The sequence below is a fragment of the Geotrypetes seraphini genome, chromosome 9 (genome assembly GCF_902459505.1).
Source record: "Geotrypetes seraphini chromosome 9, aGeoSer1.1, whole genome shotgun sequence".
Classification (NCBI taxonomy): domain Eukaryota; kingdom Metazoa; phylum Chordata; class Amphibia; order Gymnophiona; family Dermophiidae; genus Geotrypetes; species Geotrypetes seraphini.
This window is the reverse complement of record NC_047092.1, coordinates 66,077,038-66,221,216: the sequence shown is the minus strand read 5'-3', so window position 1 is coordinate 66,221,216 and position 144,179 is coordinate 66,077,038. Positions and strand designations below refer to the sequence as shown.

General features: G+C 43.6%; 1 protein-coding gene and 1 long non-coding RNA gene across 4 annotated transcripts in view; one reads left to right on the top strand and one right to left on the bottom strand.

Annotated features, from left to right (window-relative positions):
- ARID2 (AT-rich interaction domain 2) overlaps positions 1-8,045 on the bottom strand; it is an 817,990-nt gene extending 809,945 nt beyond the window's left edge. Inside the window, exons 1-3 of one of the 2 annotated variants that reach the window (XM_033959297.1) lie at positions 7,038-8,045; positions 6,756-6,849; positions 5,683-5,780 (exon numbers count right to left, since the gene is read on the bottom strand). In XM_033959297.1, coding sequence (XP_033815188.1) covers positions 5,683-5,780; positions 6,756-6,849; positions 7,038-7,129 — 284 coding nt within the window. In that variant the 5' untranslated portion in view covers positions 7,130-8,045. Of the gene's footprint in view, positions 1-5,682; positions 5,781-6,129; positions 6,253-6,755; positions 6,850-7,037 lie in introns of those variants that run through there. The other variant, XM_033959298.1, reaches the window with a different exon arrangement.
- Positions 8,046-68,330: 60,285 nt separating this feature from the next.
- LOC117366366 lies at positions 68,331-114,665 on the top strand. Of its 2 annotated transcripts, none has more exons than XR_004540571.1 (3): positions 68,331-68,407; positions 68,757-68,873; positions 114,221-114,665. It is a non-coding gene; the product is annotated as an uncharacterized LOC117366366 (long non-coding RNA). The 2 variants fall into 2 exon arrangements; XR_004540572.1 differs by lacking the exon at positions 68,331-68,407 and adding an exon at positions 68,517-68,585.
- Positions 114,666-144,179: the final 29,514 nt, after the last annotated feature.

Here is a 144,179-nt window from a genome sequence, read left to right as displayed (position 1 = left end):
GGGATTAGGCGTATTAGCCAATTTTGGATTATTCTTATAGATTTTGTGGATATTATTGGCTATTATCCATTCAGGGTTTTTACTTGAGCTCTTAAGGCAAACATGGGCATTTCGTTAATATGTTTTTTACATTTTTTAAAAATAAAACATTCAAGCAAGCATCAAAAAATGATGATTCAGAGTTGCTCTTGCTGAAATTATATGTATAGCTTTCCAGAGACATGAAGCTACTATTCTTTAGTTATAGATACTATATTTTGGACTATTTATCAGCAAATTTATTTTTCTTTTGCTTTAACAAGATTTCAAGTACCGTATTTTTCACTCCATAAGACGCACTTTTTTTCCACTCAAAAGTGGGTGGAAATGTCGGTGCATCTTATACAGCGAAGATATAAATTTTTAACCCCCAGTCGGGCCTTTTAAAAACACCCCCAGTACCTTTTTTAACCTTTGTCCCTTTTTAAAACACCTCTTCAAATCTCCCCCACTGCCTGGTGGTCCAGCGGTGCATTGACCGGAAGGCGCAAGCCCTCCGCCAGCATGGCTGGGACCATGCCGCCTTTTCCCATCCTGTCCCGCACCTCCTTAAGCGTCTCCCATTGCCTGTGGTCCAGCAGTATGTCAGCGCTGCCCTCTGACACTGAAAGCACCATTCAGAGGGTGGCGCTGACACACCGCTGGACCACCAGGCAATAGGAGACACGGGTCATGAAGAGGTGGCGCGGGCCCAGGCAGGAGGATTGCACCTGCCAGTCGATGCACCGCTGGACCACCAGGCAATGGGGGAGATCTGAAGAGAGATGGGAAGGGGGTGTTTTTAGGGACAAGGGTTAAAAAAAGGTACTGGGGGTGTTTTTAAAAGGCCCAACCATGGAGGGGGGTGTTAAAAATTTATATCTTCGCTACAGGACAGGGGTGTTTTAAAAAGGGATGGGGGTTAAAAAAGGTTGTTTTAAATTTTTGTTTCATTGTTTTGCATACTGGAGGTTGCTCCCTGCTCTAGGAAGGGGTGGGGGTTTATGCTGTGGTATTCTTGACTATTGTTCCAGTTTTGTTTGGGACTTTTTTCTGTTTTGGGCTATGCCCTGTTTGTAATTTATTTTGGAAACCAATAAAAAAAATGTTGTACCATAAAAAAGGGAAAGGGGATTAGGGGGCAGGTTACAGGGCAGTGTAGTGGGACAGGGTACAGAGCCTGGCAAGGAGTGTAGGTTTGGGTACAGAGCCTCGCAGTGAGAATTTGGTTCAGAATGGGTTTTTTTTTTCTTCTTTTCCTCCTTTAAATTTAGGGTGCGTCTTATGGAGCAAAAAATACGGTATCTTTCAACAGATTCCTCCATATTCTGTCTCCTATAGTTTCTTCCTTAAAATGTTTCTTGTGAGTTTGTTTGGGGGTTTTATTTTAGTATTGAACAGCCCCCTCGAACGGCCTTCTCCTTGCTCCTAGCTCCCCTTCCTAACTCCTGCTTCCCTGCTCTCTCCCCTCCCTCTTTGCACCCCCTCCTCCCCTATGTCTCCCCTCCTGTCTCTCTACGACTGCCTATAAACTTTGTCCTATAATTTTGTGTCATTTGTATCCCATTCTGAGCTTCCGGAAGAACGGGATAGAAATCTAAATAAATAAGGCTAGGTAAGGCAGTGCACCCACCTACCTACCTACCCACCTCCTGACCTACACACACACAAGCTGCAACCTTAACATTTCTACACTGGGCCACAGCTGCATATTTGACCTCTCCCCACTGCTCATTCACCCACTCTCAGAAGCTGCATCCTAAAGCCTACCTAGCCACCCTAGCAACACCCTTAGTGTTACATCTCTATTCCCAGCAGTAGCCTCTCATAATCCCTCTTCCCTATCATCCTGTATAGTTTCTCTCAATTCTTCTTAACACCCCACCCAAAAAAAAGAATCAGACTTTAAAATTTTAAACTGATCCTACCAACAGGGCTGCTGAAGAATCTTCTCCTCAGTAACAATGATCCTTATGGACTACTTCTGTTGTTACAAATTTTCTAATTAACAAGACATCTTTCTAGCTCCCAACTTTTTTCCTCTCTTACTCCCCTTCTCTAGCAAGCACACCCCACCCACCCCACTCCTGCTCCTGGTACACACAGATGCCAGAGCTCTCTCTTTGCCTCCCCTAGCACACACCCTCATAGCTCACTCTCAACCACCCCCTTCTCTGGCACTCACCCTCATAGTTCACTCTCAATCATCACCTCCCCAAAATATATACCCCATAGCTCTGAATGTCCCCCACCTCATATATCTCCTGTGGGATAGCCCCCGCCACAGATGTCTCCCAATGACCATCCCCCATAACCGAATCCTTCCAGCTTTCTCTCCCATCTCCTACACCCTAGCAAACACTCGGTACCCCCCTCCCCCCAGGCTTTCAGACACCCAGATATGTTTCCTCCATCTCTCTCTCCTCCTGTGGCACTCGGGGCCGGATTCTCAAAACTCACCGGTATAATTCAGCGAGTCAATGTAGTGGCTGTAGTGGGAGCGATTTTTATTTTACGGGCGATTCTCAGCATAATAGCATGCAAATTATATGAACGCTATTTGTGCAGGGAATCAGAAGAGCAATCACTAAGCACAGCTCCTCTCTTCTGTCAAAGCTGCTCTCCCTGCCCTGATCAATTGTCGCAGGTCTCCCAGAGTTTTGCCGGCTCAGCTGATTAACCCACAGGGAGAGCAGCAGAAAGTCCCCACCACCTCCACAACTGCCTGGATCCCCCCCACCCCCAACACCCTGTACAAGATCAGCAGGAGCGATGCCCACTCCCTCCTGCTGCTGGAGTCCCCTGCCCCCCAACAACCTGCCCCCCATATATTTAAATTGAAGGATGACAGCAGGGATATCTGCTCCCTTCCATCGCTCCTCTCCCCGACAATTGGCCGCGCCCCTGTACCTTTAACTTGAAAGACGGCAGGAAGTATGCCCAATCCCTCCTGCCGCTGGCATCCTCCACCCCCCCTAAATATCTTGGAATTGAAAGATGGCCAGAGGGATGCCCACTCCCTCTGGCTAGCAGTCCTGCCTCTTCAAAATGGCGGGCTTTCTCCTTCCCTGGGCATCCTGGGATGCACTGGGAGGCCTAAGGCACCGAATTTGCGGGAGGAGGGGTCTGATATATCAAGCCTTACTTTCCTGTCAGTCCTTGAGCCAATCAGTGCTCAGGCACTGAACGGAAAGTAAGGCTACAGTAGCTCAAACCCTGCTGGAAAATTTTGCCCACAAATATAGTTCTACAAGATTTGAGAATCACCAGGCGATGACAGAGAATCACCCAGAATGGTTGTTTAAATATTGATGAGCCCATTTTACCACCATTTTAATATTAATGACCTTGTTGTACTATATTTTCATGGCAGAGTTGGAGTCTGCAAGAAAGTTTGGAAAAAAACCACAGTGTGCTGTTCTGAAAATCAGCCAGTAAAATACTGTACTGGCATGCTAAACTGGTAGGAACTAGTTTAGTAGCCATCGTTAAAGCATGGTAAAGTTTGAGAATCTGGCCCTCAATCAGCTCTCTCCCTCCCCACTACCCCTGCTGCAGACACTCAAATTCTTTACCCTCTCCCTGCAGCACACAGGTATTCAGCTCTCACTCCCCCACAGCACAGTGATACCTAGCACTCTCTCTGAGCCCCCTCCCCCACCCTACAGCCCCAGCCCAGTAAGGATCACAATTGGAAGGAAAGAAGAGCAACTGTGCATTGGACTATATCCTCCTCTGCCACTTTGGCACTAAATACAAAATGAACAACTCAGTTAAATTCAGTGGCTTTGGCCCAACACATAGTCCCTCTCCTTTCCTTCCCCTTGTGATAAGCAGTGAACCTGAAGTAGAAGGGAGAAGACAGAGTGGACAGTCTGCTACTGATGGGCTCTACTTTCTGCAGTTCCAACTGAGCTGCCCATTGCCATTTGTTCAGCTGACAAAACCCAGGCACCAGGTCTGATTTTTTAGTTGCCATGGTGTCCTGGCGCTTGGGTTTTTTCAAATCTTGACATATCTTTATGCCTAAATAATTATTTGTGCTCAAAAAAGCAAGGTGCCAAGATATCCATTAAAGAAATAAAGATCTGAATATAGGAACATTACTATTACTACAGTATATAATTTATATGAAACTTTTTCAAAGTTCTGAACTCTCATCACAAAAATCTAAAAACTTTATTCTTTGAACACAACTTCTGCATATTCATAAATTGAAATACTGGGAATCTCTCACATAGGAGTCCAAGAAGATTTGGCAGAAAAATACAGAAATATTGCCTATTGTTTTGGGTGCCACAAGCTTCAACCAAATAAATTTTCAAGCATACCTGGATAGGTTTCCTTTACATGTTATGTCTTATGAACTCCAGGAAAAAAAATCAACTCTGCCACAATACAAGCACTACTGTGACTGTCAGCAATAAATTTGTGAAACTGAAATCATACAACAGATATCCTGGCTTAGGACAAAATTAACCCATTTGGAGTCACTGCCCCCAAGAGAATTATATCCCCATTCACAAAATCTTTACTAGGCAGTTATCTTTCAAATCGAAGCTTCTGGACCTGTATATTATCAATAACATATGCTCAAGTAATGCTAACAAGGAATCTTAACAATCCAGAAAGTTTTCAATTTTATCATACACTCTACTCAACATACCCTGATTTCTTTTCCTTAATTTCATTTCTAATGGACCAACACTATTTTCTATCATTTTCATTTTTAATTAAACATGGCTTCATACAAAAGATATGTTCCAAATAAATTTTTCCAGACCAGTATAATTCAGTAATGACTTCATACTGCTGTGAACTCTAGAGTCTCAAGAATAAAGTCAATCTGAGACAACCAATAATAGGCACACCTGTGCAGTTAACAGCACTTCCTAATTCAAAGTGACAGATCCTATTGAGTGCATTCTGAATAACAACTTATATTATACACCTATTCATGTAAATATATATAATTTATCTAGAAAACCTCACTGCCACTAAGTATCTGCCATCCCACTGAAATTTAACATTACAAAAAAAATTGCTCAACTATATTTACACTGAATATAAAAGCATAAAAATATAACTGGTAAATATAAAGACAAATTAAACAGACATAGGTCATTCTACATGTTCCTACAATCAACTAACAAAAAAGGACAAATACAATTTAATGGCAAATAAAATGCATACCATTAACATTACTAAATTGAAAGTACATTATCTACTAGATACAAAACATGAAAAAATGATGCAGGCAAGCTGCTTACCTCTTCTTGATATTTTTTTACAATGTGAATATACTAATACAGTTATAACCTCTATGAAAACAACTTTTAGAGTCCAAATTTCCAAAAGCAATCATATGTACAAATGTACCAAGTTTAGCATCTATAAAAGTTTTATCACAGATACTGTATGCTGCAAATATCACTTCAACTGTAAATACAGTGCAAAACGTCATAACAGCTTAGCAATAAGGTGGATGGATCAGTACAACAGCAAAATAATACATAACAAATATGAAAAATTTCAACTAAGCATATGATTTTTAAACCATGAAAAGCATTTTTGTAAAATCCGAATTAATCCTGGAAATATATGTTGCCAATTTCTTAATGCTGCAAATAAAATTCCTAGAAGAGAGTGTCAAACAGAACTTACCGCAAGTAATACTGTTTTAAAGCGAAGGCAGCATTTGAACAACCTCTTGGAAAGTTAAACTCTTCTGAAAGTTCTCCCCACTGGTTCTTTTCAGAAACCTGTCAAATATCAGACATTACTTTCACAATGATATCAAAGAAAGCAAAGCACTTGATGTTATATCGTCAAAATATATAATGCGATTTTAAAAAAAGGCAAGTACCTATTTATAAATTGTACATTTACTGCATGATACCCATAGCAGCTGATGAATGTCCCCCGTTTTCAAACTGGTATCTCTGAACATAAACCCAAAACATGCATTAAAAACTAGCTTTCTTACTGCCCTTAATAGTTAAAACTAATGGCAAATCTTTCACCTCCTATCCTCCCAACCCTCATAAAACCCCGACGAACTCCATTTAAAAAAATACTAAAGTTCCTCAATATCAATACTATTCTAGTCACCTGCAGTTGAGGAGAGGGAGTTTGTTTGGGACTGTAGGAAGCAAAACGATCCCATATACTTTCATCAATACTCAGGCCTTTTTTTTTTCTTTGCGGCCTACATTTCATCCCTAGCCTTGAAGCCTAAGATGGCTATTGCTCCACGACTGGGTTCTTTTGTTATTTTCGTTTTGGAGAAGATCCGGTACCCCGACAGCGTCATCCTCTCCCTGCCCCCGCTCCCGACCGATTATCGATGTTAAACATGCCCGCTAATTTTGAGCTGCACTAAAACTGCACTGAGAGAAGAGAGCGAGAGACACTCTCTCACATCTCTCAGTGGAAAAGCAACAGCAGCTCCAGAAACTGCCTCACAGCCCAGTCGGGCAAAGAAATAACAAAACCGGATTCCCTAACTTCATCAGCGAGATGACCCCAGTCCAGCAAGGATCATCAACAGCCCCCTCCCCTTTCAAAGCCCCCCAACAACCCCGATCCCAGTCGACCGGCCTTGCCTGCCTCCTGCCCGCCGGCCGGCTACTGCTGCCTCCGCCACGCCAGTCCCCGGCTTCGCCGCCTCCGCTTCTCCAGAAGAGAGGGAAATCCAAACGAAAAAATAAAAACTCTCCCCCTACACATGCACTCACCTTAGCAAATCCGCCCAAAGTAGTGACTCTGGTATAAAGAGTGTGAAGGTCCAGCTCCTTCCCAGCCACAGCGGGGATCTTCTTAAACCGCGACCTGCAGCAACGGCAAAAAAAAAAAAAAAAAAAAAAACATAAAACACAATAACAAAAGCTTAACAGTTGTCAACCTCCACCGGCCACCAATTCTGCCGTCAAAGTTGTGCTTTTTTTTAAGCCCCCTTTTAAAAATTTGCTTCCCCTCCGTCCTGGGGGGGAGGGGGATATTTTTCCTTCTTTCCTCACCCTCTGCTCTGGTGAAACTGCCGCAGCTCGTCAAGAAAAGCCAGTCCTTTCCTCCGCTGGTCGGGTTGACTTTTTCCTGTCGAATTTGCCATTATTTTAAAAAATCCCAAAATAATAATAAAAAATAGAGGTTTAAAAAAATAAATTAACCCCCCCCCCTCCCCACTCAATCGCTTCTTAAGATACCAAGGCTCCCATACTCCGCCGGCGTTCAGTCACGGGCCAGAAGCTGAGTGGATTTTTTTAAAAAAGTTAAAGGAATTAGAGAGACGGGTGATAATAACGACTGTACACACACACACACAAGACGAGAGGAGAGCCAGCTCTTGGTAATTCCTTCCCTAAGCTTTCAGCACAGCGAACGGAAACGAAGCCGATTTTTTCCGCCTGCTAATGAGCCCGAGCATGGCTCCACTTGCCCGAATGAATGTTTTGGGTTGGTACGGTGTTGGTCTGTCCAAAAAAACAATTTCTGGAGTAGCCTTTTTTTCTTTCTTTTTTGACAGTGTGCGCTACCGAAGCCGCGGCTCCCATGCAATCTCTCTCTCTCACACACACACTGTACCGCGGCGGCGGGATTCACTTCTCTCTCTTACACACACACACACATAGACAAAAAGATCTGAGGCCTACAGAAGCCAGAACACTGCACAGCGACCCCTAGTCGTCGGCCGAGGGTACTACAGCTCTTCTCCCCTCCCCTCTCTGCGCTCGGCAGCCGGGAGCTGGTGGGGAAACAATAGAGAAGCCGATGCCTCGCTCGCGCTTAGGGCTCATCTGCAATGTGCCGCAAACTTCACACAAAGCAGGGCGGAAAGAGAGATAGAAGGGAGGAAAATAAACGGCTACTACCGGTTCTTCGAGCTGCGGCAGCAGCGAGGCGAGACGGAGGGAACTGCAAGGGAGGGTGGCAGAAATAGATAATGAACAGTGTAAAAAATAGACTGCTGGGGGTTTTGATTAGCATTTGGGGGAAGGAGGGAGGAACAAAACTAAAGAAAGAAAAAAAATGTAATGTTTATTGTTGTTTTACTGAGACCAAAACAGGAAGTAGACTGAGTAGAAGGAAACCTGCTACTCTGATCTTCGAATCAAGTAGTTTAAGGCAATTGAATGGGAGGAGTCTAAACTTCACAAAGTTTTTCTCCTCTTCCTGAGAATCAGGGCTAGCAGGTAGCATATTTAAGTTTGCCTTCCACGTGAGATAAGCGTTTCGTATTGGTCTTAATATGTGCAGGAACATATTCTTATATTTTGTAGGTTGCTTTTTTTTTATTATAGAACAAAACAAATCTATGATATTACCGTGCAAGCGGAAGGGTAGTATAAATGTTACTATGAAGTCTATTGTTTTAGCGTAGAAGTCAATGAAACATTTGTAAGTAACAACTTTTCACTGAATAAATAAATTTAATCAGCGCTCCGACAAAGGTTTAATCGTTTAAAAGATTAATTAAAGTTCTTGATGAAATTTGATACCTTTTAACTAGAATATATTCTTAGGTTTTGTTTTTCTTGTGTATGAGGAGTTTGGGTTTTTTGGGGAGGAGAGTGCTGTTAATAGAAAGGTTGCATATCAATAAGAATCCATAATAGGATCTCTAGAAACCACACAATAACTACAGTAGCTTTGAACGGCTCCAAATCGCACATTTGTTTAGCCAATGAACATAGAGTATATTTGTGTAAAACGGAATTTTCATTTCATTTTTATGCTTCTGTTACTACCTTTTCTCCACAACTGGAACCTAATGTACTTAGCAACTTCTTAGTCTCCCTAAGCAGCAAAGCAAGCCTCCTCACAAACGACAAAAATTAATGACAGTAAATACACTTTCTCCTTTGTCATTGTATTATTAAGAGTCTTGTTTTGCTTTAACAAAGAGCTTCATTTTCCCTACTGTTTATTACTGTATTTCAAAAGTGCATGGAGCAAGTATAAATATTTTCTTGATATGTCATTAGAATTCAAATTAAAATGCCCTTATAGCACAGTTATTTACCGTACCAGGTGTTATCCAGGGACAGCAGGCAGCTATTCTCACATATGGGTGATGTCATCAGCGGAGCCCGGATGCGGAAGCTAGCAAGCAGACTTGCTTGAAGAAACTCAAAGTTTTGAGTCGACCGAACCACGCATGCGCGAGTGCCTTCCCGCCCAGCATAGGGCGCGTCTCCTCAGTTCAGATAGCTAGCAGAGAAGCCAACCAGGGGAGGTGGGTGGGTTGTGAGAATATCTGCTTGCTGTCCCTGGATAACACCTGTTACGGTAAGTAACTATGCTTTATCCCAGAACAAGCAGGCAGCCTATTCTCACATATGGGTGACCTCCAAGCTAACCAAATGGGATAGTGGGAGTGTTGGCAATTTAAGAGAATAAATTTTGTAATACTGTTTGGCCAAACTGTCCATCCCGTCTGGAGAAAGTATCCAGACAATATTGAGAAGTGAAAGTATGAACCGAGGACCAAGTAGCAGCCTTGCAAATTTCCTCAATAGGTGTACATCTGAGGAAAGCTACTGAAGCTGCCATTGCTCTAACTTTATGGGCTGTGACTCTACTGTGTAGGAGTAATCCAGCCTGGGCATAGCAGAATGAGATACAAGCAGCCATCCAGTTGGAGATGGCACAATTAGAGATAGGATGTCCCATCTTATTTGGATCAAAGGAGACAAAAAGTTGAGGAACAGTTCTGTGTGGTTTGGTGCGTTCCAAATAGAAGGCCAAAGCACGTTTACAGTCCAGAGTGTGGAGAGCTACTTCTCCAGGATGCGAATGAGGCTTCGGAAAGAACACTGGAAGAACAATAGATTGATTAAGATGAAATTCCGATACCACTTTAGAGAGGAATTTTGGATGAGTACATAGGACCACCTTATCATGATGAAACACCATGAAAGGTAGATCAGCAACTAAGGCTTGCAGCTCACTGACTCGTCAAGCAGAAGTGAGGACAATGAGAAACACAACTTTCCAAGTGAGATACTTCAGATGAGCCTTGTCAATTGGTTCAAACGGAGGCTTCATCAGTTGAGTAAGGACAACATTGAGGTCCCAAACCACAGGAGGCGGTTTGAGAGGAGGTTTGACATTGAAAAGTCCTTTCATGAATCTGGAAACAACCGGATGAGCAGAGAGGGGTTTCCCTTCAATAGGCTGATGGAAAACTGCAATTGCAATGAGATGGACTCAGATCGATGTAGACTTGAGGCCAGAAGTGGATAAGTGCAAAAGGTAATCCAAAACAGAAGATAAGGAGGAATGTTGAGGCTCCTTATCATGAGAAAAACACCATGTAGAAAATCTAGTCCATTTTTGGTGATAGCATTGTCTAGTGGTCGGCTTCCTAGAAGACTCTAAAATGTCTCTTACAGATTGAGAAAACTGAAGAGGGGTCATGTTGAGAGGTACCAAGCTGTCAGGTGTAGAGACTGCAAGTTGGGATGAAGCAGGGATCCCTGACTCTGTGTAAGCAGAGAAGGAAAAACTGGTAGAAGGTATGGCTCCCTGCTGCTGAGTTGAAGTAGAAGGGAGTACCAAGGTTGTCTCGGACACCGAGGAGCAATCAGAATCATGGTGGCATGATTGTTCTTCAACTTGACCACAGTCTTGAGAATGAGAGGGAATGCATATAGGAAGAGATTCGTCCATTCCAGAAGAAAAGCATCTGCCTTGAGGCGATGAGGAGAGTATATCCTGGAGCAGAGCTGAGGCAGTTTATAGTTGTGGGGAGTTGCAAATAAGTCTATCTGAGGTGTTCCCCACTGTGAAAAAATGTGATGAAGAGGCGAGGAATGGAGTGTCCATTCGTGAGGTTGCAGAAGACAACTCAAGTTGTCCGCCAAGCAATTCTTCACCCCTTGGATGTAGACAGCTTTGAGGAAGGTGTTGTGGCAGATTGCCCAGTCCCAAACTTCAGAGCTTCTTGACAAAGGGAGGCAGATCCCGTCCCGCCCTGTTTGTTGACATAATACATGGCGACTTGGTTGTCCGTCCGAATGAGGACTACTTGGTCGTGAAGAAGATATTGAAAAGCGTTGAGAGCCTTGAGGATCGCTCTGAGTTCCAACAATTGATATGAGACTGACGATTCGTACTGGTCCAATGGCCTTGAATACGGAGACCATCGAGATGAGCGCCCCAAGCGTAGGTCGAAGAATCTGTCGAGGACCTTCTGATGGAGGGGCGTTTGACAAGCAAGCCTCTGGAGAGATTGGAAGAGAGCATCCACCAACGGAGAGACTGCTTCAATGAAGGAGTGACTGTTATGTGTTGAGAAAATGGGTCGCAAACCTGCGTCCATTGAGATGCCAGGGTCCACTGAGAAATTCTGAGGTGAAGTCTGGCAAAAGGAGTCACGTGTACTGAGGAGGCCATGTGACCTAGGAGTACCATCATGTGTCTCGCTGAGATGGAAGACCGGGAAGACACTATATGACAGAGTTGAAGAAGAGCTTCCAGACGTTGTTGTGGGAGGAATGCTCTGAGTTGGACAATGTCCAGAACAGCTCCAATGAATTATAGGTTCTGTGAGGGCTGAAGTTGGGATTTGGGAAAGTCGATTTCGAATCCCAAACTTTGTAGGAACCAGGTAGTCCATTGGGTCACTACAATAACCCCTTGAGATGTTGAATCTTTGATGAGCCAGTCGTTGAGGTAGGGAAATACCTGAAGACCATGGTTCCGTAGAGCTGCTGCTACCACTACCAGGCACTTGGTGAACACTCTGGGAGATGAAGCCAGGCCGAAGGGCAGCACTCTGTATTGATAATGCAGATTCCCCACTCGAAATCTGAAATATTGACAGGAGGTCGGATGAATGGGAATATGAGTGTAGGCCTCCTTGAGATCCAGAGAGCATAACCAGTCGTTCTGCTCGAGAAGGGGATAAAGGGATGCCAGGGGCAACATTCGAAATTTTTCTTTGACCAAAAATTTGTTGAGAGCCCTGAGATCCAGAATGGGCCGCAGATCGCCCGTCTTCTTCGGAGCAAGGAAGTAACGGGAGTAAAAACCCCTGTTCTGCTGTTCCAAAGGAACTGGTTTGATGGCATGGAGACGAAGCAGAGCTTGAGCTTCCTGAAGAAAAAGGGCGGTCTGGGAAGGAATGGAAGGATACTTTCTTGGAGGAAGCTCTGGTGGAACCTGAGTGAAATGAAGAGAGTATCCTTCCCTGATGATGGTGAGCACCCAGGGGTCGGATGTAATAGTCATCCATCGGTGGGGGAAGAGAAGTCAGAGTCAGAATGGTAAAGGTTATGCTGTGTTTTAAACAGTCACAAAGGCTGAATAGGCTTAGGTGCAGCAGAAGGTTGAGGTTTTTGTTACTTCTGAGGCTGCTGTTTTTTAAGAGGAGGTCGATTGTAACGAGCCGTCCTCGGAGCAAAACGCCGTTGATAGATAGGAGCAGGGCGTGTAGGTTTGGCAGGACTGGCTTTGACTTAGGTCTGACAATAGAAGCAAAGGATTTTTCATGTTCAGACAATTTCTTGGTGGCTGCCTCGATAGATTAATCAAAGAGGTCATTGCCCGCACAAGGAATATTAGCTAAGCGATCCTGAAGATTAGGGTCCATGTCAATGGTACAAAGCCAGGCAAGGCGACGCATGGCTACAGAGCAAGCAGCTGCCCGGGCAGATAACTCGAAGGCATCGTAAGATGACTGCAGGAGATGTAATCGGAGTTGTGATAAAGAAGCAAGGATTTCTTGAAATTCAAAGTGCTTTTGAGTATCCAAATAAGTCAAGAATTTTGGTAATAGAGAAATGAGGAACTCAAAATAAGTAATAAAATGAAAATTATAATTGAGGACTTTAGAGGACATCATGGCATTTTGAAAGATGCAACGTCTGAATTTGTCCATAGTTTTCCCTTTCCCTTCCAGGAGGAACGGTGGCATAAACCTTGGAAGGATGGGACCTCTTCAAGGAGGACTCGACTAGCAGGAATTGATGAGATAACTGTGAGTTGTCAAACCCTTTGCAATGTACAGTTTTATACCTAGAATCCAATTTGCCTGGAACAGCCGGTATGGTATAAGGGGTCTCCAGGCATCGACCAAAAGTCTGAGACAAAAGCTTGTGAAGAGGAAGCTTAAGAGACTCTGCCGGAGGTTGAGGGAGATGCATGACTTTGAGATACTCCTTAGAGTATTTGGAACCAGCATCTAATTGAAGATCCAAGTCAACAGCCATCTGATGAAGAAAAGATGAGAAAGATAGCTGATCCACCAATGCTTTGCCTCGAGAAGGATTCGAGGACGTTGAGGCAGCCTGGGTTGAAGATGAAGCTTTGGCAGGAAAAAAGGCATCAAAAGAATATGGAAACTTGGACGAAGCAATCAAAACCGCTGCATCCTCGAGGTTCCGAAGTGGAGACCTCGAGCGAGGAGTCGGCGGTCTAGTCAAAGTAGGAGTAGATCGAGGAGTAGTTGAAGAGGGACGTTCTTTAGAAGAAGAGCTATGCCTGGAAGTATGCCTCGATGAAGGCCTCAATCGTCGTTGAGAACGATGCTTGGAAGCAGATCTCGAAGATCGAGGAGACTTCGCCTCGGAGACAGAAGCAGGCGATGCCACCAAAGAATGGATAGGACTTGAGGTTGTATAGCGAATTTGCAGAGGCTTGATGGAGGAACCTCGATGCACTCCCAAAGACTCTGCTCCTTGTATAGAGTGTGAGGATTCCTGTCGAGGCACTTGCAAAAATTCTGCTCCTTGCTTCACGTGCTTGGATATCAGACCAGACACTCGCAGAGACTCTGCTCCCTGTAAAGAGTGTGTAAGTTCAGACTGAGGTAAAGGAAGCGGCTCGACCTCGCGGGAGTCTGCTGAATGCCCAGGCTGGATGAGAGGAAGAAGCTTCGGTCCCATATTAGTAAAGAACTGAATGAATTGCTTCTCCAACATGGTCTGGAAAGAAGCCGGCAAGGATGGATCCGTGTCTGAAACTGAACCACCTGCTTTGGCTGGAGGATCCACCGAGGCAGTGTAAATGTGCTTCGACTTGGAAGTCTTAGGCACTTTAAGCACCACTGCTGGAACTTTCTGCTGAGCTATATGACCTGAGCAAACAGGGGAAGATACAGCAGGTGTCGTTGAAGAGAGAGCCGCTGCAAACGACAAAGGTCTGATGAGGCTCGAGGTGGAAGTAGTAGAAGCAGGAGGAGTCTCGGTTGAAGGTGAGGCCGAGGGCGCCTTCGATGTCGAGGGATCGGAGGAAGAATCCATCCCGAACAGCTTCTCCACCACAAGGTGACGACGTTTAAGGGCTCGAAGTTGAAGAGTAGCACAGCGCTTGCACGACTTCGGGTGATGTTCCGGCCCAAGGCACTTGAGGCACCGACGGTGTGGGTCCGTAAGGGAAATCGCACGCTGACACTGGCTACACTTCTTGAAGCCCGTGACAGGCCACGACATAGGAGGAAAAATAGCCGCCACAAGATCGAAGCCCATGGGCTGCGGCTGAGCGGCCTGCCCCGGCAAACGGACAGAAGATTGAAATTTTTTTTTTTTTAAACTAGAAATAAAGGAAGAACAGTGATTCGTGAAGAAAAAATACAAACTGCGGTTCAGAGAAGGCACGAAGTAACAAAGTTAAATGCAGAGAGTCAAAGACGGACTTATCGGCTCCGCAGAAAACTGAGAACTGAGGAGACGTGCCCTGTGCTGGGCGGGAAGGCACTCTCGCATGCACGGTGCGGTCGACTCGAAACTTCGAGTTTCTTCAAGCAAGTCTGCTTGCGAGCTTCCGCATCCGGGCTCCGCTGATGACGTCGCCCATATGTGAGAATAGGCTGCCTGCTTGTCCTGGGATAATGCTGAGGATCTGTGTTGATCCTTTAGGAATTCAAAAGGTATTTTGGGATGCCCAGAAGGCAAAATGCTAGGATGCAAATAAATTGTGTAGGATACTGGTGGAAGAACTATGAGCTCTGCAATTATAATGTACAGGGTTTATATTTGTGAAGTTACCTTTGTCCTGTTTGATCTGGTTAGTGGAAATTTGGTCTAAAGTGTGTGATGGTTTTATAGGTTCTTACTGAATATATGGACTTGAGTTAAGTTTTACTCCAGCTGTGAGGGTTTCATTTATGTTACCTGTTTATTAAAGCAGTGCACTGTAAGTCAGGAAGTGTAGTGTCAATATCTTACTTATCAATAAAAGCAACATTATCTGTGGTGTGACTTGTGCTGTAAATGCTTCCAACCTAACAAAACTGTATTTTTGTCTCAGTAGCTTGCTCTGGCCCCATCAAACCTCGAAATGAATCAGAATCAAAATCTAGAAAGAATTTGGAGTATCATGAAAGCTCTTGTATGTTCCCTACTATTTACTTTAGCCCAGTCATCATTGCAGTAGTTCATGGCAAAGACCATGCAGTACGAGTGTCACTGTAATGTATAACTGTGGACCGTGAATCTATCCCATATGTCTTACTGAAGATCAGTGCCTTAGACTTGTCTCTCCTGGAGGCTATGTACTCTGCAGTATCCAAAGTTCTAGCCAGCTTGGGGCACAAAATTCTTTTCTAGGATTCCAGTCTATGCCATCTGCTAAAACGTCACTGGGCCAGCTCTACAAATACTTTATTATTGGGGAGCAGGGAGAATAAGATCCTAGTCTTTCATATCTATCAACAAGTCTTTCAATGGATCAACAAGCCTAGTTAAACATAGGCTGAGGCTTGTCTGGAACATTAACTTTGTTTGTTGATGGTATGACTTTTTAAGGTGATAAGGCAATGCAATATCCTCTGGTTCACAGCATTAGAATTAGCTTCGGCACTGGTATCCATTTTTTAGTTGATGACTGCTGAGGAGGATCTGTGCCTGAATATACAGACCTATGATACTGTTCATGTGTTTAGCCTGCACCAGTTCCATGCATTCATCTGCTGGCATATTTCATGAACAATGAAGTGCAGGTATAAAATTCATATTATATTACAAATTACAATTTTGAAACATTTCAAGTTGCCATTGTATAGATCCATGGTGAGGCCCCACCTGGAATACTGTGTGCAATTCTGGAGGCCGCATTATTGCAAGGATGTGCTGAGACTGGAGTCGGTGCAAAGAATGGCCACCCGGATGGTCTCGGGACTCAAGGATCTACCATACGAAAAACGGCTTGACAAATTACAGCTATACTCGCTCGAGGAGCGCAGAGAGAGGGGGGACATGATCGAGACGTTCAAGTATCTTACGGGCCGCATCGAGGCAGAGGAAGATATCTTCTTTTTCAAGGGTCCCACGACAACAAGAGGGCATCCGTTGAAAATCAGGGGCGGGAAACTACGAGGTGACACCAGGAAATTCTTTTTCACTGAAAGAGTGGTTGATCGCTGGAATAGTCTTCCACTACAGGTGATTGAGGCCAGCAGCGTGCCTGATTTTAAGGCCAAATGGGATCGGCACATGGGATCTATTCACAGGGCAAAGGTAGGGGAGGGACATTAAGGTGGGCAGACTAGATGGGCCGTGGGCCCTTATCTGCCGTCTATTTCTATGTTTCTATGTTTCTATATATACAGATCAAGAGCATTGATAGTAGATAAAAACTATAGGAGAAGTTCACAAGAAAGGCAGACCATTTAACAAACATTCATAGTTTAATATTTAAAATGCAAAATGCTACTGAACAGCTCCACACATTTTAGACACATAGCACCCTTTTTACAAAGCTAAAGTAGTGATTCCCACTCGGCAAATGTGATGCAACCCATTTAGTTCCTATGAGCTGTGTTGCATTTGCCATTCTGGGACTCACTACGGTGGCTTTGTAAAAGGGGCTCATAGAAACAAAAAAAAACAAAGGCAACTAGGGGTTCTATTTCCGTCTCAATCTGTATTGAGTCATTGAAGTGACACCCCACAGCTGTGAGTCATACACCATGATTTCTTCTGAAATCTGGGGCCCTAATTTCAATTAGTAAATGCCACTTTGTGATCTCAAAATCTGATTATATAGAGATCCTGTTTTTATAGAAATCTGTTGTATATACTGATTTAACCTTACTGCAGGCTCCAGAATAAATCAGGTTCTGTTCGCAACAGTTCTTGTCATCATTCCGATGTTGGATTCTCTTTTATCCCAAAATTTTCAGGTATACTTCTGCTGGATTCATGGACATACTAGAATCAAAGGAGACAAACTGGGTTGGAAGGTCCACAAATCATATGGTTTAATTTTATTTAATATACTGCCCTTCCTTAGACAATAGCAGAGCGGTTTACAAAATTAAAATAGAAAAGAACTCCATATTCTTTAAAAAAAAAAAAAAGGTAAGGGATAGCACTGAATTTTAAAAAAAGAAGAGAAAAAAAGGAATATGCATATATATGCATACATGTACACATATAATATTTTTAAATATTTTAAATAATTTTGTAGACAGTCTCACTAATAAAACCTCAAGACGCCAGAATCATCTAACTTAATGGAAAAAGCTTTCTCAAAAAGGAATGTCCTCAAAAGAGTTCTAAATTTCAAATAGGTGGGTTCAAGACACACTATCCCCCTCTTTTATGAACGCATAGCGCGGGTTTTAGCACCGGCAGCTGCGGTAACTGCACCAGTGCTCATAGGAATTCTATGGAGCAGATACCACCACCTCTGGCACTAAAACCCACACTATGCATTTGTAAAAGAGGGGGTATATTTGGAAGAGAATTCTAAAGAGATGGTGAAATGCAAAAGAAAGCTCTTGCTCTAGTTAGTTCATAATGAACTACATGAACAGAAGGTATATGAAAATGCTGATCGTTCAAAGAACACAAAAGTTTTGGTGGACAATAGGAATTAATAAGAGAAGAAAGATATGCTGGACTGATTTAAAAGTTTAAATAAGAATTTTAAATTGAATGCAAAAAGAAATTGAAGCCAGTGATGTTGAAGATATAAAGGAGTAAGATGATCAAAATGAGAAACTTTAGAGAGAATTTGAAAAGTTGTATTTTGAATAGTTTCTAGTCTATGTATCTGAGGAAAACCTGTGTAAATACTGTTACAATAATCCAATTTTGACAGAATAAGTGAATAATCTTTTGTGATTTCAAATCAAGAAATTAATGAATTGACCAAAATTGTCTCGATGAATAAAAACAAGATTTAACCACAGCAGAAATATGATGCTCAAAAGACAAAGCTGATCTAAAATTACACCTAAGTATTTAAACTGATAAATTAGAAACCACTAGAATTAGCCTAGGAGCAGGATTCTTACCAGTAATCCAACAAGCCATTGATTTTGACAAATTAATAAGAAGTCTGTTCTGATTTAGCCAGATCAAAATTTTCTCTAAAACTAAGATTAATGGAGAAATGTCTGGTGAAACAGAAGTTGTCTCATAGACTAATAAAATATCATCAGCATAGAAAAAAAAAATTGAATGCCTTGCTCCTGAATTAAAAGATCCAATGGGCTAAGAAATATATTAAAAAGAAGTGGAGCAAGAACTGAGCCCTAGGTACTCCACTAGTAATAGTAAAATCATTTGATTTTTCATTTGAAAAGGAAACACAGAAATAATGATCACTTAAAAATGCTGCAGGGCCAGCTCAAGAGATTATGGCATCCCGCTCCATGCCCCATCCCCCAGCCAGCTCCCTCCTCTGTCGCTACTGTCCGGTCCAGGCAGAATGTGGTTTCATAGGCCAGTGTCAGAGGAGGGAAGTGCTGCACTTCCCTCTGATGCTAATGCTGACCCATGAAGCTGCACCCTGCCAGAACAGGGCAGCAGCCAGCATCAGAAGAAGGAGGAAGAAGGAAGCCGTGGGGTAGCTTAAATTATGAGCCAGTGCCATCAAGGCCCTAGGTGTTTGCAGTGCCTTATAGCACCGGTGCCTTGAGCCAGAGCCTCACATGGTCTATAGGTTAAGCTGGCCCTGGACTCCTGAATATAAAAAGTTTATTTCTGTGATTGTAGACCAGTTATACCAATGTTATACTGTCAGTTTTTATGACAATAGTATCAAAATAGCAAAATGCAGATTAAACTGCTACTCGAGCTGTAGCCGAGTTCTTTCAGGAAACTACATATATGAAGTTCTTTTGGCAAGACTGATGCTCTTTAACATTTATAAATGATCTGGAAGTGGGAATGATGAGTGAAGTGATCAAATTTGCAGATAATACATTATTGAAAGTTGTTAAATCAAATGTAGACTGCATGAGGACTGGGAGATTAGAAGACTTTGCATCCAAATGGCAGATGAAATTTAATGTGGACAAGTGCAAAGTGATGCAAATTGGGAAGAATAACTCAAAATTAGAGCTACATGATACTTAGGAGTTACCACCCAGGAAAAAAATCTAGGTATTTTTGTGGACAATACAGTAAAGTCTTTGGCTCAGTGTGTAGTGGTGACAACAGCCAAAAAAGCAAAGAGAACGATAGGAATTATTAGGAAAGGAATACCATAATGTCTATGGGCTCCTTTTACTAAGGTGTGCTAGTGGTTTTAGCGCATGCTAACGCCTCCATAGAGCTTGCGTTAGTATTTTTCGTGTAGCACGGGGTTAGCGCATGCTAAAAACGCTAGCGCACCTTAGTAAAAGGAGCCCTATGTATTGCTCCACAGTTCAACTGCACCTTGAGTATTATGTGCAATTCTGGCTGCCACATCTGAAAATAAATATAATAGAATTAGAAAAGATACAGAGAAGCATGGCCAAAATTATAAAGGGGATTGAATGACTCTCCTATGAAGAAAAGCTAAAGAGGTTAGGGCTCTTCAGTTTCAAGAAGAGACAGATGATGGGAGATATGGTAGAGTTCTACAAAATCTTGAATAGAAAGGGTAAATGCAAATTGATTGTTTACTCTTTCAAAAAGTACAACTACTAGGGGACACTCCATGATGTTACATGATATTAATTTTAAAATAAACTGGACAAATATTTTTTCATGCAACAAATAAGATCTGGAACTGGTTGCCAGAGATTGTGGTAAAAGCAGTCAATATAGCTGTGTTTAAAAAAAAGTTTGGACCAATGCATGGATGTAAAGTCCATAAAACTGATGCTAATGAAGACTTGGAGAAAACCATTGCTTATCCCTGGGGATAAGTAGCATATGGATTCTTGCCACTATTGGAGATATGTCAGGTACTTCTGACTTGAATTGGTCATGTTTTGAACCAGGATACTGGGCTAAATGGATCTTTAGTCTGATCCAAAATGGCAATTCTTATGTTTTTATCCATTGTTCTCAAGCCTTTGGAAAAGGGATCAATATGTACACCTTAGGGAATTACACAATTATGTGTAAGCGTAGCTTTCTGCATAATTATAGATTTCTGTATAATTTATTACCAGCATAGCCCAATATAAAAAAGAGGTCTAACACCATGTAGAGAGGGTTATCAGACATAATGGAAGCAGGCAGACATGACTGGCAATCATCATAACCAATCACTCTGCAGCTTGCTCCCACCAGTCAGTAGAGGAGGGATCAGCAAAAACTGGGGGAACAGCATCTGAGCCTGCCCTCCATGACTGCACTGTGTGCTAATTGGAGGAGGGAGAATTATATAAAAGACCGCAGAGGAAACAGCTGTATGATAGTGGAAGAGAAAAGAGGTTCAGGATTCTGATGGGAGAGGAGGGTTCAATCAGAGTCAATCTCAGCGGGGAAGCAGCAGGGGCTGCCCATCATAAGATAGGAGCCAACTTTTGAAAATGATTGGAGGTACTCAACTCATAACTCACAACATTTCCCTTCATCCAGAAAGGAAAACCAAAATACATCTGACCTGCCTGTATCTAAATGTCAATAAGAGGGCAGGTAATGTGGGCATATCAAAGGTTAGGGTCCTGCCACTCTCTCCTCTGCAGCTTGTCAGCATCATACTTTCTTTCTCTCTCCCCTCAAGCCTTTCATAGCCCTTTTCTCCAACCGGTCCCTGCCTTCCTTCAACCCATCTACACCACACTCTATTCCTCCTAATTTCTTCTTTCCCTTCACTCCTTCTGGTCCTTTTACCCCTCCCTACTCTTCCTGCATAAGTGTTTTTATATTTGGGGGCAGGGAGCTTAATAGCTGTCTTCCTGCTCCACTCCCTAAATCTTTTTAGCCTATCTTGCTTCTCATTTTCCCTAAACCCAGCTATAGTTCTGTTTCCCCTTTCCCACATGCATCATTTTGCACTTGCTGATATTAAATATCTCCTGCCTTTATGATGCCCAGTTTTGCAATTTTTCACAACCCTAATACAATATAGTAACTTTGAACAACTTTGTCTCTTCAGCAAATTTAATTACCTCACTAGTTATTCCCATCTCTAGATCATTTATAAATATGTTGAAAAGCATTGGTCCCAGCACAGGCCTGTAGGGAACCTCACTATCTACCCTTCTCATAGAATACTGTCCATTTAACCCTACTTTGCTTTCTATCTTTTAAACAGTTATTAATCCACAATATAACATTACCTCTTATCCTTTCTAATTTCCTCAGGAGTCTTTCATGAAGTACTTTGTCAAATGCCTTTTGCAAATCCAGATACATAATATCGACTGGCTCACCTTTACCCACATGTTTATTTACCTCTTCAAAGAAATGCAGTAGATTAGAGAGGCAAGATTTCCCTTGATTAAATCAATGTTGGCTTTGTCTTATTAAATCCATGCTTATGTACAGGTATGCGCCAGACAATGTCACAGATCTAGGGTCTTGTGCTTTTTTCTTAATGATAAAATTTATTTTGAAAATACCACTGTAAACTTATTCATGGCTTCTAAATGCACCTAATCAACTGCTGGTGTTAGTAGCAACAAGAAGCAAAGGAGAAGCATTGATTTGAAAGTAAACCAAAAACATTATTAGACTATGAGAAAGTGGACTTGTGAACATGGACTTGTGAACTTGGCAAGTCTCATTCTATAAACAACAGTATTGAAAAATAAGAATAAAATCTTGCAAGCTGTGAAAGGATTGGCTTTACTGAAAGCTACTAGACTAATGAAGTGAGAGGGGCCTATTTTTGACATGGAAAAATTACTGATCTAATCTAATCTAATCTAAATCTTGGGTTTATATACCGCATCATCTCCACAGGTGGAGCTCGACACGGTTTACATGGATAGGAAGCAACGGAACTCCAGTGGGTATATAAAAGTAAGTAAGAGAGAGGTTAGGTGTGATAATAATAGGAAGGGGACGGGTTACGTTTTGGAGAAGAGCCAAGTCTTCAGAAGCTTACGGAATGGTAGAAGGGTGCTCAAGTTGCGGAGAGGGGAAGGGAGACTATTCCAGAGCTGAGCGATTCTGAAGTGGAGGGAGGACCCGAGTTTACCGACGAGGGAGATACCCTTTGAGGAGGGGAAGGATAGTTTTAATTTTTGCGTGGATCTGGTGGAGAATGGATTTGAGGAGTTCCAGGATAGAGGAATAAGAGGTGGAAGGATGCCGTGGAGCATCTTGAAGGTTAAGCAGGCACATTTAAAATGTACCCTGGAGATGACAGGAAGCCAGTGCAGCTTGGACAGGAGCGGAGAGGCATGGTCAAATTTGCTTTTTGAGAAGATGAGTTTGGCCGCGGTGTTCTGGATTAATTGGAGTCTGTGGAGGCTTTTCTTTGTTAAGCTAAGGTAGATGGAATTGCAATAGTCCAATCTGGAGAGGATGATGGACTGTACGAGTACTGCAAAGTGTTTTTGGTAGAAGCAGGACCTCACTTTCCTGATGATGCGGATAGAGGATCAAACTCAGAAGCAAATCCCTCTCAGCACAATGATGATAATGGTAAAAACATGAAGCTTGTTTGAGATTTTGAAAGTAAAAGCAGGACCAGATTGTGATATAGAGTTCAGTGCCAGCTCTGGGTAGTTCCAATGCTTCAATAATCATTATTCCTTGCATAATGTGAAAGTGATTGAAGAGTCTGTGAGTGCTGATTAGAAGACAGCAGAATTTGTTGAAACACTGGATAAACTGATAAGAGAGGAAAGCAAATTTTAAATATGGATGAAACCTTGTTCTGGAAGAGATTGTCTGAAAGGACCTTATCCATAAGGAGGCTAAGTCAATACTAGGCTTTAAGGCTTTCAAGGACCAGATGACAGTGTTGTTGGGAGGCAATATTGCTGGATATATGTTGAAATCTTTTGTCATCTAGCCTAGTGAGAACCCCAGGGTTTTTAACAACATTAATAAGTATACACTGCCTGTTTAGTACAGGTTCAATAAGAAAGCCTGGATGGCTCAAATCTTGTTCCAGGATGTCCTCCTTAACTGTTTTGCTGCTGAGATGGAGAAGTATTGCTTGGAAGAAGGCATTCCTTTAAGATCTAATCTAATCCTTAGGTTTGTATACCACATCATCTCCACATTCGTAGAGCTCGACGCGGTTTACAGTAGGAGAAATAGGAAGGATCTACAACAGAGGGTTAGAGGTAGAAGTGTGAAGAAAATTTAGAGGACTTGGGATGCCAAGATATAAGAGTTTCCTTGATTCCTAAGTTGAAGGGAGACTTACATTTTTTGAGAAAAGCCAGGTTTTCAGATGTTTGCGGAAAACTTGGAGAGAGCTCAAGTTCCGAAGAGGGGAGGTAAGGTTGTTCCAGAGCTCAGTGATTTTGAAGTGGAGGGAGGTCCCTAGTTTTCCTGTGTGGGAAATGCCTTTTAGCGAGGGGAAGGATAGTTTTAATTTGTGGGAGGATCTGGTGGTATTAGGGTTTGAGGAATTCCAAGAAAGAGGGATAAAGGGAGGGAGGATACCATATAGGATTTTGAAAGTTAAACAGGCGCATTTATAGTGGACCCTGGCGATTATCGGAAGCCAGTGGAGCTTGGCCAGGAGCGGGGAGACATGGTCAAATTTACTTTTAGCGAAGATGAGCTTGGCCACGGCATTCTGAATCAGTTGGAGTCTGTGGAGGTTTTTCTTAGTTAGGCTTAAGTAGATAGAGTTGCAATAGTCCAATCTGGAGAGGATGATGGATTGGACAAGGAGGGTAAAATGTTTTTGATGGAAGCAGGATCTAACTTTCCTCAGCATGTGAAGGCTGAAAAAGCATTTTTTTTTTAACCAAGGATTGGAGGTGGTCATTGAAGGACAATGTAGAATCAATGATGATGCCCAAGACCTTGCTCGAGAACTCAAGCTGCAGAGAGGAGCCAGAGGGTAGTGGGATGGAGGTGGGTAGGTGATCTAGTTTTGGGCCGAGCCAAAGAAGTCTTGTTTTGGACTCATTCAATTTCATTTGCACAGTGTGGGCCCAGGATTGTAGGTTCATTATACAAGAGGATATGTTCTTAGACAGGTGGGTGAGGTTCGAATCGGTCTCGAGGAGGACGAGGATGTCGTCTGCATAAGTGTAAATTGTTTCAAGGGGGGATAGGTGGAGGAGTTTTAGGGAGGACATATAGATGTTGAAAATGATAGGGGATAGTGGAGAGCCTTGCGGGACTCCACAATTCGGTTTCCAGGGGGAGGATGAGGTGCCATTCATGTTAACAATGTAAGAACGAGAGCGGAGGAATTTAGAGAACCAACCTAGGACTGTGGAGTTGATACCTATCTCAGAGAGTTGGTAAACAAGAATATCATGGTGAACAACGTTGAAAGCAGCGGATAGATCAAATTGTAGGAGGACGGTGAATTGTTTCGAGAGTGAAGTTGTTGAACCCTTGAAATCAGGGAAGACAGTAGGGATTTGGTGCTGAAGTTAGGACGAAAGCCATATTGATAGGGTAAAAGAATAGAGAATTTCTCTAAGTATGATGAGAGTTGGGAAGAAATGATGGACTCTAGCATCTTGGTTAGGAGAGGGATATTTGCAATTGGGCGATAGCTGGATGGTATGGAAGGGTCAAGGTCAGATTTGTTAATTGTGGAGGGGCCAGAAAAGTGATGGACTGGATACCCAGACATGGCACCAGAGTAATGGGGTACCTTACAGGGCACTGCTGTGAACTTCACAAAAAGGGTCCCACATAAACATCTCACTACAGTTCTCTTATAGGTCATGGTGAGCCCCCCAAAACACCCCCAGAATCTGCTAGACCCACCTATCTACCACCCCACTATCACTTATGACTGCAGGAGCCAGACTTGCTTGAAGAACTTTAGAAAGTTTGTGACTGCCGCACTACACATGCACGAGTGCCTTCCCGCCCAACGCAGGACACGCATCTTCTCAGTTTTCTGCGGAGCCAAGAAGTCCTATTTCGATGCTCTGCACTAGATTCAGTTCTACTTCGTACCTTTTCTCACCATGGCTCGTATATTATTTTCTTACAGGGTCGCTGTGTTCTTTGCGCGTTTTTATTTAAAAAAAAACAAAAAACCAAACAACTTAATTTTATTTTTTTCTTTGTGTCGCGGCGGGGCCTGCCTCACAGCCTCAGCCTGCGGGCTTCGATCTCGCTGAGGCTATTTTTCCATTTATGTCCCAGCTGGTTACAGGCTTCAAGAAGTATAGCCATTGCCAGCGCGCAATCTCCCTCACTGACCCATATAGGTGGTGTGTTCAGTGTTTGGGACCTGACCATCCAGAGTCATGTGCCCGCTGTGCTACCCTTCAACCTCGAGCCATTAAATGTCATCGAGTTCAAGTGGAGAAACTCTTTGGCGTAATGGATCCACTTACCCCCGGTCTCGACCTCGAATCCGGTCAAGTTTCTCACAGGGGTTCCGCCTTCTGCCTCGACCTCAACTTTAATCAAACCCTCCTCGTTTGGAGGGTCCAGGTCCTCGGGCAAATCTGCTAAGTCTTCTCCTGAGGAGCTGCTTTCCTCGCTGCCTCCCTCAGGTCATGTACCAGCAGTGGTTATCAAGCTGCCCAAGAAGCATGTCTCCAAGTTGAAGAGTCATTCTTCCTCCTCTTCCTTGGAGACTATAACTACACCAAATGTACTAGAGCCTCAAGTCTCGGTGTCACATTTGCAGGCTATGATTCAGACCATTATGGCTCAGGAGTTTGGTAATATGCTTGCCAAAACATACTCCTACCTCGACTCTGCTTTCTGCAGTCCAGTCTGAGCACTTGGCAGTGCCTCAAGCTGAATCTACCCACTCTATACAAGGAGTGGAGTCCCTGGGAGTGCTTCAAGAGGATTCTACATACTATGCAAGGAGTCAAGTTTTTGTGAGTGTCTCATCTGGAGTATAAGCATGCTACTCAAGGAGCCGAGTCCTTGTCAGTGCCTCAAGATACCTCGACACAAGGAGCTCAGTCCTTTTTGGGGTCTCGATCTCAATCTCCAGCCTCCAGCCCTCCTTCCTCACATAAGGCATTGCCCTTTCCAAGGCATAGGGTGAAGACCACTCTACATTCCTCTCAGCAGGAGTTGCCTGGTTCGAGGCACAGTTCTCCACACCAGTTGAAGCATCTATCGAGGCACATGTTCTCTTCTCGAAACAGACCTCAATTTTCAAGGCCTTGAGACTCTTTGATGCCTCCAACTCCGAAGTCGAGGACACCACCTCCAGAGTGCTTCTTCTCCTGCAAGGGATTCTCTCCATTCTCTCAGTGAGTCATCTATACCTGCATATTCAGATCTCAGGTATCAGTACTCCAGAAAAGCTTTACCTTCGTTCTCTGCTTTGCGAGGCGCCTTGAGATCACCTTCTTCCACTCAATGTCACCCTCGGAGCAGATATCTTTTTCTTTGTTCCTACGTCAAATGAGTAAGGACCTCAATATTATTTGGGACTCTGATTCCAAATACTCTACGGAGTATTTAGAGGAAATGGGTATGCCTCATCTTCCTGTGGAGTCTCTTAAATTGCCCATCAATAGACTTCTTTCTCAAACTTTCAAGTGGAATCTTGAAACACCTTATTCCATTCCTGCTGTGCCAGGAAAGCTGGAATCTTGTTACAGGATAGTCCACTGCAAGGGCTTCGAGAAATCTCAGTTATCCCATTAGTCACTTCTCACGGAGTCTTCTCTGAAAAGGACCAATCCTGCCAAAGTTTATGACACTGTCCCTCCTGGAAGAGAGGGCAGGACCATGGACAAGTTTGGTTGTCGTTTGTATCAAAATTCTCTTATAGAATTTTGTTTTCACTTCTTATTTCAAGCATTTGATTGACATCCTGCCTGAATTTTTCAAAATATATTCCTCAACATCGTCTTCCAGAGTTTCAGCATGTGACTACCACTCTGGCTCAACTCCGCATGCATCTTCTTCAATCTTCCTATGATGCATTTGAACTTTCCTCGAGAGTCACTGCCTTCTCAGTGGCAATGTGCCGGCTTGCCTGGCTCCGCACTGTAGACATGACCCCAATCTTCAACATGTCTGGCCAACATCCCTTGTCAGGGCAATGAATTGTTTGATGACTCCATCGAGGCAGCTACTAAACGATTGTCTGAACATGAGAAATCATTTGCTTCCATCATTCAGCCTAAGCCTTCTATCTCTAAAGGCTTCAGGTCTCATCCATCTTACCAGAGGCGTTTTCCTCAGAGAGAAGCTCTTTATACACAAGCGCCTCCTAAGAACCAACCACAACAGCAGCAACAAAGGCAGCAAAAACCTCAGATTCCTGCTGCGCCTAAGGCCTCTCAACCTTTTTGACCATCTGATACAGAACATAACCACCATTGTTCTGCCTCTGTCCTCTCCCCTTCCCATTGGAGGTCTTCTCCATCATTTTTACCACTGCTGGAAGATCATTACATCAGACCTCTGGGTGATGTCTATCCTCAAGGAAGGATACTCTCTTCGTTTCCTTCAGATTCCACCACATCTTCCTCCAAGAGAGCATCCTTCCAATTCATTGCAGACCACACTTCTTCAGGAAGCTCAAGCTCTGCTTTGTCTCTGTGCCATCAAGGAAGTTCCCTTGGAACAGCAGATAAGGGGTTTTTACTCCTGTTACTTCCTAGTTCTGAAGAGGATGGGCGATCTGCACCCTATCTTGGGTCACAGAGAGCTCAACAAATTTTTAGTCAAAGAAAATTTCCGAATGTTGTCTCTGGCATCCTTATATCCCCTTCTAGATCAGAACAATTGGTTATGTTCTCTAGATATCAAAGAGGCTTACACTCACATTCCCATTCATCCAGCCTCTCGACAATTCCTTAGATTTCAGATGGTAAATCTGCATTTCCAATACAGAGTGCTACCCTTCGGCCTGGCATCATCTCCAAGAGTCTTCACCAAGTGCCTAGTTGTAGTAGCAGCAGCTCTGTAGAACCATGGTTTACAGGTGTTCCCGTACATGGACGACTGGCTCATCAAATATTCAACATCTCAAGGGGTTATTGTAGCGACCCAAAGGAGTATTTGGTTCCTCCAAAGTTGATTTCGAACCCCAAACTTTCCCAAATCCCAGCTACAGCCCTCTCAAGCTCTACAGTTCATCGGAGCTGTCTTGGATACTGTACAACTCAGAGCATTCCTTCCTCGTCAATGTCAGGATGCTCTTCTTCAGCTCTGTCACAAAGTGTCTTTCCTCTCTTCGATTTCAGCAAGACACATGATGGTTCTTCTAGGTCACATGGCTTCTACCGTTCACATGACTTCGTTTGCCAGACTTCACCTCAGAATCCCTCAGTGGACCCTGGCATCTCAGTGGGCTCAGGCTTTTGACGCACTCTCAACACATCAGAGTGACTCCTTTGTTGAGACAGTCTCTCTTCCAATCTCTCCAGAGGTTTACTGTTTCAAACGTCCCTTCATCAGAAAGTCCTCATGACAGATTCTTTGAGTTACGCTTGGTGGGCTCATCTCGATGGTCTTCATACCCAAGGCCATTGGTCCAGCATGGATTGTCAGTGTCATATCAATCTGTTGGAACTCAGAGTGATCTTCATTGCTCTCAAAGCTTTTCAGCATCTTCTTCACGACCAGGTAGTCCTCATTCGGACAGACAACTAAGTCGCCATGTACTATGTCAACAAGCAGGGAGGAACAGGATCTCTCCCTCTTTGCCAGGAAGCTCTGAAAGTTTGGCATTGGGCAATCATTCACAACACCTTCCTGAAAGCTGTCTACATTCAAGGAGAGAAAAACTGTCTGGCGGACAAATTGAGTCATCTTCTACAACCTCATGAATGGACACTCAATTCCTCACCTCTTCATCACATTTTTTCTCAGTGGGGGGACTCCTCAGATCACGTCTCCCCACAACAACAAACTGCCTCAGTTCTACTCCAGGATATAATCACCCCACTTACTGGAGGCAGTTGCTTTGGGAATTAGGAGAGCAGGAGGCGCAGGGGAAACAGGCAGAGGACGTCACACACACACAACAGGAGGAGGACGAAGCTCAGGGGCTGGCAAACCATGAGGGAAACTACAGGAATACCAAAGCACAAGGGAAACAAAGAGAGAGGACAAAAAACCGGGTCTTAAACTGCCTATACACAAATGCTAGGAGCCTGAGGGCCAAAATGGGAGAACTGGAAATCACAGCCAGCAATAAGGACCTAGACATAATTGGAGTCACAGAAACGTGGTGGACTGAGGACAATCAATGGGATGTGGCCATACCAGGGTACAAACTATACAGGAGAGACAGGACACATAAAAAGGGTGGAGGAATAGCGCTGTACATAAAAGACTCCATACCATCAGCCAGGACGGAAACAACAGTACGGGCGGATGGCCTGGAATCACTATGGGTTAAGCTACAGGGAGGAGCAGGAGCAGACATTAAACTGGGTCTGTACTACCGCCCACCTGGACAACCGGAAGAAATCGACCAGGAGATGGAGGCTGAACTGAAGCAGGTATGCAGAAGCGGAAATGTGGTGGTGATGGGGGACTTCAACCATCCTGGGATAGACTGGAGTATTGGGCACTCAAACTGCGCAAGAGAGACAAAATTCATAGAAGTCACGAGGGACTGTTTCATGGAGCAGCTGGTCACGGAACCAACAAGGGGCGATGCCACTCTTGACCTAATCTTCAACGGACTAGGGGGGACAGCAAAGGAGGTGGCGGTATTACCCCCACTAGGTAACAGCGATCACAACATGATCCAGTGCAGGCTTGAAATAGGATCATCAAAGGGGAATAGAACCACAACGACGGCACTCAACTTCAAAAAAGGAAATTATGATGCCATGAGAAAAATGGTGGGAAAGAAGCTCAAAGGCAACATAGGGAAGACGGAATCCGTAGAAAAAGCCTGGACCTTATTCAAGGAGACTGTGCACGAAGCACAAAGCATATGCATCCCCAAGTTCAGAAAAGGGTGCAAAAAAAATAGAACAAAAAACCCAGTGTGGATAACAAGTGCAGTGAAGAAGGCGATAAGCGACAAGAAAGCATCGTTCAGAAAATGGAAAAAAGACCAAACAGAGGAGAACCAAAAAGGGCACAAAGAACACCAGAAAGAGTGTCACCGAGTGATTAGAAAAGCAAAAAGAGAATACGAAGAGAGACTGGCAAAAGAAGCAACAAACTTCAAGTCGTTCTTCAGATACGTCAAGGGGAAGCAACCGGCGAGAGAAGAAGTGGGACCATTGGACGATGGAGACAGAAAGGGAGTTGTAAAAGAAGAGAAAGAGATAGCTGACAGGTTAAATGAGTTCTTCACGTCAGTCTTCACGATGGAGAATATAACCACCATTCCAGAACCCGAGGAGATCGTAATAGGAGACCAAGACGATAAGCTGGTCGATTTAGAGGTAAGCCAAGAGGATGTACTCAAGCAGATTGACAGACTAAAGAGCGACAAATCGCCGGGTCCGGATGGCATTCACCCAAGGGTACTCAAGGAACTAAAAGACGTAATAGCGGAGCCACTTCGACAGATATGCAACCTATCCTTAAAAACCGGAGAGATCCCGGAGGATTGGAAAATAGCAAATGTCACGCCCATCTTCAAGAAGGGCGCAAGGGGGGACCCGGGAAACTACAGGCCGGTGAGCCTGACCTCAGTCCCGGGAAAGATGATGGAGGCACTGATTAAAGACAGCATCTGTGAACACATCGAAAAAAATGGGCAGCTAAAACCGAGTCAACATGGCTTCTGTAAGGGTAGGTCATGCCTCACAAACTTATTGTACTTCTTTGAGGGAGTGAACAGCCAGGTGGATAAAGGGGAATCTATAGACATCATTTACCTTGACTTCCAAAAAGCCTTCGACAAGGTGCCACACGAGAGACTGCTTAAAAAGATATGGAACCACGGGGTACAAGGGGAGGTCCACCGATGGATCAAAAACTGGCTGGCAAACAGGAAGCAGAGGGTTGGCGTAAAGGGCCACTACTCAGACTGGAAAGGGGTCACGAGCGGAGTTCCGCAGGGGTTGGTGCTGGGACCGCTCTTGTTCAATATCTACATAAATGATCTAGAGGCGGGAACTAAGTGTGAAGTCATTAAATTTGCAGATGACACCAAACTATACAGCAGGGCTCAAACCAAGGAAGACTGCGAGGATCTCCAAAAGGATCTAACGCAGCTGGAAAAGTGGGCCGAAAAGTGGCAGATGAGCTTCAACGTGGGGAAATGCAAGGTCATGCACGTGGGGAAAAAGAACCCGATGTTCACATACAAAATGGGGGGAACACCACTAGGGGTCAGCAACCTGGAGAGAGACCTGGGAGTGATGGTAGACGCAACACTGAAGGCATCGGCGCAATGCGCCACAGCCTCTAGGAAAGCAAACAGAATGCTGGGTATCATTAAGAAGGGTATTACGACCAGGACGAAGGAAGTCATCATGCCGCTGTATCGTGCAATGGTACGGCCGCATCTGGAGTACTGTGTCCAGTACTGGTCGCCGTACCTCAAGAAAGACATGGCGGTACTTGAGGGAGTACAAAGAAGAGCAACCAAACTGATAAAGGGAATGGAAAATCTCCCATATACCGACAGATTGAAGCAGTTGGGACTTTTCTCCCTGGAAAAGCGAAGACTTAGAGGAGACATGATAGAAACCTTCAAGATCCTGAAGGGCATAGAAAAAGTAGACAGGGACAGATTTTTCAAATTAAGGGGCACCACAAGCACAAGGGGGCATTGGGAGAAATTGAAGGGGGACAGGTTTAGAACAAACGCTAGGAAGTTCTTTTTCACTCAGAGGGTGGTGGACACATGGAACGCGCTTCCAGAGGCTGTTGTAGACAAGAAAACACTAAATGGTTTCAAAGAAGGTTTGGATAGATTCCTAGAAGAAAAAGGGATTGGGGGGTATAGATAGGTATAGACCATTGCTCAGGCAATGGGCCTGATGGGCCGCTGCGGGAGCGGACCGCTGAGCAGGATGGACCTATGGTCTGCCTCTGCGGAGGCAACTTCTTATGTTCTTATGTTCTCCTGGAATGGATGAATCAGTTTCTCTATGCGTTCCCTCCATTCCCTCTCATTCTCAAGACACTTGTCAATCTCAAACAGGAATATGCCACCATGATTCTGATAGCTCCTCAGTGGCCCAGGCAACCTTGGATCTCCCTTCTACCTAACTCAGCAGCAGGGAGCCACTACTTCTACCAGTTTTTCCCTCTCTGCTTACATAGAGTCAAGGGTCTCTCCTTCATCCCAACCTGCAGTCTCTACACTTCTCAACCTAACTGCCACTCTACAGTTTTTTCAATCTGTACAGGACATTTTAGAAGCTTCTAGGAAGCCTACCACTAGACAATGCTACAATCAAAAATGGACTAGATTTTCTGCTTGATGCACCATTCATCACAAGGAGTCTCAGTCTACCTCCTTGTCTTCAGCTTTGGATTACCTATTCCATTTGTCTCAGTCAGGCCTCAAATCCACATCCATTCGAGTCCATCTCAGTGCAATTACTGCTTTTCATCAGCCTATCGAACGGAAACCCCTTTCTGCTCATCCTGTGGTTTCCAGATTTATGAAAGGACTTTTCAATGTCAAACCACCTCTCAAACCTTCTCCAGTGGTTTGGGATCTTAATGTTGTTCTTGCTCAATTGATGAAGCCTCCCTTTGAAACAATGGCTTCAGCTCATCTCAAATATCTCACTTGGAAAGTGATTTTTCTCATTGCTCTCACATCTGCTCGCAGGATCATCCTGGAGAAACAGCTCTTCATACTTTGACTATAAGCGTGCTTTGGCTTTTTACTTGCAAAGGACTAAGCCACACAGATCTTCTCCTCAACTTTTTGTCTCCTTTGATCCAAACAAGTTGGGACATCTGATTTCCAAGCGCACCATCTCAAACTGGTTAGCTGCTTGCATCTCTTTCTGCTATGCTCAGGCTGGACTTCATCTACAGAGTCATGTCACAGCCCATAAAGTCAGAGTCATGGCGGCATCAGTAGCTTTCCTTAGATCTACTCCTATTGAGGAAATCTGTAAAGCTGCCACTTGGTCCTCGGTTCATACCTTCACCTCTCATTATTGTCTGGATGCTTTTTCCAGACAGGATGGCCATTTCGGCCAGGCAGTATTACAAAATTTATTCGCCTGAATTGCCAACACTCCCACCATCCCATTCTGATTAGCTTGGAGGTCACCCACATGTTGAGAATAAGCTGCCTGCTTGTCCTGGGATAAAGCACAGTTACTTACCATAATAGGTATTATCTAGGGTCAGCAGGCAGCTATTCTCACAACCCACCCACCTCCCCTGGTTGGCTTCTATGCTAGCTATCTGAATTGAGGAGACATGCACCCTGCATCGGGCGGGAAGGCACTCGTGCATGCGCGGTGCAGCATTCACAAACTTTCTAAAGTTCTTCAAGTAAGTCTGCTTGCGAAGCTGTCTGCATCTGGGCTCCGTGGATGAAGTCACCCACATGTTGAGAATAGCTGCCTGCTTGTCCTGGGATAACACTTGTTACGGTAAGTAACTGTGCTTTCTGGAGGCAGATATGTGAAGTTGTTATTACGATTTTTAGGGGGGGAGGGCAGTGTGTGGGAATCTGTACTTTGTGTCTGCAGTGCTTATCTGGTCACTTTAAATACCTTCTTGTGACTTAGACCTGGTTTTAGATAGCCTAAGTCACAACGTCCAGGTTCCGTCTAGGCCAGGGGTGTCATAGGCCAGCCAATGCGGCTTCCCTGGGCCACATTGGCCGAAAAAATTGTTTCTGGGGCCGCACAAATGCGCAAATGCTGCAGCAAGACAGAGGAGAGAGCCGGCAAGACGGTAAACACCCGGGGGCAGCAGAGGAAAACACTGCATCGCCCTCAACCGGGGTCACACAAAATACTTCACGGGGCGCATGCAGCCCTTGGGCCGCAGGTTGGACACCCCTGGTCTAGGCAGTGTTGTAAAACTTTTGGTTATACATGCAGTACGACTAAGTCTAGGATGGCCCATGTCCCACCCAATTCCCGCCCTCGACACTCCTCCTGACATGCCCCTTTTAGCTCTGGTCGTTCAGTAGCACTGTGAAGGCCTAGGTCTAAAACCAGGTTTGATTATCGGCACTTGGACGACCTGTCTCACTGATCATCTAAGTGCCAATTTAGGACGGTTTTTAGATGTATTTCTGTTTCGATTATGAGCCCCTAAGTGTTTTCATAAAAGTTTAGAGCAGTGTATCTCAAACTGTGCCTCCTAAGATTCCAAGTGTGCCGCGGCACACTGAAGAGGAAGAGAGGTGCCTGCCAGCTGACTTCCCTACACAGTACATTGCCAGCGCTGCCTGATTTGCCAAAGACCTGCATGTTTCCCTCTTCTCTCTAGCATCCTCCAGCTTCCTCACTGGCCTCCCGGTCTCACCTTTAAAACTAATTACAGCAGCCTGCAGAGGATCATCGATAGGTAAAATGATTTTATTTTCAATATAGTGATTGAAATGTGTCAATTTTGAGAATTTATATCTGCTGTGTATATTGTGTGTATATGAAAAATGAATGGAAAAAATTGCATTACAAGGGGATGGGATCTGTAAAGGGGATGGGATCTGGGGCAGAGCTTGGGTGGGCCTAGGGAGGTCTGTGGTTGTGGCACTCAGTTGATATTTGTTAGCCTTAGGGGGTACTTAGCTTGAAGTAGTTGAGAAACACTGCTGTAGGCAATCAGCTGGCACCTGTGCCTCTCCTTCTCTCTGGCCCTCTTCCCTGCTGGCACCCCCTACTGACGTCTCAGGGCCCATCTGGAGGTCCTCTGCACATGCTCAGATGGCAACATGATGATGTCATGCATATGCGTGATGTCATCACAGCGACATCTGCACATTTCTGGGTGCCTCAAGCCATGGCAACTACCTTTAGTGTTACCCGGCTCGAGAAAATTTGAGACATTGGTTTAGAGAGTGAAAAAACATCCTATTCACATAATGTTCACTTTCACAGAACATAATGTGGATGTTATGCAGCATATACCTGTATATGCTGTGTAATTTTGTTCTTTGAAATAGTCTCCACCATTTTGCCCTGCATCAACGTCATACTCACCAGTCTTTAATTTCCCCAATCACTTCTGAAACACTTAAAAAAATGGTGTTACATTGGCCACCCTTCAATCTTCCCATACCATGTTGGATTTTAAAGATAAATTACAAGTTACTAACAATAGTTCTGTAAGTTCATTTTTCAATTCTATCAGTACTCTGGGATGTATACCATCTGGTCCAGGTAATGTGCTACTCTTCTTTTTTTTTTTTTTTTTTTTTCAGTTCAATAATTTTTATTAAGTATTTTAAAGGATACAAGAATCATTTAAAGTACATAGAAACAAAATAAAGCTTTCTGTATATAAAATATATAAATCTATGTTTAACTGTATAGGAGCAAAGGCTCCAATTATTAAAAATGTATGTAAGGGATATATAAGATAAAGATGAGAGAGAGCAGAAAAGAAAAAGGAAAGAAAAATTAAAGAAAGAAGAGAGGAGAAGAAAAGGATAACAGGAGTGTCTAAGAAGATGAGCGTACATAGGAGTCTAAGAATGACCATGGAGATTTGTTGTATTTCAAGTTCATGCAGGTTCGGAATGTAACTCTCTTCTCATATGCATAGGATTCAAATCTATGATACATACTCAGAGAGTTCCACCAAAAGGTATAATCTAATAGCGAGGGTGATTTCCAATTTTTTAGAATGTGCATGAGAGCAGTCACCAACATGGTATCAATGAGTTTAGGTGGACAATTTGATTGTGTGAAACATGGGTGTTGAGATCGAAGGATTACAATGTCTATAGAGATTTCTTCTGAGCAGTTAGTAATAGATTGTATGGTGTTCCAGACATAGGTCCAAAAAGAGCGGACTAGAGTACAATGAAATAACATATGATCAAGAGTTCCTTCCTCTTTCAAACAATTCCAGCAAACAGAGTCTTGCTTTAAGTTAGCTTTCCACATGCGAAGTGGGGTCCATATTGCCTGCCACATAAGAAAGTACATTGATTGTGATACTCTAGAAGATAAAAGCGGGCGATTTGTTGATGACCAGAAAAGCTCCCAATCAATGTCAGAAAGCGGAGTGGTAAGTATAGCGTCCCAGTGCTTCATAGAGTGAGGTGAAAAAGTGAAGGAGTGATCTCTTAAAATGCTGTAGAAGGATGATATCGCCTTGCCTTTTAATAGAGACAGAGAAGACCAGTTGTAAATAGTATTTTTGGAAGTCATATAGTCAAAACGTATATGCAAAGAAGGCAACACTCCAGTGAGAGAACGCCATTGTGAATAAGTAGAAGGAGGCAGCGAGTATGTAGAGCACAGTATATCGAATGGAACTAACGAGTTGAGGGTAGACAATTGATGGACAAACCATATACCTGCCCGCTGCCACCTTTTCCATGATAGAGATTTATTGTGATTTTGAATTTTGGGATTGTTCCAAAGGGACATGAGTGGACTAACATTAACTGAGATTTCAGTCAATGTATCTATAAGATAAAGAGCATGCTGCGTTGCACCCAATAAAGAGTATCTCTTTAAGTGCCTTGGTATTGACACCGTTAGTAAGCATGAGATGTGTAAAGGCGTACATAAAAAACATTCCATTTCAAACCAGGCAGGAAGATCTTGAGTGGGAAGATTTTGAGTGGTGGAGTTAGTGAGCCAGTAAGCTCCATATTTGGCTAATGAAGCTATATAATAGTGATAGAAATCAGGAAAGTTGAGACCACCGTTGATCTTAGAGGCTTTCAATTTGGCGAGAGCAATTCGAGGTTTTTTCTTGTTCCAAATGAATTCAGATATTTTCATATTTAGCCAATTAAATAATGATTTCCGGCATAACAGAGGGAGCATAGAAAGGATATAATTAATTTGAGGGGCCAGAGTCATTTTGATGGATGCAATTCTACCCCACCAGGATAAAAAGAGTGGAGTCCATCGAGATGTAGTGTTTAGAACTAGATTTTTGACTTTAGATATATTAAGATCTTGAGCATGAACCGAATCTTTATGTATTAAAATCCCCAAGTATTTCACAGCTTCATGTGACCATGAGAAAGGAAAATGAGCCAAATCTGATGGAAGTATATTATCATTTAGAGGGAAGATCTCTGATTTCTCCCAATTAACAGAGTATCCGGAAAGGAGGGAGTATTGAGTGATAATGTGAATAAGATTGGGAAGGGAGAGTAAAGGGTCTCTCAGAAAAAGTAAAACATCATCAGCATAAGCTGCTAATTTGAAATCTCGATCAGAGGAGGGAATACCTTTAATTGAGGGACTTTGTCGTATAGCTGAAAGGAGTGGCTCTAACACTAAATTAAATAGCAATGGTGAGAGAGGACAGCCTTGTCGAGTACCTCTATGGAGGGGAAATTTATTAGATAAAGAATTGTTAATCCTAATACGAGCTGTGGGTTGATGATATAGTGTTTTTATCCAGTTTGTAAAAAATGGGCCAAAATTATACCACTTCAGGACATGGAAAAGGAAAGGCCACTCCACTCGGTCAAAGGCTTTTTCAGCATCAATAGCTAGGCCTATTACAGGGTCTGACATTGTTTTAGCATGAGCGTTAATATAGTGAAATAGGCGCAGGTTGTCTCCTATATATCTTTGTTTAATGAACCCTGTTTGATCTTTATGTATAAGCAATGGGATTATTTTGGTAAGTCTTAATGCAAGTAATTTTGCCATTATCTTGTAGTCTAAATTGAGGAGAGAGATGGGGCGAAAGTTTTTAACTAAAGTGTCATCTCTGTCAGGTTTAGGGATTACTACAATGGTGGCCTCGGTGAAATTGAATTGCTTGTCCGGAGTGGAGTGGAGGAAGTCATAATATTTAAGGAGATGAGGAGCTAGTAGGGTGCGAAATTGTTTAAAGAATTCGTTCGTGAAGCCGTCTGGGCCAGGGGCTTTCCCAGCAGGTAAGGAAGATATGGCAGTTTCAATTTCTAATATAGTTATTGGAGAATCAAGTTCCAATTTAACAGATTCTGGAATGGTCGGATGAGTTAAGGAGGTAAGAAATGAGTCTATATCTGCTTCAGGAGTGGTAGATTCGGATTGGTATAAAGAAGTATAGAATTTTTCAAATTGAGAGGAAATTAGAGATCTGGTTTTGACTAATTGACCTGATGAATTCTGAATAGCCGTTATATGTAGTCTTTTAGATTTATTTTTAAGGTATCTGGCCAAAGGACGACCCATTATATTATCTCCCATGTAATGACCAGAGTTAGAGATAAAAATATCACGCCTAGCTATATGTGAAACTAAAGTATTGTATTCATATTTAAGATTTTGAATACGTTGGAAAGTATTTGGGTCATGTATGTGGTTAGACATATGTTGTAATTCTAAGGTTTTGATGGAGTTTTCTAAATCTTTTTCCTTTCTCATGGACTGTTTCTTTTTCCAAGAGGCAATTTTAATCAATTCACCTCTAAGGGTTACTTTGTATGCTTCCCAGACAATGGAAGGGCAAATTTCAGGATCTTTAGAATTATTTTCAAAAAACTCCGCAGTGAAAGAATTGATTTTTTCAATAATTTCCTCGTCTAGCAGTAAGGCGTTGTTTAGCCGCCATGAGGGGGATTCCTTATGTGGGGCTGAGATGGATATATATAAAGAGATGGCAGCATGATCAGTGAGAGAGATTGGATGTATAATGGTATTGGTGAGATCTTGAATAAGAGAAGGGGATAAGAGAAAATAATCGATTCTCGAGTATGTATTATGTGGAGGTGAAAAATGTGTGTATTCTCTACCTTTCGGGTAGAGCAAGCGCCAAGGATCCACAAGAGAAAAGGCGTCCTTTAAAGCATGAAGAGCTGTGAAAGACTTGGATTTGGAGGGTTTACAAGAAGAAGATCTGTCAATATATAGATCTTGAATTTGATTAAAGTCCCCTCCCAATATCAGAGAACAAGTATCAAATTCAACTATCGCCAGCTGAAGCTCTTTGAAAAAGTTTGGGTGGTCTTTGACCGGGCCGTATATATTAAGAAAAATAAAATTAGTTGAGTGTATCGCAGCATGTACTAGACACCATCTTCCTTCAGTGTCTATTTTAAAATTGTGAATAACGGGAAATAGTTTATCATTGAAAAATATTGACACACCATTTTTCTTTTGATGAGTTGCAGGGGAATATAAGTGAGTTGAAAATCCCTTTAGTTGAAATTTCGAGGCAGCAGCGGGCAGGAGGTGGGTTTCCTGCAAATAAATTATATCAGGATGTTTATTGGATACATAATTAGCTATCTTTTTCCTTTTAATGGGATGGTTAAGACCATTCACATTAAAGGAAAAAACATGTAAATCAGCCATAATATATGATATATATTGTTGAATCATAGATTATATCTCCTCTGTCTAGAAAAATAATTGATATAATTGTAAGCTCGGGCAGACACTCCTGTCTAAGAAGAAGAGAGATAAAAAAAAGTGTGAAAGTAAAAGAAAAGAAATCAATAATATCAGCATAGTATATGATTAGAAAAAGAATGGACCACACTATTCTACATATTTTAAAACATTTTAAATGTGATCCTGTGACCACGGAATAATAACACATATGGAACAACTAATAAATTCCACACCTATTCAATAATAGAAAATTTGAGATTAGTGTGCTTGATTTAGCAGAATATATGACATAGTATATACAATTCATTACGAATTATAAGAAGATGAATAGACAAAATAGACAGTGAATTTGGAGCTATCCAAGAAGGATGTCATATCTCTATATTGATCAATCTAAGGTAGGTTTAAAAGATGCAAAAATAAGAGGAGTTAGACCGTTGGATCCATTGCCAGGGCGCCGCCAGCTACTGTCACAGGTATAGAATCTATAAATTGTTGAGCAGTTATTGTGTCTGTGAAGGTGTGTGATTTCCCATCATACCAAATGCGTAAGGATGCAGGATATATAAGTGCAAATCGCACTCCTCGATGATGAAGTATGGAGCATAGTGGTGTCATCGCCTTACGAAGGGAGGATACATGTAAAGAGTAGTCATTGAATAGTAGCAATTTTTGTCCTTTATATTCAAGCCGGCCAGATTTCCGAAAAGCTTGCATGATAAGCTCCTTTTCTTTCCAGTTGATGTATCTAGCAATCGTTGTTCGCGGGTGGTTGTTATCACTTGTACGTTGGCCCAAACGGTGTGCTACTCTTCAGTTTGTCAAATTGCCCCATTATATCTTCTAGGTATACAGAGATTTGTTTCAGTTTCTTTGACTCAACAGCACTGAATACCATTTCTGGTATTGGTATCTCCCCTACATCTTCTTCTGTAAAAACTAAAACAAAGAATTAAATTAATCTCTCCACTATAGCTTTGTCTTCACTGAGAGCCTCTTTTACCCCTCAGTCATCTAGTGGTCTAACTGATTCTTGTACTGCTTTCTTACTTCTAATATACCTAAAAAAGTTTTATGTGTTTTTGCCTCCAACACAAGGTTCTCTTCAAGGTCTGTCTTTGCTTTCCTTATCAGCGCTTTGCACTTGACTTGCCATTCTTTATGCTGTTTACAAAATTTATTTGGCTGGGTAAAATGCCTAGAATTGCTTCAGTATCTTTACAAAATCCAATTACGGAGGGTGGGGTAAATTTTCCAAAATTTAATAGGTATCATCAAGCCTATATTTTACGCCAAGGTATGTATTGGGTCCTCCCAGAGCTCATGGAAGATACTCCAGATTAGCTATGGTTGGAATGGCGACTCATGTTTCCTTTATGTTTATAAATTCACAAAAAACACCCCTCAACAACCAGGGCTACGTCTCAGGATTTATGAAAAAAGGAGAAAAAGACCTCAGTGTCTAACAGGGGCTATGAAAGAAGCTTCCCAAATAGACAAGCCAGTCTCAGACAGAATTTGAAACTGGCAGACACATCCTTGGTCAAAAAAACTCTTTCATAGCTTCTTTCATAGCCCCTGTTAGACACTGAAGTCTTTTCCTCCTTTTTTCATAAATCCTGAGACGTAGTCCTGGTTGTTGAGGGGTGTTTTTTGTGAATTTGTGATTTATTGGACATCCCTTCTTGTGGACTTGGATTTTTTGTGATATTTTTGGCAAGACTTTATTCACATAATGGCCAATACTTGGCAAACAGGTCTAGGTTTTTCTGAAACTGAATGGCAATCCACGTTGCAAGCCCCTGCTTTATTCTCTGGGGATTTTAATAACTTGGCTTCTACTCAGTGGGATGATATTTGGATATCTAAGAAGAATTTGATTAAACAAGAATTACACAGTGCATCTTTGGTGGACTATTGTAAGCGTGAGATTATACCAAGAGGATTGCGGATGCAAAAAGCCCCTAGAATGTATATGGATAACTCTGACTTCGTTTCTCAATGGAATAAAATCTTAAACCGTTGTTCTTTAGATCTTATGGTTTTATTGATCCGTACTGCCCAGTCTAGAATTAATCAGGATACTACTAGTTTAACAACACAGATACAAAGTTTACAATCTAACACAGATTATGAGGTACAATTAGGTTTATTAGAATCTAAATCTGAGAAGTTTCGTGCTGAATCTAGAGTTCAGAAAATTAAGAAATTTAAGAGAGATGAGAGAGACTACTCAGATGGTTATGTGTACACGTGGATGAAACCTGTTAATGAGATTGATCAGGATAATAGTAGACAAGGAGTGAGGTTTCATATATCTTCGGACTCATCATCTGCAAGTGATGGACAGTCTAGACATTTTTTAGGGCGAGGAGGGCAGAGAAAAAGAGGTCAGAGAAGAAACAGGGGGAGATTTGCAAACAACACCCGACCAGTAACAAGGTCCCAGCAGCAGACCACAGCGTAGTGGTTAATATTTCTCAGGTGCATTTATCCACATTAGAGATGGATGTATTAGCTAGAGGTCTTACTTTTGTACCTGAGAAAAAACTTGATTCTTTTGAATTTAGAGTCCACTTAGAAAGATTCTTTAGAAAGCTACAACTACGGCTCTTTTTCTCTGATAAAGAGTGTAAACAAGATAGATCTATTGTTCGGGATAAATCTTCCTGGACTCCGTCTGGCCCTATGGACCCTGCATTGCAGACTTATAAAAATTTAGTGTTACATGATATTGAGGTTAAACAGAAAAAACACTTCTTTCCAGCTTGGAATTTATCTATAGCTGAGAGAAATGCCCTGAAGCAACTGCAAGGGTATGATCAAATAGTCATACGCCGGGCAGATAAAGGAGGCGCAGTTGTAGTGCAGGATAAGCAGCAATATATAGCCGAGATATCTAGACAACTTCAAGATCAGTCTGTGTATAAACCTTTATCAGAGGACCCCTCTAATAATATTAGAGAGCAGATTTTGGAAGTGGCTGGGAAAGGGTTTCAGTTAGGTTTTCTTACTCAGAATGAGTTTGTGTTTTTGACACCACAATTTTTTCGTCTCCCTTTTTTATATACCCTCCCAAAGATACATAAAAATTTGACCTGCCCTCCTGGTAGGCCTATTGTATCTGCTAAAGGGTCGTTGTTGGAACGTGTGAATCAATATGTGGACTTGTTTTTGAATCCACTGGTGCCTTCTGCAAAATCATTTATACAAGATACTACTCACTTTTTGAATATTCTTCAACAATTTCATCCCACCAATTCTACTATTTTAGTAACTTTGGATGTACAGTCTTTGTATACCAATATACCACAAGAAGAAGCTTTAACAATTCTTAATATGGCTTTGGAGTCCCGTCCACGCCCACATTTGGTCCCCTCAGCATTTATCATTCAACTTCTCTCAATTTCTCTGAAACAGAATTTTTTTGTGTTCCAGAATACATTTTACCAACAATGCGGTGGCACTGCTATGGGGGCGTCCTGTGCCCCTTCATTGGCGAATTTATTTATGTCTCATTTTGAGAATACTCATGTTTATCCATCTAGTTGGTTCCTGAATACCAAATTATGGTGTCGATATATTGACGACATCTTTATGCTTTGGGAAGGGTCAGCTGATGAGCTTTTGCATGCTGTAGATGAGTTGAACAGTTATGCTCAAACTATAAAATTCACTTGCTCATTTGATTTGAAACAAATAGCATTCCTAGATGTGTTGGTAGAGATCAGGGATAAAAACTTTTTTACAACTGTTTACTGTAAAAGCACTGATCGCAATACATTCTTGCACTTTTCAAGCTCTCACCCTAAGCACTTAAAGGAAAGTCTACCTCATTCTCAATTCTTGAGGTATCGAAGAATTTGTTCTACTAAGGACGAATTTAGACGTCAATCAACTATGCTGAAACAGAAATTATATGACAGAGGGTACCCAGAGAAATGTGTAAAAAATGCATATACTAGAGCTTTATATAATCCTAGAGCACGTTTGTTGGAATATTCTAAGTCTCAGGAAATAGACTCTAGAATCACTTGTGTGTTACCCTTTTCTCAGCAGGCGAGTGCATATGGAATATTGGAATATTCTAAGTCTCAGGAAATAGACTCTAGAATCACTTGTGTGTTACCCTTTTCTCAGCAGGCGAGTGCATATGGATATAGCTTGAAGAAATATTGGAACTGTTTGTCAGTACATCCTTGTTTTCGGGAATGCTCAATGATGTTTGCCTTCTCACGAAACAAATGTATTCAAGATGAGCTTTGCCCTACTAGTAGAGTGGCAATAGAGGAGAATGAGTGTGGGGAGAGGCAGTTGGGGGAAATACATGACAAATGTGGACATTGTTCTGTATGTAGCATAATGGAGACATGCTCATCTTTTGTGAACCCAGTGGATCAAAAACAGTATATTCTACATCATAATACAGATTGCAATAGCAGAGGAATTGTATATGTCATCAGATGTCCTTGTCAGAAGTTGTATGTAGGACAGACATCTAGACTGTTGAAGACACGCCTTATAGAGCACCGTTCCTGTCTGCTGCGAGAACGGGCAGAAGCTCCGATGGTGCAACATTGTGTAGAATCGAAACATTCCTTTGAAGATCTACTGGGTTCTTGAGCGTGTGTTTCCTTCTGCTAGAGGGGGTGACTTCAAACAATTACTACTTAAAAGAGAACAGCGTGGAGGGGGTCACGTGATGCAGCCTGTCTGAGCAGTCGCACGACAGGAGAGCTCCTGCCTCACTCACACTAAATCCGCTATAAAGTCGGCTCTTTTGCGCCCCTACTACAGCTACGAGTCAGCGGGACGAGATATAAATATCAGCTCTCACGAACGCTGTCTGCAGCGAACGCGGCGGCACGGGGTATGCCCGTTAAATCGGCTAAAGGTACCCGGGATAAGCCCTCTCTTACCCCCTCCAAGATGGCGGCGGAGCAGGCCACATTCACGATTCCCGCCGGTGACTGGATCACTGATATTACGCGCTCGGTCACGGCGGCGCTGGCGGACAGACTCAATAAAATCCAGTCGGCTGTGGATGAGATGCATGAGAAGTTCGATTCCCACAGCCGACGCTTGACGGAGGTAGAACAGCGGGTGTCCGATCAGGAGGACACGTGCGCGACGCTGACGGCCCAGGTGGCAGACCTGAAGAAAACGTCCCGGGAGTTGCTGGAGGCCCTGGAGGAGCAGGAGAATAGAAGCCGCCGAAACAATCTGAGGCTGGTCGGGCTCCCGGAGACGGTGGGTGAGCAAGAGCTGTACGCCATATTTAGCACGTGGCTTCCCGAAACCCTGAACCTGACCGGGAACGCGGAGGCCTTTACCTGTGAACGGGCGCACCGCATTGGAAGCCGGCCCCTGGAGGGGGGGAGGGCGATGACTGCCATAGCCCGCTATACTAACTGGAGGGAAAAGGAGCTCCTTCTCCGGGCCTACAGAAAGGCGGGGGCCTTGGAGTACAAGGGCTCACGAGTGCTCATGTTCAACGACTACTCTGTGCGGGTGGCAGCCCAACGCAAGCTCATGGCACCTTCTTGCACAGACCTCCACAACAGAGGAGTTAAATTCGCACTGGTCTATCCAGCGAAACTCAGGGTCTGGCATGAGGGCCGGACCCTCACCCTTAACAACGGCGATGAGGCCAAGGCGTTCCTGGCGACTTTACCCGCCTAAGGTCATCTCGAGCCTGATGCAGTTGATCTAAGATCCCTCAGCATATAAAATCTGCTTTTCAGAGAAGCTGCGCTGGAGTCCCTAAGAGCCCGGCTTGCAGAGAGGACACATACCTGACCAATTTCAGCGGGCACCGTGAGGACGCAGGACTCCAAGTGTCGCTGCGGAAGTGGGGACCTTTCTTTCTTTCACCTAGGAACTGGCACCTGAGCCCAGGTTGAGGGAGCCGCCTGGGAGATCCGCGCAGGGCTGTAAGAGGCCTCGGTGCCTGTGTCCCCATATGGACTCCTGCACACTTTTCGGCCACACTCCATCTTGAGGGACTCTATCTGACCTATTCCGAGCTGGGCATCCTGACTAGACCGGGGCCTCTTGGAGCGGCCCGCGGACGCTGTGGAGGGTTCACTTCTGGACTTGTTGGTATTATCTTTTCTTTGTCCCATGATAATGTTTTACTTATGTGCCAGGACTGTATGATAGGGGAATTATTGGTGGGTGGGGGGGAGGGCTCCGGGCAGGTTGGGGGATAAAGTTATGGGTATGTATGCTGGTGGGGAGGGATCAGCATGGGGGGCTAGGGTGGGGGGTGGAGGGCTGCTGGAGGAATGTGAGGAGGGGTGTGAATGGGAGTGTGTGGTTGTGTCCGGGATGTGTGTACGGGGGGGATGTATGGGGGTATGGGGGATGGGACTAGGGGGCACAACGATACCGAGGGCAGCGAAGCTTAGCTGGGAGGCTTCGCCTGGGCCCATCTGCTCCTTCTGCACAGGACCAATTCCTATCTGGCTGGTGGAGAATGGATGAACTCTCTCACTCTTGGAGGGATGCTTCTCTCAAGGTTACTGTGCAGCATAAAGCTATTCTCTCATTGTTATGGCTGATCTAAGGATTGTTACCTTTAATGTTGATGGCATCAGGTCCCCAGTAAAGAGATCTCGTATTCTTATTAGCCTGCGTAAATTGAACGCGGATGTGGCTTTCCTGCAAGAGACCCACCTCACTCAGATTGAACATTCTAAATTGCGGAGAAATTGGGTCGGGGATGTTTACTCCTCCACCTCTGGGGGACGCCGCCGAGGGGTGGCAATTTTGTTCCACAAGAGGTTGCCCTTTGTTTTGCATAAACAACTGACTGATCGGGAGGGGAGATATGTACTAGTGCTGGGGGAACTCTGGGGTTTAAAACTGTTACTCTGCAATTTGTATGCCCCCAATTCTTATTGTCATAAATTCTTCTCCACAGTTCTATCTCTAATAGCGGCTTACCCGGAATACCAGGTGGTCCTGGGGGGGGATATGAATATCACTGCAGACCCGGGGGTGGACTGCAAACCTCCCAGGGGTAGTTTGAGGGACCATGACAACAAAGGGGTGGGCTTCCTAACACAGCATTTAGGTCTGGTGGACGTCTGGCGGGCATTGCACCCATATGATTCGGATTTTACTTTTTATTCACATGTCCATAAAGTGTACGCCCGCCTGGATTATATTTTACTAGATCAAAGGTTATTCTCTAGGGCTGCTAAGTCGGAGATAGTGGATTCCACGATTTCGGACCATGCTACTGTGGATCTTACCCTGACCCTTGCGGCTGGCAGTAAGGTATCCTCTTGGAAAATGGCGTTGCACCTGTACCAAGACCAGGAATTCCGGACGTTTCTTAGGGCACGTTGGGCAGACTACCAGGCCACTAATGACACCCCTGACGTTGGACCGATATCCTACTGGTATGCGTCCAAGGCAGTTCTGAGGGGGCACGTGATCGCATATACTGCGGCTAAACGCAAGGCCCGGGGAGCAGAGCTCTTGTCCCTCACGAGACAATTGCACGGTTTTCGCAGGGCCCATATTTCCTCCCTCTCGGACACGGAGAGACAGGAATACAAGACAATACGAGATCGCATTGAGACCTTACTCCGCCAACGAGCGGAGCAGACCCTTGCGTTTCAACGGTATAACATGCACAGATGGGGGGGCAAGACAGGGAAACTTCTGGCAAACCTAGTGAGACCGTATAAGAAACGTCAACTTATTACAGCAATCCGCGACGCTGGGGGCACTCGGCACGAAGGGGAGAGTCAAATTGCTGAACAATTTGTTAGGTATTATGAGACCCTATATGGTAAGCGTCCGCTGGATGAGACTGCTCTTAGGGACTTTTTCAGGGATTTGTCACTGCCGAGCCTGGAGGAGGATCAGGCCGCAGCCTTGAGCCTACCTATAACCGAGGCTGAACTCCGTGTCACCATTCGGTCTCTTAAACTGGCCAAGGCGCCGGGCCCGGATGGGTTCGGTCCCGAATACTATCGCATCCTCGAGGATTTGGTGGCACAGCCCCTGAGCGCAATGTATAATGAGGTGGCGAAGACGGGGGGTTCCTTTCCGGATAACATGGCGCACATAGTCCTGCTCCCTAAACCGGGTAAGGACCCGGATTTGGTGGGGTCGTTCCGCCCGATTTCCCTCCTGGATCAGGATATCAAGCTCTTGGCGGCGACTCTGGCGAGGCGTTTGAATGGTATTCTCCCCGATCTTATTCACCCAGAACAGGTTGGGTTTGTGCCGGGCCGCTATGCCTCTATGAATCTGCTGAAGGTGTTGGGGGCGATCCATGATAGGGTAGGAAGCGGAGGCCAGGAGGCGGTGGCGGGCCTGGACATGGAGAAAGCATTCGATAGCATTTCTTGGGATTATCTTTTCTGGGTCCTGCGACGGGGTGGATTTCAGGGCGACTTTCTGGCCTGGGCATCAGCTTTATACCAGAACCCCAGGGCGCGCTTAATGATAAATGGGGGCTTAACTGAGGACTTCGGATTGCAGAGAGGTACGAGACAGGGGTGCCCTCTTTCCCCGCTCCTCTTTCTTTTGGCTATCGAACCCCTCGCAGCGAAAATTTGGCAGAATGAGACCATTCAGGGAATTATGGTACGGGGCCAGGAATGTAAAATCAGCTTGTTTGCTGATGACATCTTACTTTATGTGGACCAGGTCTCCTTGCATTTGCCCAGAGCTCTGGAGGTGATCCGTGCTTTTGGCGCACTGTCGGGCTTACAAGTTAATTGTAGTAAATCGGAATTACTGTTGCTGGCCGGGGGTCGGGTGGAGCCCTGGCATGCGGTGTTACCCATTGCACCCACGACTAAACCGATGAGATATCTTGGAATATACCTTAGCACTGATCTACCTACACTTTACAACGCTAATATCCGTCGACCACTTGAGGCTATTGCAAAACTGTGCCAGGCTTGGCAGGAACTACCGCTGGGGGTACTGGGTCGGGTGGCCTTGGTAAAAATGGTTCTGGTACCAAAAATCTTGTATCCTTTACAGACCATGCCGCTTTGGCTCACCAGAAGGGACGAACTTGTTTTCAAATCCACTATCTCCCGTTTCATATGGAGGTCCCGCACTCCTCGAATAGCAATGTCCAAACTCATCTTGGATAAATCTCTAGGGGGACTCAATGTCCCGGATATCCGGCTTTATAACGTTGCTTCTCTTCTCCGATGGATCCACGAGGGCTACACAGAGTGCCCACGCTATTCCCCCAAGGGATGGATGGCGGGCTGGAGTGCCCCTTTCCAATTTCTGAATCTAATACATCGACAAGAAGATCCTGGGAGGCGATACACCACTTGTTTTCGTTATCTGCGCCCGCTAAGGCTGGCGTGGCGTTGGTGGAGGCGTAGACAGCAACTGCCCTCGGACATATCTCCTTTCATGCGTATAGAGGGTAACCCCAGGTTTCCACCGGGCAGGGGTAGATCTGTATTTCAGCAATGGGCGGCCCAGGGATGTCTGATGATGGAAAACCTACTTGATTTGTCTCCCACTGGGTTCCCATCCTTTCAGCAAATACGGGACGAGTGGGGCCTCCCTTCATGCTATTTGTTCTCTTATTTTCAAGTACGTCACTACTGGGAGACGGAACGTAGAGGAAATGCTGGGGCCTGGGACAAGGGGCCTCTGGATATCCTTTTTTCGGCCACCCAGCCTGCAATGAACTCCCTTGCGCACTGGTACCGCATTCTTAAGTCCTCTCTCGCTATATCGGTAATTACCCCAGTGCGCACTTCCTGGGAGCGGGATTTGGGGCAGGATATTTCTGAATCGAATTTCGCGGCCTGCTTTGCTACATTATACTCCTACACTAAATCTGCAGATTTCCAAGAACTCCAGTATAAGATCCTTCACCGGGCTTATTTCACGGCGCAGAGGGGGGCACGCATGGGACTCTGGGAGAGTGGTTTCTGTATTAAGTGCAAGAGCAGCGCAGGTACCTATATTCATTCCTTTTTGGAGTGTCCTAGGCTGAGTGTGTGGCGGGAGGCTCTCCCCTTATTGGAACAAGCAGTGCAACGTACTGTAGAATGGGACTATGGGTTCATACTCCTGGGTCTGCAGACCTCCCTCCAGGATCAGGGTTTCACCACACCCCAATGCAGATTCTTTTATAACGCTATTCTAGTAGTGAAGAAATTGATCTTGACTTATTGGATGTCTGAGGAGGCCCCTCCGATACAACACTGGAGGAGTCGACTCCGGGAGGTGGCTCAGTTTGAAATTCGATCCTATGCTAGAACACCGAGCGTGCTTAAGCAGCACTATGTTGGCTTATGGGAGAGACTGCGGGACCTGGTGCCGTCGTGTGCACGGGAGGGGGAGCAGGGGTCTTCTTAGATCAGAATCTCTTCTGTGCATCCTTGACTAGTCCACTGCTGCGCATTCTACCTGTTTTTCTTTTTTACATTTTCTTTCCTATTACACCCTGGTGCCTCAGGGATGGGGGGGGGGAGGGAGGGAGATGCTCGGGGATTTGAGTGAATGGTATGTATGGGACGGATGTTGTAGTGTGCGATTGGTATTCTGAGTTCTGTGTGGGGTCTGGGGGTTTTCAATATGGTACAAAAGGAAAAAAGGTGGGAGAACACTGTTCCAGACGGGCAGCTTCACCTTGCAGCCGTACTTAACTGCGTCTGCCCCCGTTGCTCTCATTGTTTTTATTTTTATTCTAATTCTGTATATTATACATGTGTGGGGGACACTGTGGGGTAGCATTGTTATTGTTATTGTTCCTGCTTTTCATATGTAATGGCCTGCTTTTTGCCCTTTTGATGATTACTGTTGTGCCCAGTTGGGCGGTGTATTTTTCACTGTTAATAAACATACGTTTAAAAAAAAAAGAGAACAGCGTTGGATTTTTTGGTTACAAACCTGTGCTCCGAGTGGTTTGAACAGCACTATGGATTGGAAACCTTGGTTTTGTTGATGTTTTTGAAAATTTTGTTGCATTTTTTGTTTTTTTTGACTGAACTCCCAATGTATGAGTGGAATTGATAGTAATATGATGTCACCACGTGTGCGTGATGACGAGTGGATTTGCATATTAGCCTAGAACGCTGAGGGGCCATTTTGTGACAGGAGTGGAAGCGGGTGAATGGACGCTGTGGGTTAAGTAGCATTTTTTTTCCTTTTCTGTTTTGTGAAAATATTTTGGACTTAATTTGTTCTTTTTTTACAGCAAAATCCCTGACGAAGCATTATAGCGAAACAGGGAGCCCTGTTGGATGATTATGGAAGTGTTGCATTGGATATGCTTGAATTAGCCTTCAGCTGACTTCCCACGGAGCATTTTTTGTTCCTGCTTTCTAACCCCACGACTACGTCCAAACAGCTATTTATTCAGATAAGTGACTTTTCAGATATTTAAAAATTGAAACAGAATTTATCAAAAGAAATGTGTGACTCTGAATATTAATAGAGTTTAAAGGAGTTTTTTTGACCAAGGATGTGTCTGCCAGTTTCAAATTCTGTCTGAGACTGGCTTGTCTATTTGGGAAGCTTCTTTCATAGCCCCTGTTAGACACTGAGGTCTTTTTCTCCTTTTTTCATAAATCCTGAGACGTAGCCCTGGCTGTTGAGGGGTGTTTTTTGTGAATTTGTGATTTATTGGACATCCCTTCTTGTGGACTTGGATTTTTTGTGACCCTTTATGTTTATGTCATGTTCTCAGTATTAAGATGCCTAGAATATACAAGGAGAATAGAATATTAATGGATACATGGAAAACATTGTGCTTTGTTAGTAATTCAAGTTTCAAGTTTTCAAGTTTATTGGCATTTGATGAATCGCTTATCACAATATCTAAGCGATGTACATAGTAAAAGCCACCAGACGGTGGTTTAACATACAATTTAGACAGGTTAGACATAAAACAAACAGTTTACTAATAATATTATTAAAATTGACAAAAAAGGTCAAAGTAACTTAAATAAAGTTAAAATTGTTAAAATCTAGACAGACATGAATTAGTAGGGAGGAGGGGGAAAAGTTACAATGTCGTTATTTGTTGAAATTTTACATAAAAGGGAAAAAACAATAGGGAGGGAAGAGATTTAATAAAATTTTGTCAAATTATTATATGATGTAGGTGATTTTAGTATGTCATTTTATGTATCAAATGCATCTTGAAATAGAAAAGTTTTTAACAATTTCTTAAATGAAATAAGGTCTTTTTCGCGTCTAATAAAATTTGGTAGGGAATTCCATAACGTAGGGGCCATAACGGAGAATATGTCATTTCTTCTTGTGCCGATAATTTTCAAAGAAGGGATTGATAATAAATTCGAGGAGGAAGATCGTAAAGAACGTGTAGAATTATATGGAATTATCATTTTAGATATAAATTGAGGTTCATTGAAGAGTATTGTTTTATAAACCAAAAATATAATTTTAAAAGTAATTCAGTGAGAAACGGGAAGCCACCTATCCCAATTCATAAATCAACAAATCATACGATTTGGCTAATCTTTAAGATTCAAATTGGCGGATTTAAAGTCGTTTGGAAGCATTGGATTATTGCAGGTATACGGATTTTAGGTGATGTTATTTCAAATGGTAAACTGCTTGATTTTTCGCAGTTGCAACATAAATATGGCCTTAACAAATCACAAAGTTTTAGATGGTTGCAACTGAAGCAGGCTATACAGGAAGGGTTCCCTGAATGGAAAAATCTTAATAATCAATATAGTTTGGAATTCTTGTGCTTTCAGGCGGACTTCCTGGGACACCAGGCCACATAGTGGTATAAATTAATATCTGGATATATGAATAAAAAACCAAAGACAGATCTTAGAGACATTTAGAGCATTGAGATTAAGCATCAAATTAATGCATCTTAATGCGTTTCAGTGGCCACGAATTTGGTCTTGGAGAATGAGATGTACAGTGTCCACATCTATGAGACAAACTCGGTTCTTTTTGTTGCATAGAGCATTTTGGACTCCAGTTCGATTATAAAAGTTAGATAGCTCTAAGTCTAATAGATGCTGGCACTGTAATCTTGAAGCAGGGACTCTAGATCATTTATTATTTTATTGTCCCTTTATTATGACCTTTTGGAAATCAATTTGGCCTCAAATTAATTGTTTTTTGGAGAATCATGTGGCATTATCCTATGATACGATTCTATTCGGTATGTCAATGAGAACAAAGAGCCAAATTTATCAAAGAATAATAAACTTTTAATGATTATGACAGGAGTCGCCATGCAACAGATCACAAGTAATTGGAAAAATTGGAATAGACTTACCAAATTCTGGTGGAATTCGATATGTCACATCTACAAAATGGAGAGAACAATAGCGGTACAAAAAGGGAATTTTAATAAATTTGAAGAGATACGGGGGCCATTAACAAAATATTGCAATGAGTAGATACCATTGTACATTATAAATATAATTTAAGGTAGAGGGGATGGGAGGGGGGAATTTGAATTTATTAAATGATTGGGTCATTAGGAAAGATTATTTATGTGATATATTTGATTGAATGTAAGATTGGAAGGGTGGGAGGGATGGGATAAAAAAATTTTATCTATTAGTATCATAAATGATAGAATTTCAAATGATGTATTCATTGACAAATGTTTAATATATATGTATTTGTAAATAAAGATTTATAAAAAAAAAAAAAAAGATGCCTCAGCATCCATCAAAGACCCTTGTTGGGGCTGCCATAAGCCACATTTCAGCGCTACTTGGTAAAAGGGCCCCTAAGTTTCCTGAAGTCTTGGACCCTCACTTTTGAATGAGCTATCTCCACCTTTGTCCTAATACTGAAACACATATAACATACAGAAGAGCACCTCTGCATCAGATCAAAACAGCAGTAGGCAGCAGCAGAATGGACAGAAAAGCCAAAGACCAAAAGGTGTTCAAAGTAAATCAGCTTTATTACATCTTTAATATGATGGGATAACATCTTTAATATATAGGGAAAAAGAACCCGTTGTTCAGCTACAAATTAGGGGGGGTATTGTTGGGAGACAGCAGACTCGAGAGAGACTTGGGTGTGCTGGTGGATGCATCACTGAAGCCATCTGCACAGTGCGCAGCAGCCTCAAAAAAAGCCAACAGGATGCTGGGCATCATAAAGAAGGGCATAACAACCAGAACACGGGAAGTCATCATGCCATTGTATCGAGCGATGGTGCGTCCGCATCTGGAATACTGCGTTCAGTATTGGTCGCCGCACCTCAAGAAGGACATGGCGGTACTTGAGAGAGTCCAAAGGAGAGCAACAAAAATGGTAAAAGGGCTGGAACACTGCTCATACGCCGAGAGGCTGGACAGGCTGGGGCTCTTCTCTCTGGAGAAAAGGAGACTCAGGGGAGATATGATAGAGACCTTCAAGATCATGAGGGGCATAAAGAGGGTGGATAGGGACAGATTCTTCAGACTGAAGGGGACAGCAAATACGAGGGGGCATTCTGAGAAACTGAAGGGAGATAGGTTCAAAACAAATGCAAGGAAGTTCTTTTTCACCCAAAGGGTCGTGGACACTTGGAATGCGCTACCGGAGGAAGTGATCAGGCAGAGTACGGTACAGGGATTCAAGCAGGGATTGGATGGATTCCTGAGGGATAGAGGGATCGTGGGGTACTGAGTAAACCAACCTGGTCGTGCATGTGCAAGACCGGAGGGCTAGGACTTCGATAGGAGGGCAGAACTTAAATGGGAAACCAAGGTGGCAGGGGAGCCCCTTCTGATGATTCAGACAGGCCTTGACCTGTTTTTGGCCACCGCGGGAGCGGACTGCTGGGCAGGATGGACCTGTGGTCTGACCCGGCAGAGGCACTGCTTATGTTCTTATGACTCAATACGAGTTGTGTTTCGACCAGAAGGTCTGCTTCAGGAGTCTAAATACATATAGAATGTACAAAAATTAACAAAAATGATAACTATTTCCAAAAATTATAAATAATTACAAAAGCTACAATCAAAATATATGTATGTATATATTACTTTTGCTTTTAGGGCTTCTTTTACAACACCATGGTAGTAATGCTGCCATGGTAAGTGCACCAAAATCCATAAGAATTTAATGGAATTTGGTGCATTTACCATGACAGTATCACTACTGTAGCTTTGTAAAAGGAGCCCTTAGTTTTTTATGGTTCATAACTCTCTTGTGATGCCCATTGGATTACATATTTATTTGTTTCTATACAACTGTTATATTTTGAAATTTATATCTGCATCTTTAACACTTAAAGTATGATTGACTTTATATATCTTTATATTTCTTTGTTTTTAGACATTTTGTTTAAGTTTTTCGTATACAGTAACCCCTGCGAATTTGCAGTTCACGAATTGCGGATTCAGTAATTCGTGGTATTTTCTGACCGCCACTTCATTGTACTAAAGTCATGGTTACACTAATCAGGAGCTGCTGTGACACACTATCTGGCGTGTCAAATCAGCTCCTGATTGGTGTAGCCTGACTTTAGTACCCGGAAGAGGTGGTTGTAAAATACCGCAAATGATTTTCAGCACCCGCCAGTGCCCCAGCTACCCTCTCCTGCCTTCGATCAGCCCCTTAAATTGCATTTGCGGTTTTTTGAAATTTGCAGGTGTTCCTCGAATGTAACCCCCATGAATTGGGGGGGGGGGGAGTACAGTATACTGTACATAAATATATATTGATTTTAGTTTTTAATTATGTATTATCATTTTTAGAAATAGTGACCACCATTTTTGTTTTAGTTTTGTGCATTCTTTATCATTACCAAGCTATTTAAACCCTGAAGCAGGCCTTCTGACTGACACATAACTCATGTTGAGTCATTGTGTTATAGATGTAGTAAAGCTGTTTTACCTTGAACATCTTTTGGTCTTCAGCTTTTCTATCCATTCCGCTGTTGCTTGCTGTTATCTAATACTGAAACACACCATCCACTGATTGCTAGCTGCCTGATCACCTGCTAAAACATCAAAAACATTTTCCCCATTCATAAGTATGAGGGCCAGTATTGCTCCCTACTGTGTGTGTTCCATTAGTAGTTACAGGAACAGTTCTTTCCATAGAGAATCCAGGGTCTTTCTACTTCTAAAGTACTCTGCAGCACATCCAGCAAATTTGGATCACCTATCCATAGCTCTTCACCTTTCATAGAAATATTGTAAATGTCTTCAATTAAATATCTAGTCTGCCTGCATGGGAGGTCTGCATATCACACCAAAGTAAATATATGTTCCATTCCCTCTTTCCAGATTAACCTATAGTGCCTCCTCCTTACCTTGCAAGTTGTACAATTCTGTTGCTTTAACATTATTTTTTTTACATATAATGCTTTTCTTCCTTCCTTTTGTCCTACTCTGTCCTCCCTGAATAGATTTTAGACTGGTATAGCTATATCCCAGTCATGGTTCTCCATGTGCTACATCTTGCTAATCATTAAATTTTATTTAATTTACTCCGTTTTCTATACCATTCTTCCAGGGAAGCTCAGAAAGGTTTACATGAATGTATACAGGTACTCAAGCATTAAATCCAAATTAGCCTCTTTTCCATTATAGTCTCTAGATACAAAAGTTATTTCCCATACTGTGCACATCAGTATACAGAGCTTTTTAGATATTTCATGTTCCCCATACATATGGAATTATTTAATATATTTTTATGATCTTACTTACCTGAAGCTTTGGTCACTCATTTTTGGCAATTCTTTAGTTTAAAGCCTTCCTCAGTAGGTTAGTTAGTCTATTTCAGGAGAAACTTCTTACTTCGCTGATTGTCCAGCACCTCTTGTTGTAAACCGCCTTGAACTATCATGACTTTGGCGGTATATAAAAATATTATTATTATTATTATTTTTTGATAGGTAGATAGCAGCCTTTAGAAAATCATCCCAGGAAGTTGAAATGCTCGTGATGACACTGTCCATGCAGTATGCATTCATCTCCATGATGCAAGCTTCTTTGCTTTGACCTTCACCTTCAACAGGAAGTATTGAGGAGAATACCACCTGTTCACATATCTGCTTCACCCTCTCTCTCAGAACAACAAAGTCACTTTTGATGTGAGGGATAACTAGCAGTATAATTTGGACCAAGATGGATGAGCAGCAAATGCGACTTGGAAGTCTCAGATCTAAAATGTTGAGAATGGCCAATTTTTCATGTCTTGGGTTCCTAAGCAATATGAAGAAGTTACATGTTTGAACTTCAATACCTTTTATATTTTTTTCACATAAAGGATGGGTTTGGACAATTGTATTACAAATTGTTTGCTCTAACAAAATTCACCAGAATCAAAAGATGACGTTTTTAGAGTCACTTTTTCCCCAGAGATTGGCCACAAATAGTTAGTAGGTTTAATGAGTTTAACATCTCGGATCTCATCATTGGGCTGACAGCATGCCTTCTGGAATATTATGTTTGGTCAGCAGATGTATGTTTCTGTATCCCTTAGAAGGGAGTCACCAACCACCACTACCTTTTGTTTTCTAGAGGTCACTGGTCCTAAAAAGTTGGGGTGACGGTGGGGTTAGCTCAAGTTATTCCTGGTTCTGTGATGCATTTTGTTGTGTACCACCTTCCCTCTGGAACTCGCTGCCTTTGGATATTCAGACTGAAGTATTGTTGAAGAAATTATAAGGGCCTGTTTTACAAAGCCATGCGGCAACAGCCCCGAAGCCCTTTAAATCCCTATGGGCTTCGGGGCCGTTACCGCACAGCTTTGTAAAACAGGCCCTAAGTTATGCTTAAAACCTGGCTCTTTCATGGATATTGGGATCAATGGCCTTCCTTGATTTTGGCACTATATAAAAGGAAGAGAAATAATCCAGCAATTAAAATGATTGTTCCTTGCAGTTATCATTGTGAATTGGATTATATTGTTGTGCTATTTTTGCTTCCTTCTTGGCCCTTATATTCAACTGTGACTTTTATTTGTACACCACCATGATGGTTTCTCAAATGGCAGTATTTCAGATTTTTCCAAATAAATATTTTTATCTGTTCAAGGGAAGGTGGAGTTGGGGTGTCAATTCTGCAAGCTCTGGTAATCTATGCCACTTTATTTTCATTTTAATTGCTAGTAAAGACATTTCATCACTGACCGTTTTCAAACCTAACAGTTAAAATGTTGGTTTTAAAATTAAAGATCCATAAGCGAATTATGATAAAGTACATTATGGGCTTTGCAATAAATCCCATTCATGCTGCTGCTGATGGGTGTCCTTATTGTGTATTATTGTGTGCTAAACTTGTTTTAATATTACATCTTATTATTTCAGCATATTTTTCTTTTACCAAGGGTATGATCCTTGTTTTAAATCTGTTTTTATAGCTAAAGTCTAGAATGTCCATAGGACTGAAGTTGAATATAATGTAATGTAATTTATTTCTTATATACCGCTAAACTCCGTTGAAGGTAAGCAGATTTCTGTGGGATTTATCTTTTCAAACAGGTAAATTCTAGGACCTTAAGTGCTTTTATGTACTTTTTGTGAGAAAGTATATTTTCTCAAGTCCTTTAGGGGGGGATTGATCAACAGGCGCTAACCACATTACTGCATGCTAAATTATAGACACTCTGGGAGAGAAGGTGAAGAAGTCAGGTGCACAGGTGGTATTCTTGTTGATCCTCTCTGTCAAGGGTAAATATTCCTGGACCATGGGATGATTTTCTAAGGGCTGCTGTGCATCTATCAAAGAAGGGAAGAAGTGTCTGCAGTAGCAGACTAGCTAACCTATTGAAGGTGGCTTTAAAATAGAATCATTGGGACAGAGTGATCAAAGCCCCCAGGTGAGTATAAGCCCTCAGGTATGTGAATCACTAAATACCTCTACACCAGTAGTCTCAAACTCAAACCCTTTGCAGGGCCACATTTTGAATTGGTAGGTACTTGGAGGGCCTCAGAAAAAATAGTTAATGTCTTATTAAAGAAATGACAATTTTGCATGAGGTAAAACTCTTTATAGTTTATAAATCTTTCCTTTTGGATAAGTCTTAATAATAATATTGTAATTTATAATTAAAGAGACATATGATCAAGAAACTGTTTTATTTTACTTTTGTGATTATGATAAATATACTGAGGACCTCAAAATAGTACCTGGTGGGCCGCAAGTTTGAGACCCTGCTCTACACAAAAGGGAAAAAAGGGCAATGCTCGAAGTATGGAAAACAAGGTTCTGGATCAAGAGGCTGTGATAGAAGAGGCTAAGTTGGATTTGGTGGCAATCACAGAGACATGGTTCATGGAGAACCATGACTGGGATATAGTTATACCAAGCTATAATCCATTCAAGAAAGACATGGTAGGAAGAAAAGGAGGGGAATGGCATTATATGTTAAAGATCATATTAAAGTACAAAAACTCGGATATGGTGAATATCAATAATAATCACAAAAAACACTTTCACCAAAAGGATGTAATGAAGGTATATTAAACAAAAGACACAAGCAAAGACCAGTCTTAATGGAGGAAAAAGCCTCAGACAGGGGCCCACCCACCTCCACAATGGTGGAATAACGGTGTTCAGGCGATCACTTCACTGGCATAAAACCTCCTACTATAAAGGTCATAGCAATGTGTCAAATGTATCAAAAAATTGCTTTCAAGATTGAGTGATGCAGAGAAAAGTAATAATAACTTAACTTTCTCCTTAAGGATCGGAACACCAACGGTGGCCAGCGTTTCACTGTTAAGCTGCCTCAGGGTGTCAACAAATCCGATCACACTATGAATATAAACATAAAACACTCAAATCAGAATAAATTTAGAAAGAAACCGGTGTATATAGTGAATACAAAATATCTTAAAACCGGTTACATACCTCTCTTATCGGACGCCGCCGCGTCTCAAAAGATCCTAAGATGGCGGCATGGTTAGCGAACAAGATTAAATCATGCCGGTGTAATGACGTATGATTGCGTCAGCACCGGAAATGACAAGCCGGCTTTTTACAAGCCAGTAAAAGATTGTTTCATGCTTGTCAAGTTTTTGAAAAGATACAAAAAAGGCAATAAAAAACTTTTTTGATATATCAGAAGAATGCTTTAGTATTGTTACAAAAGGTTTCTCTTATTTAAGAGATTCCTCTCATTTTTTGTCTAAATTATCTGAGATTACTGATGCCACGAATATTTCCTTTTTTGTTACGCTTGATGTTAAATCACTGTACACGATCATCCCTCAGGATGAAGTTATTGACATCATTAAGGAATTTCTTCAAGATAACATGCAACACAATAGGATTTCTATTGATTTGGTGATAGCCCTATTATCTTTTGCTATGCGGAAGAATTATTTTAAATTCCTGAATAGATTTTTTCAGCAAATTTCAGGAGTTGCCATGGGGGCCACTATGGCCCCCTCGGTGGCCAACTTATTTATGCAAAAATTTGAAAATCTTTGGATTAAGAACAATCCTTATTCTACTTCAATTCTTCTGTGGCTACGATTTATTGATGACATTTTTGTCATCTGGAAGGGCACTAAGGATGAACTAGACACTTTTCATACATGGTTAAACTCAAGACATCCTACTGTTGAATTTAGTTTGACATGTCATCCACATCAAATATCCTTTTTGGATGTTCAGATCACCAGAATTGACAATATCATTAGCACGACAGTGTTTAGGAAGGCCACGGATAGAAATACATTTCTTGATTTTTCAAGTAATCACCCTGGTCCTTTAAAACAGAGTTTACCCACTTCTCAATTTTTCCGCTATCGCCGTCTGTGCTCTGACATACATGATTATAAATCAAAAAGTAAACAACTGTATGGAAGACTGAAAAGCAGGGGCTATCCTACACAAACATTGAAAAAGGCTTACAAAAGAGCTAAATATCTAAATAGGGACTTATTGTTTGCTCCGAGGAACAAGAGTAATGATGACAATTTAGTAACATGTATTTTACAATATTCACCAGGCATTAATGATGTCACCAAAATACTCAGGCGCCACTGGGAAATCATGGCACTCCAATCTACTTTTGCTGATACTCATTTTCGCATTGCTTTCACAAGACAAAAAAATTTCAAAGAACTTTTAAGCCCGTCAGACCTAACCAGAAATATCTCTCCTCAGGAATCTCCCACTGGTCATCACAAATGTGACAAATGCTCTATTTGTCAGGTCACCTTGGAACTTAACGAAGTCTTAATACATCCATGCACTGGGCAAACTTTCAAACTAAGACATTTGACTACCTGTACGTCTTCCTTTGTTGTGTACATGTTTGTATGCCCTTGCCCTAAACTCTATATAGGACAAACCACACGTTTATTTAAAACTCGTGTCATTGAACATAAAAGTTGTCTTCGTAACAACAGATTACAAGCTCCGATGGTGACACACTGCCTAGAACATAGTCACATGTTTTCTGAATTGCGCTGTTGCGCCATTGACCACATTGCGGACAATTTGACCTCTAGACCTCAACGTCTCTTACGAGCTGAGCAATTCTGGATTCATACGCTCAACAGTGAAGAACCTGCTGGATTGAATGTTAGATCTGATTGGAATGTGGCTTTATAGTTTCATATGTTTTGTATTACTACATACACAGGCAGAAGTAATAGAAGTAAGAAAAGACCTTTAAAACATATGTACATAAGTAATTGAATATAACAGATAATAATAAAAAATAAAAAATATATATAAAAAAATCACAAAAAGAAATATAATAAAATAATAAAATGATAGAAAATTAGAAAATGATTAAAACTTTAGAAGTAGTAGACGATTCAGATAGCATAACTAAAGCATTCTTCTGATATATCAAAAAAGTTTTTTATTGCCTTTTTTGTATCTTTTCAAAAACTTGACAAGCATGAAACAATCTTTTACTGGCTTGTAAAAAGCCGGCTTGTCATTTCCGGTGCTGACGCAATCATACGTCATTACACCGGCATGATTTAATCTTGTTCGCTAACCATGCCGCCATCTTAGGATCTTTTGAGACGCGGCGGCGTCCGATAAGAGAGGTATGTAACCGGTTTTAAGATATTTTGTATTCACTATATACACCGGTTTCTTTCTAAATTTATTCTGATTTGAGTGTTTTATGTTTATATTCATAGTGTGATCGGATTTGTTGACACCCTGAGGCAGCTTAACAGTGAAACGCTGGCCACCGTTGGTGTTCCGATCCTTAAGGAGAAAGTTAAGTTATTATTACTTTTCTCTGCATCACTCAATCTTGAAAGCAATTTTTTGATACATTTGACACATTGCTATGACCTTTATAGTAGGAGGTTTTATGCCAGTGAAGTGATCGCCTGAACACCGTTATTCCACCATTGTGGAGGTGGGTGGGCCCCTGTCTGAGGCTTTTTCCTCCATTAAGACTGGTCTTTGCTTGTGTCTTTTGTTTAATATACCTTCATTACATCCTTTTGGTGAAAGTGTTTTTTGTGAAGATCATATTAAAACCACACAACTGCAGGATCTGCAGGGTAAGGAAGAGGCACTGTGGGTCAGTCTGGAAAGAGGGAATGGAAAATGTATTTACTTTGGTACAATATATAAGCCTGTTTCACAGACAGAAGTGGACAGAGAATCAATAGTAGACCATCAGAATATAGCTGTAAAAGGGGAAGTATTATTAACAGGTGATTTTAACATGCCAGATGTTGATTGGGGTATCCCTATTGTGGAGTCTTCTAGAAGTAGGGAGATCTTGGATTCTCTACAAGGAGAACTGTTCCAGCAGTTGGCAATGAAACCCATGCAGATGGGGCCATACTGGATTTAGTACATACAAAGAGGGAAAGTGTTTCTGATGTTATAATGGGTAATCATCTGGCATCCAGTGATCATCACATGGTGTGGTTTAATATTAAGACAGGTATAAAGAGAGCTCATTCAAAAGTAAAGGTGTAATACTTTAAAAAAAAACTTTGTTCAGATAGGGGATTATATCAAGGAATTGTCTGGATGGGAACATCTGAAAGAAGTAGGAAAGCAGTGGGCAAAACTGAAAGGAACTATTGTAAGAGCAATAAACTATTTTATAAGGAAAGTAAGAGGAAAAGAAGGCCACTTTGATTTTCAAAAGTAGTAGCTGAAAAGGTAAGGAGAAAAAGGTTAGCTTTCATAAATTACAAAAGACCACAGAAAGAGGAACACAGGTTAAAATATCTGGAAAAGTTAAGAGAGGCTGGTCGAGTAGTCAGGAAAGCAAAGATGCAAATGGAAGAAAAATAGCTGACATGGTAAAATGGGGGGACAAGACATTTTTTAAGTATATTAGTAATAGAAAGAAGTGCAAAAGTGGCATTGTGAGATTCCAAGGGGAAGGGGAGAAATATGTAGAAGCTGAATTGCTTAACAAATATTTCTGTTTTGTGCTCACAGCTGAAGCGCTGGGAGCAGGACAACAGAAGACAAATGGTGGGATGGAACTTTGTTACACCCTGATTGATTTTCAGAAGATTATGTTTGTGAGGAGCTAGTTAAACTAAAGGTGGACAAAGCAATGGAGCTGGATGATATACATCTGAGGGTACTGAAGGAACTTAGGGAAGTTCTGGCAGCTCCATTGGCTGAAATTTTCAATGCTTCTCTAGAATCAGGAGTAGTACCAGAGGACTGGAGAAGGGCGGATGTGGTCCCTCTCCACAAAATTGGAAGTAAGGAAGAAGTAGGGAACTATAGGCTGGTAAGTCTGACTTCTGTGGTAAGTAAATTAATTGAAACACTTTTAAAACAGGAAATAGTAATGTTTCTGGAATCCTGTGAATTACAGGATCCGAGACAACAAGGATTCACTAGAGGCAGGTCTTGTCAGACAAATCTGATCAATTCCTTTGACTGGGTGACCAGAGAATTGGATAGACGGAGTGCACTAGATGTAGTGTATTTAGATTTTAGCAAAGCCTTTGACAGAGTTTTACACAGGCGTCTAATAAATAAACTGAGTGCCCTCGGTATGGGTCCAAAGTAATGGACTGGTCAGTAACTGGTTGATTGGAAGGCAACAGAGGGTAGTGGTCAGTGGAGATCGCTCTAAGGAAAGGGATGTTACCAGTGGTATGCCTCAAGCTTCGATTCTTGGGTCCGTTCTTTTTTAACATTTTTGTAAGCGATATTGCTAAAAGGCTGTCAGATAAGATTGGCCTCTTTGAGGATATTACCAAAATCTTCAACCCTGAAGGTGTAAATAACATGAGAAAGAACCTAGTGAAGCTTGAAGAATAGTCTGAAATTTGGCAGCTAAGATGTAACGCTAAGAAATTCAAGGTCATGCATTTGGGCAAAACCCAAGAGAACAGTACAGTTTAGGAGGTGAAGAACATTTGTGCATGAAAGAGGAGCAGGACTTGGGTGTTATAGTATGTGATGATCTAAAGGTGGCCAAACAGGTTGAAAAGGCAACTGCAAAAGCTAGAAGGATGCTAGGTCCAGTAGGAAAAAGGAAGTATTGATGCCCCTGTATAAGACTGGTGAACAGTGACGTAGTGAGTGTAGGAGGCACCCAATGTGGTGGTGCTCCCCACACCCTTCTCTCCATCTCCCGCTCCTTCTGTGCCACCCATGCCACACTTGTGCCCCCTTCCTCTATACCTCTTCATATCTTTGTCAGCATAGCTATTGATAGCAAACAGCATTTTCAGTTGGCATAATTAATGTCAGCAAAGGCCTATGGAAAATTATCTGACTCTGGATGCAGAATTCTGTGCTCCTGCACAGAATTCACATACATTAATCATTCAGCCAGACTGGATTGTTTATCAAGAAGATAGGCTGCTTGAATGGGACAAAGAAGCCAGAGACTAATCCCATCTACCATGCCTGCAAGTATCACACCCTCCTTATCAATTAAATTAACCATTGTTTCAAACAGTTTACAAATTCTAAACAGAAAGATACTGGGACATACAATAGTTTCTATACACAGAATAAGATTCCAAGCTATAAAAGCCTCCTTTCTGCAACACATCTGCAGCTCTCTCTTTCTCTGTCTATCCTTCTCTTTATCTATGGAACACGAAGCTTGGACCATCACCCCATCCCCCTTTTCTCTCTCTCTGCCTTTCCCTGGAACTTCAGGCTTCTATGTCTCTCTTTTCCTCTGAACTCTGTAAGGCAGGGAAACTGCTTTGCTCTCTACTTAATTGTAATGCTTCATTGTAATGCTTCAGAATATTGCTTTTCTGTAAGACTATTTCTATAATATATTCTTTATGCAATCACCTCTGGCTGTGCCTCTTTGATTCTACTTCCTGGTGAATCTTCAGTGAGGGAACTGAACCTGGGACCTGGCGTGTGTAAGGGCGCCTCTAATATAACCCCACCAACCATACATTGTGGGGGCCACTAACAATCCTTACAATCTTCACAAGTGGTAGCAGCTTCTCCAGCCTGCTGCTTGCATTGGCGTTAGCTTTCATTCTGATATCACTTCCTGGTCCCATGACCAGGAAATTATTTCAGAGGGGAGCCAGGTCAGTGCGAGCAGCAGGCAAGAGAAGCTGCTTGTGCTGGTGAAGATTTAAAGAGGTATGGTGGAAGGACGGCGCCTTGGGTGGTCTGCTTCCCCTGCCCCCTCCCCCCCTTACTACACCACTGCTGGTGCGACCTAATTTAGAATATTGTGTACAATTCTGGAAACCGCACCTTCAAATGATATAAACAGGATAGAGTCCACTATGGACATCTTTAGTGTTTAGCGCATGCTAATGCAGTAGCACTGTTGATGAATCCCTTCCCCTCCATGTGATATGCATTTATATAGGGTCATCAATGTTTCCTGTGCTGTGCAAGATAAATTATGGATAACAGCTTCCCTAGAGCACTGACAATCACAATTAGGTGGCTGGCCTAGAATGCACAGTGAGTGGAAAACTTGGGATTAAACTCTGCAGATCTCCAAAATAAATTCTAATCATGCTAGTGTGCTGCAGGATACTTTGTATCCTTTTATTTTTATGCAGCCTTTATTTATTCAACAACTTCACATATGAGCTGTATCTCTAAAATAATTTGTGCCTCTGGATATTTGGTTGCATTCATTGAGCATACACAGCATTACCACTGGATCACATTTCACCTGTTGGCCCTCAATGTTGGAATCATGATGTTAGAGGTGGTTCTCTGGACTGAAAGGACAAACACATAGAAGCTCCTGCAAATCAGAGGCTATAAAACTGCAGGGGTGAACATGCAGCTTGCATAGACCATGGGAGGGGCTCAGACTAGAACTGCCATCTCATCCCAGACCACTGGATCAAGCAATCTGATCCAGTCTTGGTCTTGCCCCATTGTATGCATGGATTTTAAGTTTTGATTATCTAAAGGAAGTCAATGGGACAATCAGAGCTACAATTTCATGCATGAAATGGGGCAAAACCAGGACTAGATCAGTCTTTTCAGTCAACTTGGGATAGCTTAGCAACTGGATGGGACTCTGAGAGGTAAGCTGGGCGATAGACAGGGCCAGGGTCTGTAAAGGGTGCCGGCAAAGATCAGCGTTAATTATGATTCTGTAAAGGGTACATGGCCTTTACAGAAAAGAGTTTAGTGCTGATTTCTGTGCCCAACTCTGGGTACCAGATTTATGCCCGCTGAAAGGTGGTGTAATACCCAGCACCCTATGTGCAGAGACATTAGTCCATAACAATGCACTGATTTTCTTGGAATGCACCTGACCCATCCATGGACTCTTTTTGGGATGCACACCAAGGGACTCATAATTGAAACAGAAATATGTCTAAAAGACTGATCGTCCAAGTGCTGATAATCAAAACGGCTTTTTAGACGTATTCAGGGACATTTTAGGTTTATGAATGCTGCTGTGCACCCAGAGCTGAAAGGGGCATTTTTGGAGAAGTGGTGAGGGCGGGATTTGGGTGGGACATGGGCTGACTTGGACTTGGTCATACTGCAGGGATAAACAAAATTTATCCCTGCAGTATGACTGCAGTATGAGGCTGCCTGGATGGTACTTACAGTATATGTTGTGACTTAGGCAATCTAAAACCAGGTCAAACTGTCCAGAAGGTATCCAAAGTGACCAGATAACCACTGAAGACATAAAGTACAGACCCCCACACACTCCCCCAGTGATCACTGACCCCCTCATACTGCCATAAAAATTGGAATAAAAACATACATACCTTTCTCCGGAACATCAGCACCTGCTATAGGAAAGCCTAGTAGAACTGCAAAGAGGTCTAAGTAGCCTGGGGGGTGGGCTAGTGAACCATAGAGAGGACACAGGCCCATAAGCCACTCTAACCACTACATTCATGGTGGAAAATGTGAGTCCTCCAAAAAAACCCACAACCCTACTGTACTGCCATATAGGTGCCACCTGCAGCCATAAGCGCTATTGGAGTTGTAGACAGGTAGATAGAGTAGTTTTGGGGGGAGCTCAACATTAATTATATGAGAATTCTGGTGAGATGTTTATGTGGTACCGTTTTTGTGAAGTTTACAGCAGTCCCCCACTGCTCTGTTGCCATGTCTGGGTGACCAGTCCATCACATTGCGTATCAACATTTCAGGAAATACTTAAAAACCTATTTGTTTACTAAATTCCTAGATAACTGATCTTATCCATCTTAAATGTCTCCTTACTTTTGTGAACTGCATGGATCTTTACTGTTGTGCGGTATAGAAGAAGGCTTTTATATTATGTTATGTGTGGGGCTTGGACGAATATTTGGACGAGAATGTGGTATAAACATAGACATAGTGGCAATCAGGACAATCAAATGCCTGGATGTACAGATGGATGATTTTTTTTAAAGTATACTTCAGATGTATTTTTCGAGAATGGACATTTGTGCCCTGCTGACTTTGGGCGACTAGTGCCCTACGTCCAAATCGGACTTAGACGTATGTTTTGATTATGCCCCTCTATGGGATTTGAGTACCCAAAGTTATGGACTAAATTAGAATACAGACAAATCTACATACAAATTATCACCAATTAACTTCAGTGATTGATTGTTAAACACTTTACACAAAATTTTTCAATCTGTGCTGAAATCTGGGCACCATATATATAATCAGAGTGATAATACAATGCGTATGCGGTATATAAATTTTTAAATAAATAAAAATATGCCTTTCTGGTTTGGGAAGAAGTGTTGAAGTCAGCCTTGGAGGATACGAGGCATACTGGGGTGAAGCTGGGAGAGGAGAGAATCATTTTGGATGAGTAAGGAAGACAGGAGTTATGGGAAAGGAAGAAAGAAGGAGATGGATGAGGGAGGGATAGCCACATGAAGGCAGGGCCAGTTTACATAAGACTAGACAATCGTGTAGGGCAGGGCTGCCCAAGTCCGGTCCTCAAGATCTACTGACAGGCCAGGTTTTCTGGATATCCACAATGAATATGCATAAGAGAGATTTGCCTGCACTGCCTTCTTGGTATGCAAATCTCTCTCATGCATGTTCATTGTGGATATCCAGAAAACCTGGCCTGCCAGTAGAGCTTGAGGACTAGACTTGGGCAGCCCTGGTTTAGGATAGGGGTAGGCAATTCCAGTCCTCAAGAGCTGGAGCCAGCTCAAGTTTTCAGGATATCCACAATAAATATGCATGAAATAGATTTGCATCTCAAGGAGGCAGTGCATGCAAATCCATCTCATACATATTCATTGTGGATAGCCTGAAAACCTGACCTGGCTCTGGCTTTCAAGGACCGGAATTGCCTACCCCTGGGCAACAGCTTCTTTGGGGGAGGGAGGGTGGTGTCATAAAAGCAGCTACATTCAAAGCAAAACAATAACTTGACAACTACACAAACTCAGAGAAACGATATGAGGTAATTTTATTAGAAAGGACGGCGAGCAGATTCCTGATAGCCCGTTTACCCAAATTATTCTGGGAGGGATAGTGCTGGGGAGGGGCGCATAGGAACGTAAAGATTAATTGGGGAGGATGGGCTTTCAAGGCTAAAGATTTGCCGCCCTACCACATCCTTGCGTTGGAACTGGATGGAGGTAAGGAACTGTTAGAGAAGAGGAATGGAATGACCAGTCACAAGTCCTGCTAGTTTAAAATAATAGCTCTTTTTAAATCCTAATTATCTCTGCAATCTGCATACACGGTCAATGAAATAATTTTTAATAACACACATTTTTCTCTTTGCTTTCTCTATGTATGTAAATTAGGTGGTCTGCGTTTGGAGAAAAAAAACAAAAAATTCACTGCACCTGACAGTAATCGGTTAACATCTGCAGGCTCGGTTATGCTTAGAGGCTGAAAAATAATTCTGCTCAGTTCCTTAGGTAACTGTCAGCTGGGGATTCCCTAGAGGGGACTATTCTATTCAGGAACACAGAAGGGGAAAACACACAGCCGTTGATCACATGACATTCAGCTGAGGATTCCGGTGGCCATCTTGCTCTTAGAGGTGACAGGCTTAGTGGGTGTATGCAAGTGAGTGAGAGAAGCTGACGATCTGGATGCTGGCAGCGGATAACTTTTTTTTTTTTTTTCTCCTCTGATCGAGTTTATGGTAAAAGGGATAAAAGTGTTTAAGCAACCATTAGGGAAATTCAGTGTTTTCCTGGGATTAAGAGCTTTTAAATGTTGCAATTATGGTATTATATATATAGGTAAGTTTAATTTTCATTACATTACTTGCAGTAAAATATATAATTACCTTTCTAGGCCTCTGAATCTGATTGCTCGTTATTTTAATGCTTGGATTTAAAAAAAATATATTATAGAATGCATTTCTTTTGATTAACTTACTATATTATCTTTGATAAATAGACATGATTCCCCGTAATATGCTAGGTCATTCTTTTCAGGCTAAACTAAATAAAGCATTAAATTATGCATAAATCTTTACTGGTGTTAAACCATTTTCTATTGTGTATGACAGAATGATTTGATTAAAACATGCTAAAGGAAAATGTATATAGAATCAAATACAGTATTTCAAATTGTCCTTAAAATGGAAGAAAACTTCCACAAGTAGGTGATTATAAAATATTAATATTTTCTTTCCGTTCCTTGGTTTGGACGTGTCCTATTTTTCGTTTTGTTGCAGTTTGCACTAAAACTATGGGGTGATCCCGACTCTCGCTTCATTAAAAAAAACCAAACCAAAACTGAACACATTAGTGTGAGGAAGCAGTGTGCAGATTTTTAAAACTATATTAATGTATATACTGTATGATTTTCCCCCCCTTATCATATAAATCTCTTTCTACAGCGTTATAGTTCATTATTTCAGAGCTATGCATCAGAGCCTACCACTAGGTCTTTTATATAGGTAGAGAGAAAATCTGCCTAGAATCTCCCGAGCACAAATTTGATATGTACAAATTGGGATGGCAAGACAATTTCTAAATTATTTTTGTTTTGCTTTTCGCTTCTTATGTCTTCAGTGACAATAATGGGTCTCAAATATATAAGATTGTGAACAACTATTTTAAATTTCTATAGTTTTAGAAGCCTCACAAAAGTAGGATCCTGAAAATTAGATTCAATAAGGAGGACACAATTGATCTATCCAAAATTATTCTTCTCCTTCCTCCATAGGGAAGTATATAACTGCTGTCTTTGTTTGAAAGATTTATAGGCTACAGAAGTGCAGTTGGTACTTTTAATTTCCTAACTTTTTTTTTGAACAAATATTTTCTTATTCAATGTGCCATAAAATGATGATGATAGCAGAAAGGCTCCAAAGTCTATAGCTTGTTCTTTCTGCATGTTGATTTAATAAGGACATATTATTAGAATGGTGTGTGTGTATATATATAATATAATATATTTTTATTTATTTAATTTCTAGATTTAGGGGCCCTTTTATTAAAATGGGGAAAAAGAGGCTTACTGCAAAAGACATTGAAGTACAGTAAAAACCTTGGATTGCAAATAACTTGGTATGCAAGTATTTTGCAAGACAAGCAAATCATGTTATTACATTTTAACTTGATATACAAGCAATGTCTTGCAATACTAGTACATATAGTATGCACACTTCACATCATCACAACTGAGCCGATGGTTCTCTCTCTGATGCTGCAGGAGTATAGTGACTGTTCTAAACGAGCGAGGTCTTGCAATTCAAGTACGTATAGTATTTTGTATTAAAGATTTTGGGTTGTGGAGTTTCCATTATTTCTTATGGGGAAATTCGCTTTGATATACGAGTGTTTTGGATTACAAGCATGGTGTTGGAACGAATTTTGCTCATAAACCAAGGTTTTACTGTATTTTGATGTGATTTGCCTTAGTGTGCACTAATCGGGCATTATTTTTTAAATGACTTTTTTCAGGAAGGAGTAGCATGGGAGGGAAATGAGAAGGGAAGTGTTATCCAGCTAGCACCTTTGCATTAGTGTGTTCTGGGCAAGTCACTTAATCCTCCATAGCCCCAGGTACGTTAGATAGATTGTGAGCCTACCGGGACAGATAGGGAAAATGCTTGAGTATCTGATTGTAGAACCGCTTAGATAACCTTGATAGGCAGTATATGAAAAACCTAATAAACTTGAAACTTAAACTTGAAACTTCTAACCTCATAATGCAGAATTATCACTAAGGTGTGCTAATGAATTAATGTGCATTAAGCACCATGTAGTCCATAGGTATACAGTGGTCTGCCCATCATTTAGTGCACCTTAAATCTGTTATCACACCTCAATGAAAGGACTCCTAAGGGCTTCTTTTCCAAAGCTGTGGTACCAAACCCCATAGGAACTGAATGGGTTTCAGCGCATTTGCCATAGGGGAATCGCTTCCACAGCTTTGTAAAAGGAGACCTAAATGAGGTAATGTGCACTATTGCAAACAATGCATGATTTGAAAAAAATAAAATTGAAAAATGCCTGACTAGTGCTACATTAAACATGGATTTGGTACATGGGAAAGTCCCACATTAAAATGTGGTAAGCCTATTTCCTAACATGGTTTAGTAAAAGGGCCCCTTAGGTACAAAATTATTTTTGCTGCAAAAAATGCCTTTTATTTTTTAGCTATTCTTTAAATAGGAAAAATTTATCTTCAAGTTTCCTTTTGTACCTTCATCAATATATGCATTATTATATTCTATGTAAGTGTATGATCAGATTATATAATAAAATTACTACCGTATTAATGTTATTGGGATGAGAAGGATAGGTGGAGAGGGGCAGGTTTGGTTTGAAAACAGTGAGGGTGTTTAGTAGGATTGTCATAATTCTTTATTCTGCTACCATACTGATTTGTCGCTGTTGGTATTTTTCATTGTTGTTATGTACTTTTTTGTATCTTATACTACCTTTCAATAAAAATATATAGAGTAAAAAAAAAAAAGTTTCCTTTCCATAAATTTCAGGCTGCTTCTGCTAATCCCACTCAGCTTTTTTGCTTTCCCTGAGATTGCAATTTCTTTAAACATTTTATAATCATTTTTCTACATTTTTTTGTTGTCATTGTACAATTAATGAGTTGTCTTGGGACATTTGTTACCAGTAGTGACTAAGAGGCCCTTTTGCAAAGCTGCAGCAAAAAGTGGCCTTAGCGCATTCTTACACAGGACTTTTCCCTCATGATAAGGCCATTTTTCACATGGGGTAAAATGATCAAAATTCCAAGTTTTCCATTAATGAGCCACATGCTAATTAGCACATGTGCCCATACTGCCACTTATTTTGTAAGCGGTAGGGATTCATGTAAACCTATGCTAATTGGATAGTGAGCAGCAATGCTGACATGCTAGCTGATTTACATAGACATGCCCCTGTGAAAAAATATTTTAACACATGGTTTGTGTATGCCATATTAAAAAATTACCACAGTCTTCTCAGCATGCCCTGTGGTATGCCATTTTAAGCTTGGTAAGTGTTTTTTGGATTGTAAAAATCTATGATGTTTTTGCAAGAGGAAGCTCCTGGGAAACCATTAAACAAATACTGTACTTGCATCAAGCTATTGAAGTCCTGTCATTCTAGATATTAGAATTGAATGTTTTATAGTGCTTGCTTCAAACTCAACATTTAGGGTTACCTTTACTAAAGTATGCTACCGCATCAGTGCATGCTTTACTAAAGTGTGCTACCGCATCAGTGCATACAATGGGACCTGGGTTGTGTTTATTGTATATAGTGCACTTCAGAAAATACAGCTCATAGGCTGGAATTTGTTACCCATATTTTAATTTTGATTTTGTAAATGAATGTTTTGGTGAGTTTTATGATAAAAAAAATTAGATACATAAATATTTTGGTCAATGAATTGAAAATTTATGACATCATTAGCCCAATATGATATCATGTACTTCAGAATAATGCTCAAAATGTTAGTTTTAGTTCACTAATAAACACTGGGAGGAGTGGAGGAAAAATATCCAATATAATTCAAACTCTCCAGCAAAGTATTTTACTTTTGGTTTTGGGCCCTAACTAGGCTAATTTGCATAGTAATGAGATGCAAAACATGCATTTGCATCTAATTTCTTAGTAACATGCAGGGACTTAAATATTGTTGCACTATTTTTGGCCCTGCAGTGTTAGGGCTGTATAAGTCATGGTAAGGGCCATTTACCACGACTTAAAGCCCTAACGCTGCTTGATGAATTCCCATCTTAGTGGCAATTTTTTTCTGGCACCACCAATGAAAGCCATAAATATAATTCCCCCTTTAGAGTTCATCTTATCCTAAAGTACTAGATGATACCTTTATTTCCAGAACTGAGCAGTGTTAGCTCCACACAGGTCCTACCATTTCAGATTGGCTCCTTACTGGATAGCAAGAATTTATTCCTTGAGAAAAGCTTCCTGGTTTCTTTTTCCCCTAACTGCCTCCTAAGGGTATCCCTTATTTTCCTTTGCCCCTGACAAGCAGTCTGAGCCCTAAATATTGGCGATCTAAAGGACTGATTGTGTTACTCTGTGAGATACATGAGATATCAAAGCATAAGTCAGAATTTCTTGCTGCTGTGTTTCTGACTTGTGTTTCCATTCCTATGCCTAAGAACTCTAAATTCATGGTTGACTGCTAACAAATTTCATTTGAACCTTAACAAGACTCAAATATTGTTGCTTTCATGCTCTATAGCAGTGTATCGTAAACTGTGTGCCACAGCACATTAGTGTGCCTCCTGAGATGTCAGGTGTGCCACGAGATGCAAGAGGCACATCCTGTAGGCAATCAACTGGTGCCAGCACCTCTCCTTCTCTCTGTACATCTTCCCTTCTTGCACCCCCCACTGGCGACTCAGGGCCCATCTGGAGGGCCTTCATGCATGCCAGACGCATACGCATGACATCATCACATCGAAGTCTCGAGCCATGGCCACTATGTTTAGTGTGTCGTGGCTTGAGAAAATTTGCAAGACACTGCTATATAGATTACAATGCTCCTACTTGTTTTGTATTCAATAGGATTTCATCTCGAGAGACCTGCATTATTTGGATGTAATTATGGATTCTTCCTTATCTATAAAGTCACTTCTAAAGATTATTGTTAAACTCAAGTTGCTGCATTGTGTACGTGATTTGAATCCTAATAATTTTTGGACTGTTGTTAAGTATTTTAGTTTTTCTTTATTTAGTTACTGCAATGGACTTTTTCTCAGTTTGCCTCAGAAATTGCTACTCAAGTTACTCAAAATGCCACTGCTCGGTTGATATGCAGTGTTTGTTATTTCACTCATATCGTCCCCTTTTTATCTCTACATTGATTACTTGTACAGTTCAGAATTAATTTTAAGACCTATGTAGAGCTTTAAATATCAAAAGTAAGGATCTTTACATTCTGCTGCAAAAGGACTGTTAGAAGTTACATCTTTTACTGTACATTTATTACCATGAATCTCTTTTCAGAATTGCTGGACCAGCCTTATAGAATGTTTTGCCTTTTGCAATTCGTAACACTGACAGAGGTCCTAGTAGGAAGAGACTTCTTTGAGCTCAGTAAGGGAGCAACTTTCCTTGACCATGGGCTCAAGCAGAGCCCAGGAAAGCTGAGTGAAGCCTCAAGTAATTGAGAGAGACTTCCAGGAAAGAAACAAAGCCTGGGAAAGACTGGTTAAGGGCAAAGTGGAAGCAGAATTCCATTAGTCACTGCAGAAGAAGCTGAGGAGAATTCAGTTGGTCGAGCCTGTAAAGAACCAGAACCACTGGAGAAGCCCAAGAGAGTATTCCTCTTCATCTGTGATCGCCGCTCAGCTGGGAGATTGCTGGTCCCACCCCCTAGGATGATGTTTCAGGGGTGCGGGATTTAAATTGACTGAAGTGGCGCTGGAGAAAAAAAATGCTGCCTGCTGTTGGAACATTCTCCCATTTGCTGTGCCATTTACCCTGATAATTGTATGTTCTGCTGCTGTTTGGGACTGTAGGAGAATATTTCTCTTCATCTATGATCACCGCTCAGCTGGGAGATTGCTGGCCCTGCCCCCAAGGGTGACGTTTCAGGGGCACAGGATTTAAATTTACTGAAGTGGCACTGGAGGCGCGTAGCTCCGGAGGGGTGAGCACGACAAAGAAGCGCAACGAAGGAGCAGGTCTGCTCCTTAGAGCACTTCTATGGGTGAACATTTGGGTGAATTTAGAAGGAATATTAGTGGGGCTAAAATAATTTGTCTCTGTAAGAAAATATTAGTTGTTATTGAGGAAGAAGGAGGGTGATTATGAGCAACCACAGACTATAGAAGTTGTGATAGGAAATGACAGATATGGGTGTTTGGCACCAATCAGAACATGCAAAAGGGATATGCCTGGTGTTACGAGTTGTTTAACACACATACAACTATTATTGGGTCAAGATTTAAATTTCAAGACTTGTAAATGTGGATATATAAATGCTAGGTCTATAAGAAATAAAGTTGAGTTAATTTACGATATATTGGATAGGGTTGATTATGAGATTTTATGTGTATTGGATGCCTGGTGTTTGAAGTCTAATGTGGTTTTAGTACGATAGTGCTGTGCGCCTGGGTTTGGTTGGTTTTGGGCCTGCCGAATGAGAAAAAGGATGGAGAGGTTGTGTTTTTAAAAAAAAATAAACTAAAATTGGGATTTACAGATGTAGGTTCAATGGTATGTGAGCTGGGAGAATGTTTGGTTTTAAAGACTGTAAGTATGGTGCTATGTATTGTGGATTGTCCTCCAGGAGTAGCAAAGGTGCATGGATATCCATTTTTAGATTTTCTTTTAGATTTATATTGACAAACTGTTTGGGAGGTTTTAATGTTCCATTGAATCCAGAGATGATGATGAATTATAGTTTTGAATGTCAACTTTTTTATGTGATGCAAGGACTGTCTTTATCGTAGGTGGTTGTAGGACATTTTTAAGATTTGGTATTTTTAGCTCGTTGGCTGATTAATGAGTTAGAAGGTGGAATAAGAGTTGACCAAATTGACGGGCTGGGTCAAGAAAAGGTTGAGTGGAAAGCAACGGAGGGTAGCGGTCAATGGAGATTGCTCTGAGGAAAGGGATGTATCAGTGGTGTGCCTCAAGGTTCAGTTTGTGGGACTATTCTTTTTAATATTTTTTGTAAATGATATTGCTGAAAGGCTGTCAGATAAGATTTGCCTTTCTGCAGATGATACCAAAACCTGCAATAGAGTAGACACCTTTGATGGTGTGAGTAACATGAAGAAAGACCTAGCGAAGCTTGAAGAATAGTCTGAAATATGGTAGCTAAATTTAATGCTAAGAAATGCAAGGTTGCATTTGGGCTCCAAAAATCTGAGGGAACGGTGCAGTTTAGGAGGTGAAGAACTTTTTGCATGAAAGAGGAGTGTGATAGTATGTGATGATGTGGCCAGACAGGTTTAAAAGGCAACAGCGAAAGCTAGAAGGTCCTTTGGGAGAGGTATGGCCAGTAGGAAAAAGTAAGTATTGATGCTCCTGTATAAGAATCTAGTGAGACCTAATTTAGAATATTGTGTGCAATTTTGGAGACCACACCTTCAAAAAGATATAGACAAGATGGAGTTGGTCCAGAGGAAGGCTACTAAAATGGTTGGTGGTCTTCGTCATAGGTTGTATGGGGACAAATTTAAAGATTTCAATATATATATATATGGTATACTTTGGAGGAAAGGCAGGAGAGGGGAGTTATGATAGACATTTAAATACCTATGTGCCATAAATGCACGTGAGGCAAGTCTCATTTGATAGAAAACTCCAGAATGAGAGGCATAGGATGAAGTTAAGAAGTGATAGGCTCAGGAGTAATCTAAAAAAATACTTTTTTACAGAGAGGGTGATGGTTTCATGGAATAGTCTCCTGGTAGAGTTGGTGAAGACAAAGACTGTGTCTGAATTCAAGAAAGCGTGGGACAGGCATGCGGGATCTCTTAAAGAGAGAGGAGATAGTGGATGCCACAGATGTGCAGACTGGATGGGCCATTTGACCTTTATTTGCCATCAAGTTTCTATGTAAAAGTACTTCCTTCTTTAATAGTTTGTCATTTCTTGCTTACTTTGACTTAGAAGATCCAACATAATAGATGTCTCCTAAGAGGTATCAGGAGGTATCAGGCATCTGTGTGTCTATGTGGAGGGATGTGGCCCGACAATAGCGCCCTGTCAATCATGCCCCATCAAATGTGTGCACCGATAAATGCGTGCAGGACAATGGTGCCCAGTCAACAGCAGATACTATTTTGTCTTTTTGAGTGTTTTGAAGTAACCCTTTTTTTTTTGAGGGGGGACCCACCCCCACTACACTTAAAATATTCACTTGGTATCTAATACTAACGCAAGGAAGGAGAAGGAAATTCATTTCCAGATGTTGCTGCATCACTAAGATGGTTTCCACCTGGAGGTGAAGCCCTGACAGCCTTCCAGAAATAGCATATCATTTCAGGCTTACTGAACTATAATTCCCTCATTAATCCTTCCCGTAATTCAACATCACTATTTGCTGAATTATGCACTGATACTGTTGGACACAAACTGGACTTTGTGAGACTTTGGGCTCCTTTTATCAAGCTGCGCTAGCGGGGTTAACGCGCGTGACTTTTCATCATGTGCTAATCCCTACACTGGCCAAAAACTACCACCTGCTCAAGAGAAGGCGGTAGCAGCTAGCGCGGCTGGCAGTTTAACGTGCGCTATTATGCACGTTAAACCGCTAGCACGGCTTGATAAAAGGAGCTCTTTGTTTAGGGCTGATGATGAGAGGTATTTTCCCTATGACAGTTTTATCCCAGGACAAGCAAGCAGCATATTCTCACACATGGGTGACGTCACCGACGGAGCCCCGCAGTGGACAGCCTCGAAAGCAAACTTGCTTGAAGATCTCGAGCTTTCGAGTGCTGCACCACGCATGCCTTCCCGCCCGAACTAGGGGGCGCATCTACTGTGAAGATCCTCAGTTAATCGTTTTCCGCGGAGCTGAGAAGACTTGTTTTCCTGGCTCTGCAGCATTTGCTTTCTCATCACCGCGGCTGAATTTATTTTGGTCACTGTGCTTCGGGTTTATTCCCTTTTCTTTCTTTTCTTCTTAGTAAAAAAAAATAAATAATAATACTATTTTGTTTTCTTTTTTTGTTTCGTCCGGTTCAGAGGGCTTAGGCCTAGGCCAGGGGTGTCCAATGTCGGTCCTCGAGGGCCGCAATCCAGTCGGGTTTTCAGGATTTCCCCAATGAATATGCATGAGATCTATTAGCATACAATGAAAGCAGTGCATGCAAATAGACCTCATGTATATTCATTGGGGAAATCCTGAAAATCCGACTGGACTGTGGCCCTTGAGGACCGACATTTGACACCCCTGGCCTAGGCCCTCTCTTCTTTTTCTGGTACGGACTTTCTTTTTTCTATGTCCCGGCCTGTGACCGGGTTTAAGCATTGCTACCAGTGTGGCAGGACGATCTCTATCACCGACCCTCATAGTCGTGTATGGTCTGTTTGGGTGACAGTCATCGTCCAGAGATTGTGTTCGCTGTCTGACCCTCCAGCCTCGTGCTTTTCACTGCCGCTGTGACAGATTTATTCAACTCTTCAATATGGAGCCTGAAAAGTCCTCGGCCCCGACTATCTTGACGCCTTCGGGACCAAAGGCCTCGACATCGGGGGCAGCCTCGGGCGGTAAGACCTCGCCCACGACACCTGCTTCGGCCTCGGCCTCGAAGACCTCAGGGTCCTTGGCCTCGAAGGCCTCCTTGGGTCCATCCTCGAAGCCTGCCTCTGGGGGTAAGTCTCCTGCTTCCTTTCCAGGTACCATGTCCAAGAAGCCTCCAGAGTCTCTTTCCATACTACCCGGGGCTCCGGGTGTGACTCTATCTTCGAGACCTTCTGCGAAACGTGCCTCCAAGTCTCGGGAATACTCTAAATTGAGGTCGCCCTCCTTGGAGCGCACGAGAGCACCTACGCCAATGTTTGAAGACATGCTCAAGTCCATCTTGACTACCCAAATTTCATCCATTGTGGCTCAGTTGGTCCCATCTTTGACTTTGCCTCGGGTGGACCAGCCTGAGCAGCAGCCTGAGATCCTGGTGCACCATCCACGGGGCAGGTCTCGCAAGAGAATTTCTTCCTCGGAATCCTCGCCGGATCTTCCCTCGAGATCCTCTTTGCCTCGTCCGAAGCATCGGTCGAGGACATCAAAACACCTTGCTTCGAAGAGCTCGAGGCATTTGGAGGTCTCTTCGAGGCAACTCCCTCGCTCTGAGCCGAAGGTCGCTTCCTCTTCTTTGTCTTCGAGGCATTTGAGGTCGAGGACCCCTCCCTCAAGGTCTTTGCTTCGGGATCCCTCTCCTCCAGCTTTGAGGCATTCTACTCCTCGAACCCCGAGGACGTCCCCCTCGAGGAGTCTAAAAAGAAAGCATTCCTTCACTCCCCCACAAACTGGGAGTGGAGCTTCTTCAGTGACAGTGCGGGTGGAGTCGGAACCGGTGTTGCAGTACACCCGTGAGGCTTCACCCTCCTATTCCGTGGCTCCTCGTTCCAGATCTGCTTCTCCTGAGGAAGCTTCTTCTTCCAAATCATCTTCTTTTGCCAAGTTTGTCTATGACATGGGGCAAGCTCTTCATCTGAACTTGCACTCAGATTCCAAATATACACCGGAATACTTGGCTGATATGAAACTCCCGCATCCTCCTAAGGAGACTTTGAGGTTACCCATGACACCAGTGCTCAAGCAGACCTTCATCCGCAATATGGAAACACCTTATTCGGTCACGGCTATTCCATCAAAGCTGGAGTCACGATATCACACAGTCCTCTGTAAGGGCTTTGAAAAGTCACAACTCTCCCACCAATCTTTGGTGGTTGAATCCTCCCTCAAGAAAGCTCATCCATCTAAGGTTTCTGCAACTGTCCCTCCTAGTCGTGAAGGACGTACCATGGACAAATTTGGTCGTAGATTATATCAAAATTCTATGATGGTGAACAGGATCTTAAACTACAATTATGTTTTTACGTCATACTTCAACCATTTTTTGAAGATGTTGCCATCGTTTTATCCAGTCCTGTCCAAACACCGTCTGTCTGAATTTAAGCAAATCCTCCAAACTCTTTCCCAGTTGAGGCTTTTCATGTTGCAGGCATCTTATGATGCCTTTGAGCTTTCTTCGAGGGTGTCAGCTTTTGCAGTTGCCATGCGTCGCCTTGCCTGGCTCTGCATAGTCGACATGGACCCTAATTTGCAGGACCGTCTCTCCAACTTGCCTTGTCAGGGGAATGAGTTGTTCGACGACTCCATTGAAGCTGCCACCAAGAGACTCTCTGAGCATGAGCGCTCTTTTGCTTTCCTGCTCAGGTCCAAGCCCAAACTGTCTACTGCCCGGGCTTATAAACAACCGGTTCGTTGTTATCCTATGAAGACGACTCCTGCCTTTTCTAGGCCTCCTCCTCATAGAAACATAGAAACATAGAAAGATGACGGCAGATAAGGGCTACAGCCCATCAAGTCTGCCCACACCATCGACCCTCCCTTTTAAGTCTAATGTCCCCTTTAAGTAGAATTGTAATACTGCCATTTTACTGACCCGCTCTTTCAAGTCTATACCCTAGTGATCCTATCCTTTGGCTGACCCTCGTAGGGATCCTACATAGGTATCCCATTTATTCTTGAAGTCTGGGACGCTGTGTGCCTCTATCACCTGCATTGGAAGCTTGTTCCAATGCTCAATCACTCTCTCCGTGAAGAAGTACTTCCTGGCGTCTCCACGAAACTTCCCTCCCCTGAGTTTGAGCGGATGACCTCTTGTGGTCGAGGGTCCCTTCAGGAGAAAGATATCATCTTCCACCTCAACCCGTCCCGTGATGTACTTAAATGTCTCAATCATGTCTCCCCTCTCCCTACGCTCCTCGAGAGAGTAAAGCTGCAATTTGCTCAGTCTTTCCTCGTACGGGAGATCCTTTAGCCCCGAGACCATCCTGGTGGCCATCCGCTGAACCGATTCAACTCTGAGCACATCTTTACAGTAATGTGGCCTCCAAAATTGCACACAGTATTCCAGATGAGGTCTCACCATGGCTCTGTACAATGGCATCATGACTTCAGGCTTCCTGCTGACGAAGCTTCTCTTGATACAACCTATCATCTGCCGTGCTTTAGATGAAGCCTTTTCCACTTGAGTGGCAGCTTTCATATCAGCACTGATGATTACCCCTAAGTCTCGTTCTGCCGTAGTTCTGGTTAAAGTTTCTCCATTCAGGGTGTAAGTTCTGCAAGGATTTCTGTTTCCGAGATGCATGACCTTACATTTCTTGGCGTTGAAGCCCAGCTGCCAGATCGAGGACCAGCTTTCTAAAGTACGCAGGTCTTGCTCCATAGCATCCTTTAGATTATAGTCGTTTACTATATTGCATAGTTTGGCATCATCAGCGAATAAGGTTACCTTGCCTTGAAGCCCTTGAGTCAGATCCCCAATGAATATGTTGAAGAGGAGAGGGCCCAGGACTGAACCCTGTGGCACTCCGCTAGTCACTTCTGACATTTTAGAGAGGGTACCATTATCCACCACCCTCTGGAGTCTGCCACTAAGCCAATCTTTGACCCATGTAGTTAGAGTCTCTCCCAACCCCATCGATTTCATCTTGTTCAGCAGCCTGCGGTGTGGGACGCTGTCAAACGCTTTGCTGAAGTCCAGGTACATGACGTCCAAGGACTCGCCTGAGTCCAGTCTTTTTGTTACCCAGTCAAAGAAGCTGATAAGATTGGACTGGCATGACCTACCCTTGGTGAATCCATGTTGACTGGGATCCCGGAGATTTTCCTCGTTTAGGATCGTATCCAATCTATACTTAACCAGTGTCTCCATGAGTTTACACACTATTGAGGTGAGGCTTACCGGTCTATAGTTCGCAGCCTCAGCCTTGCAACCCTTTTTATGTAGGGGAACGACATTGGCAGTTTTCCGGTCCAACGGTACCTCGACGTCCTCAACAGCATCAACGTCCTCAGAAACCTCAGGCGCCTGCTGCCACTAAACCGGCTCCGTCTTTTTGACGTTCCGGTCTTGAGCATTCCATCCTCCCTGCAAAATTCTCCTCTGCCCATTGGAGGTTGCCTTTCCCTGTTTTCATCACGTTGGGAAAGTATCACATCAGACCTCTGGGTGCTGACAACTATCCGCCTGATTCAGGTGCCCCCAGATCAACCGCCAAGAGAGTGTCATTCCAGGTCCTCGCAACTCCCCCTTCTTCTTCAGGAGGCTCGGGCGCTTCTTCGCCTTCGAGGGGTGGAGGAGATTCCTTCTTCCCAGCACAATCTGAGATTCTACTCCAGGTATTTCCTGGTACCCAAGAAGATGGTGGATTTGCGACCCATTCTGGATCTTCGAGCCCTCAACAAATTTCTAGTCAAAGAGAAGTTTCGCATGCTCTCGCTCCTGACCTTATACTCACTCATGGATCAGGGGGATTGGATGTGCTCACTGGATCTCAAAGAGGCTTATACTCATATCCCTGTTCATCCACACTTTCGCAAATATCTCAGATTCAAGGTGGGAACCAATCAGAAAATGGAAAAAAGACCAATCAGAGGAGAACCAAAAAGTGCACAAAGAATACCAGAAGGAGTGTCACCGACTGGTTAGAAAAGCAAAAAGGGAATACGAAGAGAGACTGGCAGAGGAAGCAACAAACTTCAAGTCTTTCTTCAGATACGTCAAGAGGAAGCAACCGGCAAGAGAAGAGGTGGGACCATTGGATGATGGAGATAGAAAGGGAGTAGTAAAAGAAGAGAAAGAGATAGCTGACAAGTTAAATGAGTTCTTCACGTCAGTCTTCACGAGGGAGAATACAACCAACATTCTGGAACCCGAGGAAATCGTAATAGGAGACCAAAATGATAAGCTGGTCAATTTAAAGGTAAGCCAAGAGGATGTACTCAAGCAGATAGACAGACTAAAAAGCGACAAATCACCAGGTCCGGACGGCATTCACCCAAGGGTACTCAAGGAACTAAAAAACGAAATAGCGGAGCCACTCTGACAAATATGCAACCTATCCCTAAAAACCGGAGAGATCCCGGAGGACTGGAAAATAGCAAATGTCACGCCCATCTTCAAGAAGGGCTCAAGGGGCGACCCAGGAAACTACAGGCCGGTGAGCCTGACCTCAGTCCCGGGAAAGATGATGGAGTCACTGATTAAGGACAGCATCTGTGAATATATTGAAAACAATGTGCAGCTAAAACCGAGTCAGCATGGCTTCTGCAAGGGTAGGTCTTGCCTCACAAACTTATTGTACTTCTTTGAGGGGGTGAACAGCCAGGTGGATAAAGGGGAATCTATAGATATCATTTACCTCGACTTCCAAAAAGCCTTCGACAAGGTACCACACGAGAGACTGCTCAAAAAGATATGGAACCACGGGGTGCAAGGGGAGGTCCACCGATGGATCAAAAACTGGCTGGCAAACAGGAAACAGAGGGTTGGCGTAAAGGGCCACTACTCGGACTGGAAAGGGGTCACGAGCGGAGTTCCACAGGGGTCGGTGCTGGGACCACTCCTGTTCAATATCTACATAAACGACCTAGAAGCGGGAACCAAGTGTGAGGTCATAAAATTTGCAGATGACACCAAACTATACAGCAGGGCTCAAACGAGGGAAGACTGCGAAGATCTCCAAAAGGATCTAACGCAGCTGGAAAAGTGGGCCGTAAAATGGCAAATGAGCTTCAACGTAGGGAAATGCAAGGTCATGCACGTGGGGAAAAAGAACCCGATGTTCACTTACAAAATGGGGGGAACACCACTAGGGGTCAGTAACCTGGAGAGAGACCTGGGAGTGATGGTAGATGCAACACTGAAGGCATCGGCGCAGTGCGCCACGGCCTCAAGAAAAGCTAACAGAATGTTGGGTATCATTAAGAAGGGTATCACGACCAGGACGAGGGAATTCATCATGCCGCTGTATCGTGCAATGGTGCGGCCGCATCTGGAGTACTGTGTCCAGTACTGGTCGCCGCACCTCAAGAAGGACATGGCGGTACTAGAGGGAGTACAGAGAAGAGCGACTAAACTGATAAAGGGAATGGAAAATCTCCCATATACCGACAGATTAAAGCAGCTAGGACTTTTCTCCCTGGAAAAGCGGAGACTTAGAGGAGACATGATAGAAACCTTCAAGATCCTGAAAGGCATAGAAAAAGTAGACAGGGACAGATTTTTCAAATTAAGGGGCACCACAAGTACAAGGGGGCACTCGGAGAAACTGAAAGGGGACAGGTTTAGAACAAACGCTAGGAAGTTCTTCACTCAGAGGGTGGTGGATACATGGAATGCGCTTCCAGAGGCTGTGGTAGACAGGAACACATTAAATGGTTTCAAAGGGGGTCACGTGATGGCTGGTTCCTGAGCGGACGTCTGCACACTGAGCTCCGCTCTGCCTCCCCCGATTTCCTCCCCTCCCGGCGCACTCCGGACCGGCAAAAGCTTTAAAATATGCGGCGCAGCCGTTGCTAGGCGCAGGGAGCCGGCGGAGGGCTGAACACGCGGTTTGCACGCCCCAGCGGCGAAGTGAGCCGCTAGCGATTTCGGGGCCGAAACAGCCCTTGGGGAGCACGGCGCACAAAATGGCGGGGGACCACGTGCAGGCTGGTGAGCTTGAAAACTGACCTCTGCTCTGCCTCCTTTGACTGACACTGACTTCCTCTTTTCCTGGTGTGCTTCTGCTCGGCCCTTGATAGACCCTTGATAGACCCTTAACGGCGCAGTTGTTGCCAGGCGCCGGGACCGACCGGGGGCTGAGCTCCACCGCGGCTTGCATTCTTCTGTGGCGGAGTATGCCGCCAAAGGTTTCACGGCTGACGAAGACCTCTGGGAGCCCGGCGAGTAAGATGGCGGAGACCCAAACGGACGTCGTGCCGGCCCACTCACCAGACGAGGTGATGCAGGTCTCCATGAGGCACCTTTCGCAGCTGCTTGATGAAAAACTGGCCAAGCTGCATGCCTCTATGGATGACCTTAAAGATACCCTGGTGGGGCAGGCTGCACAACTGCAACAAGTAGAGGAGCGACTATCGGCTCAAGAAGACAGGGCTGGAATAGCTGATGGCAGGCTTGCTTCTCTGGAGGCCCGGGTTTCCCAGTTGGAGGAGAAAGTGGAAGATCAGGAGAACCGGGCTCGCAGAAAGAATCTTAGATTTATTGGAATACCAGAGACTGTACAAGATTCCGAGCTCAAGCACTTGATTGAAAATTGGCTGCCCAAGGAGCTCGGCTTCCCGGACGCTGAGGGACCTGTGGTGGTGGAGCGTGTTCACCGTGTGGGGCACCGGCGTGACTCGGATGGCAATAATAGACCTCGAGCTGTGCTGGCCCGCTTTCACAACTATGCTGTTAAGGCCCGCTTACTGGATCTGTTTAAGAAGGCGCGACATCTGCTATATGAGGGCGCTAAGCTACTGATATTTCAAGATTTCTCTACTAAAGTGGCGGAGCTGAGAAGAACCTTCACGCCTTACTGCTCTCAACTGGTTTCCAGAGGAATTCGATTTGCCTTTCTTTACCCGGCTAAGGTGCGCTTGACCTACGAGAACCGCACCTTAACGATATCTAAGGCAGAGGAGCTGAAGCGCTTCATTGAGAGTCTCCCTGCTCAGTAATGTGCCTGTTCTTCAGGGGGCATCCCTGCCAGAGGATTAGGAAAATTATGCTTTGGGGATGAGCCTTCGGGCCTACCATGCCCTCTCGTGGACTCATCTAGGACGAGGACTATTTTTGCCTGTTCGGACTACTTTGCTGCCCTTTGGCAGGAGCCTATTTGTTTGGACTTAATTGCGTTGCCACCGGATACGTGCTGGAGGGCCTTTGGCGGATTGTTGGCAAGACACTTGGGGAGGGGATGCTCCTACCCCTTTCAGCCGGCTTTTGAGCAGGAATGGACTTTTGAAAACTATTTTCTGATTCCCTCTTTGACTTGGCCTGACCAGGAGAGCTAGCTGCCTTGTTTTGATGTGCGGGGCTGGCTGTCTTGGGTCTCTTTCACTATTATGTGACCCTCTGTGTTTGGCCTTTGTGCCCAAGGGCTGGGATGTTTTCCTGTCCTCTGTTCTCCATTGTTTTATTTTATTTTAGTTTGGTCATGGCTGTGTCTGGTGCTTGTGGTTGGAGCTGCGTGGGGGGGGGAGGGTTGGGGGAGGGTGTGGGGGGAGTGTGAGCATCTGTGTTTGACTGTGGTGAGTGTTGGTGACATGGGAGTGGGGTCGCCAGTGTGGATGGGGGAAGAGGTGGTGGAGATGCGGGAGGGATGGGGGGTGGGTTATTTTGACTGTAGGGGGGGGATCTGTTTGAAGAAGTTGACAGTTGAGTTGGTGGGTAGTTTGAGGTATGGGTTGCATCCTAGGAATCTGGCTCAGCATGAATTTTTGTTTGAGTGGACGGAGCGCCGGCTCGGCTGGGAAGCTGGTGCGGCCGTCCCGTATGATCTTTGGTCTTTTTTGTGTATTTTGGTTATATCTGGTTATTATGCCTGGGGTTAAGATTGCTAGCTTTAATGTAGATGGGTTGCACTCTCCTGTTAAGCGTAGTAAGGTACTTCAATACTGTAGGAAATTACAGGTGGATGTCTTGCTTCTCCAAGAGACACATCTCAACGCGTCTGAGCATGCTAAGCTCCGCAGGGACTGGGTGGGTGAGCTTGTCTTTGCTTCCTTTAATAACAGACAGAGGGGTGTAGCTGTGCTTTTCCATAAGAAACATACTTGTACTATGCACAAACTGATTTCGGACTCTGAGGGCCGGTATGTAATTTGGGCAGGGGTGTTTCAGGGAACGAAATATGTTTTTTGCTCTATATATGCCCCTAATGTGTATTCTCATCGTTTTTTCTCTGTATTAGTTGCAGCCCTTGCTCCCTTTTCCGAGTACCAACTGGTGCTTGGTGGGGATTTCAATATTACTGCTGACCCCCTAATTGACTGTAAGCCTCCCAGGCCTCGTTTACCTCAAGGGGACCATAAGGGGATCAACTTTGTTACTTCGCAGTTGGGCCTTGTGGACCTTTGGCGCACGCTCCATCCAGACGAATCTGATTTTACTTTTTACTCCCCAGTGCATAAAGCACACAGTAGATTGGATTATTTGCTAGTTGCCCCACCCCTTCTGTCAGGAGTCCGGAGAGTGATGATTGAGGATGGAGTACTTTCCGATCATCACATGGTCTGGATGGAGCTTCTTGATCGCCAGGCGCCCCAGAGGACCTTGTCGGGCTGGAGAATGAATCCCACTTTGTATGAGGATAAAGATTTCCGCACTTTCTTGGTAAAACAATGGGATTCTTATCTAGCCGATAACCCCTCTTGTGATGTTTCCGAGGTGGTATACTGGGAGGCTAGTAAAGCTGTTTTAAGGGGTAAAATCATAGCTTACACCTCCCATAAGCGGAAGGTACAGGATAAGACACTGCTGGATCTGTCCCGTCAGCTGGGTCAGGTGCGGGGGGAGCTGCATAGAAAGAGTTCCATAGCCCTCAAGAATCAATACACGGAGCTGCGACGTCAAATTAATGATTTGCTGGTGCAGAGGGCCCTAAGGGATATTCAGATGTATAAATATCGTTTGCATAGGTGGGGCAACAAGGCGGGGAAGTTGTTGGCCTCCTTGGTTAATCACAGGGCCCGTAGGCAACATATTTCCAAAATCTGGGCTCCTGATGGCTCTGAGGCAACTTCGCCCAAGGCTATTCAACAGAGCTTTGTACAGTTTTATCAGGCACTGTATGATCGGGGGAGCTGTGACACTGAGCAGAGAGCAGAGTTTTTTCGCGACCTTCCCCTTCCCGAGCTGTCCCAGGCCCAGAGAGATGCACTTAATGCTCCAGTGCAGGGCATTGAGATCCAGAGAGCTATACGGGCTTTAAAGCTTGCGAAAGCTCCTGGCCCGGATGGGCTGGGCCCCGAATATTACAAATTGCTAGGGGAGAAGATTATTGGTCCCTTTCAGGCTTTATGTCAGGCCATGTGTGAGGGGGGTTTGTCTCCGCATCGGCTCACTCATGCTCATATTGTTGTATTACCGAAGCCTGGAAGGGCGGAAGATCAGCTGGGGTCCTATCGGCCTATATCCCTGTTAAATCAGGATATTAAGCTCTTCGCGGCCATTATGGCTGCACGACTTGGCAAGGTATTGCCCGGTCTGGTTCACCCGGACCAGGCCGGGTTTGTCCCAGGGTGGTATTCGTCTGCTAATGTTTTGCGAGCCCTATCTGTGCTTCAAAACCCGGCGATGCTACGGAGACACCAGGGTCAGGAGAATGCCCTTATTGTAAGCCTGGATGCGGAAAAGGCATTTGATAAAGTTCTCTGGGATTATCTATTCTGGATTTTACCACAGATGGGTATCTTGGGGAGCTTTCTGGCCGGGGTTCGTTCCCTATATGAGCAGCCGACTGCACAGATCTTGGTGAATGGGGCGCTCACCTCCTCCTTTTCCTTATCTCGAGGCACGCGTCAGGGATGTCCGCTCTCTCCTATGCTGTTCGTATTGGCCCTTGAACCTCTAGCGATTAGGATCAGGCAAACTACAACTCTGCGGGGTATACATCTGGGGACGCAAGAATTTAAAATCAATTTGTTTGCTGATGATATGCTTATATTTTTGGGGGATGTTATTATGGGAGTGCCTGTACTAATTCAAATTATCCAACAATTTGGCATGTTTTCCGGTCTGAGTATTAATTTTGAAAAGTCGGAAGCTCTGGCGGTCCACTCGCACTGTGTGGCTCATCATGACCCTTCTTTCCCGTTAAAATGGTCTGGAGGCACGCTTAAATACCTGGGAGTGTTTCTGCACGCGGACCCGCGGGTGGTATATAGAAAAAATGTACTAGACAAACTAGATGCGGTTGGAGCGCTTTGCAAGCGGTGGATGGACTTTCCGATTTCTTTTCTCGGTCGCGTTGCTCTTTTTAAGATGGTCCTCTTGCCAAAGTTGCTCTATCCTCTGCAGATGGTGCCTCTGTGGGTCACATGTAGAGATCTTAGGAAATATAAAGGCATTGTTTCCTCTTTCATATGGCGCTCTAAACGGGCGCGAATTGGTTACCCAAAGCTTATTAGAGAGCGGTCTCAGGGAGGGGTAAATCTCCCGGATCTTCGTCTCTATAACGTGGTGGCTTTGCTTCGTTGGGTGCACGAAATCTATACGGGTGAGACTAAGTTTGCCCCGCGGGGATTTTGGTCCATGTTGGCGGACCCGGTATCAGTGTTCAATCTCTTGAGACCCGGGGCTGGCACTTGTGCTTCCTTGTTGCGACCTTTGCGGACCGCTTGGGGTTGGTGGCGCAGAGAAGTGGGGGGTTCGTCGGGCCCCTCCCCTTTCTTGGAGTTTGTGGCTAATCCTGCTTTCCCTGCGGGTACACATGGCTTCTTTGTGCGGGCTAGCAGATCTGGGTGCCGATTTGTTGGCCAGCTTGTGGAGCTGGGCTCGGGGCGACTGCCGGATTTTTTTGCATGTCAGGAACATTGGGCGTGGAATGCAGGGTCCGTACTGTTCTATCTCCAACTTCGTAGTTATTGTTCTTCGCTTCGGCTGCCGTCCGGGGAGTTGCCCTCCTTTTCCCCGCTGGATAGGGCTTTTCTCTCCCTCTCCCTTGAATTTAACTCGCTCTCGGCTTGGTACAAACTGGGGAGAGATTGGAGGCCTGCTGAGGTTTTTCTGTCCCGAATGGCGGCTAGCTGGAGCTCTGAGTTGGGTGAAGAGGTTACGGTTGCTGAGTTGTCCCAATGCTTTGCGGATGGTGCGGGGGCGACTCCTAACGTTGCTCTACATGAGATTCATCTTAAGATCGTGCATAGGGCGTATGTAACCCGCTGCGTTGGATACACTATGGGCCTGTGGCCTGATGCCTTTTGTACCCGGTGTCCTGCTCTCAAGGGGACGCTAGTGCATCATTTTTTGGAATGCTCTTTGGTGGGACCGCTGTGGGTACGTGCACTTCAAGAGGTGGAGGATGTTTTGGGGTGTTCCCTGGAATGGTCGTACAGGACTCTGCTGCTTGGTGTCACGGATCCCCTAACTGAGGCTGGTGTGTCTGCGCCTTTGCAACGCTTTGTGCTGGTGGCCCTTGGGCTCGTTAAGAAGCTAATTCTGCAGCACTGGGTGGGTAGTGTGTGCCCTACGTTTCAACAATGGAGAGCTAGTATGTCCCAGATGGCGGTTTGGGAGAGGCAACGTAAGAAGGATGCCACTAGCTGGCAATCAGTGGCCTATGTGGCGTGTTGGGACTCGTTCTAAGTTGGGTCGGTTCCTTGGGATGCAAGGGGAGGGGGGGTGGGGGGAACTGGGGCGGGGGGAGGGAGGGAGGTTTGTTTTCCTGTTGTTCTGTTTCAAACGTGAAAAATGTGACCTTTCACGAGAAGGCTATGTTTGAATGCCTAATCTCTGGCCTAGCAGTATTGTATACCTGATTATTGTATCTATGCTGTTCTTCTCTTTTGACTTGGTTGCTGATTGTTCCTCTTGTGAATGGTTCATTCAATAAAAATATTTTCAAAAATGGTTTCAAAGAAGGTTTGGATAGATTACTAGAAGAAAAAGGGATTGAAGGGTATAGATAGATATATACCACTGCTCAGGCAATGGGCTTGATGGGCCACCGCGGGAGCGGACCGCTGAGCAGGATGGACCTCTGGTCTGCCTCAGCGGAGGCAACTTCTTATGTTCTTATGGGGGATCTACATCTCCAATACAGAGTTCTTCCTTTCAGCCTGGCAGCCTCCCCCAGAGTGTTCACCAAGTGTCTGGTTGTGGTGGCTGCGGCTCTGCGCTCTCGAGGTCTTCAGGTGTTTCCCTACCTCGACGATTGGCTTATAAAAGCCCCTTCTCTTCAAGAGGTTATTGCAGCGACCCACCAGACTATTGCCTTTCTTCAAAGTCTGGGATTCCATATCAACTTTCCCAAATCTCAGTTGGTTCCAGCCCAGTTCCTCCAATTTATTGGCGCGACTCTGGATTCTGTCAGCATGAGGGCGTTCCTTCCACTGAATCGTCAAGAAACCCTATTTTGACTCTGCTGGCAAGTGTATTCTCTTCAGACCCTCTCTGCCTGTCAGATGATGGTCCTGCTCGGTCACATGGCGTCGACGGTTCATGTGATCCCTCTTGCCAGGCTTCATCTTTGCATCCCTCAGTGGACCCTGGCGTCTCAATGGCAACAAGCTCTGGACTCGTTTTCTCGCCGTATAACGGTGACTCATGTGTTGGATGCTCTCTTCCAATCTTTCCAGAGGTTTGTGGTTTCACGATCTTCCTCATCAGAAAGTGCTCACGACAGATTCGTCAACCTACACGTGGGGAGCTCACGTAGATGGTCTCCGTACGCAAGGATTATCGATGTCATATCAATCTGGTGGAACTCAGAGCGATTTTCCTTGCCCTCAAAGCTTTTCGTCATCTTCTTCACGACCAAGTAGTGCTTGTTCGGACAGACAATCAAGTGGCCATGTATTATGTCAACAAACAGGGAGGGACGGGATCTCATTCCCTTTGTCAGGAAGCTCTCCGGTTGTGGCAGTGGGCGATTTCTCACAACATCTTTCTCAGAGCTGTTTATATCCAGGGTCAACAGAATTGTCTAGCAGACAAATTGAGTCGTCTGCTGTAGCCTCACGAATGGACATTCAATTCCCCCACGCTTCGCCAGATGTTTGTTCGGTGGGGGACTCCTCAGATAGACCTGTTTGCGTCGCCCAGCAACTTCAAACTCCCTCTGTTTTGCTCCCGCATTTTCTCGCCACGTCGTCTCGAGGCGGATGCCTTTCTTCTGAACTGGAGGGATCAGTTTCTTTATGCCTTCCCTCCGTTTCCTCTGATTCTCAAGACTCTTGTCAAGCTGAAGGCGGAACATGCCACTATGATTCTGATAGCTCCTCGGTGGCCCAGACAACCGTGGTACTCCCTTCTACTTCAATTCAGTGTCAGGGAGCCTCTACTTCTACCAGTTTTTCCTTCTCAGCTCACTCAGAGTCAAGGGTCCTTGCTTCATCCCAACCTGCAGTCTCTACACTTGACAGCTTGGTACCTTTCTACGTAACAGATCCTTCTCAATTTTCTCAGTCTGTTCAAGATGTTTTCCTTGCTTCAAGGAAGCCGTTCACTTGTCAATGTTACGGCCAGAAGTGGACTAGATTTTCTGCTTGGTGTTCCACTCGTCGGCTTCATCCGATGTCTTCCTCCTTAGCATCAGTTCTGGACTATTTGCTTCACTTGTCTCAATCGGGTCTTCAGTCTACATCTATTTGAGTCCATCTCAGTGCTATTGCTGCTTTTCATCAGCCTCCGGATGGGAAACCTCTCTCTGCGCATCCCATGGTTTCCCAATTTATGAAGGGGCTTTTTAATCTTCATCCGCCTCTTAAACCGCCGCCTGTGGTTTGGGATCTTAATGTTGTTCTGGCTCAACCAGGCTCACCTCAAGTACCTCACTTGGAAAGCTGTATTCTTGATTGCCCTCACGTCTGCGCGACGGGTCAGTGAGCTGCAAGCGTTGGTTTCGGACCCACCTTTTACGTTTTTTCACCATGATAAGGTGGTCCTTCGTACACATCCTAAATTCTTACCTAAAGTTGTTTCAGAATTTCACCTTAACCAATCTATTGTTCTGCCGGTCTTTTTTCCAAAGCCGCATTCTCATCCTGGAGAGGCGGCACTTCATACTTTAGACTGCAAACGTGCCTTGGCGTTCTATCTTCAACGCACTCAACCTCACAGAAAATCTTCTCAACTCTTCATTTCTTTTGATCCGAATAAGTTGGGGCGCCCTATCTCGAAGCGTACCATCTCCAACTGGATGGCTGCTTGCATCTCTTTCTGCTATGCTCAGGTTGGTCTTCCTCTGCAGGGTCGAGTGACGGGCCACAAAGTTCGAGCTATGGCGGCGTCTATAGCTTTCCTCAGATCAACTCCTATTGAGGAAATCTGCAAGGCTGCCACTTGGTCCTCGCTTCATACTTTCACCTCTCATTACTGTCTGGATACTTTGTCCAGGAGGGATGGCCATTTTGGCCAATCTGTTTTGCAAAATCTTTTTTCTTAATTGCCAACTCTCCCTCCATCCCTTTATACTTAGCTTGGAGGACATGTGTGAGAATATGCTGCCTGCTTGTCCTGGGATAAAGCACAGTTGCTTACCGTAACAGTTGTTATCCAGGGACACCAGGCAGATATTCTCACAACCCTCCCACCTCCCCTGGTTGGCTTCTTGGCTTGGTATCTGAACTTAGGATCTTCACAGGAGATGCGCCCTCTAGTTCAGGCGGGAAGGCATGCGCGCATGCGCGGTACAGCACTCGAAAGCTCGAGATTTTCAAGCAAGTTTGTTTTCGAGGCTGTCCGCTGCGGGGCTCCATCAGTGACGTCACCATGTGTGAGAATATCTGCCTGCTGTCCCTGGATAACAAGTGTTACGGTAAGTAACTGTGCTATATAGTATCATCCAATTTTTAAAAATGCACCAATAGCTCTACATGAACTTTACAATCCACATTATTGATCTTCCCACCTTTAAGGGTTGTTCTGTTGTTTTTCAACTGGAAGGTACTAAAGGTAGTATTCTCTCTGGAGTTAATCAAGGGCAGCAAGCCCTTTAGGTCGTGCCCCCTCCCTCCCCCGAGAGATAAGGCATTAGCTTTTCTGATGTTGGCAACAAAGTAGGATATGAACAAATTGAGACAGAAAATTTCTAGTATTGAAAAATACTATTATAGAGTGCCAGTGCATACGTACTCATTCCATTTTGAGCTATGATATTGATATTTTATTTATTCTTGTTTCTCATAGATTCAGGTTAATGTTTTTGATTAAATTTAATTGAGAAAGTGTGGTGACTAAAGTATTGGCAAGCATTTCTAGCTGCTTACCCTTAATTTGAATTAATATCATGGTATGAGCATATTCAGAGTGCTGCCTGTACCAGAAGCTGATGCTTGTTTGAACAATTCTGTATATTCAAAAAGGAATAATGAGACTCATTCATATTTTCTGAAGCTATAATGTAGCACACAAATCAGAGCAAGTCATGGTGTAAAGATACATTTAAATGGAGTTTATTGCATTTTCTGAGACATATTGGATCTCAGAGTTATGTTGTCTAACCTACGAGGCAGTGCTGAAAAGTTCTCAGTCCAACCAAGAAGGGAATGATGTGGAAACATGAAACTTACTAGTTATTCCACATATTTACCGCTAAGTTCAACAAACTTGGCACATTGTGTCTGAAGTTTCTGTAACCTTTCCAAAAAATACTCTGATGTCTGGTCACTGAAATACTGCTCCGCTGCTGCAGTCACCTCCGAATCACTCAAAAATTGTCACTCTTTCAAACTGTTTTTAGGATTAGAAACCGGAAATAGATAGAGCAAGATCTGGTGAGTAGGGTGGATGGTCTATGCACTGAAACTCCAACTGTATCAAAACATCCATCGTTTTGCCAGCCTTGTGAGCAGGTGCATTGTCTTGCTAAAAGAGAACTCCTTTCTGCAGCTTCCCTCTCCTTTTTTCTGTCAATGCCTCCTTTAATTGGCCCAGCAAGTAGTATTCTGCATTAACTGTTTAACCCCTTGGAAGATATTCATTACAACAGCTTCCTGATCCCAAAAAACTGTGGCCATGAACTTTCCTGTTGACTTTTGGGTCTTAAATTTCCTTGGCCTTGGAGAACCTGAGTGCCACCATTGCATGGACTGTTGTTTTGTCTCAGGATCATAGTGGTTTAACCAAGTTTCATCAACAGTAACTAATTCCAAAAAGTTGGCACCAAATCACTGAAAAAGCTGCAAAATCAACTTGGAAGTGTCCACTCAATGTCATTTCTCGTCAGCACTGAAACATTTGGGCATCTACTTGGATGACAGCTTGTGCATACGCAGCTGCTCGTGGATTATACACCCAACACGTTCCCTGGATATCTGTAATGTCTCAGCAATTGTTTTTGCCAATATTCACCAATCTGCCAAAATCAGGTCATGCTAACATCAAAAAATGAAAATGTTTAAACTAATCTGCTTAATTTTTACAAAGGAAGGTAGTGCTGAGAGGCATGGAGGAAAAAGGGGAACTAATTCCCCCCAAAACCTCACCACCCAATCATTGCAGTACTTTCCAATTAACAACAGATTGTGCTTTTCAGTGTACTTTAATGAAATAAAGTGAAAAAACTTATCTTAAATTGTAATTCTTTGGCAAACAGTGAAGACAGTTTTTTCTTTGAAGCTTGTTCTGTAAAGCTCTTGAGAAACTGACACCCTGTATGTAAGACTTGTGTCTTATTAATCTTTTCTATTTGGCCTCCTGATGAAGATTTGAAACGTGGCACGTCAAGGCCAAAGAATTATAATCTAAGATAAGTTTGTTCCACTTTATTTCATTACAGTACACTGAAAAGCACCATCGGTTGTTAATTGGAATGTATTGCAATGATTGGGTGGTGAGGTTTTTGGGGAATTCGTTCCCCTTTTTCCTCCTCCATGTCTCTGAGCACTACCTTCCTTTGTAAAAATTAAGCAGATTAGTTAAAACATTTTCATTTTTTTATGTTAGCATGTTGTTTATTATTTTGATTTGATTATTTCACACTTCCTCTCAAGAAGGAGTGTATATATTTTTCCTCCATTTGTGTTTTTGACAAAATCAGGTCATGGACATGGTCAACAGTTTTAGGAATTGACACCATTTGAGGCCTCCCAGACCATGCTGCATCTTAGGTCTCAAAATTCCAACGCTAAAAGTTTGCACACCCTTTAATCACTGGGAAGATGATGGGCATTTGTCACTGATTGTTTGCATCATACATTCATGGATTTCCTTTGGAGTTTTCTTCTGCAGGAATAGGAACTTCATGATGGCTCAGAGTTCCACACTTGAAAATGCCACGCTTTTCGTTGACATAGTTCAATCAATGACTGAAACAATATCAAAATATAGCATTACAATTCTACAAATTGACACCTTGCAAAATAAACTAACACTCTTTTCAGCTACAGTGGCAAAATAATGCTCAGTACTGTATTTAGGAAGTTAGTTGGACTGAGAACTTTTCAGCACCTTAGGAATTTTTAGGGAGATATTCAGAAGCACTTCTCTAATTAAAACAAACAGGACAAATGGGGGGTTAGGGAATTTCTCACAGAGTGATCAGTAAAACAGACATAGGTACTTTACAAGTGAATGGGCTTTTAGCCTAGATCTGAATACTGCCAGAGATGGAGCTTGACATACTGACTCAGGCAGTTTGTTCCAGGCATGCTATGCAGCAACATAGAAGGAACGGAGTCTGGAGTTGGCAGTAAGAGGAGAAGGGTACAGATAAGACAGGGGAGATATGATAGAGATGTTTAAATACAATCAGCAAAAAATTGTTATTAGCCTAGTGGTGGGGATACCCCATGAAAGTACATTTATAATAGGTGGAGAAAAAGCCTCAACTTATCAACAATATACGGACAGCAACCCAATGAGTTCTTAAGCCAGTCCTGCTCTGTATGTATCATAGGCAAAAAACTCCACAGGTTTAAAAATATAATTTTTCAAAATGGGACTAAAGCCCTGTGCACAGGGAGCCAGAAAAAGAACAAAACAGTTCACTTATCTTCTGACGATGGCACAAACAGCAGCGAGTAAATCTTCTTGCTATAGCACTTCTCACGCTGGCAAAAGATAAGGAACTGGATGTAATGTAATTTATTTCTTATATACCGCTACATCCTCACCAACAAGGCTCTTGTTTCGCCGAACAACGGCTGCGTCAGGGCAATCAAATTCTCTCCTGCTCTGTCCACACACGGCTCAGAATGTACTTTCATGGGGTATCCCCACCACTAGGCTAATAATTTTTTGCTGATTGTATTTATATTTTGTTATTGCGATTTGGATTCTTGAGAGATGTTTAAATACCTACGTGGCATAAATGTGCATGAGGTGAGTTTGAAAGGAAACTCCAGAGTGAGAGGACATAGAATAAGGTCAGAGGTGATAGGATCAGGAGTAATCTAAGGAAATACTTTTTTACACAAAGGGTGGTAGATGCATGGAATAATCTCTCGATAGAGGTGGTGGAGACAAAGACTGTCTGATTTCAAGAAAGCTTGGGACAGGCATGTGGGATCTCTTAGGGAGAGGAGAAGATAGTGAATGCTGAAGATGGGCAGACTGGATGGGCCATTTGGCCTTTATCTACCATCATGTTTCTTTGTTTAAAGTGTAGTAAACAGTTGTAGTTACCTTACTTTTAGATGAAAAAAAAAATTAATGCACAACTACAAAGCCTGCATGGTAACTGTTGTGGTGTATCCAGTGAGCAACCACCTGGATAACTCCCCCTGCACAGTTCCCACCCACCAGTTGCCACTTGGAAAATTACTATTTAGGTCTATTTGCTCTGGGACAATTCCCACCCCAAGGGATCTCTATCTCCACCGGTATTATGCCCCCCCCACCCCCACCCCCAGTTCCCACTGCTGTATTACCTTTACAAAATCTCCTTGCATGTGAGTCTTTAAGTTCCACATCATGGGGTGATAAGCCAGTGCCTATATTTTCGAGAACCCTTAGTCAGTACATATAGGAGTGGGAGCCCAATCCAAGTAGCACAGGCTACCCAAAGTCCTAAGGAGGCGGAACCCACCTTCAGTCAGTACAGGCATGGGGAAATGACCGGTGCTGATGAGACATGCCAGGCAATGGAGTACCCTGCTCCTGGGTGTCTATTTTTTGGTAACTGGCTTTTTATTATTGGTTATATGTCTGGTTTAGTAGGTAATATTGTTCTTCCTTAAATGTACACTATGTTGAAAGTATAGTATGGAGACGAGTGGCCCTTCATAGGGGGTTAGTTCCTAGTTAGGTGAAAAGTGGCCTAGTGGTAGAGCTGCTGCCTCAGCACCCTGAGGTTGTGGGATTAAATCCCAGTGTTGCTCCTTGAGACCCTAGGCAAGTCATTTACTCCTCCATTGCCCCAGGTACAAAATAAGTACCTCTATATATAGTATTACTACTGGCAGAATTCTGTGCAAAATTTTTAAAATTCTACATACAATATTTAAAAATGCTGCAAAGTTTATTTGTAGTGTTTTGTATAGAATTCTCCTATCCTGAGGCCTGAAATTCCTTCCTGCCTTTTCCTTTCTCAGGTTCCAGCCTCCTCAGTTCCCTCTCTCACTCCAACTACAGTTCTGTCTTCTTCTAAATCCCACTCCTCTCTCACTTGCACCCTGAATCCCCTCCTTGGTCCACAGAGTCAGGCTTCTCTCTCTCAACTGTCTAAGAATCTCTTCCTCCCTTTCCATCCCCTTTCTGGTCTTGGTCACCCTCTCTTCATCTTTCTACATCCCTCCCACCCCCACTTGCAGGTCCAGCATCCATGTCCCCTCACTTCACCCACCACCTCTCTCGCTTGCATATGTTGCGATAATACATTGGGACTAGTTTTAAGGGTTCATGTTAAGTGGTAAGTAAAAAATCATTTTCTGTTTATACTTATCAAATCTCCTTACCTTTGGATTCTTATCACACATTAATTTAGGACTTTGTTTAACATTGATGATCATGGTTTATGGTCTCAAATTTTATTCTGCACTACTTTGGTGGATTAACATGTGCAGTTTGAATACATTGTACTGATTAGAAATTTGCATGATCACCTGGGATTCTTAATTGTAATATGTTGCAATTATGTTTGCTTGTATTAGGATAAATGTATTGATATTTTATATAGACCCTTGACACAGGGATTTTAATGTCGAAATACGGTCCGTGTTGGGTCCGCCAATAAAGAACTCGTAATTATCCCATTTTTGATGGGCCTTGGTGCTTTTTTTGGTTTGGTTTTCTGAGTACTATATATAAAACATATAAATCATATACAGACATAAAAATCTTAGAACATACATATTTATTTAATTAATTTTCTATCCCATCCTCTCCAAAGAGCTAAGGACAGGTTACCATACATAATATACAGTTAACAGATTACAATATGCCATAGTTACAGTAGAAGCTGTTTTCTTTTCTCAGGTGTAAGTTTTTATCCTAACTCGACAAATACTAGGGATGTAATATATCAATATCTGTAATATACAGTTTAAAAGTTAAATTCGTCACAGTTATAGTACAAGATTTTACAATACAAGTTCTTGTACAATCCCACTTTATTCCAGGACCAGTAGGTTATTTCCATCTACCTGCCAGGACTTTGTATGAAGCCTCAAACTTCAGAGGCTTAAACCTCTCACCCTCTCACATCATCACTGTCCTTGTGAACATCAGTCTTTCTTCCTACAAGCCAGGCTATAGGAGCTTGTATTTTTTGCTCATGTTTTCTTTCATGTAATTTCAGTCTTCGTGTTCACGGTTTTGGCCCTCGTGCTGCAGAGGTTCCCTGTGGGGACAGCTCTGACTGCGAGAGATTGCTGACCTTTGGAAAAAGTCTGCTTCTGGAGGGTTCCTTGCTTGTCAGTTAGCCCTTTGGTAGTCTGCATGTCAGATCAGGGCTCAGAGACCATTCCCTTGGGAGCTAGCTCACCCCAGATTTGTCCACTAGTGGGTTGAGCGCAGGCTGCATGGTTCCCTGGAGGTGTGCCCGGGATCAGGGCCAGACTGCATTCCTCCACCAGGTGTGCTATATGGCGTGTTCGAGAGTGGTGTAGGTGATCGGCTGTGGACATTAGGCCAGTGGGCCAGTCAGAAGATTCAAAGTAGAGGTCTGCACAGGAACGGGGATCGCGTGAATCCCATGGGTCCTGCAGTGATCCCTTTAGGTCGACGGGACTCCCATGGGGACCCCTCCCAGGCCCATGAGACTCCCACAGGGACCCCTCCAAGGCTCCCATGGGGATGGACCCGGAGTTCCTATCCCAAGGCCTACCTAATTTCTGGTCCGGCGCTGAGCTGAGCTACCAATGAATCAGCAACAACAGTCTCTGTCTCTGTCACTGTCACGTGTGCCTATGTGCTGAGCTCCATGCCTACGTGACAGAGACTGTTGCTGATTTGTGGGGAGGTGTCACATGCAGGCTAGAGCAGGCGGGCAGAGTCATCCTCCTCCCCCACCCCGGAACAAAACCGAAATGCGCTAATTTCACCGGGCCCGGTTCTACTGCACGAGCTACAATCTGTGGCTCAGAGCTGAGCGGGGATCGGTCAGTGAACACCGAGGGCTGCTGAGCCGAAGTTCAAAAACTCCATATTCACAGTTTTTAAGACTACGTAGATTATGCACTGATTTTGATGAATTTGAGAAACAGGCACCCCTTAAGAAAAATAATTTCTTATCAAAAGGCTATCCAGAGGATTGTGTACAAGATTGTTTTAAAAGAGCTCAAACTCAGCATAGAGAAACATTATTGCACCCAATATTGGGCAAACCTAAACCAGATCTTGTATGTACCCTTAGATTGTCCTATCTTTCTCATGACATTCATAAAATTATCAAGAAAAATTGGCATATCTTAGGCACTCATAAATGTTTTAATAAGATTAGTCCAGTTGTGGCTTTTTCTAGGAACAGAAATCTCAGAGACATGTTGGTTCCATCTACCCTTCCAGATTTAAGATCGGAAATTATCACTCCAGGGGCACATTGTTCCATCTGTAAGCATAGCATGACTATTTCAAATTTTTCACATCCCATAACTGGTGCCAATGTCAACTTGAGAGCTCATAGTGACTGCAATACTACCAATGTAATCTATGCAATCATATGTCCATGTCAAAAATGGTATATTGGTAAAACTAAACGTATGGTCAAAACAAGAATGATAGAACACAGGAGCTGTGTTAGCAGAAATATCCAATCAGCACCAATAGTTGAACGTTGGTATGAAAAAGGTCACTGTATTAAGGACTTGAAGTTTTTTGTACTAAGAGTCATTCAGATAGGATGGAGGGGTGGTGATCCAGATATCTTACTCTTAAAGGAAGAACAGTGCTATATTCATGACTAGCTGATAGCCCGGCGTTGCACGGGTATTTAATTATAGCAATAACACTGTAAATGGATTCAAATAAAGATACTTTATAGTGGTGAATGAAATTATTTTTTAACAACTTTATAAAAAGTACAATATTCAAATTATAATGTGAAATATTTGACAAAATGAATACAATACAACTAACACAAAACTTGATTATAAACAACATTTTTAGTTTCACCTCCAGGAGCAAGAACATATAAATTCTTAGGTGAACCCACCCTTGAACAAGCAACATAGAGTTGTCCATGGGAAAAACAGGGGGATCTTAAATCCACTCCACAGTATATAATAGTCTGTCCCTGTGATTTGTTGATTGTGATAGAGAATGCAAGTCTCATTGGAATTTGCAATCTCGTAAACTGAAAAGGAAGATCTGTTGGAATAAGTGGCATCCAAAAGTTTCAGTATTGATTTATGTATAAGGTATTTTTATTAAAACAGTAAGTCAAATCCAACAGAGAAAAGACAAGCACATTTTGATGAATCTCAAAACTTTCCCAAATCCCAACCCTCCCAGCCTCCCCAACCCCCCCCACCCCCCCCCACCCGGGCAGCAGCAGCAGTAAAAACAAAACAGTAAAAAAGATACCAAAGTAGGATAATGTTATACAGGGCATACATCCCAAAGTTGATGTTGAATAGGCGAGACAAATGTTAAACTAAAGGGGTACCAGCATTGGCGGAACAGCCTACCCTTTTTTGATGTCAAGTCCACAATATCCCTGCGTTCCAACAACATTTGCTGCAACATTAATGACCTCCACTGTTGCAGAGAAGGAGATTGAGGCGTAAGCCATTGCATCAGTATACATTTCCTGCCCATGAGGATTGTCTTTCTGAGGAAAAGCGCACACCCCTGTTTAGGGGGATGAAAACGAATTTGTAAAGTAAAGAGAAAGGTAGGGTGCATTCTCCATGAGCATCCCCAAAGCTCAGCCACTGCAGACACCACGGTTATCCAGAAAGTAGACACCAAGGGGCATGTCCAGAACATATGTCCGAAAGAAGCCATAGGGTGTGCACACTTTCCACAGCCAGAAGTCGCGCTAATCCCCATAGTCATAGCTCTCTTGGGGGGATAAAACACTCTCAATAGAAATTTGTAATTTCGCTCCTTCTCAATTGCGGATAGCGTAGGGTCGTTCCCCACCCGAAGGCCCCTACGGAGGACATCATCAGAGATAGGCACTTGAAGATCAGCCGACCATTTTTGAGCAAGAGCAATTAAGTCCAGTTCTCCGGGTAGGTCCCGTAAGCACCTATGAAAAAATTTCAACGGGACATGGTCTTGAGCAGTAAGATCGAGCGCTTCCCGTAAGCCAGAATGTACTTCCTCTTTCAATGACACCGGGGTCAAAGTATGTACGTAGTGACAAAGTTGTCGAAAAGCAAACCAGTCCCCAGGTGGCACGTGGAACTGTGTTTGGAGTTCAGCAAATGATGTCGGCATACCCGTATCCTGCACCACCTGGGATACGTAATGTAGTCCCAAAGACTTCCAACGTCTGAAAGTTGCAGAGTCCAAGCCGGGAGGAAAGTCCCCGTTGCCAACCACAGGGAGATATGGTGTTGTATCAGAAGAGATGTTCAGCAACTTACATAACCTCTTCCAAGCCATGCGCATTACCTGCAAAAAGGGGTGTGAACGCAGTAGGGGCAAATCAGGCAAATGCTTAACATGTAACAGGTAACTAAAATGATAAGGTATAAATGCAAAACATTCAATCTCAGGCAAAGAAAACCAAGTAGTGCTACAAAACCAATCATGAATATGTCTTAATTGGCACGCAAGGGCAAATCGTGAGATATCCATTAAACCCCACCCCCCTCGATACTTTGGCAACATCAATTTGGACAAGGCTATCCTAGCCCTCTTACCTTGCCATAAAAATGCGGAAAGGTAAGAATTTAGTTGTGATAGGTGCATTTTTGTTAACATAATGGGTAGCATTTGTAATCTATAGAGCCATTGCGGCAATAATATCATATTGTATAATGCTATTCTACCAGAGAGGGACAATGGAAGGTTCCTCCAACCCGCCAGTGTAGTCTGTGTACGATGAAGCAGGGGTGTGATATTAATGGAGTACAACCTGCCCAGGTCCTGAGGAATCACCACCCCCAAATATGTTAGCTGCGACGAAGCCCACTGTAAAGGAAAGTCCCCCTGCCAGTCAAGACGTACCACAGGCAATGTGGGCAACGCCATGGACTTCTGTTTATTAAGCACCAATCCAGAATATAAATGAAATTCATCCAGCAGATCCAGAGCTCGGGGCAGAGAACGTTGAGGAGAGCCCAACGTTAACAAAAGATCGTCCGCAAATGCCAACACTCTCAGTTGGGACGTTCCCTCTGGGAGCCCTACAATTTCATCATCCTTTTGTAACGTCCGCAATAAAGGGTCTAAATACAGTAAAAAAAGAAGAGGCGACAATGGACATCCCTGACGCGTCCCCCTGCCCACCGGGAAGGAAGTAGAACGCACACCATTAACCAATACATATGCCTTAGGCTCAGCATAAAGCGCGCGAATCCACGCCATATAACTATCCGGAAATCCCATATGGGATAAAACCTGGAATAGATAATGCCACTGAACCTTATCGAAGGCTTTCGCCGCGTCTAACCCAACCAGTAGTCCCGGGGACTTGACCTGTTGAGCTCGAGAGTAAGCTAGGAGCACCCGGCGCACATTAATTACCGATTGACGGGAACGTACAAAACCAACTTGCTCCGGCACAATGATGGTGGGCAACAGGGCCGCCAGCCTATCTGCCATAAGACGTGCTAAAATTTTTAAGTCAACATTCAACAGTGAAATTGGTCTATAAGATTCGATATCAGTGGGCGATTTTGCGGGTTTCGGGATCAAGGTAATCAATGCCTCATTCGCATACCTCGGGAAAGTTCCACATATCTGAACCGCAGTGTAATAATTCAAAAGAGACCCCCCCACAGAAGACGATAGGATCTTGTAAAACTCCGGGGAGTATCCGTCCGGACCAGGGGCCGTGCAAGGCTTCAGTGTTTTGATCGCCTGTAACACTTCCTGAAGCTGCAAAGGAGCACCCAGCCGGGAAATCTGAGCCGCCGACAATTTGGGCATCCCTGCATCCTCCAAGTAATCCTGCACATCCGGTCCAGCATATGGACCCGGGGAAGCATAAAAGGTTGCAAAGTAATTCCGAAAACAGGCGGAAATGTCTGCCGCCGATGTTAACACTTTCCCCGAGCTCTCTTTTATCATAGCAATATATCGGGATCCCTTCCAACTCTTGGCTATCGATGCTAACAATTTCCCCGCTTTGTTACCATGTTTATAAAATTGATATTTACGAAAAAATAATAATTTCTTTGTCCGCTCATGGATAAGGGAATTCAGTTCAGCCAGAGCTGCGGTATACTCCTCTCTGACCGCCACTGTGGCGTCACGCAACAACTCCCGCTTCAAGAGTGTTGACTGCCGTTCGAGCTGCACTATACGTTGTGCAATTCTCCGGGTCCTAGAAGCCACATAGGCAATCACTTCCCCACGTAACACCGCTTTCGCAGCCTCCCAAAATAATATAGGTTGAGCAATATGTTGAGCATTATTAGAACAATAATCCTCCCATCTGTCGGACAGAAATTCCTGAAAATGAGAGTCATTATGTAGGTACGAAGGAAATCTCCATCCCATCCCGGTATTCATGGGACCCCCCACCGCCACGTCCAACCAAATCATATGGTGATCAGAGATCTCAAGGGGGCCAATTGTAGCCTCCGAGACCCGAGCAAACATGCTCTCCGAAATTAAGGTATAGTCGATTCTGGAAAAAGATCCATGGGCTCTGGATTGATGAGTATAATCTCTGTCGGTGGGGTGAAGTAACCTCCAAGGGTCCACCAACCCCAGAGCACGACACAGATAGGGGACTCCCTTCGTCCGTCGCACATTCGTCGGTCCTATCCCCCCCGAACGATCCACCCCAGGGTCCAGTACTTGATTCAGGTCTCCCACCAGTATCAGAGGGTCACCCGAATTCTGCAAACATATGTTAACCAAATTTTGGAAATAAGAATGTTGATACCCATTGGGGCCATACCCCACCAATAATCTGAAGGATCCCCCCGGTCCGAGTACCTTCACTAATAAGTATCGACCAGTGGGATCCCGTCTCAGGACCTGGACAGTACAGGGTAAGCCCTTTCTAATCAATATGGCCACCCCTGCCCTCTTCCCCGTGCTGGATGCATAGTATATGTCCCCCACCCAACCCCTCCGCAGTTTTTGATGTTCTATATCTGTGAGTCTAGTTTCCTGTAAACAAGCTATGTCCGCGGAATGATGTTTCAACTGTGATAATATTTTTGTACGCTTGGCAGGTGATGTTATACCCGATACATTCCAGGAAATTATACGGAACTGTCTATCACCCATGGCATACCCCACTCTTCATGATATAGAAAAGAAACCAGCCAGTAAAAGGAGGTCCCAGGGTGCCCAGCCTCACCCCTAGACCATGCAAGCACACTCCAGTCACACAATGTACAAGAGCCCAAAAAATACCTGAACCAAAGTTAGAAAAATAAAATAAACATAATATGCCCCCAAAATACCGCTGCTGCCACCCAGAAACATCCCCCCCCCCTAATTCCCCAACCTTCCCAACTGCCCCCATCATGTGGGAGAAAACGGGTCACAAAAGACGCCCCCTCCAGGGCCACCCCTACTAGCAAACAGATACACATCAAACGTAATGGAAACCAGGGTTTCCTCAAATAGTGAAACCAGCAGCCATAACAGTTAAGGTGCAGAAACAGCCCAGTAAAATGAGCTCAGATTCCAGGGTCAAGCCTGTCCTGGAGTGGAGTTTTCAAACTTTTTAATAAAGTCAGTGGCTGCTTCGGGTGACTGAAAGGACTGCCAGACTCCATTACTGTAGATACGCAACAGAGCCGGATAGTTGAATTGAAATCTCAGGTGAAGGTCAGAGAGTTGTGTACAAAGTGGATAGAAAGGCCGCCTCCGTTCTTGCAGTGCCTGAGAGAAGTCCTGGCTAATGCGAATTAGGTTTCCATCATATTTCAAGGCATCCCTTTTCTTACGATATAGTTGTAACAGTTCCACTTTGTGCCTGAAATTGAGGAGCTTCAGGATGACCACACGTGGTCGTGTCTCCCGATCATGGCGGCGGCCCAGGCGATGAGCACGTTCAATGTGCATAGGCCCCAACGAGGGCGGGAGCGGCAATTCATCTCGCAGCCAGGTCTCCAGTACCCCCAATAAATCGCGGTCGGAGACCGTCTCGGGCATACCCAGCAAGCGCAGGTTCGAGCGTCTGGAGCGATTCTCCAAATCATCCAGTTTCTCTGCCTGCGCCCGAACCTGCGCCCGCAACTCACTAAGCTCCGCTCCCCGAGACGTGGATGTATCCTCCAGATCGGAGACTCGTTGTTCTACCTCGGTCGTGCGTGTCGTCGCCGCCGCCAGCAGAGTTTCAATATTCAACATTCGTTCCGTAAGTATTTCCAACTTGGGACCTAGTACCTGGGCCAGCGCCTCCCTAATGTCACTCAGGGCGGTCTCAGTCAGATTCGAGACCGCCGCCGCGGGACTTGCCGCCATTTTCCTCTCCCCCGGCCTCACTCGGTCTCGATCTTTGCGGGCAGATTTCGGGTGCATGAACTCCTTCGATCTGGTTAGGTATCTGTCCATGCACCCAGAGCGATCTTGTACACTGTGAAATCGCCACAAATTCAGCAGCAGAGTAGTCAATTATTGATCGGTGTGTAGGGCAGCCCCGGAGCTAGCAAGGAAGCGTCCTCACAGGCTCATGGCATCACGTGACCTTCAGTATTGATTTAAACAACTCAATATGTGGAAACTCAGGTTGAAAAGAAACTCCATGCAGTTTTTTCCCGGTTCAGAATGGAACCTGTGTTCCTAGTTCAGCATATGTGAGTACTCATGTAATGTAATAACATTATGAACTGGGGTGCATGAAGGAAACAGTTACAAACACAGTTAGAACATACAAACTCTATATGTATGGTGTCCGTGGTAGAATAGAAACGATGTCCCTAGTGGTTATAGTGTCATAGAAAGTGTTTTATAGTTGGAATTACTGTGAGAATGGCAGCTTTTTACATCCTTTCCAATGACATGAATGGTTAAAATCTGATTTTATGTTTGTAGCTCCGCCCACGTGTGCAGGCGGGCCGCGAGACCCCCAGAACATATCACCCCAGGTAGTGAGGGATCAGCATACCAACTAACGTTCAAATCGGTCAAGTCGTTTTTGAATTACTGTGAGAATGGCAGCTTTTTACATTTTTTCCATTGACATGAATGGGTGAAATCCGATTTTCTGTTTGTAGCTCCGCCCACATGTGCAGGTGGGCCGCGAGACCCCCAGAACATATCATCCCAGGTAGTGAGGGATCTGCATACCAAGTTTCGTTCAAATCGGTCAAGCCGTTTTTGCGTGATCGCGGCACATACACACACACACACATACATACATACATACATACATACACACATACATACCTCCGATTTTATATATATATATAGATTTCAATACAGTTATCCCTAGTGGGCTTAATATAGAACTTGATTTAAAACCGTTTTTGTAATCATTTTCTTCTCTGATTTTCCCTTCTTCACTTTTTATTAGAGGTTTTTTTTATTAGAGTTTAATTGGTCACAACATACTTTAATGCATCCATAGGTGCTACATAAATATTAACACAATTCATTACAGCTATCTACTTATTTTCTCCTCAGTCCAGCCCTTCCCTCCCTTTTCCCACACCATTGCTGTGTCCCAGGTAAAATAAAAGGACATTATGAGGCCTTGGAGTTTGTGTACATGTGCTCAGCATCTGCTGATCTCACCCCCTATGTCAGAGGGTACAAAGCCAGCAGATGCTGAGTACACGTTCTATGGCTCCATGCTACTATTTCTTTTTTGCTTCTGCCACTTTCAAGTTCTGTTTGGGGGTCCAGAAAGCAAAGTGAAGTAGCTACTCCAGGAGTATTTTGGAGGTACTTGCTGCTGCTTCCCCAGAATTTATTACTTGGCAGCGATGTCACTCTGTCTAATGATTTTTGTTTACAGCAAACCCTACTACACCGGTTCTATATTTTTTGCCTAAAGTACATAAAAGTTTAGAACATCCCCCTGGACGTCCTATCATATCCTCTCGGAATTCTTTGCTTGAGCCACTTAGCAAATTTGTTGATTTTTTTCTTAAAGATTTGGCAAGTGCAAGTGACACTTTTATTAAAGACACTGCTCACTTTTTGAATATTATTTCTTCTATTCCATCTGATGATTTTCCATTTTTGATGGTAACTCTGGATGTTAATTCACTGTATACCGTAATACCTCAAGATTCAGCTGTTCAGATTGTAAAAGAAGCTCTTCTCTCTTCTCCCAGGCCTTTTTTGATCCCTCCAGAATTTTTGGTGCAACTAACGAGATTAGCCCTAAAAGAGAACTTTTTTGTATTTGACAAGGAGATGTATTTGCAGCTCTCTGGAGTAGCTATGGGGGCAGCATTCGCGCCTTCCATTGCTAATCTGTATATGATTGATTTTGAGCGTACGTGGATTAAAAACTCTCCATTTGAAGATAAGATCTATTCTTGGCATAGATATATCGATGACGTTTTTCTACTGTGGAAGGGTAACTTTAATGAATTAACATCATTCCACACATGGTTAAATAATTGTGATAATAATATATCTTTTTCTATGGAATCATCTAGAGATCACATACATTTTTTAGATGTCGATATATGTCAAATTAAGAATTCATTTGAGACTAAGGTCTATATTAAACCAACGGATAAAAACACCTTTTTAAAGTTTGACAGTTGCCATCCCAGAAAGCTCAAGGAAAGTTTACCTTTCTCTCAAATGTTAAGAATCCGAAAGAACTGTACACAACTTGATGCATTCAATAAACAATCAAGGACTCTACAAGAAAGATTTTCTTCACGCGGATATCCATCTCAAGTGTTAAAGCAGGCTAGACGACGTGCCAAATATATAAATAGAGATCTTTTATTACAGACTGGGAAGAAAAATATCTTGGAAGACGACGCGGAGACATGTGTATTAAGATTTTTTTCAAACAGCAATAAGGTAGCACAGATCATTAAGAATAACTGGGACATTATGAAGTTGCACCCAACCTTTGAAAATAAAAATCTCAGAATTGCTTTTTCTAGAAATATGAATTTAAAAGAAATTTTGTGTCCATCAACTATGAAAACCAACATGACTACTCACAATATTAAAGGTCACTTTAAGTGCCTTTCATGCAACACCTGTGACATCACACTACAAACAAAAATTTTTACAAATCCTCAGGATAAAAAATCATACGTACTTAAACATTTCACCAATTGTAGATCTACGTTTATCGTATACATTATCATCTGTCCGTGTGATCTGCTATATGTAGGTATGACTACAAGAGATTTGAAGACAAGGATTTCCGAACACAAGTCAAATCTTAAACGTAACAGGTGTTCTGAGGTCATCGTAGAACACTGCACTGCTTTAAACCATAAATTTGATGATCTCCGCTGCCTAGCTATCGACCACGAACCTCCAATACAACGAGGTGGCGATAGGGTAAAGAGACTTAAACAGAGGGAATTAAGGTGGATATACAACCTTAACAGCATACATCCCTTTGGTTTAAACACAACTGTGGACTGGTCTGTGTTTATATGACTCTGTTGCTTGACATTAGTATTCATTTTGAACGAATGATATGGAGAATTGTTTTTGTCCAATCAGACGACCGTATCAGGTTTTTCTATTACGCATGCGCTGGCGTCTTATTAGTATAAAGCGCCATTTTCTAATCTGTAAGAATGTGTAAGAACGTTCTGAATTACCTACACTGAAGTAAGTTGCTGTGCTTATTGTTTAGATATATTATTGCATTTATGGCAGCTAGTATAATATATTTTTTGTATCTTATTTCTTTTATAGTATATACCACTAAAACCCTGATGAAGCCGCACGTTAGCGGCGAAACGGGTCCCGTCGGATAAAATAAGATATACAGTGTAACCATCGGCACAGTAATATGTTGCCGTTCTTCTACCTTTGAAAAAGCTAAGTGCCTATTTTTGGCCTTTTTTGTTAGGCTGACTATCATATCAGCTGTTTGATTGTCATTCACCTTTCTCTGCAGTTTCGGTTAGCTATTTTAGCGATCATAGAATTTATATCTTTTTGTTGGCTGCATATACTGCATTTAGCTCTGCTTATATTAGGTTGGGCAGTTAATCAAATATTTATATACAAGTATTTAGCCCTTTCAGCAGGAGCCATTCTTTAAACTGTAGAGTTTAACAATAGGTGAATTCTTAGTTACACATATATATTTTTTGCACTAATTGTAATACACTGCTTTTGCCATTTTTTTCAGGTTGTCCACAGCACTTGACATTTCATCTCATATAGTTTCAGCTTTAGCTAATTTTTCAATGCCTGAGTCGCTTTGATTCAATGATTTGCACTAGCCATTTTTTATTATTTTCACAATATTAGTATGTAGAGAGTCTCAACATGTAGAGAGGCTTATTTACTTTTCACATGTTCACAATATTAGTCAATCCATTATTTAATATTGGTGAAGGTTTTTATGATCTATGAAAGATACCCACGCCACTATTCCACTTTGGATAATATTATTATGATCCTAGGAGTGGCAACTCTGAGATCTTTTCCTTCACCTAATTTACTATTTGGTTAAATGTTTTGACTAATATCAATTTTACACATTGCTCTCTTGATTAACTCCTTTGTGGATCTTAATGATAGAGACACCCGTGCCACCATCTTCTTCAGACTTTAGGACTGTGGTTCAAAGTGTGGTGCTTTCTAAATTGGATTACTGTAATTCACTGTTACTATAGGGTTGTCCAGAAAAACCTAAAGTTGGAAAAACTGTGTGAATTGAAGTTTTTCCCATGAATTTGATTGTGCATGATTAGAAAATAATTTTTAAAAAGATATTTAAGTCCATGGAGTCGCTCAAAGCCACTAATTACATAAAGTTCCATTTTTTCTTAAAATGTGCTATTATTTATGCTTATTGGAGCAAATTTCTTGGTATAATAGCTATAACTTTTATTCTTTCACAATCAGTTGAACAGCATCTTAAGCTTTATCCTGACTATCTCAAAAAGACATTGTGCATTTAACTTAATTGTTTAATGAACCAACTGGCACCAATAATTGGCCACTGAAAAGCAATTATCAGTACTAATTAGAATGTACATACACAACTTTCTAAGCATATTCTATAAGATGGTGCATGTAACTTCTAATGCATGGATCTGAAAAGGGAGCATGGCCAGGGGTGGGCATGGATAGTCCATGAGCACTCCTATAAATTATGCACACTGCTATAGAATATGCCTGGTCTGTACAGAATTTAGTTGGTATAAATGGTCACGCCTACATTTCAGTCGCGTGGCCGGCCACTATGCTAATTTTAGGCACGGTTTATAGAACAGCGCTAAGCACATTTTTACTAACACCTTATGTACGAGTAGAATCTGGCCCTTAGCTTAATTGCTAGCAAGGCAACTGAGTGCTATTGTGCAGTCCTTGGTTCTGAGTACTTTAGACCAGGGGTGTCCAACCTCAGCCCTCGCCAGGTCAGGTTTTCAGGATTCTCCAAATGAATATGCATGAGATCTATTTGCATATAATAAAGCAGTAAGCGGAAATAGATCTCATGCAAATTCATTGGGGAAATTTTGAAAACCTGACTGGATTGTGGCCCTCGATGTTGGACAAGCCTGCTTTAGACTTTGGTAACATCATATATCTAGGTTCTTATCAAAAAATCATTAGGAGGATGCGAATCATCTAAAATACGTCTGTGCGTTTAATTTTCAATCTAAAAAAATCAGAACATGTAACATCATACTATCGAAAGTTGCATTGGCTTCCAGCAGAGGCAAGAATAATTTTTAAATTGGTCTGTATTTGTTATAAAACATTATATGGTCTTATACCAAGTTATCTTTTAGATCATTTTGAACTAGTAGAAAACAGACGTTCTTCACGAAACACAACCTTATTTTTTTCCCCCTCGATAAAAGGTTGTGTATACAAAAGATTTCTTAATAGAACCCTATCCTTTCAGGCAGGACTTTGGAACAAAAGTTGTAGTGGTTTGATCTTAAATTATTATTCTTACCAGGCCTTTAGAAGATCGTTAAAAACATATCTGTTTGATAAATATGTATAATCTAGATAAGTTAATAATTTCTTAATGTTATATTTTATATATAATGCACTGTGTTTTGTGGTGTAAAATTACTGGGTTTTTTTTACAGTTCTTACCTCTTATTTTAAATCACACTGAACCGTGAGGTATTGCAGTATATAAATAAATTTATTATTATTAATCCTATAATGGCGGGCATAAGTGTCAAAGTGCAAAAATAAGGAGGTGTCCACATCGGCAGAGCATGGGCAGGACATAGGCACACAAGCATAACTTAAAGTAATTTATCTGTATCCTTGCCATATTTGATCAACCGTAGTTATATCAGGTCTGCAGCTGGTGTTACTGTGGGCATGTAAATGAAAGGTATGCCAATACTAGGTTATGCTAATATTCTGTAGTGGAATCTGAGCACCTAGACCTAGACCACTAAGACCACTTTGTTCGATAAGTTTATTACTTAATGAGAGTTTTATTATTGAAATTCTATTTTACAAATACAGTGGTACCTCGGTTTACGAGTGCACCGGTTTGTGAGTGTTTTGCAAGACGAGCAAAACATTCGCAAAATCGGCACCTCGGAAACCGATCGCGCCTCGATTTGCGAGCCCCCCCCCCCCCCGTGAACCGGCACCCTCCCTCTGCGATCCGGCACCCCCCTGCCGCCATCGGGCACCCCCCCGCCGCGACCTGAGGTCCCTCCAACCCACCCGAACCCTCTTCTTACGTTAGTGTAGCCTCTGTACTGGCACCGGCACCAGCATGTCCTGTGCGTTGGTGCCGGTGCCTGAAGATCTGCTTCCTGTGCTGGGCTTTGAGCATGTGCGCATGCTCAAAGCCTGAGAGTTTACGTCGAGAGAATAGGCCCAGTTGCTTCCTATTCCTCTCATTCTATAAAAGATTGCCTTAAGTTAGGTGTCAATTCTGCACATAAGTTATAAAACACTAACACATACATGATTATTATAGTCTATGTTTATTTGGCACTTGTTATTACATTACATTGCATTACATGGATGTATTTATCCCGCCAGTACCTTTCAGGTTCTACCGTCATTATGTCAGAGTAAGCAAAGCGGTTTAAAAAAACACATCAAGAATTGGGAGGAAACAAACTATAGTCATTGAGAGAAAAGCAATTTATGCATAAAACTGCTACCACACACTCAGCAGTATTCCATAACGTAAGCATGCAACTCACTTACCTCCAAATTCTGTATATAGTGCCTTAAGTTGTGTGCACAAATTGGTATCCACAGCCAGTTTGTGCACACAACTTAATTGTTTAACAAGACCAATTGGTGCTGATAATTGATAATTAGCACCACACAACTTGGCACATTGTATAAAGTGATGCATGTCCGTTCTCATGCACAAGTCTCAAAAGGGAGCGGAGCTGACCTCAAGAACAGCAACTAAGTTTTGGGCACCAGCTCTTAAAGCCCTGCCTGGCACATAAGGCATCACCAGTTTATACAATGGTAGCAAAACTCCAGACTGCATCACTTTATATACTAAAAACAAGATCTTAAACTATATCTTAAAACAAATACGCAGCCAGTAATAAGAAATAAATAATTGTGTTAAATGATGGAATCTACCAATTCTACCCAACACTCTTAAAGTGTAATTTTTGTAAAGTTTGGAGCTTCCGCAAATCCCCAGAAGACAAACTTACCAAAAGTGCTTTTGCATAATTCAAACGTGCTATAAACACCTCACCACATAGACCAATGTTAAAAATGCTTGCTTATCAATCAATCCTCTCACACACTACAACTTCCACAGCAACATATACCCAGTGCACACAATCACAGCAACATGGGCCAACTTATCATCTATAATTACCCTCAGATAATGAAAGAATTCCACAGTCAGGAAATCAACATATCAACAGCTTAAGCTGTTAAGCAAAGTAAAAAGGAAGTTAATGTTGACTTAACTAATGTGGTATCAGGTGACTATCATAAATTTTTTTCTGACATGTTTACCTGTTTATTTTTTTTTAGGTCTGCCCAATTAGAAGAAATCACAGTTGTGGACAGTGAAGTTGTTTCTCACCCAGGGAATGAATGAAGCTCAAAGACAAGACTTCATTATCTGTGAATAATCTGTCACACAATGCTTTCATCTTACATATTCAAGTTTTAGAGATGCACTAACATTTGTTTTGGCCCTAATATATGACTTTGCTTACATACGAGTAAATTGGTTAAGTGTAAATTTCTCTGTGCTGAAATTTGTTTTTGGATATTTACAGTAAGCTTTGATTTTTGTACTTCTTAAATAGCCTGTAATACTGATCTTTTTATGTACTAAAATTTCATTAAATATTACATATTCTACTGGAAAAAACCAAATTATTTTGAAGAGCCTTTCTATTTTGGAGCCCTTATCAAAATGTTTTGATATTTCTGTAACCCTATGTTTGTGGCAATAAAAATATGTAATGGACTCAGCACATTGGAGGTAGGATTTATCTTATGAATCTGGTCAATTCTTTAAACAGGATAACTATTTATTTAGATTTCTAGCCCATCTTCCCAGGGTAGCCCAGAATGGGTTACATATACATGTAACAAGAGAGTTGGATTAGGGAAGAGTATACTGTACTTAGATTTCAGCAAGGCTTTTGATACAGTTTCTCATTGATGACATAAATAAACTGAAAGCCCTAAAGGTGAGATCATGTAAAAACTCAGGTTTTCTTTACCTCCTTCTCTACCACCCACTTGTGCAGAACAGTGTAGCTACACACTAAGAAGAAAATTTATCAGGTAAGATATAATTTCCCCTTTTTGGATTCTCACATATAGTCACCCTGTTATAAAATGACACTCCATGCCCCACCATTGTGAAGGTAAGCTAAATGAAAATGCTATCATTAAAAGCTGGATGTTTGATTAAAGAGGATAGAATGAATTAAGACAAATACCACAACAGATCATGAAACCTCTGTTAAGCATACATGATGCTTTTAGTTTTATTGAACAGATGATCATAACACTCTAGCACTTTACTACTAAAGGCTGAGAATCAAAATGAAAGAAAAGTTAATTTTAAAATAAATAGAGATGATACTTCATGAATGTCTAATTCCAATTCTTTTTTTAGAGGTGGTTCAAAGTCTTACCACTCCCTCTCCCCTGGGGAAGCTGAAGGCCCTACTTCTCTAGGTAGCTCTACCACAGTGCCACATAGTCTAGCATTTTTTTCTTCCCTTGCCTATTCAGCAAAAGTGCAGCAATTCCCCTTCCCTTGCCAAACCCCCCCACACACACATACATATAGTTCAGCATCTCCATTTCCTTCCCCTTTGCCTCCTGGGTGGCCATCATATTCCTTTCTCCTAATTATTCCCTCACTCAAATGGCCAGCACATTTCCTTTCCCACCTACTCCTTCCAAGTGGCTAGCATCTCTTTCTTTTTTCCTTCCCCAGGGTCCTACAGTGCCTTCTGCTACTGCTGCCACCTGGGCCAAAATGGCAAAAACTTAGAATGGTGCAGGGCCTTGAACACAGACACGCACTCATATACTGCCATGACATCCCTCTTCTCTCTCCAATGCAAACTTCCTATTAGGGGGGAGAGGATGTGGCAATGCTTGAACATGGGCTCGTGCTCCAAGTCCCATACTGCACTGAGTCCAGAGATGCCAAGTATCACTCATTAGGAGTGTGTTACACTCATTTGAAAGCTTTTTTACTCTCACTCATTAGAGCTTCAGTACTAATACACTGATCTTTATCATTGCCTTCATGACAGGCAAGCTTTACAGAAGTAAACCAAGAGGTCCAACCAGTAGGAAGAAATCTGAGCACACTTTCCAGCTTCCCCTTGCTTTGTCTATTTTCCCTGTACTGCAAATACATGTACTCTGAAACTGATGTGTACACACAGTACTTGTAACAATTTTCAGTTTCCAAAATTGCTCCACACTTTGTGTGTATTCTTTCAGAGGCTCCTTAGAAGGGAAGATTAGGTTCTTACTTTGATAGTCTTTCCAGTATAAAAAAACATAAGTTTTGACCAGTGGGTTATTTACCTTTGCCTGTAAGTTTTGCAGAAGGAATCATCCACAACTTTTCAGTTCTGTCTTCTTGTGTCAGTTGGCAGTGCCCCATCTCTGTTCATACCAAAGCAGGTGATCTACCCTAAAAAGAGGAAAAATAACAATAAGGGTACAGGGAACTTCTGACCAAGTCAAGCTTTTCTGCTTTATAACAAAGACAATAAATTAAAAACCATGAAACTTAATGCAAATAAGGTGGAATCAAACAAGCCACCTACCTGAATGCAACCAGCATTAACATTTATACAACTATTATAGGCTCTCCCATGGATTTTGCCATAGCAAGCTATCACATCAGTTATTGTACTTACTTGACAGCTGAATAAAACTCATCTTTATCCTCTCCTGGTTGCTCTAAGGCAAGCATTTGAAGACAGCCATACATCTCCGAGACAGTAAGCAGGCTAAATTGACATCTGACATTGACATTGAATCAAGACTCATGTTCCTTTATACTTAGGATTACCAGATGTCTGGATTTATCTGGGCATTTCCTCTTTTTAGAGGACTGTCTGGGTATCTGGACGACTTTCACCCCTGTCTAAGGAGAAAGTGTCATGCTGCTACAGCCCTAAACTATCTGCCCTTTCCTCCACCTACTTCCTCCTGCTTGGCTGAAATTGAATCTTTGGACTGACCAGCAGCAGTAGCGAGGTGAGCCTGCTGCTGGCGGCTTGCCCCAGAAAGCCACCTCCTTGGAACATCCAGCCTATGTGGGAACAGGAAGTTGCTCCAGAGAGATGGCTTCAGATGCAGGCCAATGGCAGCAGGCGAGGAGGTAGGTGGGTGTCAGGGAAGAGACAAGCACCATCCCATGGGGTGGGAGTGAGTGGGAGGGAGAGAGAGAGTGGTAGATAAGCACCCATGGGAGGTAGGTTGAAGGGATGAAAAGAGACAGAGAGAGAAGCATCCATCAGTGGTAAGGGAGGGAGAGAGAAAACCCCATGGGGAGGGGGTTTGCATAGAGAAAGAAAAGCACCCATGGGGGGTTGGAGGGAGGGAGAGAAGAACCCACAGGGGAGGGGGGGCTGTGGGGAGAGAGAGAGAAAAGCACCTTTGGGATGGGGTTAGAGGGAGGGAGAGAAAAACACCCATAGGGGTTTGGAGGGAAGGAGAGAGAGAGAGAAGAACCCACAGGGGTAGGGTTAGAGAGAGGGAAAGGGAATAGAACTTGATTTTCTTTATTTTGTTTCCAATATTGTCCTAAAGAGGGCAGAGTACAAAATGCATAAAATATTGTATCTTAACATTACCTAGCATTGTCATATCCTAAAAGGGTACAGAAGATGGGAAGGGGGACTACATAATACGCTGTCCGTGTTGTGATTCCAGGGTTCTGCCCTCTCCTGGTTTTCTTCCTATCTCTCCCATCGCACCTTCAGTGTATGCAATGGTGGTTCCTCATCCACAGCCTTCCCACTATCGATTGGTGTACCTCAAGGCTTTGTCCTGGGACCACTCCTTTTCTCAATCTACACTTGCTCACTTGGAGTGCTGATATCCCACAGCTTCCAGTATCTCCCCTAGGTTGATGACTCCCAGATCTACCTCTCTGCGTCAAATATCTTTACTGAAACCCAGACCAGAGTTTCGGTCTGCCTGTCCAACATTGCCAACTGGATGTCTCACCACCATCTAAAACTGAATATGGCTAAAACAGAGCTGCTCATCTTCCCACCTAAACCCACCTCTCCGCTTCCCTCGTTCTCCATCTCTGTGGACAACACTCTCAACCTTCCTGTTTTGTCTGTTTTGGGTTTGTTACCAGGTTATCTTGTGTCTCATTTTTCTTTGAGTCACGTCAAAAAGACCACACATAGAGTGCACTTGTTTTCATATCCCTCCGGTATCCATGCCGGTATTTTCTGCATTATATTGTAAATGCTTTCTGTCTTTATCTGTTTTTAAGTCCATTATTCTAATTTGTATTTTATCTGTATCCCATGTATTAGCTCACCTTGTTGTGAACTGCCTAGAACTTTTTCGGTATGGCGGTATATAAGAATAAAATTATTATTATTATTATTCTGGGAGAGCCGCTATACTCCCATTACCCCTCTCCTAAAGTCACTTCATTGGCTTCCCATCCATTTCCAAATACAATTCATACTCCTCTTACTGACCTACAAATGCATTCACTCAGCTACCCCTCACTATCTCTTCACTTATCTTCCCCTATGATTCCCCCCCAACCTGGTAAGCTCCGCTTAGCTGGTAGGTTCCTCCTATCTGTGCCCTTCTCTTCAACTGCCAACTCCAGACTCTATCCTTTTTACCTCGCTGCACAATATGCTTGGAACAAGCTGCCCAAATCCCTACGGTGGGCTCTGTCTCAGGCAGTGTTCAAGGTCCAGTTAAAATCCCACCTCTTTGAAAGTGCTTTTGACTCCTAACTCCTCTTACCTTGGGTTCTGTATCCCCAACCCTATATGTCATGTCTGTTTGTTCAAGTTATATCATGGACCAAATCTGTCTGCTGAGTCTAGGGTGGGGCAGATGAGCCTGCTTCTAGCATCAATGACCCAAAAGCGGTGTCCATTTGTGCCATCATGTCTATTCTGTAAAATTTTGGGGATGAATGGAGACTCATGTAGCTGCCCTACCAATCCCCTCGGGCGGAACTACCTGAGATTTTGCCAATGAAACAACCACACTTCTGGTGGAATGTGCCTTCAAGGAGACTGGCAGTTGTTTACCACTACCAATGCACGTAGACAAAATAGTTATGTGGATTCATCTGGAAATAGAAGCCTTAGATACTGACACTGCCAGTCTGCCAAGACTGATGAGCTTAAAAAGATGCTCTAAAAGGTGAAAAGCATTCGTCCCATGAGAAAACAAAGAAGAACTCTCCTCACATTCATTAACTCCAAAACTTTATCCTTTTTCTTTGCACCTGCTGCCTGGAACACAGGCAGTCATATATACACCTTTGACTGAAAAGAAGACATCGTGCACCAAGACACACCAGCCACCGTAAACCTGAAGAATGGCTTTCTGCATGACAGAGCCTAGAGCTCCAAAATCCTTCTTGCAGAAGCTCTAGATACCAGGAAAACTAACTTGATGGTCAAATCCATCAACAATGCTTCTTGTAAGGGCTTGTATGTAACTTTACTGAGGGCCCGTAACATAATATCAGGATTCCACATTGGAAATGGTTGTTGCATGGAAGGATGCAACCAAAATGCTCTCTTTAGAAACCTGGGCAAGTTCAGAGTCCAAGACCCTTTCTCCATTTGAGCCTTAAAGCATAATAGGTTTCTTAAGGGAGCCATCCTCTAAGCCCTTTTTGAGATTGTGCTGAAGAAAACTATAGGACCGTCAAAATCAGAGCACTAAAAGGTTCTACCTTCTGTTCTGCACAGAAGCGCTGAAAAGTCTTCCAAGCCTTGGCAGAAGCAGTGACTGTAGCCAGCTGCTTAGATCGTAGGAGGGTAGCTATTACTCCCTAAAAAAATATCCTTTCTTCTTCAAAGCTGCTCAAGAGCCATGCTGGAAGCCCAAATCATTCCAGATTCTCCAGGGCACTCTTGGTGCTTCCCTAGGAATGTATGTCACCCTGTGTCATTGACTGAAAAGACTCTGACCACTTTGCCCAAATCGTTTTGAATGACTGCCGTGCTAGGCAACTGACTTTCAGTTCCAATATGTTTGTGGACCATTTTCTCTAAGAGGGTAACCATCAGCCCTGAACCGGCCGACCCTCACAATAACCTTTCCAGCCATAGAAACTGGCATTTGCCATCCTTATTGCCCAAGAAGAAATGCAGAGAGGCAGGTCCTTGGACAGTGTCTCTGCCCAAAGCCACCAATGCAAGCTTTGACACACTTCCGTTGTCCAGTTTAACGGCATCCAGAGCAAATCCGCCTGCAGAGACCCGTGGGATAACAGCACATTCTGAAAAGGGTGTAAATGATCCTACACCTGAGGCACTATTTCTATGGTCGCCACCATCGACCCCATTACCTGCAGGAAGTGCCAAGCCGTAGGAATTGGCATTACCAGGAACTCTAAGATTCAGGATCTTAGCTTCCGATTGCGGGACTCTGGAAGAAAAACACAGCATTCTGTATTACAGAGAATCCCCAAATACTCCAGGGTTTGGGTTGGTTCCAGGTGACTCTTTCAGAAATTGATAATTCATCCCAGGTCTTACAGGAGCTGGACAACTTCTGCCACTACCTTGTGACCTTTGGTCTTAGATGGAGTGCTGATTAACCAATCATCCAAGTATGGGTACACTTGAATCCCTGCCTGATGCAGATGTGCCACTGCCACAACCAGCACTTTGGTAAAGGTATGAGGTGCTGTAGCCAAAAGGGAGTGCTGAGAATTGAAAATGTTTTTTCCGCATATGGAACCTGGGAAACTTTCTGTGTTCCAGGAATATGGGGCTATGTAAGTAAGTCTCTATCAAGTTCAGCAAGGCTAGGCATTCCTCCCAGCACTATCAAGGCTATGACCGAGTGCATAGTCTCCATCTGGAACCTAGGCACATTTAGTGCTGTATTGACAGACTTAAGCTCTAGGATTGGACTCCAGTCATCTGATTCTTTGTTGGGCACGAGAAAGTATATGGAATATCTTCCCAAGCCTGATTCTATGTCTAGCCCAGAATCCATGGCTTCAATATCCAGAAGCTGTTATACTGTGGGTTGGGATTTGTCTACTTCTCTGGTCTTCTGGCTGGAGAATCCACATAGAAATATAAGAACATAAGAACATAAGCAGTGCCTCTGCCGGGTCAGACCACAGGTCCATCCCGCCCAGCAGTCCGCCCCCGCGGCGGCCCAACAGGTCATGACCTGCCTTAATCACCAGAAGGGGCCCCCTTTGCCCCCTAGGTTTGTCATCGAAGTCCTATCTTCCCCTCAAAGTCCTAACCCTCCGGCCTTGCACCTGCACGACCTGGTGAGCTGTCTATACTTATGCAACACCTCAGCACCTCCCTCGGTACCCCACGATCCCCTTTTCCCTCAGGAATCCGTCAAATCCCTGTTTGAATCCCTGTACTGTACTCTGCCGGATCACTTCCTCCGGGAGCGCATTCCATGTGTCCACGACCCTTTGGGTGAAGAAAAACTTCCTTGCATTTGATTTGAACCTATCCCCCTTCAGTTTCTCTGAGTGCCCCCTCGTACCTGTTGTCCCCTTTAGTCTGAAGAACCTGTCCCTGTCCACCCTCTCTATGCCCCTAAGTATTTTGAAGGTCTCTATCATATCCCCCCTGAGCCTCCTCTTTTCTAGAGAGAAGAGCCCCAGTTTATCCAGCCTCTCAGCATATGGGCAGTTTTCCAGCCGTCTTACCAGTTTCGTTGCCCTCCTTTGGACTCTCTCAAGAATTGCCATGTCCTTCTTGAGGTGCGGCGACCAATATTGAACGCAGTTTTCCAGATGTGGGCGCACCATCGCTCGATACAGCGGCATGATGACTTCATAGTAACATAGTAACATAGTAGATGACGGCAGATAAAGACCCGAATGGTCCATCCAGTCTGCCCAACCTGATTCAATTTAAATTTTTTTTTTTTTCTTCTTCTTCTTAGCTATTTCTGGGCGAGAATCCAAAGCTTTACCCGGTACTGTGCTTGGGTTCCAACTGCCGAAATCTCTGTTAAGACTTCCCGCGTCCTGGTTGTTATGCCCCTCTTGATGATGCCCAGCATCCTGTTGGCTTTCTTCGAGGCTGCTGCACACTGTGCGGATGGTTTCATGGATGGATCCACTAGCACACCCAAGTCTCTCTCAAGTCCGGTGTCTCCCAGCAATCCCCCCCCCCCCCATTTTATACTCGAACAACGGGTTCTTTTTCCCTATGTGCATGACCTTGCATTTATCTACGTGAAAGCGCATTTGCCATTTGTTTGCCCAGTCCTCCAGCTTATCGAGGTCCCTTTGCAGTTCCTCACACTCCTCCCTGGTCCTAACTCTGGCACAGAGTTTGGTATCGTCTGCAAATTTTATAACCTCACACTTTGCCTCCGTTTCCAGGTCATTGATAAATATGTTGAAGAGTAGCGGCCCCAGCACCGATCCCTGCAGCACACCGCTCGTGACTCCCCGCCAGTCAGAATATTGGCCTTTTACTCCGACCCTCTGTAGTCTACCTGATAGCCAGTGCTTGATCCATCTATGTACATCCCCGCCCACCCCGTGGTTCCACAGCTTCCTAAGCAGCCTTTCATGTGGCACCTTGTCAAAGGCCTTTTGAAAATCGAGGTAAATGATGTCTATGGGTTCCCCTTTGTCCACCTGACTGCTTATTCCCTCAAAGAAGTACAGAAGGTTTGTCAGGCACGACCTTCCCTTACAGAATCCGTGCTGGCTTGTCCGCAGTAGGCCATTTTTCTCGATGTGCTAGCAAATGCTGTCCTTGATTATTGCTTCCACCATCTTCCCTATAACTGAAGTCAGGCTCACCGGCCTGTAGTTCCTGGGGTCACCTCTCGATCCCTTCTTAAAGATAGGTGTGACATTCGCCAGTTTCCAGTCCTCTGGTACCTCTCCAGTTGTCAAGGATAGGTTGCAAACATGCTGGATTGCGCCCGCTATTTCCTGTCTTAGTTCCTTTAGAACCCTTGGGTGGATCCTGTCCGGTCCCGGAGATTTGCCGCTTTTCAACCTGTCAATCTGTTTGAGGATATCCTCCCGACTTACCTCTATATGCCCCAATTTTTCGGCCTGCTCCCCACTCATGAGATCCTCTGAGTCCTCACTCTATTGGACGTGTCCTCGCTCGTGAAGACTGATGAGAACAACGTGTTCAACCTCTCAGCTACCTCTTTATCCTCCTTAATCACTCCCTTCCTATCCCCATCATCCAATGGCCCCACCTCCTCTCTCACTGGTTGCTTCCCCTTTACGTAACTGAAGAATGCCTTGAAGTTTTTCGCCTCCCTGGTCAGTCCCTGCTCGTATATCCCTTTTGCTTTTCTAACCTCTCGGTGGCATTCCTTTTGGCATTTCCTGTGCTCCTGGTGATTTTCCTCCGTTGGGTCCCTCTTCCATTTCCGGAAGGACACTTTCTTGTCACTGATTGCCCTCTTTACTTCAGGTGTCATCCAAACCGGGTCCTTTGGCCGCTTGTTCTTGCGGCCTTTCCTGAAACTGGGGATGTACAGTTTTTGCGCTTCCTGCAGTGTGTCCTTGAGAAGGGTCCAGGCGCTCCCTGCAGTCTCCATCTTAATGCCGTTCCTGAGCTTCCTCCCCACCATTTTCCTCATAGCAACATAGTTTTCTTTCCTGAAGTTGAGCACAGTTGATGCGGTCCTCCCCACTATGGATGACCCCCTTTCTAATGTGAATCTGATCACATTGTGATCACTGTTGCCTAGTGTTCCTCCCACTTTTACCCCTCTTGCAGGCCCCCCTAATCCGTTAAGGATGAGGTCAAGAGTAGCACCCCCTCGTGTCGGTTCCTTGACTAGTTGCTCCATGAAGCAGTCCCTCACAGCTTCTACGAATCCTGCTTCCTTCGTGGAGTTGGTGTGACCCGTACTCCAGTCTATCCCCGGGTAATTGAAGTCCCCCATCACTGTTACACTTCCAGTCCTGCATTCCTGTCTCAGTTCTGCTTCCAAGTTGTGTCCTATTGTTTCTGACGCACCAGGCGGGCGATAATACAGCCCCAGCTTTATATCTGCATTCTTCTTTCCCGGCAATTTGACCCATAGCGATTCCAGCTCCTCTGACTTTGTTGCCGTAACGATCCCAATCGAGTAGATATAGTCCTTTATATACAGCGCTATGCCTCCCCCCTTCTTGTGGGTCCTGTCCCTCCTGTAGAGCTTGTATCCTGGCAGCGCCACGTCCCATTGATTTTCCTCTGTCCACCAGGTTTCTGTAATTCCTATTATATCCAGGTCCTCCCCCTTGGCCATGACTTCCAGTTCCCCCATCTTAGCCATGAGGCTTCTTGCATTTGCGTATAAGCACTGTAGGTCCCGGTGCTTGTCCTCCACCTCTGCCTTTACCTGGGCCGCCTTCCCTTGAGTCTTGGGCCGTTTTCCCGCTCCCGGTGCTACCACCTCTGCCTTTACCTGGGCCGCCTTCCCTTGGGTCTCGGGCCGTTTTCCCGCTCTCAGTGCCTCTGCTGTGCCCTCCGCCTTTACCCTCGCAACTCCCTTCCTCCCCATGTCCCCTCCACCCCACCTCCCCGCTTTTCCCCGGGGAGTACCAGCCCCCTCCCGTGTTATCATCCCCTGAGCCTTGGTTTGTTCCCCCTTGCCTTGTGGCTCCCCTTTGCCCTGTGGCTCCACCTTATTGCCTTCTGTTTGCACCCTGGTGTCATCTCGCCCCCCTGAATCCCCTGTTTTCCCCTTCCCCTTAGGCTTCTCCCAGCAAGTTGTTACCTGGTGTTTCCCTCGCTGTCTGATCACGAGTTCCATCGGTCCCCCGTCCTCCTCCCTGCAGTCAGCCCGTTCAGCATCTTTTCTGGATACTGTTGTCCGAAGCGTCATCAGGTCAGCTGTCGGCTTTCCCCCTCTCCGTAGTTTAAAGCCCTCTCGATCTCCTTCTTAACATTGGCTGCTAGTATTCTTGTTCCCGCCGTGCTCAGGTGCAGGCCATCCCGCCTGTAGAGCTTGCTCTTTCCCCAGAAGGACGACCAGTTCCTCACAAAGTGAAAGCCCTCCTCCTTGCACCACCTCCTCAGCCACGCATTCACCTCCTGGAGTTCGGCCTGCCTCCTTGCATCTGCCCTCAGGACTGGCAGGATCTCCGAGAATGCTATCCTCTGTGTCCTCCGTTTCAGCTTCCTTCCCAGGACCCTGAACTGGTCTGTTAGCGCGGGCATGCTGAAGTTCCTCCGGCTTACATCATTTGTTCCGAAGTGGACAATTACTGCTGTCTCCTCCGTTTCAGCTCCGTCCAGGATCCTCTCGATTCTGTCGGCAATGTCCTTTGTCCTGGCCCCTGGAAGACATGTCACCAGCCGGTCCTCTCGGCCTCCGGCAATGTGACTGTCCACTTCCCTCAGGATCGAGTCTCCCACAACAATTGCAGTCTTTCCCTTCCTCAAGAGCCTCCTCTGCCTCAGGTCCGTGTCCATGGTGAATCTCGGCGCTCCTCCCTCGGGGTCCTTGGCCTCCTCTGCCCTCCTGGCCTCTCCACTGGCCTCTCTACTAGGTCCATCCTCTGGTGGGTCCTGGCTCTCGTCTGGTGACACCTGTCTGAGCTGCTGCTGGTTCTGCTCCTCGACCCTCCTGTAGCTCTCCTCGATGAATCTCTCAAGGTCCTTCACCTGATCTTCAATGAAGCTGTTTCTGTCTGGATCCTCAGACGCCTGGCATGGCTCCTCTAAAGCGTGCTGCCCCTCCAGGTCCTGAACCCTGGCCTGCAATCTCGCAACCTCATACTTCAGGCCTTCCAGCTCCTGGCACCGTCATATGTCGAGGGGAGGTAGTCGTACATATGGCACCCCATGCAGTATACTGGAAAGCTCTGGTGTATTCCGGCTGCCTCCATTTCTATCTTATCCGCTCCGCTCTGCGGTCTCCCTCAGCTCTCCGCTCCGCTCCTTTGGTCCGTCTATCTGCTCTCCGCTCTCTCGTCTGCCTGCTCTGCTCTCTCCTCTCTGTTCTCTCCTCTGGCTCTCACCAGTCTGGTCTCCTCTAATCTGTTGGTGTCCTCACTCCCTTGCTCTCCCTCTGCCTGTTGCTGCTGTGTCCTATCTCCCACTCTCGCTCTCCGCCTGCTGCTGCTGTGTCCTCTCTCCCTCTGCCTGGTGCTGCTGTGTCCCCTCCCCCACTCTCGCTCTCCGCCTGCTGCTGCTGTGTCCTCTCTCCCTCTGCCTGGTGCTGCTGTGTCCTCTCTCCCACTCTCGCTCTCCGCCTGCTGATGCTGTGTCCCCTCTCCCTCTGCCTGGTGCTGCTGTGTCCCTTCTCCCACTCTCACTCCCCGCCTGCTGCTGCTGTGTCCTCACTCCCTCTGCCTGCTGCTGCTGTGACCTTTCACCAACTCTCACTCTCCGCCTGCTGCTGCTGTGACCTCTCACCCACACTCCCTCTCTGCCTCAGGTTGTGTGCTGACCTTGGTGTAGTGCCCTGGCCCTTCTCAAGGCCCTTCGCAAAGGCGCTCTCGCTAAGTCGAGCGCCTTTGCCGCTCGCCTTCACCGCGCGCCGAACGGCCGTGCGCCGTTGGCTCCCCCCCTTTTAAGGGGGAGTCCGGGTGCCCGACGCTACTGGTGCCTCGCTGGGGGTGGGCGGAGCTTCCTCTCACCGCCGCCCCTCACCACGTGTCCACCGCTCTCTCCTGTAGCCCCTTACTGGTGCCTGCTGCCTCCCAACTCGGCCCCAAGTAAGTGCCCACTCTGCTAACCTCTGCCGCTTCTCCTGCTCGTGCCCTCTGCCTCCCAACTCGGCCCGATCAAGTGCCTTAGCGCCGCGGTTCTCCTCCTTTTAAGGGAGAGTCCGGGCGCCCGACGCTACTGGTGCCTCGCTGGGGGTGGGCGGAGCTTCCTCTCGCCGCCACCCCTCACCACGTGTCCACCGCTCTCTCCTGTAGCCCCTTACTGGTGCCTGCTGCCTCCCGACTCGGCCCCAAGTAAGTGCCCGCTCTGCTAACCTCTGTCGCTTCTCCTGCTCGTGCCCTCTGCCTCCCGACTCGACCCGATCAAGTGCCTTTGCGCCGCGGTTCTCCTTTTAAGGGGGAGTCCAGGCGCCCGACGCTACTGGTGCCTCGCTGGGGGTGGGCGGAGCTTCCTCTCACCGCCGCCCCTCACCACGTGTCCACCGCTCTCTCCTGTAGCCCCTTACTGGTGCCTGCTGCCTCCCGACTCGGCCCCAAGTAAGTGCCCGCTCTGCTAACCTCTGCGGCTTCTCCTGCTCGTGCCCTCTGCCTCCCGACTCGGCCCGATCAAGTGCCTTAGTGCCGCGGTTCTCCTCCTTTTAAGGGGGAGTCCGGGCGCCCGACGCTACTGGTGCCTCGCTGGGGGTGGGCGGAGCTTCCTCTCACCGCCGCCCCTCACCACCTGTCCACCGCTCTCTCCTGTAGCCCCTTACTGGTGCCTGCTGCCTCCCGACTCGGCCCCAAGTAAGTGCCCGCTCTGCTAACCTCTGGCGCATCTCCTGCTCGTGCCCTCTGCCTCCCGACTCGGCCCGATCAAGTGCCTTAGCGCCGCGGTTCTCCTCCTTTTAAGGGGGAGTCCGGGCGCCTGACGCTACTGGTGCCTCTCTGGGGGTGGGCGGAGCTTCCTCTCGCCACCGCCCCTCACCACGTGTCCACCGCTCTCTCCTGTAGCCCCTTACTGGTGCCTGCTGCCTCCCGACTCGGCCCCAAGTAAGTGCCCGCTCTGCTAACCTCTGCCGCTTCTCCTGCTCGTGCCCTCTGCCTCCCGACTCGGCCCGATCAAGTCCTGAGGAGGACAAAATAATTTGAGTTTGTAGCCCTCTCGAATGATGTCAAGCTCCCATTGGTGCAAACAACTGTTTGTCCAGTCCTTCCTGAACTCCCAGAGCATCCCTCCTATTCAGGGTAGCTTGGGCTTCAACCTGGCGACATTGGGACTTGTGAGAAGTGGCTGCAGAGCGGGAACCTGGTGTCAGCTCTTCTGGAGCTTCAGAACCTCTATCTACATTCATTAAATGACTTTTGAGCAAAGGGGCCTGCTGATGCCTAGCAAGACCACGACTTGACCTCCCTGGAGCACATGGTCTTCTGTCTGGAAAATTACCTTGGATGGCAATCTGCCACACTGATCATAAGGTCATATAACCCTTTGCCAAAGAGCATTTGCTCTTGAGAGGAAGCCTGCTCAAAGTAGATTTAGATCCAATATCTTCCGCCCACTGCCTAATCTAGAGCATTTTGTGGGCAGAGATAGAATAAACAGACACTTTGCTCATGACCCTAAAAAGAATAAACAGACACTTTGCTCATGACCCTAAAACCATCACATAGAGCGTCTGCTACATAATTGACCCCTGAAAGTACTAACTGGCGGCATGCATACTCCTCTGAAGCTGGAGCCTGACATAGCATCTTAGGGTAGGTATGCACCACAAAGGAAGCTGCTGCCACTGATTTTGGGGGACAGAGTCCATTCTGCGATCCTGTGCATTCTTTAGAATTACTGCACCTTCACTAGGAAGTGATGTGCATTTCATAACTTGCGCTACCAGCGAATCCACCTTAGGTGGTATGAATGATTGCTGGAACTCAGGATCCATTGAGTACAACTATCTCATGGCTCTGGCACCTTTCAATGCTCCATCAGCATCATGGTGATCTCTGGATGCAAAGGAAAGAAGTAGACTGGGTCTTAGAGCTGCTCATAAGGGATATTTGAGCCGTGGAAGTCTGTGGCAGTTCCAAATATAACTCTCTCAGAGATACTGTAATGACTTCCTTTAAATTTGCCGGTTGAAACAGTAGGCTCACCATCAGGTCCTCTTCCTGATCCAGGGCTGCCACAGAATATTGGTTGGTAGCGCCCACTTGCGATCCAGAATCCTCTAAACCTGAGGACTCACTTTGCAGGCGCAAAGGAAACAATCCTGACCCCTTTCTGTAATGGACCAGTGCTCTGTAAGGGAAAACCCCTCTGATCAGCCACCAGCGTACAACCAGGCCGTGCAGACAACCCTTTACATTTCATATAAGCTTGAAAGTAAACATCAAACTCACAAAAACAGAGTCAAATCCCTGAACCAGATCTCCAAAGGACCTCTGTAGGGACACTTCCTGTCTCTAAGAAAGTTTTTTACCCAACATTCGAGCATCCTGTGACTCCAAGACCCTGAAGAGACCAGAGGGGGCTAAGCCCATGTTTCTGCCCCGTCACGTGCCCTGCGGCATGTGACACATGGACACTCTTAAGCCAGCCATCCAGCACAAAACTGGCACGAAACAGGGGTAGAAAGGCCTGAGGAGTCCATAAAAATTAATTATTAGTAAAATTGAGGTGTTTTGAGGCAGATAGATGCTTTTAAAATAAAAATCAGGAAATTCAAGATGGCCACCACAACAGCATTTTGGTGTCAGAAACAGCCCAGGAGAACTAAACAAAAGCTTAAAAACTTCAGAAAAGGGTTTTTGTTTTTTTACTGTGGGGGGCTCTTAAAAGTTCAGTTCTTGAACCATCCCAAAGTCTCCCATAGACAGTAATAGATTGTACTCACAGAACTGCCTGGTGCTGTGCCTACAGCTGCACACACTGCAGCTGGACAACAGAGAAGATTTCTGCCACTTGTCTCTTCAGAATGCCTTTTATACAGGCTCAGAGCCTGAAACCATCAACCCCACTAGCTCCTCATGCATCTTAAGCAGGAGGAACACAGCCAGCATCCACTATAGCCCTCTGGACCATTGTGGGGCCACTCAACCTGTGCGCAAGCGCCTGATAAATAAGGGGCGATTCAAGCTTTCAGGGGAATGTGCCTCAAGTTCTCCTCAATCTTAGAGAAGGCTGACTAGGTAGGTGCCCTGTGAAATGCTTGTACAATCCTCTTCTCCCAGGCAGAGCTGTCCCAGAAAATCTGGGAACCTCTGGAGCACCGTGAAGCCTCAAACTTCAGATTAAAACTCGAAAATAATAAATCCATTGCAAAGCAGAATGAAAGATACTTTCTTAACTCTCTTGCACAAGGAAAACCTGAGGAGATGGGGCATTGCCTATTGACACAAGGAAGCAGAGCTGAAAGCTGTGGATGATTTGTTCTGCAAAACTCACAAGTAAAGGTGAATAATCCATTGGTCAAGACTCATGTTCCTTTTGCACTGGAAAAACCTATACCATTTAATGCTGCCTTGATTCATTTGCAAAGCAGTACTACACTTAAATCATTCTGCATTTATACTCTGGATGTACCGTCTGAAAAGATCACTCTGGCCTTCAGTCTCACGGCTTGGCATGGTAAATCTCACTTTATGGGATGGCTCACCCTTGGCATCTTTGGGAAATGGAGAGAAAAGAAGTGTCAAATGGACAAGGAGACTGGCAAGATAGTTAAGAAAAGACAGAGGAAAGCAGAAACCAGAGAATGGAACAAACACCTTCAAGAGACCATTGTTCCATTTTGTTTTGTTTTGGACTTACCAGATTTTTGTTTGGAACCTATGTCCTTTTTTCCCCTTAGTGGCCGCTTTTCATGCTCTAGCTCTCCCATATCCCATCTCATGCCTACCCCAGCCTCCTATTCCCTTCTATCTTTCATGTACACCTCTGTGCTTACTATAAGAACATAAGAAGTTGCCTCCGCTGGGTCCAGGCCAGGGGTCCATCGCACCCAGCAGTCCGCTCACGCGGCGGCCCACCAGGTCCATGACCTGTAAGTGATCCTTTGTCTAAAAGCCTTTCAATCCCCATTGTTCCTTTTTCTATATCCTTCCATAATCCTATCTCTACCTCTATCTATATCCCTCAATCCCCGTATTCTTCAGGAACTTGTCCAATCCCTCTTTGAATCCTCTTAATGTATTCTGTCTTATCACATCCTCCTATCATTCACCTCCTTGCTACCCTCTCAATCTCTTCCACATAATTCCACAATTTCTAGTATGTCCCTGCCCTCCATTCTTGTTCCTTAATAGCCCAATGTCAACCTACAAAGAAGTTTTTCTTCAAGTCTAATGTGGCTTTTAGTACACTACCCTATATCAAATTAAAATGAAATGCCATGGCTCTGAATTTAGCAGCTGATATGCCAAGGGTTTCCAGCCAGGCGGAATTAACATAAACAGATCAAAGGGCCAATTTTTCTAATCTGACAGGGCTGTGTAAATCTAGCACAGCCACAGAAAAATAAATGTCTTAATTTAAGCAGTACTATATTTGCATGTCTTCTATTTTCATTGTTTTTCCTAAAACAAACACTTAAATAGTAACTGACAATCATCCTAGCTTTCCAAATAGGAAAACTACCCTACTGCCATAACCTTTGCTTATTTTGTCAAAATGAGAAAGTTTTCCTAGAAATTTTTTCCTCCTAGTACCAAACTATGCTTGTTACAAGATCGACAAACCTCTTTTAAAAGATGAATGTAAAGCATGAGAAAATGCTCAAACTTAGTAGGTTGGCAGTTGGAGTACAATCTCCCTCTTTCAGTTCTCCTGAAGCCCTGGGCTACAGATTCTATGATACGTTCGGTCTCTGGACTCCCCCCAGTGGCATACCTAACATACGTGACACCCATGGCCAATCATTTTTTAATAGCCCCCTCCTCTATATGAAAAACATGATTTTTAGTAATAATTCACAAGTCGCACAACAAGAATGTACCTAGGAAAAGGCTGCATCTTACACATTGCAGTGAGCATAGATCATCAACATACCCAATGTAAAACAAAAGCCAGATTAGTACAGATCAATCCTGCACAATCAATGCTAACAGAAAACCATGTCTTTCATACACATAGAACACAGAAACACCCTCACCCAGTATTGAATAAGTAATCACAAACTAAAAATAGAAATATGTAGACAAAAGTTAAACTGAACCACCAAGAAGCCAGACTCTACATACAATGTAACACCATAGAAAAAGTTATGCATGTCCCCTAATATTGTCCGTCTCACTCCTGGACGGCTTCTTCAGGGGAAGTGGTTGTTCAGTGTTAATAGCTTGATAACTGCTCCTGCTGTTTTAATCTAAAGTGCATTTCCTGCCTTGCTGTTTGCCTGACTGAATGCTGCAATGGTCTCACTTGTCTGCTCATAAAGAACACCAGCGCTGTAGTCACACTCCTATCCTATAGAAGAACACCAGTACTGCTATCCTACCACCCCTGTTGCCCTACATGTGTGCCCCCATCAGTGCTGTAGTTACATGTCCTCCCCAAATAATACTGGTGCCGCTATCCTGCCACCCCTTAGATGACCTATGCTGTTGCCCTCCATATGCAGTCCCCTCCCAGCTAATATTGCACTTACCCATCAGCTGTTGGAGAAAAAAGCTGCCACTGCCAATGATAAGTGTTGATCCAGTGCAGGACCTTGAGCATTTGCACATGCTCAAAGCTTGCCAGCTTCAACCCCCTCTGAGAATCTCTGAAGGTTGTGACAAACTGACTTCTTTCCCAAGGTTTGCCACAGGGAAATGTAGGAAAGTATACAAATCCTGGTGCAGAAGGGCTGACCAGGTCAGTGCCCAAGACAATAAGTTAGCTGACTACCCTGTGAGTAAGGATGAGGAAATGGAAATAGAACAGGAAAGCTTAGACTTACCTGAAGCAGTCCCAAAGCCAGGCAGAAAGAATCTGCCTTGCTATTGTCAGTGCCTGTAAGGCAGAAAGCTCACAAGCAGTTTCCCCTCAGAGAAACGGCACAGGCTGAGGAAGGAATTCCCTTCCTCCATCCAAAGCCAAGGGGGAGTGGTTCTTTCCCTCAGCTTAAAGCCAGGCTCGTCAGAGAGCAAGGGGGAGGTGGAGCAGAACGAGGCTTGGCAGAAAGAGCAGGACGAGAGCAGAGGCAGGAAGTGTAGGACGGGGCTGAGCTTGCCTCAGACCCTGTAGGGCAGTTCATCAGCACGGACTGGGAGATGACTGAGGAGCAGACTGGTAATTTGGCCACAGAATTCCAATGGTGGTGGAAGAGAGTAGTGCTGTGCAGGAAAGCTGGCCAGAGGAAATGGAGAGCTGAACACACTGGGAAAAGGTCTGTGAAAAGGGGTTTCTTTCTGGCTGTGTTTTTCTGTTTTCTCATTGAGCTAATGACGGTGGGAGTTATCAAGGAACGTAATCCTGTACTGCAGTTTTCACATGCTAGTTTGCTGGACTTTGTGAAAGACACAGTAATCTCCTCTTCAGGAAATGTGCCCAGCCGAACCAAACGCTAGGCTGTAGTTCTAGCCAGGTTAAACCCAGAGGTTCCTGGTTTCAGGCCTCCGTGCAAGAGCCCAGCTGTGAATTGATTGCCATAGCAACTAGGTAATTAAACTAGCCTGCATGCCTCTTAGGGGGGAATTAATCCTCTGTGTCTATGTGGAAAGTTCAGCCCAGCTGGAGAGAGTGAGTGCACTATAGGAAAAGCACTGAATATGAATGTCTCCTCTGTAGCTCTACAGTGAAAAGTTATTTTTGCCAACTGTTTCACCTCTAAGCCTTATGAAGACCTAAATGATTGTATATGATTCGCCAAGCAAGCTCAGAGCTGATTCCTGAGTGATAGTGAGTGAAATGAACTTTTTCTTTTTGGTTTTGTATTATGTTCATGCTACCAGGGAAACCTGGAGTGGCACAGTGATTCTAAGGCCGGTGGCCAAATAAAAGCTTATGTTTTTGCACCAAGGCCATTCTGACAAATGTGTTATCTTCAAAACCCTTGGGAGTAAGCTTAGTTAGGCATTTGCGTAGAGGCGGCCAACTTGAAAGGACACCCTAATTCTAAAGGGACCACGCCAGTAGCAAACATCATGTCACTACCCAAAGGCTCAGGGTGTCCACAGAGAGCACAGGTGTGACAGGGTTCAGGAACCAGCAGGCTTTGGGTTTCTATCTTATGGACTCCCATGCATTTGTATGGGCTGGTTACTCTCTTCTTATAATCCCCCCTCCTGTAGGTGCTTCTTTCTTTCTTTTTTTCTCTCTCTTGTTCTCTCCTTCCAACCCTCCCCCCTCCATGGGTGTCCCTCTCTCTCCCTCCAATCTCCTCTCCTGCTGTTTCTGCTTCTCCCTTCCCTTCTCACTACCCTATTCCAATCTTTTTTCTCCAGCACTCTCTTCTTTCCATAATGCTTCTACAGCTTTTCCTCCCTCAATGCTGTTTATCCAGCCCTCCTTCATGCTGTTATCTGGACATTTCCAGAAGAGTTACAGAGTTGAGCAGGTTACTTCGGGAGATTGAAATGCTTCCTGTGGTGTTAGTTTGTCTTGATGGATTTCTTGAATAGCAGGATTTTATTTCTTTTCTGAATGTTTTGTAGTCTGGTGTTGTGATCAGTAGATTGGATAGTTGGTGGTCTAGTTTCACTGCCTGCTTGGCCAGTAGGCCATCGTACATTTTTTTGCATTTGACACCTCTGATTGGGGGGTGAGTGAATGGTGTCTGGGTTTTCCTTTGCCTGGTTGTGGTAGTTCAGATAAGGCGGTTGTTCAAGTAGGCTGGGCTGTCTCCATTCAAGGCTTTAAATAGTAGACAGTAAAATTTGAATAGTATTCTTGCTTGTATTGGGAGCCAGTGTGAGTTGAGGTATGTGGCGGTGATGTGGTCGTATTTCTTCAGTGAATAGATCAGTCTCAGGGCTGTGTTTTGTACTGTTTGTAGTTGTTTTATCATGACTGTGAGGTAGGGGAGATAGAGGATGTTGCAGTAGTCTAGAAGTCCTAGGACTAAGGATTGGAACATGAGCTGAAATTGTTTTATGTCTAAATGTGGCCGCACTGGGTCACTGTTTTTATATATTTGGTTACTTACAACAATTAAGAGGGGCATTTTTGATATGATACCCAAATCTGAGTTTGGATGTTTTGTGGAACATGCACAAAAATCCAGTAGCAAACTTGACCATTTTTGAAACAGAAAAATGTCTCTTTTTGATTAAAAAATGGTCATTTCTTAGATGTGCTTGTCCTCAGTGCATCTGTCTTTTTGAACCATTTGTGACAAAAATACCATGTTCAAAAGAAATAGTACTGTTCTATATTTGTTCTCCCCAGCCTAACTCCTTATGAACCCTGAGTCTCTCTGTTAGGAGTTCCACTGTAAGGCCAAGAGCACAGGCATCCCTGTCACATGCTCCTCCCCATGCTAAAATTCTCAAAATATCCTCCATTTACTTTAACCCTTTAAATGGCATTGTTGCTCAGAAATCACAAAATGTGATAAAGGCAAATTGTGTTCAAAAAATCAAACCAATAATGAACACAAAATCAAAATAATGGATATGAAAAATGGAGGGGAATGACCTCAAATGTCCCCGTGCCCAAAGCTCATAGCTTGGCTCAAGGGCACCTCAGGGAGCAAGGGTATTATCGTGGGTCAGAAAACCCCTCACTGTAGGGGTAGGAGGTGTTCAGGGACTACTGGGGGAGTGGGTGAGAAGGTCATGTTTACATTCCTCCAGTGGTCATCTGGTCAGTTTGGGCACCTTTTGGCACTTATTCATTGTTACAATAGGTCTAGCCAATTTGTGCCATGGATGTTTTCTAAATTGTTCATTTATTGCAAACATCTAAATCAGAAGTCTGCCCTAGTCCCGTCCAAATCACACCTCCAACATACCCTCTTCAGATATAGACACATTGCAGACAACCACCATAGAAATCCATCTAGATAATGGGTTTCGAAAATAGCAAATTGGAGGGGTTTGGTATGAAAAATGTTCATCTGTCCCTTTATGACACTTTTTGGATGTTTTTCTTTTCAGAAAATGAGCCCCTAAACCAGTTTTGCCATTCTGTTCTCTTTTGGATGTTTGTTGTTTTCTTTTTTTTTCTTAGGTTTCTTCTTAGTAACTTTGTATGTTTTGCCTTGTTTTTGTTTGCCTGGTTCTTAGCCTGCTGCTTTAACTACAAGTTGGCAACTGTTACTGAGCTCTTATTAGACCTCTGGATTTACTGTATCATTTCTGTGCCTGTATTTTATGCTGGCAGCATTTTATCAAAAAATAAGTGTAGAACAGCTCTCGAGCTCCTTTATCACCTTTGGCAAAGTTAGTATCAAATGAAAAACAGCAGAATGTTGTCTGCATATAGTACTGTTCTATATTTGTTCTTCCCAGCCCTAACTCCTTATGAACCCTAAGTCTCTCTGTTAGGCCAAGAGCGCAGGCATCCCTGTCAAATGCTCCTCCCCATGCTAAAATTCTCAACATATCCTCCATTTACTTTAACCCTTTATATGGCTTTGTTGCTCAGAAGCAACATGCATCTTCTATGACTTTTATGGGAGATCTGCATCTCCAAATGCCTGTTACTTGGCACTGTTGCTCTCGTTCAACATCAAGTTATAAAGCAGCCGTTTCCCCATCTGCCAATTAAAGGGTTAACATAGGCCTCTGTTCCCTCATACATTTTCATTATTCATGCTATAAAATTTGCTCCTAACCCCATCTTTGACGTAACTGCAAATAAAATCTCCTGGTGCAGCCTATCAAATGCCTTCTCAGCATGAGATAACTAATGCTATAGGGATTAAGACATGTAAGGGGAGGGGGCTGAAGGTAGAGAGGGGAAAATTTGACATACTGTATATTGGATGTTGAAAAATATATTCATGGTTCAATACTATTCATTAATATTGTTAATAAACATGGTTTAATGTACATGTGCTTTGTCATTAAAAATTAACAAATTAAAAAAAAATAACTGTAGAACAAAAACAGCACCATTAAAAAGTTACCTGAAATGCTTTAGCATTGCAGCATTTTTCTGGCACATTGTGTCCTTGAGAACACAAGTCCTGTGCTTCAGCCTATGTTGTAAATTGCAGCTGTATCTTCTAGTAAGGGTATCAAAAAATGCATAAGTGTTCAGTCTTTATAGCGAGGGAATGATCACCCCAGCAAGGTTCTTCTTAACACTACGAAGCTGCTTTACTAAAGCTTAGCACATGCTAATAGACATTAGCAAGTGCTAAATTCTTCATAATCTTATTTTATACCTATGGGCCATTTGGTACGTAGCACACGTTACTGTCCATAAGCACTCTAAACTTTAGCTCCTAAGGTACTTGATTCAGCCCTTTGTAGGATTTTCACATTTCCTTACAACTTAGAGAATGACAGAATTTGTCACCGTCCCTGTCCCCATGGATAACCGTGGGAAATCATCCCCATGTCATTCTTTAAGAAAAGAGGGAAGAATCAGAATATGAAGGGCACACTAAAGAATGACACAGGATGGTTTCCCGCAGTTATCCATGGGGACGGGGACAAATATATACCACCTTAGAAAGTAAACAAATTATTATCCTACATTTTGACAAAAAAGCAACAGTGTGCTAGCAGATTCATGAGGGATATTTGTCAGATATTGTGTTCTACACTTATACTAAACTAAAAATATTAGCACTTTTTGAATAAATTATGCCTTTTATTAAAAAATTAAATCTTGTGCTCTTATTAGGACATTTAGAGACAAATTTTATAAATGGCGTCTCAATTGTAGGCAGACCACTACACTGTAGGCATCTGTTGCAGATGAAGGGGGGTGCCTAGGGACGCTTAAGCTCGCACAAGGCTGGGTGTGGGTGTGTTTTTGCATGGATTTTTTTTGGGGGTGATAAGAGGGAGTAGGCATCCCTTCTGCCTCCACCCTGAACCCCCCCCCAATACTGTCTGTGGCAGGAGGGATGCCTACTCCCTCTTGTTACCACCCCCGAAAAAATCCCCAGCAGGAGGGATGTCCTCTCCTTCCTGATGGCACTCCCCAAACACATGACCTCCCAAACTGCCCCACTCCCATGGGAGTGGCTTTAGGTATCTGGCCAATTGGAGTCTGGCCAATTGGCCAATTAGGTATCTGGGATGCACTGGGAAGGAGGCCTAAGACTCCGGTTGGCCCAGATGCCTAAGGCCCCCCCCCCAATCAGGGCCTTAGGCTCCTCCTCAGTGCATCCCAGAATGCACTGGGAAGAGGAAGACCCACCATTTTGCAGTGTCAGGCCTGCTGGCCAGAGGGTGAATGCCTCCTTTCGGCCAGACCTTCATTTTAAAAGTTACGAGGAGGAGTGGGGGGTGATCTTCCTGTTAAATGGATGTGTTGGTAGACATGCCATAGACAGGGAATGGGTGGGCTAAGACTTGGACATCCTATAGCTTTAATCAAACCTTTCCCAGGACTTCCTAGATGGAACGTAGACATTTTCAACCAGACCTGTTTGGGAAGCATCTAAGTGCCAAAAGGGTACCCAAACTGACCAGATGACTACTTGTGGGATTAAGTAATGAACGCCCCCCACTTCCCCAGTGGTCACTGATCCCCTCCCACCCCTCGAAAATTTGAATGAAACATTACATACCTGGCTCTAGAACAGCAACACTTGGTATGGGAAAGCCTAGTACAGCATCACACAAATGTCTTAAGTAGTCAGGTGAGTGAGCTAGTGAACCATAGAGAGGAGGAGCTATGCCCATAAGCCACTCTAACCACTACATTTATGCTGTATAGGTGCCACCTGCAACCATAAGGGCTATTGGGGTGGTGGACAGGTGGGTATAGTAGGTTTTAGGGGAGTTTTGGAGGGCTCACCATAAATTATAAGGGGATTATGACGTGATGTACTTCTTGGAACTGTTCATGTGAAGTTCACAGCAATGTTCTGTTGGCATGTATGTGTGGTCCGTCCATTAGAAAGCTGGCCCCTCCCACATCCAAATGGGCTTCATTTGGACATTTTCAACTTGGACGGTATTGTGGTCGAAAATGGGGAATAAAGTTAGATGTTCTGAGGTTGGACATCTAGTTGGACATCCTGGGGGGCAAGATGGCCAACTAGCTGATTAAAAAAATAAAATAAAATAAAAAATTGGACATCCAGCATTTTTCAGAAATGGACCCTTCTGGAAGTCCAATTTTGGACATTTTGTGGGAAACGTCCAAAGTTGGACTTAGATGTCCTATTGAAAATGCCCCACCAAGTCATATTAGTTCATGCAAGGGTCTCACTTGCAGCGAATTGATGATGGTCTCTGGTGCTTAACACTGTAGCTTAACTCTGTCAATAAAGATAGTGTTATAGTGCCCTTGAGGGACTGAGATAAATGCAGGGAAGCAAATGTTTGTTAAGAGGGTGCTTCTTAGGCTACTAGTACTGCTTGATGCTATGCCTAGTCTAGCCCTGCTTCCCACAAAACCTAGTGGTTCACTACATTACTAATGTTTACATATTAAAAAATTATTATTAAAACATGTTAAATCGCCATAAGCAATTTTCATGAACTTTTTGGGGACCGTCTGAAGTGGCAAATTTAAAGTGAGTGTATCATTTTCAAATGCTCATTACCACTCTCTTTCATCATCGGTTCATTTTTCCCCACGTTCCAATAAAATTTTGATCTTTCTTAAGTTTCATAAAAACAGCCAAAATTACTTGAAAATGCTTTAGTACTTAATTTAAGCATCTGAACCCACTGCCAGCATGACTAAAGTTTTGTTATTTGCATCAAGAGAGAGGTCTGCTGAAAACATAAATATGGAGTTAAATAAATAATATGCCCTGCTGCATCCCCACTGCCTCTATAACTCTGTACCCTTTCTTCTTGAATCATCTTATCCTTCTAACAGTTCAGTGAGTTGCACTAGAGGATAATGGCTCCCTTTCACCTCTGGATCACACAAATAGGCCCATATAAGAATCTTGGGGAGGATAAGCCTTCCCAAAACTCAGAATGCCTGGAGCTGTGTCATTCAATCCCTAATAATTTAGACTAAGAACAGGGTAGGCACTAGCACAGTGACTAAGGCAGGAAGTTGGAGAATACTTCTTGCTAATTCTCTACCTTCTGCCTGTGACTAGTTGTGGTTAAAGAATGAGGTAATCAGCAACTCCAGTTGGGGAAACACTTTATCAAGCTCCTGCAGTGACAGGGGAGGGGAAGCAGTGCTGAGAGGAGAATGTAAGAGAGGTTGGGTAGAGGTGAACAGTGAAAGTAAACAACAAGAAGTGAATATTTATTGGTGCAGAGTAGTAAAGATGCATAGGCACCATCAAATTTAAAACATAGCATATTGTGGTACTTCCAGGACAGCAACATTGCGATATTTACAGTTTCCAGTGAATGAGGTGGCCTTTGCTCCTAGTCCTGGGAGACTGCCAAAGGGTCAGGTTTTCAGGGCACCCCTAAGGAAATTATTTTATTTATTTATTTATTTAGATTTCTATCCCGCTCTCCCAGGAGCACAGAACGGGTTACAATTGGCATTCAGTTTTCCTGTGTGATAGTATATTTACCAACAATTGTTGGACATACTTATTCAGTTTCCTTTCACACTCAATTGCTATTGGGGGTTTTTTAAGTTGCAACAAATAAAAAACAAATACGTATTTACGGTAAATGTTTAATCTCTGTATTGGTGTGAATTGAAGGGAAAACCTATTGAAACATCTGACCGTGATTATAACATCTTATACACTTAATTGTAATAATTAAATTGTAATGTAATTATATCACATCAACCCCTCATTCTTTTCCTCTGATTTCCATAGGTTTGGCATAACCCCCCCCCCCCCAGGGATATCAGTGGACAGGATATAAGGCAGGGATGTCAAAGTCCTTCCTCAAGGACCGCAATCCAGTCGGGTTTTCAGGATTTCCCCAATGAATATGCATGAGATCTATAGCATACAATGAAAGCAGTGCATACAAATAGATCTCATGCATATTCATTGGAGAAATCCTGAAAACACGACTGGCTTGAGGACCTAGAGGAGGGACTTTGACACTCCTGATATAAGGCCAGAATTGGACCAGCAGGCAAAAATATTTCATCAGAGGAAGACGGAGCTGGAGGAATACATCTGTTGTAAGCTGTACTATTTCTTTAAAAACAGCTTTAGATGTAAGAAGGTAAAATCAGTGCTTTATAGAGAGCAGAAAGATTTTCTTTTTCCAGATATTCTTCATGGCTTGTATTAGAGCACAGCTGCAGGTGTTGTTTAAACTGGGGGTTACTTTTTTCTGTCCTAAGAAAAAAATAATGGGAACTATGCAGCTACAATGGTCTTTCAAGAGGTATCCTTGTCCGGGGCAGGATTAACCAATAGGCCAAGTAGGCACATGACTAGGGCCCGAAATGGTCAGGGGGGCCCAATGAAGGAGGGCATCAACATTGTTTTTTTCCAAACGGCAATGGGCCCTTCCAGCATCGATCGGCAACATGGCCCCCTCCCCAATCGACAGAAAGTAAGACAAGCAAGCAACGCGGGTAAGAAAGGCAACGGGAACTGTAATTGTGCAAGCGGTACTGCTTGCCCAAAGCTTCCCTCTGACGCAGCTTCCTGTTTCCACCTGGGTGCAAGGTGGGGTGGGGGCGGGGCAGGGAGCCCAGTGTACTTGGGTGCCTAGGGGCCCTCGATGAATTAATCCTGCTCTGTCCTTGTCCCAAGCAGACATAAATATATTTGGATTTTTTATGGCTTGAGAGACAAAAAAAAGGCCACTTAATGTGTGTGTGAATTACTCATTGATTATTTTTAAGAAAGTGTTTTAGCAGGAGAGTTTGTTTCTTAATATTTTTTCTGAGCTATAAAAGATTTTTTGAGCACCTAAAGAACACCTCTTCATATGACAGATGCTCTGTAGCAGTACTTGGATAACTTGAGATATTTTCTCCCCAAACAATGGAGGTGAATTGAACCCATTGTCATTTATATGTCTTTATGCAGTGGTTCTTAAATCTGTCCTGGGAAACCCCAGCCGGTCAGATTTTCAAGATATCCTAATGAATATGCATAAGATAGATTTGCATATAATATAGATGACAGGCATGCAAATCTGCCTCACGCATTCTCAGTAGGGATATCTTGAAAACCCAACTGACTGAGGGTCCCCTAGGACAGGTTTAAGCTTTATAAATCTTTTTTGAATTGACTCATGTAAGAAGATATGTCATGAAACTGTTGACAAGCACTGCCAATCTAAAAAAACAAAGAAGAAGAAAAATTAAGGTACAACAGATGTGTTTCAAAGCTGAAGTTTTCAAGTGAGACATCCCTACATTTTGTTTTGAGTGCCTGTCAATACTAGGCCTATTCATTTATTTATTATGATTTATTAGGTGTTTTCTTTTAAAGAGATTCATCCAAGATGCTGTACAACAAGTTAAACTGGTAGTAAGGAAAACAAATTATAAGAAAATTATCCTCCCAGTGTTACATTACAAGTAGTACTGTGTCACAGTAATGCCTGTGATAAATAATGCCACACCAAGACGTGATAAATAGTAATGCACTTAGACAAATTAGTATAGAAAAAAAACCTGTTGGATGAGATTAGTAACAAAGATTATTAATATGATGTAACTGTGCTAAAGTATGGTTTGTTGGGCAAGTTTTCAGATGCTGCTGTTTTTTGGGGTTTTTTTAAATTGTTTGTGCATGTATAGTATGTTTGTTATTTACCCAGAACTATGAATAAAGTTTAATATATGATAAATACATTGACATTAGTACAAACAGCATCAAATATTAAACAAGCTGACTATAATGTATGAAAGTAATAAGCATACATACCCAACAAAAGAATACAATAAACCAGTCTCTCGCAAACCTTTTGAAGCCGAGGCACACTAATCTTGGGACCGTGTCTGGAGGGTGCAGATGTTGACGTGATGTCATCACATTGACATCTGTGCATACGCGAAGGCCCTCCAGACAAGGCCCTGAGCTTGCTATTACACTAGTGGGGGTGGGGGAGGGTGCAAGTGGAGGAGGAACAGGATTTTGAAAGAGATCCTGTGAGCAACACACAGTCAGTGTTCTTCATGGAGAAGTGAAGTCTTATATGTTTGAATTTCTTGGCTCCAGTGATCAGATTCACACTAGCCATGTTTTGTATCATTTGAAGACATCGAACATCTTGAGCCTGGATACCAAAGAATAGAGAGTTACAATAGTCTACTCTGAAAAAGACAAGTGGTTAAAAATAAGATGAGCTGCCTTGTTGGTGACAGAGAATATCAGTTTGAACATGAAGAGACAACATTTAACAATAAGCAACATCTGTGTTTGTAAACTCATGGTCTGATCTAATAGGACTCCCAGGTTTCTGATAGGTCAAATGTGATTCATATTCCTATCATGGTAATGGGAGCAGCAGGAAAAGATGAGCCCCTGCAGCCTATTAAGATTTTTTCTGGGTTTAATTTCAGTTTGTAAATTTGGAGCCAGTCTGTAATCTGAGATAGTTATTAAAGATCTGTATCTTCTATGGGCTGTCACAGTATAAGCTAACTAGTATCTGAAAGTGATTAGCATATACAGTACATACAGTGTTAGTCCTAGGGATTGGATATGAGTTAGTAAGGGTGACATAAAAATATTGAACAGAGTTGGAGCAAGGATGGAGCACTGATGAACTCCACATGTTAGTTGGTAGGGATCTGATAAGGGATTTGCTCCTGAACAGTATTAGTTCTACTGGTCAAATAGGACTGAAACTAATCTAGGACTGTATCAGCGTTGCCTGTATCATATAGTCTGGCAAGCAGGAGACCAAAGTTTACAAGATTGAAGCAATTCCAGAGTGGGTGTAACCCAGAGATATTCCAACAAAACCCCCCTAAAAAGAAACTACAAATAAATGGTATATCCTCTAATCTTTATGAATGTGGTGCAGTGGTTAAAGCTACTGCCTCAGTACCCTGGGGTTGTGGGTTCAAACTCACGCTACTCCTTGTGACCCTGGGCAAGCCATTTAACCCCCCATTGCCCCACTAGATAGATTACACTAGATAGATTGTGAGCCCACTGGGACAGGGAAAAATGTTTGAATACCTGAATAAATTCATGTAAACTGTTCTGAGCTCTCCTGGGTGAACGGTATAGAAAATTTAATAAATAAATATTAAGGATGTTCCAATATTCCAACACAGATCTGTATTTCATCACAAAAGAGGCTTCTTCAGGGAGACAAACATAGTGTATGCCACAAGGGAATTTCTACAAAATAGAACTATTCAAGAAAACAATTAAAAAAACAACTTACGGTACTTAGAAGTCCTTTTACAAAGCTTCAGGATGAAGTGGTCTTAGTGTGTCTTTCCCTCTCACTAAGGCCACTTTTTTTGCTGCTGCTGGAAAAGGCCAATTTTCTATTTTGGGCATTAATGGCCTCATGCTAATGCTTTAAGTATCACAAATAGTGTGGGAGAAGATAATATGCCATAACCATATAGTAAATGAGCCTCAAAGACTCAACCAGCATTGACCTCAGCAGACAGCACCGCACAACTGTGCTTTAATGGATTTCAGAAAACTATCACCAGAAAAAAAGAGCAGCACAGACAAAAACCTA